Source organism: Cupressus sempervirens, chromosome 8 (genome assembly GCF_028749045.1).
Source record: "Cupressus sempervirens isolate cs-2001-9-10 chromosome 8, ASM2874904v1, whole genome shotgun sequence".
In the NCBI taxonomy this organism is placed as follows: Eukaryota; Viridiplantae; Streptophyta; class Pinopsida; order Cupressales; family Cupressaceae; genus Cupressus; species Cupressus sempervirens.
In genome coordinates this window covers 574,923,210-575,067,388 of record NC_143125.1, presented here as the reverse complement: position 1 = coordinate 575,067,388, position 144,179 = coordinate 574,923,210, and the positions used below count along the sequence as shown (strand labels likewise).

Below are 144,179 nucleotides of genomic sequence, written 5' to 3'. Positions count from 1 at the left end.
TGTACTGTCTTAAAGCACTATTGATATCATTGTTACATTGAATATCATTGTTCCATTGAATATCACTATTTTCTATCTTTGAAATATTTCAAATCAATGGTTTGATCTTCATTTTATGACTACACATTTCGCTTCACACTAAGACCCCACGAATCCACTTTGATCCATTGCTACCAAGAGAAATAAATGTTGATGTTAAAAAAGAGAAAAATTCAAGTTCAAGTAAATTAATAATACATTCCTTGAAAATATTTTATGATTACAAAATGAAGTTACTTGGTGGAGATCATTTGGGGTTCCTAAAGAAAGGACAACAAGCTGGCCATGGGCAGCCATGAAAAAGTTGGGGTTGGCTTCACAATAATTCCTAACCGTAGGACCCCGAGGTTCTTCCTATTCAACTTGACGGTATAATGAACGATGCTCAAACCCTCCGTGAGATAAGCTCACTTATCACATTTAGAAAAACATAATTAAAGGCCAATCCTCATAAATAAGAATATATAACAGCTAGAGAAATAAATAAAATCTTTTGCAATAGATATTAGAGACATTATATAATACTTTCAGAAATATACAAGTTTCTATTGGAAATGTTCGGACAACCTTTCTTTGATCAGATCACTTGATTCAATACAGACATAATACAACATATAAAAAAATAGATAAGACATTCTTTAAGATTTTTCAATGACCTCTCCTTGATTGGACCACTTGATCCAATGCAGACATTATTGAACATAGAACACTTCCTTGATTAGACCACTTGATCCAATGGAGAGATTATTGAACATGGAACATTTTCTTGATTAGATAACTTGATTTGATAGAGACATCATAGAACATATAGAGAAATTGATAAACCTCTTTGGAATTTTGAGATAACCTCTCTTTGATGCTTGATCCAAGAGAGACATGTTGGACCATTTAGAAAAATTGGTAAAACTTCTTTGAGATTTTTTGATGAGCTCTCCTTGATCATTGATCTAATTGAGACATCATAGAATATTTAGAGGAAAGATAAAACCCTCTTTGAGATTTTGTGATGGAATCTCCTTGATTAGACCACTTGATCCAATGGAAATAACACAAAATATATAGAATGATAGAACCCTTCTTAATTTTGTGATGAACTATTCTTGATTTTGGTCCAATAGAAATATTATAGAATATTTAGAAAAATAGATAAAACCCTCATTATAATTTCCTAATGATTTTTCATTAAATAGATGACTTGATCCAATAGAAAATAATCCAATGAAAGAAAATTAAATGAAAATAGTTTTTCGATTGAAAATATATATTTAAAATATTTTAAAAATATAGACTACAAATAAGAACTAAACTCGCTTCTCAAATAAACTCTCTGATTTTAGACGAGGATACATAAAACTAAAGAAGATGGCTCAGCCAATGTTGATTTTGGTGTCTAATTTAAATTTTCTATCATTTCTTTAGAGGGCAAGACAAATTCTAGCTGTGTAGAACCTTCACCTTTCATTTCACACTTATCCTCATCATGAGATACTAGCTCAATATCTCCTGTGAAACTATCCAAATTACTTGAAGCAATCTCAACATCATCTAATTCAACAAGAATCTCTCCTTCTTCAATATCTGGTGTATTAGAGATCTAACTACCTTCAATGGCTTCAACAGAAAATTTATCTGTCACATTTTTTTTATTCTGAACATCAACACCAGAATGTACCCCTTGAGACTCGAGTTCTTTAGAAGTAGAAGCATTAGCATCAACTCCAGCAACCAACTCCACAATTAGTAACCCTTCTTCTTGTTGGAATCCCATGCCTTTTTATTATCATCCAAGGTTCTTTTAATGACCTTCAACATGCTCTTATTTGTGGACTCAGCTTGTCCATTTCCTTGTGGATGATATGGAGCAGATGATGACCTTGTCACTCCATATTTATCACAAAACTTGATAAACTCCTCAGATCTGAAGCACATAGCATTATCTGTTACAATTCTCTGTGGACATCCAAATCTAGAAATAATATTATTCAACAGGAAATTATTTACCACTTTACTTGTTGCATTTCTTGTGGGGATAGCCTCTACCCATTTTGTAAAGTAGTCAGTGGCAACCAAAATCCAAGAATAACTAGTGCTAGACTTGGGGAAAAACTCTCCTATGAAGTCCAGACCCCATCGTTGAAAAGGTGCTTGAATTTCCACTGGCTTTAATGGAGTATTTCCTGAGAATTTTAGTTTTCCAACAAACCTCTGACAGGGGTCACATCTCCTAACCATAACTTGGGCATCTTTGAAAAGGGAAGGCCACCAAAATCTAGCTCTCATTATCTTATGTGTAGTAGTTTTGACCATGTAGTGTACCCCACATACTCCAGCATGCATTTCTTTCAAAACCTCTTTTTCCTTTTCTTTATCAACACACTTCAACAGAACTCCCTCAAAATATCTCCACCATAGGTTATTTTGGACAATTATATACCTGATGGCCTGCAATTTAGTATTCCTCTTTTCATTGTCAGGTAGATGGGGAGGAGCTTCCATATGTTTCAAATAATATATGACGTTGGTGTACCAATCACATTGGTCCATGTCACATAAGTCAACTCTGAGATCATCATTTACCAGATTTATCTGATTAGCCTCTAGATTAGTTTCAGCCATGAGTTTGGCCAAACCTTGACCTCTTACTAACTTTGTTATTTGTATATCAATGTTAAATTCCTGGATTCTATTGATCCACCTACACCTCCTGCCTGATACTTCCTATTGAGAGAATATATCTTTGACTGCAGCACTAGGTACAAAAGAGATAATAGTAGCACCTACCAAGTAACATCTGAAAGCTTTTATAGCATTTACCAAAGCATATGCTTTCTTTTCATTTATTTCATACTTCAGTTCAGCAGGTTGTAGTGACTTGCTGAAAAAGGCAATCGGCTGCTCATATCCTTCTTGATTTTTCTGTAATAAGATTGCAGCTACGGTATGGAATGATGCAAAAGAGAAAATATTCATGGGTTTTGCATAATCTGGAGTCCTCAACACTAGAGCATTCTTTATTACAGTTTTTATATCTTGGAATGCTTGTGAAGGTTCACCATTCCAATCTATAACGACTCCCTTCTTGAGCATCTTTGAGATGGGTCTACTGAGTTCAGCAAAATTGGTAACAAATCTCCTCAAGAAATTTACTTGGCCAAAAAAAGATTGAATTCCTTTCACATTTTTTTATTTGGGGACTTTGTCAATAGCTGCTACCCTTTCAGGATCTATTTTTACCCCATCCTTAGACACTATGTGTCCTAATAATTTTCCTTCTGTGACCCCGAATGTGCATTTCTTTGGGTTTAAAGATACTCCATATTCCAAGGCTTTTATAAAGATTTTTTTCCAAATGTTTGCAGTGATCTTCAGCCTTATTAGAATACGCTGTGAGATCATCCTGGTACACAACCATAAATTTGTCAATATACTCATGAAATGCTACATCCATGGCTCTCTGGAAGGTAGCTCCTGCATTAATCAAGCCAAAAGGCATCCTCACATACACATATGTTCCCCAAGGGGTTATGAAGGCTATCTTGAATTGTTCACTTTCTTTTACTAGAACTTGATTATGCCCAGAGAAACCATCCATCATTGACATCAATTCAGAGCCAGTCACTTGATGTAACATGGCTTCCATATTAGGTAAGCCATAATTCTCTTTCAGAGATATTTGTTTAAATTTCTAAAATCAACTCAAAGCCTAATATCTCCATTTTTCTTCTTGATAGGAACCAAGTTTGAAACCCAGGTGGAATGCCTGATCGGTTTGATTATCCCACCATCTCTCAGTTTTGTCAGTTCTTCTTGCATTTTTGGGGCTAGGGTAGGATTGATTGGTCTTTCTTTTTGCCTAAAAGGTTTTACATTTTCCTTCAATGGTATGACATGCTATAAAAGATCCTCTCTGTAAGCCTTAAGGTCATCATATGACAAAGCAAAAACATGTCTGTATTTTCTAAGTAGGTCAATCAATGTTTTCCTAATTTCAGCAGACAGATTTTGGCCAATATAGACCCTTTTAGGAATTTCATTAGCACCCAAGTTTATTTCTTCTAACTCCTGGGGTTTGGGGTCATTTACTCTTGATTTTACTCTGTCTTGGCTATCGAAAATATTTTCCAAGACTACTAACCCCTTCGGCATCTTATTTGTTTTCAATTGCATTATTTCTTGACCAAAAATGGTTTCCTTTCCATTTATGGTTTCAATCAGTCCACTACAATCCATCTCCTGACCGTGGTACTTGTCTTCACTTAACAAAAAATTTGTAATATCTTTGTCATCTTCAAAAACCTCCCAATTTTCAATGTTGTCAGGTATGGAAGGTCTATTTTGCACCTCAATCTGGGAGATTCCTGCAAATGATATTTCTTTTGGCTTGATGGCTACATTTGCCAACAGATCAGCCATCTTATTTTGGGTCCTATCTCTCCATGAGATCCCAAATGCATCAAATAATTCTATCGGATTCCAGACTGCATTTCTATATTTTTTCAATCTCCTATTCTTGGAGGAGTAGGTTCCTTTGATCTGAGAGATAATTAGTTCAGAATCCCCTATGACACATAATTTCTTAATTTTATGATGTATGGCAACTTTGAGTCCTAGCAGCAATGCTTCATACTCTGCAATATTATTAGTGCAGGAAAACTTCAAGGTAAATGAATACCTAAAAGTGTTATTTTTAGGGGACACAAAGACTACACCTGCCCCTGCACCCTCTTTAGAACTAGCCCCATCAAAGAACATTGTCCATAATCTTGGTGAATTCATGCAACATTCAACTTCATTTTCGATGATAGCAGGTAAGTTTTCAACTTCTTGAATAATTAATTCAGCCCTAAAAGAATTAATCCCAGTATCTAGGAAACAAGTGGTATCTTTGTCAATTTCTTCACCTAAAATGTGGTTAACCCTTGGTTCCCTATTTACCCTGATAGCTTTGTCCCCTATATGAAAAGTGGCATAAGTAAGATCAAATTGTAGGCTTCCCCCCATGGCAGCACTTCATTTTCTGGAGAGTAACATTCCGTAGTGTGGAGGTATATCTACTACAAGGATAGACATGGTCAATTCTACTTTAGGATATGCATCCAGTTTGAATGGTAAGGCATTTATAGTACCTATGACTGGGACTTCCCTAGCATCCATCCCTCTGCATCTGCCCTGCTTGGTATCCACCTTCAATCCTAAGGCTTCCATTACTTTGAAAGGCATTATAGTGTTGGAAGCTCCTGAGTTTATCATGCAATTTTTTAAGGTCTTCCCCTTTATGATTATACTGAGGAAAAAAGGATCAATATCTTCTATGAATGCCACTGAGGAATCATCTAGAAACATTTGAGGAATTTGGGATATGATACCACTGTCCTCTATTACCAATGGGGTCTGTTGGGACATAGTTTGATCTACAATAATATTATTGTTTGCTATTCCACCCAACCATGACAAATCCTTATTCTTATGCTCTTCAATTCTAAAAATTTCAGACAAGGGAACTTTTACAGTAATTTGAGATAACATGGATATTATATCAACAGGTTCAACCATAGTAGGTTTTACAATAGTACCTGAAATCAGAGTCTTTTGAGTAGTAGGTACCACATTTTGCTTGACAACATTTGGTTCCAACTTCTTTGGTTGCACAACTAGTTTTTTTGCTTCGCTTATCTGAAATTGAACCTTCTTCTTTGGTTCCCATTTCTTACCCTTGCTCTCCTTGATTTTAGGCACATCTACATTGACTTTCTTGTCTTGATCATTCATCTTATGAGTGATGTCTTTGATGAATACACTAGATGGCCTTCCTGCATCATTATTTATTGCTCTATTTCTCAAATTATAATTACTATGGACTTGTGAAATCATTTCGGCTGTAATTTTGTCAAATTCCTCCTTGGAGGGCATTCTTAACCTTGTGAGACCTACATCAAAAAATGTACTGCATACCTTATCTGTATCATACCCTTCATCATCTGAAAGTACTTGCTGATGATGTAGCTGGTAAGCAATTCTCTGGCTAGTAACATCATTTTCAAGCTCTTCTGAATCAGAATCTATCAAATCATCACACATGCTCATTATATTGCAGCTTATATCATCATGGCTTTTCTCTTCTGTTTCTTCTTCAGCTTGCACTCCTTGGGCTTGGGCAAATGACTGAGCAATAGCACAATAATCAGCAGAATGAGGTGATTGGCATATAATGCACCATGGTACATCATCATTCATATTTACAGTGTTCCTTTGCAGGGGGTCTGGAGTACCCTTATCCTTCACATTTTAGGTCTGGTTGGGAACTAGTTTACCATCTTTCCACTGAGTGGTATAATGGTAATTCTGCATCCTAAGCTGCCTATTGAAGTTGTTTTTATTCACAGGGGGTCTTTCAGCAACATTTGGCTTATTGAAACTAGTGGTATTCATCTTCTTGAGCATTTCTAAAACTTGGCTTATAGTAGGTTCTTCGGGCTTTTTTCCTATAGGAGTTTTGTCATCCTCCCTTTTATTATTGTTTTTAGGATTAAAAAGATTAGGATCATCCCTCCTACCTAGTTTTCTAGATGCCTTTCTATTATTCTCTATATTTACTGCAACTCTATAGGCATCTCTTAAAGTTTTAGGATCTTTATCCCTCAATTGATAAGCCATAGACCCTTTTAGGAATTTCATTAGCACCCAAGTTTATTTCTTCTAACTCCTGGGGTTTGGGGTCATTTACTCTTGATTTTACTCTGTCTTGGCTATCGAAAATATTTTCCAAGACTACTAACCCCTTCGGCATCTTATTTGTTTTCAATTGCATTATTTCTTGACCAAAAATGGTTTCCTTTCCATTTATGGTTTCAATCAGTCCACTACAATCCATCTCCTGACCGTGGTACTTGTCTTCACTTAACAAAAAATTTGTAATATCTTTGTCATCTTCAAAAACCTCCCAATTTTCAATGTTGTCAGGTATGGAAGGTCTATTTTGCACCTCAATCTGGGAGATTCCTGCAAATGATATTTCTTTTGGCTTGATGGCTACATTTGCCAACAGATCAGCCATCTTATTTTGGGTCCTATCTCTCCATGAGATCCCAAATGCATCAAATAATTCTATCGGATTCCAGACTGCATTTCTATATTTTTTCAATCTCCTATTCTTGGAGGAGTAGGTTCCTTTGATCTGAGAGATAATTAGTTCAGAATCCCCTATGACACATAATTTCTTAATTTTATGATGTATGGCAACTTTGAGTCCTAGCAGCAATGCTTCATACTCTGCAATATTATTAGTGCAGGAAAACTTCAAGGTAAATGAATACCTAAAAGTGTTATTTTTAGGGGACACAAAGACTACACCTGCCCCTGCACCCTCTTTAGAACTAGCCCCATCAAAGAACATTGTCCATAATCTTGGTGAATTCATGCAACATTCAACTTCATTTTCGATGATAGCAGGTAAGTTTTCAACTTCTTGAATAATTAATTCAGCCCTAAAAGAATTAATCCCAGTATCTAGGAAACAAGTGGTATCTTTGTCAATTTCTTCACCTAAAATGTGGTTAACCCTTGGTTCCCTATTTACCCTGATAGCTTTGTCCCCTATATGAAAAGTGGCATAAGTAAGATCAAATTGTAGGCTTCCCCCCATGGCAGCACTTCATTTTCTGGAGAGTAACATTCCGTAGTGTGGAGGTATATCTACTACAAGGATAGACATGGTCAATTCTACTTTAGGATATGCATCCAGTTTGAATGGTAAGGCATTTATAGTACCTATGACTGGGACTTCCCTAGCATCCATCCCTCTGCATCTGCCCTGCTTGGTATCCACCTTCAATCCTAAGGCTTCCATTACTTTGAAAGGCATTATAGTGTTGGAAGCTCCTGAGTTTATCATGCAATTTTTTAAGGTCTTCCCCTTTATGATTATACTGAGGAAAAAAGGATCAATATCTTCTATGAATGCCACTGAGGAATCATCTAGAAACATTTGAGGAATTTGGGATATGATACCACTGTCCTCTATTACCAATGGGGTCTGTTGGGACATAGTTTGATCTACAATAATATTATTGTTTGCTATTCCACCCAACCATGACAAATCCTTATTCTTATGCTCTTCAATTCTAAAAATTTCAGACAAGGGAACTTTTACAGTAATTTGAGATAACATGGATATTATATCAACAGGTTCAACCATAGTAGGTTTTACAATAGTACCTGAAATCAGAGTCTTTTGAGTAGTAGGTACCACATTTTGCTTGACAACATTTGGTTCCAACTTCTTTGGTTGCACAACTAGTTTTTTTGCTTCGCTTATCTGAAATTGAACCTTCTTCTTTGGTTCCCATTTCTTACCCTTGCTCTCCTTGATTTTAGGCACATCTACATTGACTTTCTTGTCTTGATCATTCATCTTATGAGTGATGTCTTTGATGAATACACTAGATGGCCTTCCTGCATCATTATTTATTGCTCTATTTCTCAAATTATAATTACTATGGACTTGTGAAATCATTTCGGCTGTAATTTTGTCAAATTCCTCCTTGGAGGGCATTCTTAACCTTGTGAGACCTACATCAAAAAATGTACTGCATACCTTATCTGTATCATACCCTTCATCATCTGAAAGTACTTGCTGATGATGTAGCTGGTAAGCAATTCTCTGGCTAGTAACATCATTTTCAAGCTCTTCTGAATCAGAATCTATCAAATCATCACACATGCTCATTATATTGCAGCTTATATCATCATGGCTTTTCTCTTCTGTTTCTTCTTCAGCTTGCACTCCTTGGGCTTGGGCAAATGACTGAGCAATAGCACAATAATCAGCAGAATGAGGTGATTGGCATATAATGCACCATGGTACATCATCATTCATATTTACAGTGTTCCTTTGCAGGGGGTCTGGAGTACCCTTATCCTTCACATTTTAGGTCTGGTTGGGAACTAGTTTACCATCTTTCCACTGAGTGGTATAATGGTAATTCTGCATCCTAAGCTGCCTATTGAAGTTGTTTTTATTCACAGGGGGTCTTTCAGCAACATTTGGCTTATTGAAACTAGTGGTATTCATCTTCTTGAGCATTTCTAAAACTTGGCTTATAGTAGGTTCTTCGGGCTTTTTTCCTATAGGAGTTTTGTCATCCTCCCTTTTATTATTGTTTTTAGGATTAAAAAGATTAGGATCATCCCTCCTACCTAGTTTTCTAGATGCCTTTCTATTATTCTCTATATTTACTGCAACTCTATAGGCATCTCTTAAAGTTTTAGGATCTTTATCCCTCAATTGATAAGCCATTTTGCTATCAAAAGCATTGAAATAGGTTGTGAGACAGACGTCTTCATTTAACCTCATAAATTGAAAAAGTTTGTACATACCTTTTTGGAATCTCACATTGAAATCAAATGTGGATTCATTTGGATTCTTCTTGATATTGTTGAACTCGTTCAACATGAATCCTGTGTTAGTATTGTCCCCATATTTCTCTTTGAACAACTTCTCCAAATCACTTCATGTTCAACTTCATAGTCATTCAACATGTCAATGAAAATCCTCAGATGTTCTTCACTAGTAACAACATTATTTCTAGAGAACTTAACCACTTTATCCCTTAAATCAAATGATATGGGATGGGGGGCACCAGGAATACCAGCAAATGATATTTGTCTATATTTTTCCAGGTATATAGGTTTCTTTTGGAAACCAAGAACATTTGAGGTACTAGCTATATTAGCTTGACTCTGGGGAGCAGTTTGGGACTGTTGTGGTGGGACAAATGGGACTTGGGTGCCAATAGTGGAAGATGGAGTAGGAGCAGATTAGGGTATTCCCTAAGTTGAAATTGTGGGAGCACTAACTGGTGCAGGATTTGTAGGTGGGATAGACAAATTGGGCCATGAAGCCAATGCAGAATTAGACATTATGAATTGGATTTTCCTTCTAGTTTCTGTAGCTTGAGCTTCATTCTCAATCTTCTCAAGTTCTTTTGCAAGATCTTCCCTCTCTTTTAGAGCCTTCTCAAGATCTAGATCTAATTTAGACATGGAGGGTTGTATAGGTTTGCTTGCTATAGCTTGAGGCTCATTTATTTGGATTCCTATAGCCTTGCCTTTCCCTTTGTCTGGAGCTTTTGTAGTGGGCTCTACAAGATAAAATTGAACAGGTTTATAGGCTTGAACTTGAGCAATAACTGGTTCTTGCCTTTGATTTAGGTGTTTCCCTTGTTCTTGAACTTTAGCTCTCAGATTATCAACATCTCCAAAAACATCCTTTTGGAGAGTTGTGGTATTCTCTTCTAATTTTTTATTTTTCTCTTTCAAAGTAGCCATCCTTCTTAGTAGAGCATCTCTTTCTATTATGGCATCTAAGGTGGCTTGCTCCTTCTCTTTTTCAAGACGAATGCATTTAGCTTCTTCCTCAGCAATCCATTTCTTCAAAAATTCTATTTTAGAGTGCACTTCTTTAGGATCTGCAGAAGTTCCTTCAGAATCAGCAGGGTCATCCAGATCTATAAGGTTTGCTTCTACATATGGGGCTACTCTGGGATTAAAAAGATTATCAGACGAACTCCTAAATCCTAGCCTATAATTCATATCTGCTACAGGATTTGGTCTTAATGAAGAAATTCCCATACTAGACACGTCCTTGTCTTGAAAAACTCTCTCATCTGGTAATGGGGTGCTGAAAATGCCTCCTAAGAGTCTTGTAGTTTCAGATTTAGAGCTAAGCGAAGAAGACTCTCTTCCTATTACTGGTTGATAATGGGAATTGATGGATGCATTACCTCTGGGTTTCCAAGTGGGATTTGGATCTGTCTTTTTCTTATTTTGGTTCTTCCTACCACCTTGGGGTAAATCAGTATACATTGATACATTGGGATTGGCAGTCATGTAAGCTCTTGTGTTTTTTCTCTTGTCATCCATATTCACCTTTTGTTACAATAAGCGCTAGCTTCAAAACCTTGACTAAGTCGCCACCCTATTTTGAGAAAATATATAATGAAACTTTTAGGTGACCAAAGGAAAATAATACACAAGTAGGAACCAAAATATATGGCACAAACAGACCAATCACTGATGTCGTAAGACTGCAACTCTTGCTTGTTAGAATAGACACTTCGATAGGCTGGATACGTCAATGTGTAGCAATGGTACTTGGGCTCTATTTTCTTTAAATTCTCAAGGTTTGACACTAAAAGATTCCCTTATAACCATGGGCAAAACATAGATCACATGAAACACACGTACACAGCAGGACCAAAGAAACTGCAGTACTTTTCATAGAGATGTTGGACAACTCCCCATTAGAGTCGCCATTTTGTTGGTGTTTTAAGAAGTGCTAAAACTACTAAGCGACAAAATGCTTGATACCTAAATGACAATATATACACAATCTAAACACTAGCCCATTCTTATTAACAATTGCATATGTAAGGTATTTGGACCCAACTTCAACAAAACCATAGATGGTTTTCTACTCTTTTGGCTTTGCAAAACCAAGGTGGGTGTACCCAGGGATGGTTCAAAACTGAAACAACTATATGAGGATTGTTCTTAGTTTCATTCTGATTCTCATTTCAAGATCCTTAGACATATACATAATTCTTACTAACTTGATAAAACACATCCCATAAATAGATATGGCCAAGAATTCTTCTATAGACCTGCAGATGTTTTCAACAACAACGGCTAACTGAAGCTAAAACATTCCATGTAGACAAGTGCTGGCCAACTTCGAAGATCTACAGGAAATAAAAGTAAAATTTGATTTGATGATGCATTTGAAAATCCATTTGTAAGATATTTCTCCTTCAGCTGAAATAACTTGATCAGTGCCTAATCCATTGGGGTTCAGAGTCTTTAGCAAATTTTTAGATCTAATTTGTTGCCTTACAACAAATTCTATTAGCAATTCTTATCAGAACTTATCATTCAAAAATCCTTTTCAATACTTAAGGAATCTTATCACATTCATCAAAGCCTTTATTTAATCCATTGAATTAACAACAATGATAAATGGATATACAACCTAATTTGATTGCATTCAATTGCACAAGCTTTTACTCATACAACATCAAGCTAGTTAAGTATTTAAAAGGAGACAAAATTCAGAAAGAACTGATATGGGGACAGTTCATAATTTGTATTCGTTTCCTTTGAAAATGGTATATCCTTTACAGTAGACTCAGAATGGCCTTCAGAAAGAAACACAAGTAATTCTATATTCATGTATTCTCAGAGAATTTGATAGCAAAATACATTACAAACTTGCTTTCAAAATTTGGACCAAAAACCAGACTAAGCACAATACTTAGAAGAAATAGAATTCGGACCCTTCTTTAGCCTTGGGATCTCACTTAAATGGTGTGAGATGCAACAAGCTTCGGGCTAAAGAAAGTGACACGTGTCCTTTTAAAAAATTTGGGTAAATTACCCCTTTTCAGAAGAAAACTGAACAAACAAAAAAAAAAAAAAAAATAGAAGGCAAATGACAGCTGGAGCATAAAATCTTCAATTTTGTCCTTTTCTCTAACTGCTCCTAGTTGGTAGTGCTTTGATTTCTGCGATTGCTTCCTAGACAAATATTTCTCTTTTAGTGGGCCAATCACATTCTTTAACTATTGTTAATTCATCCACTATTTTCTGCCACCTGGCATCAGTAATCACCCTTCCTTCTATGATAAACCTATTCACTTCAGTTTCAATCTTGAAAAGGGTATCAATTAGCTCATTGAAAAGACATTCATCAATACCATCTTGGAGGACAGACACCACTTGTGGCAAGTCTATAATGTGATCAAAAGAATTAGACCACTCATCAAAATCTTTTAACTTATCATTAGAATCGATAACAGAAGGAATCAAAGAATAGAAACCATTTGTTAGCATTTTTAATTTACTTTGAATTACTGCCAGCTTCCCTGTGAAGATTTGCAATAATTCTTTAACTTTATCCATGCCTTCCTTCACAGTAATAACTTTATCTAGGAGATCTGGCTTCTTGGCTAACAAGTTTATCAACCTGTCAAAAAATTGCATATAGGGTCCCCACTGTTGAAAAATAGGCTCAAGCCATCTAACTGCACCCATGCATACCTATTTTGCAAATTGTAGACCGATGAATGTATTATAAGTATCCTGAGATATTCTTTTCACAATGCTGATTCTATAATTTAATACATTCATCAAAACATTTTTCATGGTATTATTGTCGACCTAGGAAACTTCTGTTTCCACACTAATCACAAGCACTGACACGGTTGTTCCCATAAGCATTTCTTCTATTTGGGCCTCTGCTTCTACTTTGCGCCTTCTTTCTTCCTCTTGCCTTGGTGCATGCTCTGCCTCTGCTACTATCTTGAGCTATTCTTTGAGGGATTTTATTTCTGTTTCGAGAATCTTAATTTTATCCTCCAACTCCTCTATTCTTTGTTTCTATACATGGCTCATTTTGAGCTCTTCTTCATATGTTCTCCTGATATCAAGGCATTCATTAAACATTGCAGCTAACTTATCCTCAATTTCATCAACCTTTTCCTCATTCATAAGAGCAAAATGTTTTACGAAACTGGAGATTTCCTTCTCAGTAGTGCTCTCGAATGTCAACACAATCATATTTCCCTGAGCAGTTTCTTTTATATCCATCATCTTAAGCTTCTTGGTGTCAGGGGCCACACTCCATGCTACTAGGGTTTTAGTGTCCACATTAAAACCTAACCCTCTTTTAAAACCTTCACTGCTAGTGGCTTCATAACTGATGGCCTTATCTTGTCTTCTCATTTGGTCCAATACAAAAGCTTTCTCAATGTCCCAATGTGGTATTAAATTCATGCCACTCCTATGTACTAATTCCCTAGCTTCTATGGTAGTCATTGTTTCACTTTCAGGGTCATAAGCCAATAGTTTTTCAACTAACTCTTTATTTTTCTCTGGATCTTCTCCTGGCATGAGACTCAATGTGAGTTCATTTTGTTTGATTTTATGGAGAAAACTTTTAAATTCTAATGATTTAATAAAATCATCATCTTCCATGAATTTCTCAGATTGAATGAGCCTGTCATCCAACCTTGATGCTGCAATTTGCATGTCAGTAGAAGCTTTTCCTGCTTTAGTAGCCCTTTGATGAAAATAATTTTGCCTAATATCAGCAAAATACTCACTACTTCCAGACATGACTTGTATAGCTCTGCTTACCACCTTTTTAGGGATGTGCATTGTCTTTTGTCTTTTATTTCCTTGTGGCACCCAGGCTGATGTTGATGGTTGCTCTTCTTCCAAATCAATTTCTAATTGTGTATCTGGTTCAAGGGATTCTCTATTTACAATGGCTTCTTCTCCCACTAGCTCATGAGGCATTTCTAACATAATATGATCAAAATTCTCAATCATTTTCCTCAGATTATTTGGATATGGAACTTCTGTATAAAAACCCTTAAAATCAGGGTTGGTCCCCTTCAAAGCATTTTCCACTTTCCTTATTTCTTCATACTTCCTCAATAACTCATCTACCTCCCCTGTTGCTACTATGTTGGCAATTAGGTCTTCTACAGGGATAGGCTTACTTGGAGGCAGAACAAAACCCCTAATGGTCTTAACCTCGTTTGCAATATAACTGTCAGGATCATACATCCTATAGGGCCCAGTAGCAAATTTATACTGACCTAAATAGTCACTCAATTCCTCAAAAGCATTCTTGCCTATTTCAAAGTCTCCTACCTTAAAGGTTCTACATACAAAAGTAGGCTTATGCAGAGAGGGAGGGATCATTTCTTTATTCTTCAATAAGAATTGCCAAAAGAATTCAATAATGGCCAATCTAGGGGGTAGATATTTATGCAATAGATGAGGAGGTTGTGGGCATGCAAATACTCTAATTGAAGTACATTCTTTAAACAAAAATATGCTTCCCTAGTTATGATCTAATTTTATTTTTTCATCTAAGAAAGAAGGCCTAAGCAGAGTCTTCAAAACATTGGGTGCCCTAAAGAAAGTATGATCTAGCTGCCTCATAATAATAGAACTGAACAAATTAAAAGAAAACTAGAGCATTTGAATAGAAGAAATCTTTATGCCAAATATGAGTCTAGAGTTGCACATGTTACTCACCAAATTCATCAGAAGTTTGATCAATGAAATCTCCACTGATGTACCCAATGTTGCTATACAGGATAAGGTGCATCAATAATGAATAATGGTGGAACTTGAAGTCTTTCAGTTCTCCTTTCTTAGCATCACAAATCTGCATGTGCATATTGTCAATGATAAAGGCCACATAATCATACTCCTTATGATGAAAAGGATCCTGTATGTCACATGCCATCAGAAAAAGAGAACCATATACACAATCCTCTGCACCATCACTTCCCAATACTTTGTGCAACCCATACACTGTGTTTTTGAAATAATTTTTGAACCTACTCAAAGGTAAAAAATCTCCCACCTTTTTTGGGATTAACCCTGCCTTCTTAACTTTGTAAGGAATGTGTGGCAACATGACATTGTTTACAAAGTAGGTTTTAGTCCTAGCAAATTTTCCTTGTAAGTCTGCAATGTCAATAGGTACATCCATTTGTCCCATCAATCCAAAAGCCTCAATAAAAGAAGTTCTATCCAATGTACATAATACACTCCCATTATGCCTATGAAAAGTCCTGGTTACTGGATTGTATGAATTTATTAGGGCCTTCAATAGTCAACATCAACGAACACTTTTGGAAAAATTAATTTTGCCATATTTCTATTCCAAGGGTTACATACTAGCACATTCTCTATTCTGTTCTGATAAAAGTACATAAAAAGATCATAGCCAGTAATTCTAGGGCATTCAACATCTCGAACAAAAGCATAAGGGTCTCTGAATATATGATTGTTTGCAAAAATTGCATTTGACGACCCTGGAAGGAGTTTTAACCAGTCTTCTACATGCTTGTTCGGTTTTCTGACCCTTGTCTTCTTTTCTGTTTTGACAGCAAATTTCTTCCTTTTTCCTTCTGGTGTGACTTCTACCACATCATCACCCTCATCTTTGACTTCAAATTCTTCTGTGTGCACCTCTTCAACTTCTTGGTCGGCCATGGTTTTTTTAACTTTGAATTCTTCTGCAATTTCACAGGATACACAAAGCTCTGTAGCTTTCAAAACTTCAGAACAACACAGGAACAAGCTTCTTGAGGCTAGTAATTCAATTAAATCCTTGATTTTTTAATTATATATCTGTCAACCCTTTTAATAAATTTAGCATGCATGAGCTTTAAAACTTATGATTGCAGGTCGCAATCAGGGTATATCAGCCGCAAAATTGGATTCTGATTGTACTTTTCAAAACCTTACTTTGCTTGGCTACAGTAATTTTGTCCTTTTTTGCTTATCTGTCATGACACATCAAAGGTTCTTTCTTATATGACTATCTTCCATTTTTATGTTGAGTCAAACCTTCAATCTTCGTGATGCCAAAAATGCTCTCGATGGATCTCTACGCTCACTTGGAGAAGCTTCAAAATGCCCTAATCATAGGAACGTAATGATGCTCTTAAATTGTTTTGCAAATCCCTTTTACATTCCTACAAAACCTTTTACCCCGTAGGATCTCAAGCCCTTCTACCGTGTGTTTCCGCCTTTACGATTTAAGCTTCTTCTGTATAAGCGTAAAGATCCTTAATTTTGTCTTATTACCTTTTACGCTTATACGTAGCCCTTTACACCAGAACATCGAAAACCTTTTTACTAACATCTCCATTCTTACGATTCAACATTCCTCATGTGAGCGTAAAACCCTCATTCAAGCTGTCCTTGTAGCCTTTACGCTCCTACGTGCACGTATCTGCGGAGACCTTGGAAATTCCCTCTACGTTGTTCCGCTTATTTCATTTCTCGGGGCAGCGTAAGGCTTCAAAACGTATCTCCCGCTCTTACAACTTAGCTTTATTTGTATCATCGGAGAGCCCTCTCAACTGCTATTGCGGTCTCACGTCTTCCTTTTATCGTATGAGCGTAAACCCCTTTTATTGATCTTCCTTCTCACCTCTTTACGCTTACACGCTGAGACTGGATCCGTAACCATGAAAAAAAGAAAAAATAGCTCTTCGTTCATACGCTTAACTTACAAGCGTAAGGGCGTAATATCAAAAGCTTAAGTCATATGCCATGAGGGATGGGCATATTTGACATAAATGTCGTGTCTCCATCTAATTTGCTACAACTGGGCCCTTCTGACACTTCAACAGGTCCCACATGATTCCTTTACCACTAAGAACAAATCTTTACGGTTGTCCACAAACCCAAGAATCGTAGACACATAAACACCATGAAACCTTGCCTCTGTGCTTATGGAAAAACCTTTACTCGTAACACCGTAATACCCTCGCATGCACTTCAGATCATGCTTTACGCCTTTACGCTACCCATTGAGGCGTATACGCGTAGATCACATTGCAGGCTTCCCCGCTCCTTCGCTCAAAGTATTTAGTCGTAAGCCCGTAGAAAGAGCTTTTCAAGGTGCTATAAATCCTTTATGCCTCTTCACTATATCAAAAAGCGTGGCCACGGAAACCAAAAGAAAAAAGGCATTCCATTGTTACGTGAAACCTCACACCGTAAGAACGTAAAGGACTAACTTAAAACATTTTACAACTCCTTCTGAGAAATTCAAAAGGGATGCCATCAATTTTAGACCTAGGACAATTTCATGGCTGTTTTAAAAGATCAATCTGGAGAAATCAATAGACTCTGATAACACATGAAATAGGGCAAGACTAGGGCAATCCTAAAAATCTCAAATGATTTCTCATCATAATTTTCAAAAAAATTTTGCAACTATGAAAAATTAGACCAACAGGTTGTACGGTGGTTTTTTTACATTGAAAAGTTGGAGGTTGCATTTTAAGAGGTTTTGGCATTGGTTTCAAGGAAAGATCAGTTTTCATTTGCAAGATATCTATGTTTCTTCCTTGCTGCCTGTAAAATCCTCAGAAAAAGGGTTTTGGGAAAAGAAATGGCCCTAGTTTGAATCCCCACCATTGGAATTTTCTTCAATTTGACATGGAGCAAACTAGGGCAGTGTATTATCAAATGTCAAAAGCTCGGAGGCAAGAGATTCCAGCAGGCATTTTTAAGAGCAAGCCCTCGATCTAATAAGACCCATGTATTAGACCTTACTTTTGCAATTTGATGAGTTAGAGTGAAAAGGGGAACTTGGGACTTGGTGTGGAGGCAAGGCATCTTAAACTTGACCAAGGGAACATACTAGAGTTGAAGAACTAATCCATGCACCCATATTTTTAGCCTTTTCATTGTAGACCAAGCCTAAAGTTGCTAATTAGGCCTGAGTGCAAGATTAAGGTTATGGTATGCTGGACTGGAGTTGGGTTTTGAAACTTTGGAGTCTTTTGGTACTTTGGAAAGGGTGTTTGAATGTGTCTTTTTTTTTTCTAGTCCTTTGTAAACAATTTGAGTTATTGGTGAAAAATAGTCCTAAGAAACCTAGGTACTTGTTTGGTTGGTTGCAACAATTTGCATGGTAAGTGATTGGCACAGTTTCCAACCTTTGTTTCACCTTATTTTGGTTATGTTGGAATTTTTTTAACTGTCCAAGGTGTTTAGAAGCCCTAAAATGTCCAATTGCATTCTTGGTATGTGTATGGTATAAGAGTCAAGTGCTGCAATTTACCTTATGACCAGTAACAGTAGGTTTTTCATAAGACCTGATTTGTTTGGGTGTATTGATGTTTGTTTTGGTTTCAATTTATGCTAGGAAGGTTGGGGTTTCTTGATCACCTTGTGCCAAGGTTGGTGTGTGATGCTTGGGTTGTATAAGTGAGAAGAAGAAGAGTTGCAGCATTTCATGAAGTGTTAGGTTTGTGAGTTCAAGCAGCAGTAGCAAACCTCAGTAAGGTCCTCCTTGTAAGGTGAGTCAAGTCTTGTATAACTTGGTGGAGGTTGTAGAAGATTGGGTGGTGATTTTAGTTTCTTTGTTGTTCCAAGGTGCCAAAAGTTTGTTGGTGCTTCCAAAGCATTTTACTCTACATCAGACAAGATCTCAATTGATGATTGAACTATGGTTGAAGATTCTTGCTTTTCCACCAAGTGCATCTCAACCTCTTCAGTTATATCTTGTTGCACAGGAGTTTCAAAATTTTCAAGTCTTTTTTCACTAGAATCAACCTTAATAGAGTCATTATGGTTATATGAATGGATTCTTTGCCTTAGAACACTAACATCTTCAAAATCCCATATGAAATCTATATGACCATTTCATTTCTTCAATATGCCCTATGGATGTCCCTATCTAACTATATATCTTTTAATTGAATATATTAACTAACTTATGTGCTTTTTCATGACTATGTTTGACTCATATAATTGTGATCTCTCTAGCACTATGATGTCATTTAATATGTCTTGCTAAAGCTTGTAAATTTTGTTCCTTTTGCCATGTCATGTAATATGTCTTGCCTTGTAGCTTATATGTTTTGAAATTGTTGTTAGGCCTTGTAGCTTGTATAATTTGATTGTTGGAGAGCTTCTACAGCTAAGCAAAAAGGCCATTACATGAGTTATAGCCGCATGCTCAGTGGGTATGAAAATTGTATATTTTTTTATCTAATGTATATTTTAACTAGACTTGTAGCTTATATGTTTTGAAATTTCTATTAGGCCTTGTAGCTTGTATAATTTGATTGTTGGAGAGCTTCTACAGCTAAGCAAGAAGGTCGTTGCATGAGTTATAGCCACACGCTCGAGTATAAAAATTGTATATTTTTTAATCTAACATATATTTTAACTAGACTTCTAGCTTATATGTTTTGAAATTTCTGTTTGGCCTTGTAGCTTGTATAATTTGATTGTTGGAGAGCTTCTACAGCTAAGAAAGAAGGTCGTTGCATGAGTTATAGCTGTGCGCTCGGGTATGAAAATTGTATATTTTTTAATCTAATGTATATTTTAACTAGACTTTTAGCTTATATGTTTTCAAATTTCTTTTAGTGGATTAATGTTGTAAGGTCTCTTGAAATAAGACCTTCAGGTAGTTGGTCAAACTTTTACAAATAATCTTATCCACAAATTTGCCTAGAGCAATTGACTGAATGTTATAACAGGTGATTGGGTTAAATGTCTTAGGAATAAAGTCAACGAAAGTATTTTTAAAATATTAAAGTATTTACCTAGGTCTAAGAAGATTTGTGTACTTTTGACAGTTTTTCTTAGTCTGTGAAAGTTGTAGACCAAAGTTTTCATAGCTCGATTTTTGCTTCTTGCAAAGAACAATCATGTCAGATAATATAAGTGAAGAACAAAATAGGGAGACAATTGCTAGATTGTGGTCTAACTTGAAAAGAAACGGTGATGGAAAATGTTATTGTCCTTGCAAAATTTGTAAGGGCTTAAACTGTAGAAGACTGCTAATCAAAATAGTTAAGAGACATAGTAGGGAGAATGGTCACATTAGAGGGGGGCATGACTATCATCCACTGGTAAGTTGTTCATTATATCATTTTAACAATTTATATACATATGAAATCACTTGATGATGAGTTGATGATCATGGTTTATTTGTGTTAATCAATTTTATATAGGTTGATCTCCCCAGGGAAGTACATGATATGAACCACAACAATCCGAGATATGGTTTTCGAAGTGGAGGAACATGGATGTGCGAATATCCAAGGTGAAGATAATGATCCCATGGAAGATGACGATCATGCGCTAGAAAACACAATTGAAGATGATGGTATAAATACATTGATCCATGACACATTTAGTCCAAGTGTATCTGATCATGATGATGATGATAGATGATAGCCTCGATGTACCTCTACTTGAGAAGGAATACGAGCCCCTATACAAAGATTCCCAAAAAACTATTCTCTCTGCTATATTATTGTTGTTGAACTTAAAGGTTATGAATGGTTTATCCAACATAACAATTTCATGTATGTTAAGGTAAGTCACAAATGTCTTTATAGTTAACAAAGGGTGAATAATGTACCACTAATATTGTTTATATTAACAACTTATATTTTTTGTTGTAGATTGATAGGCAAGTTTTTGTTACCATCATCAAATATTCTACCTTGCTCATATCGAGAATTATCTGCTATTATGAAAGATATGTGAATGGAGTATCAAGAAATACATGCTTGTCCCAATGATCATATTATATATTATAAAGAACATGAATTTGCAACACAATACCCTATATGTCATACAAGTAGATATCAAACAGATCAACTAACAAAAGGTGCCTCAAAAGATTCTTCGTTACATCCCCATTATTCCATGGATGCGACAATTATTCAGGTGTAGTAGCTTGGCTCAATTTATGGATTATCATGAACAAAATAGAAGTCGAGATGAAATTATTCAAATCTCTGCGAATGGTTTTGCATTTATGCACATAGAGGAAAAGTGGTAACACTTCAAAGAAGAACCTCATAATCTGAAGCTTTCATTGGCAGCAGACGGTGTCAATCCATTTGGAGAGATGAGATCTATTTACTTGGTGTGGCTTGTTTTTTTTATCAACAATAATATTCCTTCATGGATGTCAATAAAGAGGGAGCACATTATCTTGGCAATGATTGTTCCAAGTATCTTATCATTTGATAGTTATTAATTTACATGTACTTACAAATCTTGTAGTAAAATGGTCACAATAATTATGTAACGTTACTGTTCATTGAACTAGGTAAATATCAAGTTAAAGATATGAATGTATATATTGAGCCTCTTATCGACGAGTTGGTGGAGTTATGGAATGGTGTCACTATGTATGACATGTCTAGACCAACAGGACAAAGACAATTTCAATTCCATGTAATACTTGCATAGACAATACATGATGCCCCAAGGCTAACACATTTTTGTGGTATGTTATAGTGAATTCAAGTTGCGTACGATAATTCTAATTATAAAAATCAACATATTTAATAATCCAATTATATCATTATCTTGTAGGTCTTTAGACAAATGGAAAATTTGCATGTCCAATTTGTGGTCCAAAGATAAAATCTCATCATTCAAAAAGTTTAGGAAAGCAGGTGTTTGATGAGTGTAGACACTTCCTCTACAGGAATCATAAGTATCAAAGTACGAAAAAATATCTTTTCAATGGGAAAGAAGAGACTACATCAAAGCCACGATGAATGAAACCTCACCTATGGAAGTTGGAATATAATAGAATTAATCGTCGAGGTAATGTCGTTCCACCTAATGGTCTATGTTTGTAATTTATATATTTTTATTGTGATTTTTGTTTACTAATTGTGTAATTGATGATCTGATGTAGGTACGCTCCGATACCACTGATGAAGTATGGCTCTGAAATCACTGATGAAGGGCCATACCACCCTTACCAACTCACAACCAAAAATGCAACACTCTAGTCCAGATCCAGATCCACACTCTAGTAGAAACCTCCAAGATCTCAACTTGTGCTCGCAAGCCACCAAGAAACCTCCTTCTTTCTAAACCGTAGCCACTAGCTCTTCTCCAACCTTATCCAAGATCCAAGTGTAAACTGCCTCACATTCGACGCTCTGTCTACACACTCACAACTCTACTACAATCCTGCTGTAAACTGCCTCACATTCGGTGCTCTGTCCACAGACTCAAGAAAACTCACTCTTCACTTCCTCCTTCTCTTTCACACCTTGAAGCCTTCGAAGCTTCACCTTCCACAACTTTCACCTTTCCAAGCTTTCCTTCCAAAGCTTCTACTTCCCGAGCTTCTCCTTCTCAACCTTCTCCTTCTTGAGTTTCCACTTCTCAAGCTTCCACTTCCCAAGCTTCCACTTCTCAAGCTTCTCCTTGAGCTTCTATTCCTCGAGCTTCTCCTTGAGCTTGATTAGAAATGCTCATATGCCTTGCTTAAATAGGCATTTACCACCCAATGCATGACTTATCCACAAGCTTCTAGAATTCCTCCACAACCTTCTACAACTTCCACAACCTTCTACATTATCCACAACTTTCTACAATATTCATAACTTTCTAGAATTCTACCCACACACCTCGATAAATGGAATGACAACCATTTATTTTTTTGTTTTGTTTTATTATGCTACCTATGCACCTCGAAAATAGAAATACTCTTTTCCTTTCTTTTCTCCTTTTTTCCCCTTTTTATTTTTTTTATTATTTCTCCTCTAATTTTTGTCACTTTCTCTCTCTTCCACATTTTTTTTTTTTTTGTCCAATTTTTTTTTCAATTTTTTTTTTCCAATAATTTTTCCATGCAAGATGCTCCTGCATCAGACTCCCCTGGTAGATAGAAAAGTGTGTCCCACACTTTGACGCCAAAAAAGAAAGATCTACAACCATCTTCATCTTCACCAAAGGATTTCACCTCAGCAAGGAAAACATAACCACCATACGAATCTTCCACATTTGCATTACTCTATCAAACACTAAAATCTCAACCATCCAATCAACATGCTCATTCTCAGGAACAAACTGAACATAATGCTTCAATAGAAAACTCTCATCCACATCAGCAACTAGTGAATTCATACCCGTAGCAACAAAACCCACATCAACAACCACATGTAGATCTCCATCAACACATGCCAAACTCTCAACACTAGCAACCTCATTGCTCACAACAAGATGCTCTGCAAGATAAAAATCACCACCAACATCAACCAAATCATCCACAACCAAATGCTTTGCATTCTCCATGTCAAACTCAACCAATTGATCATGAAAACTAATCTCCATCCCAACATTAGCAAGGTTAGGAATATCCTCAGCAACAACCTCTATTTTCTCTATAGGTTCTGCATCAGACTCCACAAACTGATCAACAAAAACCATCCTCTTCCACCTTGACCTTCTTAGCTTGATTAGCCAATCTAGCATCCAACTGAGCAAACATCTTAGAAAAATTCCTCTCCACTATATCATGGATTTTCACAATCATCCTAGGGTCCAATCCTCTTGGAGCCATCTCCCAAGATCTTCGTAAACCCTCTGTAACAAATCCTTTCCACACTCTTTGTGACAACCAAATTGTTTGCAAGTCAGATCACAACCTTCCACCTCGCACGAACAATCAAGAACCACATCACAAGTCTAGGACAACAGATTTGAAATCCACAAGCTCTCTACAATCATGCCTCAACAAGTTTAGTCTTCCATCGATCAATCTACATGTCCTCCCAAGGTCCTGGTGCAAATTGCCTTAGCTTCGGTGATCTATTTAGATGCTCAGGAACCCCCACTCTGATAAACTCCACCAAACCAAGGTCTTGGTACAAACTGCCTCAAACTTTAGTGATCTTCTTGTACACTCAGGAACTCCTACTCTGATAAATGTCACCCAACCAAGGTCCTGGTACAAACTGCCTCACACTTCGGTGATCTGCTTGTACACTCAGGAACTCTTGCTCTGATACCACTGATGTAGGTATGCTCTAATACCACTGATGAAGTATGGCTCTGATATCATTGATGAAGGGCCATACCACCCTTACCAACTCACAACCAAGAATGCAACACTCTAGTCCAGATCCAGATCCACACTCTAGTAGAAACCTCCAAGATCTCAACTTGTGCTCGCAAGCCACCAAGCAACCTCCTTATTTCTAAATTGTAGCCACTAGCTCTTCTCCAACCTTATCCAAGATCCAAGAGTAAACTGCCTCACATTTGACGCTCTGTCTACACACTCACAACTCTTCTACAATCCTGCTGTAAACTGCCTCACATTCAGCGCTCTATCCACAGACTCAGGAAAACTCACTCTTCACTTCCTCCTTCTCTTTCACACCTTGAAGCCTTCCAAGCTTCACCTTCCACAAATTTCACCTTTCCAAGCTTTCCTTCCAAAGCTTCTACTTCCTGAGCTTCTCCTTCTCGAGCTTGCACTTCTCAAGCTTCCACTTCCCAAGCTTCCACTTCTCAAGCTTCTCCTTGAGCTTCTACTCCTCGAGCTTCTCCTTGAGCTTGATTAGAAATGCTCATATGCCTTGCTTAAGTAGTCATTTACCACCCAATGCATGACTTATCCACAAGCTTCTAGAATTCCTCCACAACCTTCTACAACTTCCACAACCTTCTACATTATCTACAACTTTCTACAATATTCATAACTTTCTAGAATTCTACTCACACACCTCGATAAATGGAATGACAACCATTTTTTTTTTTTTTTTTTGTTTTATTATGCTACCTATGCACCTCAAAAATAGAAATACTCTTTTCCTTTCTTTTCTCCTTTTTTCCCTTTTTTATTTTTAAAATTATTTCTCCTCTAATTTTCTTCACTTTCTCTCTCCTCCACAATTTTTTATTTTTTATTTTTCCAATTTTTGTTTCAATTTTTTATTTTTTCAATAATTTTCGCATGCAAGATGCTCCTGCATCATGATCATGAAGGTCATCAAGGTAGTACTGACAACCTTCCAAAGGGACTAAAAAGCTATCCCAGACAATTTAGCAGGTTTCCCTACTATGAGAACTTACAAATTGTGCATTTGTTTGATACTATGCATATTGGAAAGAATATAATAGAGACATTGTGAAAAATATTGGATGGAAGGTGTGACAAAGAAAAAATTGTCAAAATTTGTAATGACATTCATGAATCCAATCATGCATTGAAGAATTTCATTCACTCAAATGGCAACAGAGATCAGATTAATATAAGTGCCCTTCCTTGGTTATTAACGGAGCAGCAAAGTGATGCCATAAAAGAAGTCATACAAAAAATTTGATTTCCCACAAGATTTTCTACGAACATAAACAATCTCATATCAAAAAAAAGTGAATTTGGGTCAGGTCTCAAAATGCATGATTAGCATACTTTCATCAAGGTAAGTTATGTTCTTCTGTATTTACAATATATTTATAAACTACGTGTACTATTCGTTATGTTATGTTAGAAAATAATGAAATGATTGGTTTATAATTACTGGAGTATGTGCTTCCTCTATCTCTCCTAGAGCCCTTAAACAATAACATCAAACAAGTGATATACAATCTTGGAAAATACATGAGGTAAGCAGTAATATTTGTTTAATTTGTTGTATATATTTATTATATTCGTGATTTGTTTTTCTTGCTATGTAATCTATTGTATATTATTTTGTAAAGTCTCGTATCTATATATTTTTTGTGACTTGAATCTCTTAATGTAGGTGGTTTTCATCTAAAGAAATCCATAAAGAAGATATAAACTATTGGAAGAGAAGAATTCCTCATTTACTATGTGAAATGCAAAAGTGTCTACCTCCAACTTTTTTCAATGCACAGGAACACGACCTCATACACCTATTTGAGGAGATTGAATTGTGTGGACCTATACACACTAGGTCAATGTGGATGGTTGAGAGGCACTTGAAATCTTTGAAGGCTTTTGTTCAACAAAGAGCACATCCTGAGGGTTCTATGATATAGGGATATATGGTATACTATACTATGGTGTACATTACTAAATATCTTCCTAAGTTTGCATCAAATATCCATGTAGATCGCATTTGGGATCTCGAGCCTTTGAAAAAATTAGAAGGGGAGTACTTGATGGGGAAAGGTACATTGAGGAAAGTGAGAGGTAATAAATTATTAAATTTTATTGTAATAAATTATTTCTTAATCTTCAAAATAAATCGGTTGTAAGTTGTCTATTTTTTTTTTTTTACAGGTGCTCAAGAGTGGGATGCACTAAATTTGTATATTGCAAACAATCTTGATTGGATGACGGTATGGATTGAATGATGTCAACATTATGGTCAGACATTAACATGGGAAGGTGTATCTTCATTGGTTAAAGAAGCTCATCGTAATGGAGATTCTAATGTTACACAAAGGGAAATAGATTTAGCACATGGTTTAAGAGATTTCTAGGTACGTAAAAATTTATTAATCACCCATATGTTTATCAACTCATGATACAATAATTTTGACATGTTTCACATATTATTGCAGGTTAAACACCACAAGGCTATGTTCTATAATGGTCAAAAATTTTACATCAAAGTGTTGGATGACATGAAGAAAACTTGTGATTAAGGAATAATTGTAGTCTTTCAAGTGACTAATATTTCATCTAGAAACAACTTACATCCTCGAGAGTCTAAAAATCAATACTATGGCATTTTGGATGATATACTTGAGTGTGACTTTAGTTCCTTCAAATTAGTACTCTTCATTGTCAAATGGTACAGGCTATGACTTAATCCAAATGATCCTGATAGAACTATTATTGAACATGATAATCGATTTACAACGGTTGATACAAGGTTGTTTGAGCCAGTTGGGGATGACCCCTATGTTCTTCTAAGCTAATGTAAGCAGGTATTTTACTCAGAGGTTCCACATAAATCGGGTTGGTCATTTGTTGTTAGACATGAACCGAGAGGAAGACCAATAAAGTATAATGCGATGGAAGAAGAAGATACCGAAGAAGTAGAAGATGATGTAGATGCTGCTACTGATGATGATGATGAAGATGATGTTGATGTTGATGATAATGATGTTGATGATGATGATGACGATGACGATGATGATGACAATGATGATGGCGAGGATGATGATGATGATGATGATGATGATAATGACGAGGAGGATGATGATGATGAAATTTAGAGGTATGCCATCAATCCTTAATCTATTTAATATTCATTTCTTGATAGAAATATATTTGTCCTATATGGTTACATAGTTTATTCATTATCTATTTGAAAGCTACAAGTTTCAACTAGAAATAGAATATTGCTAATCTAAATTAACTATTAATTTAAATTAATTAAATAAAACTATTTAAAACACATATTGATGTGTGAATGTATTGAGCCTTATTTTCTTTCAAGTCAAAAGCATTTGTAAGTGTTTAGTTTAGAAAAGGGAATTCATTAAATATCTATAAAAGGGAGTTGTACCTAGAATAAAATTCATAGGGAAAACATAATATAAGTGCTTAGCCCTTTACTATGCCTACTTCCCTAGTAGGCTTATAATGTGAGCCTGATTTAAGTGTTATATTGTGTACCTTTTAATGTTTTTAATTTTTATGTGATGCTTATGATGGATGTGATTATGATTATGATGTGATTATGTTCATGATAATTGAGTTACATTTGCAGGAAATTGAACCCCTTTTAGGAGCATCCCACATAGTCTCATGGATCGACAAGTATAAGTCTATACTCCTTATAGATAGCCTATTTAATACACTTATCAATAGTAAAATTGATGTCTTCTAAGATCTCTCCCATTTGCAAGTACCGGCGAATAGGTATTTATTAGAAGTGTCTTCCTCGAGTGAGGGAAATATAGGAATAGAAGAGGAGAGTGAGACATGTAGTTTATCTAGAACAGGGAGATTAACTAGAGGTCAAAGGACTAGAAGGAAATTCAATAAACGCATGAAATTTTTCCTTTCTCAAGGGGGGTCATGTTGTTATGATGATGAGATGGAAGGCAACATCGAGGTGCCCTCGAGGTACCGACATCTACAGAAACATTGGGTACCCAAGGAACTTCCTCCAATAAACACTAATTTTTTGTGTTAACAAGAGGATATATCACATAGCACCATCATCATTACATGGTTTGGACCTATTTTCTATGGACAACATAAAGGTTTCTTACAAAAAAGTTTTTGAATTGATGGACTATGTTGGACCATGTTACGATTACAAAAGTTTGATGCATATTGTTCAGTATAAAAAAAGTATGCGTAGGTATGCCCTGTCGGAAAATTATATACAACAGCAAGAGAATAATCAAAGTAAAAGTGTGGCTATATACATTGATGGAAGGCCAAAAGCAACAGGGAATATTGCGGGTTTTATAAATAGTACATGACCTGGGTCAACTATAAAGCAACCCAATTGCATATTTGAGGCACGCGAGGGAAATCGTGTATTCATCTACTCGATAAAATCAATACGTGTAGGGGAAGAGCTTCTTATTGATTACAATTTGAACTGCATAGATACAAACGAGGCTACTATCATCGGGGTGGTACATACTATTACACAAACTTCTCATCAATGACTCCAACATACCATTTAGTCAATAAATTTTTGGCTAAATTTTTTATACTTGATCTTTGACACAGGGGCACAATATGGAACAACTACCCAGAGGGGATGCTGACGATGTTCCCAGCTCATCTACACATGAGCAGGTAAAACTCATTGTAATTGTGCAAACTAGATAGAAGCAAAATGTTATTTTTTTAATGTTGTTTTCTTCATTGTTTTGGAGTAATTTTGATAATACTAATACTATTGTTGTCACAGAGGGCCAGTGGTTAGAGGGAGGGAAAGGAACCTACAGTCCCTCAGTAGCCCACCCTTGAGGAGGACCCTTTTTATATTGATTTAGCAAAGACCGATGACCCGATCGGTTCGATTAAAAAGATGCTAAAGAAAATTGGCAAAGAAATTATACGTTTGGCAACCATTAAGCCTACTACTCAGGAAATAAAAGATAGGGCATCTGAATTGTTGCACACCTCTGAAACCTTAAAAGTAAGTATTAATGAAATTTTTAATTATAACAAGAGTTCAATAATGGTTTCTATGTTATGCTCTTTTATTGAATTAATTAAAATATGCATGCGTTGTCTTTACAGAGTTTTTTGCATGATTTCGAGCCTCATTCCCATGATGAGGGTGCTGCAGGTGGTTCAAGTAGATTGCATTTTCCATTCCCCACTTGTGTTTTCCACTGAATATATATAGGAATTATCATAATCATTGACAATACATGCTCAAACAATTCTTTTTTTTAATGCTCTAACAATCTTGTCCATGCTAGTCCACATGTTCTATATTTATGCATGCTCTAACAATTTTATTCTTCAGCTTAAGATCCTATGACAATGCCGCCTCCATCCAAGACAACCACAAATCTCTTTTTGACTGCTGAGTTGACAACATGTAGCTTACATGCATCAACTGTTGCACCATCTACTGGTACACAAATCCCTCTTTTTCTCTCTTTTTTTATGTGTTTAAGTGTTATGTGTTTACGATGTAGATTGTAATGACCCCCCTTTGGTAGTCACTCAACATTTAAACTATTTCACAATTTTTTTACAACTATTTATTTGATACGCCTTTGGTTTTTATAATTCACATGAATGATTAACCAGACTCACATGTCTATTGTCTTTGAACTCAAACATTACTTTTTCATTTATTTTTCACATCTTCTTGCATGAATCATCACCTTCTTTTGACTATTACAATTGCTAACTCCTGTTTAGTTGCTATTTCAACGAGTACACCAAGCCTACACAAATTATACTTGTTCACTGTAGCCTGAACAGATTTACACTAACCACTAATGATGTCATGGCTTTTAAAAACTTCATTATGGCTTAATACATATCTGGTGGGCATGCATGGCCTTTCCTATAGATAGCAGTGAATGTGAATGTGCTTCTGATATGCCAATTCTTCCACCCACGAGTTCCAACAAATGTCTGCTTCTACTTAACCTATGCTTGTTCTGCCATATCGATGAGGAATGGAGCTATCAGCTTGCATAAAAGGGTATTGGTATACATTCTTACGCAGTATTCTCAACACTAACACATAGATGTATAGCCTGATATCCTTGTGATGCCTCAGGAAGCTCATGTGTTTCATCAGATTGTAGCAACTATAAATTTTCCTATTTGTTCCTTCCTTTAGCTATCTTGACATTGATCACTATCTCCATTGGAAGCCACATGATGAATTTTTATACTTTGCTTCTTCATGTCTATTCATTTGACTATCTTTTGCTAATCTCTTGTATTTTGTTATGTTTTGAGGTCCAATTCCTTTCTACTTAAGCCTATATCCCTCATGTCATGACCTGGCATACCTTTTGTGACTATAGAGTGGTCAATTCTTTCATAATTAAAATGGTGTGCATACTAAGCTGCAACATCTTCGCTATAATTAATTGATAAATACATGCATTATGGCTCCTATTTGATAGAGTATTGCCTAGTCCTGTCATGTTGAAAGTGAAGTATATTCTTGAGGTGCAACATTGTATAGATGCAACAGATCGACCAACATGGAGGTCGAAGCTATTATTTGAGTTGTATAACTATAAATATCTCTATCCATGTTCTTACCATGTTTATGTTTACAAACTTTTCAAAAAAATTGGCCTCAAATTCTCCATGATCTTAAAATGATTAGTTGTCCTTTACACTCTCCAGTTGAACTCTGTTTAGCACCTAGATGACCGAGCCATGTTTTTGTTTGTGATATTTAATAAGACCATCTGCCATATATATCTGCATGGCAAGCCCTCGATTTGGAGAAATGATGATCAAAAGTATGTCATTGCAAGGTGTAAAACATATATGGTATAAAAATTCTACAACTAGCATTAAAAAGCACTTTCCTAAGCTAGTTTTTCCACATTGTCAGAGAATTCCTTTTCTGGAATCCATAGTGACATTTTGGAGTTGGTTCTATTCCTTATTTTGTCTGTAGGGAACATTGCACTAATGCACCTAGGACTACACAAAATTACAGCTAGTTGGAGAGGAAATAAATGTTAAGATTCATGATCATTGATTAGATGTTCAACCATATCCAGTGAAATTTGATTTCCAAGAAATTCCCTTCTCAGCTGAAGCTTTGCCAATTATCTTGCAGCAAAAGCTTCATATGCTTCCATAACGGCAACTTCAACTTACCCCTTCTACTTGATGGCAAGTGACCTAACAGATGAGTCATAAGATTGTATACATTCTTGAGTTGTATCTTATTGCCTAGATATCAAAAATGTATCATGACTAGCCTTTAAACCATCTTCACATTAAAAACATTTTTTGCCATACGGCTCAGTTGAAGGCTGAAATGATACTTCAACATGACAATTAGATTCCACAAGACGACTCTCAATTTGTTGTATATGAGGCTCTTGCTGTTCTTGTTCAAGAAAAGAATGTGATTGTTGGACTTTGAAACTGAAGGCTTTCTCTTCCTAGATAAACCTCACTTAGGCAGAATGCACTTGATGTTTTTAAAAACAATCTCTTTTAACATTTTAGCAAACAGTTTGTATGCATTCTCCCCAACTTTAGCTTCTTTTGGCATTATGCCAAACAACTCATGCCTGAGTTGATGCTACAATTCATATTCTGATATTCAAATCCACTAAAAATCAATGTTCTCTATGTAAAATTTATGAGAATCCTCGTCAAAACTAACAGATGATTTTTTGTAAGGCTACTTTATGACATTCTTTGAGTAGACCACAACTAGAACAACATAACAACTAGAGGTTAAAGATAATTCCTATAGTTGTATGCACTATCAAAGTTCAACAGTTTCTTTTACAACTTTTTAACATCAATTATCATTTTTTCTTTTATACTTCGTGACAAAGACTTATGAAACTTATGAAACGTTTTGCAATAGGAGCTGCAGCATCATTTCTTGGATGTTCCTATGTTCCTAGTATGGGAACGGTGAAGGATGTCATATTGATCGTCAACGATGATGAAGGCATTCCATTAAAAGTAGTCAAAGTTCTAGGTACTTTAAAGTTATTATTCTATAGTGATACAATAGTAATTTATATTTTGATCACTCTTCATCGACTAATGATCCCATGATTTTTTTGTAGGGAATGATGTTTTTTGGAAAAAACTTGTTGATGAGTGTTTGCGAATATTTGGACCCACCGTGCGTACCTGGTGGAACATCATATCCTAACTAAAACTCCAAACCACTATTTTGATTTCATATCATTGCTAGAATAGTTTTCCTTTTCATCCATTTCTTGAACTATATTAAAGGTAGCTTCACTTCATTTATGAGTCTAACCTACTTTTTTTTACTTAAAAGGTGGAATAACCAAGACAAAAAGTTGAAGGATGATATTATAGAGAGCATGACCCAACTCTTTGGACCTTGTGCATTCAAGAGAAACAAGCTCCTTGAAAAACTTGGTTTATGTTTGAAGTATATTAGGGACCAGTACAGAAAACATTTACAAGATAACACTAGGTACGACCATTCGCCCTATGTTCCTGAGGCTGAGTGGCAGGCTCTAATTTAGGATGGAAAGTATAAAGATGACAAGAAAGATGCAATTACACCGATAGAGAGTACACCAAGGTATGTGATACTATTGAGAATGTAATTATGTACTAACTAACCTCTATATTTATACTATCTAACATATTTCAAACTTTTCATAGATTGTCTGACACATCAAAGGTTACAAAGGCAAGACTAGAAAAGCACGGGACACATAAGCTCGGCTTTGGTGGTTTTTTGAAACTTCAAGCATGAGTTATAATTATTAGTAAATGAAAAATTGTATCAAATTTTTTATATATTGTGATGGGAAATGCTAGGATAGACTAGCTTGTCTCTTCTCCCGATCCTCAACTTTTGCAACTTTTGTATTTCCATTTGATATTTTAACTACCCTCCATTGGTTGATGAAACAATGTAAGTAAAACTCACCATACCATGCAAAAATGTAGGGCTCAAAGTTCAAGAGATGCCTCACAAAAGAGGATAAGAGAATTGGCTTCCAACAAAGCTATAGAGCCCTGGCTAAACGGGTATGAGCTGAAATTAGTGTGGAAGGTTCTAATAATGTTGCATCTAAGCCATAGGTAAATAAGCTAAATGAAATTTATTTTAAATTGAATACTTTACCAATTAGTCTATTTGATGTTAAGTTCTAATATAAAGTGAGTATATCTATTTTAAGCAAGTAATGATAACAATGTGTAGGATGTTGGAATCCAGCTTAACAATCCTTCTACACAATCTGTGGATGCTAAAGGTTCGCATGATGTGCATCCTAGTGGTGGAGGTATACATTTGCTATTAAAAATTTTATATGTAATTGCAATTGGTGTTTGGATTAATGTAACATTTTGTATAGCAGCTGTAGAGGATCGAGGGGTCGATGTTCATGAGCGTGTTGACATTGAGTCCAGACAAAATGATGTGGTCAGATCAGGTAAAGAGCACTATAGTTATTTTATTTAAAATAATTAAATACTTTTAACAATTATAATAAATTATTTTCAATTTAACTCTTTTATTTGTTATTGTAGAGGACCCCCATTTGCAATAGCATAGGAATTTGAGATCATCAAGAATAGAGATAAGAACAACTGATGAGGGGGGAATTGATGATGAAATTGATGCTCCTCTTAGAGCTTACATAGAAAAAAGAAATAGAAAGAAAAAAAAGAAATGATTGTCATCTACATACCTTAATTGATAATTACTAAATTTTATGTCTCAATGAATTTAATTATGTGCTAAGGAATGTTCATGAATTATGTGTTAATGCAAAATATTGATGAATGTTGCATGTTCACGAATCTAATGTGTTAATGAATGTTATCATGTGATATTGATTGAATGTTACATTTTATTAATGGTTGAAAGAATGAATGAATGTTAGATGTTAATGGGGAATGTAGAGTGATGTTAGGGGGAGGGGGTGGGGGCAAATGAGCTTCCACCTTCACGTGGTTGGCCCTGTTTAGTAGAGAATATTAAACTATTCTTGAAACAAAGTAAAGCTCAATAAGATACTAAATATTTCTCTCTTTTGTCCTATGTTTAGACTGTTGTCCTATGCATCTAAGGCTTCATGCTTTGAACTGTCATGAAATTCTAAACTTGTAGCTTTTTTATTACATCCTTGGATCTCAGCACTATCTTGGAACTGTGTTATCACCAATGATATGATTATCATAATTAACTAGGGAAACAATGAGTCCCTATGTTTCATTGGATCTCATGCAATGATAGAAAGGCAATAAGAGTACAGATACTTGTGATGACACTTGAGAAAACCTTTGTGTGTCTACCCTGCATTATCATACAATCAACTTACGATTGATGCATGTGTACAAGTTCTTAAAATTTATAGTACAATTTCCTCCCTATCATGATCAGCCTCCCTTTTCTAGATGATGCCTAACTCAACAAGTGAGAGGGGAAAAAGACTGACCAGCATCCACCTCATGCCAATAGATTGTAGTTAGACACTGTCAGAATCAAAAGATCATAATTCAAGTCAATAGAAATAATTAAAATATTGCATGTATACGATTTGAAAAACATAATCAATTTTACCAATCTTATTTATAAATTATTCGAATAGGAGGACCTATGGAAAAGATTTAGACTAACAAGATATCGAGTCATGGATATTCATAAAATAATAAAATACTAATTGACATAAATTTATATTTAGTGTCATCACATTTAGTTCATTTAATCAAAAAATCAAGTGCACACAGATAAATAGTTAGTTAATAATCAATTTTTTTATTCACATAATGAGTTAATAAAATGGGTTGTGACAAATAATAGAGAATGCTCATGGAATGTGGAAAAGACAAGAAAGCTTATGAATAATATAATCAGGGCCACAAATGTCATACTCAGCGTCTCACCTCATTGTAACTTAGCCTAAATTGGAGAGTTCAATCTTAAGAAAAAATCACAAATCTTACTTTGATTTCCACTTTTTTGTATCATGTATTGTTTAAGCAGTATACAAATCTAGTCCTAATGTCATTATTGTTTTTTCTTGTGAAGGTATATGGGCAGGTATAAAAATTGTGCGCTATTTTGATGGGAAAACTTATGAATGGGTGGGAATAAGTCGATAGCGTATTATTATGGGTAAGGTAAGTATTATCTTCATCCTCAATTTTCCTTATCCAAGTAAAATCTAACATTAATTAGTTTAAATTGGGTTTGTGAAATGTATGATGCACCTACTTTTAAAATTTAGATCTTAATGCCACATTATTTGGGATTATGTTAGCAACTAATAAATTAATGAAGGTAGAACTCTTCCTCTACTCTGCCACTATCTCTCGACCTACAGTAAACAATTATATCCTCGAGGCCAAGCTTAGAGAAAAGCACAAGATACAAAGACTCTATTTAATAAGTGATCTGTTTTATGTATTTTGTCAATTTAATGAGTGATCAGTAAAATCTAACATTTTCTTTAGTTTCATAAATTTTGAAATTTAATTATTATTTGGCTTTACCTAAAGAGATCTTGAAAACTTAATTCAAGGTACACAGAGAATGAGCATTTTGTTTTCTGGGTGTTGCTTCAATTGCATTATTTCTTGGTGAAAAAAAGCTTTTACTAGTTCTTATTTACTTTGATTTCTATGAATTGAATCTTTCTTTGGGATGTTTATCTAATGTCATCCATATATCTCGACTGTCTCTTGAGGGATAACAATGCTTTCAGAGCAATAGTTATATAGATCTGTCATCCAGATTGTTCAGCCTTTAATTTTTCGCTTGTGAAGAGCACATTACAATTTGTGCTATTATATTTCAATACCTGTTTATTATACTATTTTTATTATATTCCAAATGAATCATTTTTATTGCATGGTCAAATCTTAGTGTCAAGATATAGCTTGCATTGTGTTGTTAAGACATATCTTTGGAAGAGGCTACTTTCCCAAGATCATGACAAAGCAAAGTCAATCATTCTGCTACAAGCATTGGACATGGCACATTACAATAATAATAGGCTTTATGATTATGTAATGTCTCATTTGGAAATATGATTTTTTCTTATAGCTAAATAAGGGGCAGCTAAAGCCAAGAGTTTTATATTGAAGTATGATAGAAACATCTTTTGAAGTGACAGTTTCTAAAAGTAGTTCAAGCCGAAAAAAAAGACACAAGTTCAAAAAATGAGTCTAAATTTTGAGCTGAACGGAATCATGTGTGTACATACTTGGGTGATTCCAGCTCCATCAAGACACTTCTAGGTTTTTTTGAAAGTCGATTAAGTGGTGGTCATTTTTTGTGTAGGAATAGATGGGCCCTATAATTGGACTTGGTGATGTGCACATATATATAAGCTTGGACATTTTTCACATTTTTTATGACTAGTTCAAGTTGACAAACATATTGACATTAGTTGTTGGATTGGAGTCCTTGCACATGGAGGAGGTGTTGATGAGGCACATGTATTGGGTTGTGAAGGTTCTATAAGGTTGAGGAAGTTATAATGAAGGCTAAAACATGGCTGGCCGGTTGTGTAGTTGTGCGTGCTCCAGCTTTATGTAAAATACAAAGGTTGTTGAATGAAAGCTATGGAATTTGTTGAAGGCTTGTCATTCAGTTGGTTGAGCATAATTGATGAGCGTTATGGTATCTTTCTTCAGTATGACTGTTGACATTCATCAAACATCAAACTTGCTAGAGGTGAATTTGGTTAGTTTTGATCTCTGGAGGATTTTGATGGACATGATCTTCTTGCTTGTGACTGTTCAACTGAAAGACAATTTTTGACTTAGATGTATGTTTATTCATCATGTTATAATTTGTGCATTAAAATAAAGATGCCAGTATCTACATAATCTAATAGGTTTTATTAAAAGATTAATATTATGATTATAGAAATAAAATGGAGAATAATGAAAAAACATGACCCACCAATTTTGTTGTCTCATCTCTCACCAAAGCTTTGATTTCAAATTTCTGATTGTTATTATCAAGAAGGAAAAGAAAGGTTGGAAATGTTTTTTTATAGATAACTTCTTGTAAACTTTTAAGGTTCAAAGTGAATTTTTTTTTTTAAAAAGCTTATTTTTTTTCTAATTATTATTATGAAGTCTTTACAACATATTATATTTTATCATGTATAAACATTTATACTTTTTGTGATAGTTTTGTTTAGTATTTATGTAGTAAGTAGTATCTTGAATTTACATTTAGTTTTAGATTATAAATATGTATTTATTTATGTATTTAAGGTTCAAAGTGAAAAAAAAATTTAAAAAGCTATTACTTTTTTCTGCATATTATTATGAAGTCTTTACAACATTTAGCTTTATGTTATTATATTTGTTTCATTTTATTATGTTTATCATTTAAATAGATACCATTTATATATGCTACCATACATATTATATTTTATCATGTATAAACATTTATACTTTTTATGATAGTTTTGTTTAGTATTTATGCAGTAAGTAGTATTTTGAATTTACATTTGGTTTTAGATTACAAATATGTATGGATCTATGATTTGTATATTTTTAATACAAATATTCATGTATCTCTATTCATACCCAGCTATAAATTAATAATCTAAGAAATTTTTAATGTATTTTTATATCTTAAAAGATGGAGAAACTCCTTTAAATGGTCTGTGAGCACTCAATCATCTCTGCAGTTGTGATGAGGTCTTTATTTTCATTCGTGGTCATACAATAGAATATTTCAAGTGATAAAATTCATAGTATTGTAACCAAATTTTAACTGATAGAATTCATTTATGCTTGATTTATCGACAAGTTTGAGTTAGTTGTTGAGCTTTATATGAGGTAAAAAATCAGCACTATAAAACTTGAACACACAAAAAAAATTCTTAAATACGTAGGTTTTGGTACGAAACAAAAGTCAAACCAATATTTTACTTTTATCTTTTAATTGCATAACTTTTCCCATTTTCTAATTAGTATATTGGTATGATAAAAAAATGTTTCTCTAAACTTGATATATGATGAACAGGCACAATGACTTTGACTGAGGTTGGGCGAATTTCAATTACTATTGCAGCACTAGGTATTTTAGCATTCATCTTTGGAGTTGTGGCCAAGAACAAGAAGGTTTCATGTCTTGAACTTTTTCATCTCTTGAAAGATTGGTATTAGTGCAATATTATGAGGACAATCAATATATTTTAACTATCCTAGCAAATTTTCATAATTTTTTTATCAATTGCTTAGGTTGGGTCTATTTCTTTAAATTGCAAACCAATAGTATATAGAGAGCTCAATTGAAAATCGCATAGTAGTCATTTCAACATTTCATTACAAAAAATCTAAGTTACCAGATTCATTCTTCAACATAGCAAAGTCTGGTAAGATTCTGATGGTGAATTGATGAGGGTTTAGGTCCTTCCAAATAGTGCAACCTCTGGCAGTTAGCTTTTAGCCTATGCTAAAGTGAATATGTTATTACAAATGTGAATCATTTGTTCTGTAAAAAAAAATGTTTAAAAAAACTATCTATTCAACTTCCATTGACCAGCGAAGGGGTGAAACAAGAGTGTTATCCATTAGCATGGTTCCATTGAATGGAAAGGTCTGCTGATTTGGAATATGTGAAGGTAGAATTAGGGAAAAGGAATTTGTGACTTGGCAAGGTGTTAGTGGAATACAAAAGCTAATCCGATAGCAAGCTAGAAAACAATTTGTCCTTGGCATATTTTCCCCATCTTTCAAGGCATTTTTTTTCATCCTTCTAAATTCAATAGTTGTCTAACAATGGGTATCCTCCCATGAATCATTCCAAAATAAAGCTTTACTTCCCTCCATTATGTTCCATGTGGTGTGGTCTAGTATTATTTTTCTAGAGTTAGATATAAAGATCCATATTTAGGATCCTTTGGAAAATTTCATAATTCTTAAGGCTTCATCCCTATTTAGGTTTGCAAGGTATATCTCTCTTAAGATTCTAAAACATTTAAAATTTAGTTCATGATGAATTTTCCAAAAATAATTTACCCCTAAAGCTTGGTTTTGATGTAGTTGATTTTTGAAACTAGTTCCCCCATATCCCACTAGTTAACAAATTATGTTCCAAGCCATAAATACAAATTTCTTATTGGTATTTGTTCCTTGTAAAAAAGAATTTCCTCATTTTCTTTACAATATCCATATAATTACCCGTTAGTAGAAAGATGCATGACATCAAGTATACTAGGATTGTTGTTAGTTTAAATTTCTAGGGACCACATTGCATTTTACCAATCTACTTTAGTATTCAGAATAAATTGATTATTCGATTATGTATGCAAAACAATTTAAATTTTACCTTTTCCTTTGTATTTGAAAACACTAACTTAGTTTTACAAAGCTACAGTTAATATTTTACTTCCTTTATGTGTTCTGCAGCCTGCTTCGAGAACCGCTATTACAGGGAAGGGCATTGTCATATGTAAATACCCTTCTGATCCAACTATTGCATTGGGCAGCTTCTCAATCATATTGTCATTCTTATCAACTGTGTTTGGGGTTGTAGCTGTATTTTATCCCTACAAAGGGAAATTTGTTCCTGTGTACGCTCTCTAGAGGACCACTTCTCTGGTGGTGTTTTTCGCTATTGCTGTGTAAGTAATTGCAAACATATGTCTTGATAGCTTTTGAATTTAACTGTGTTAGCATTTTTTATCATCAATGTTTGGAATCTTAAAAACAAAATAGAAAAATGATAGGTGCATTTTCAATATACTAGTTAGCACATTTTTAATATTCTCTGTCTATAGTGTACAATCAGCTTCTTTTCCCTGTTTAGGTGTTTGAGGACGTAAATGTTGAATGGAAGAGAAAATTCAAGGATTCGATAACATTGTTATAATTTAACGTGAGATGAGCCAGTGGAGTTTAATCAACTAGCTATTTAAAACTACTTACTACTTTAACCTTTTCAATTTTGGATATAAATAAAAGAGTGTCTGGATAGCTAAATGTGTTTGCCCGTGCTAATATCATGTATCTTTATACCAGGGCCATCTCTTTTCTCGCGAAAGCCTTGATGATGTGGGCTACAATCACAGAGAGTCTGCATAGAACATGAAATCTACATCATGATCTCACAACAAAATGCCCAACTGCAAAGACTGGCTTATATGGTGGAGTTGCCTTCCTGGCTTTAGATGCTTCTTTGTTTTGGCTTATATGCCAAATGCTTGCCCTTAATGCAAGGGAATATTATGAAGAAGATGAGGAGGACATCAAAGGTCAGTATGGGCAAGTATTGACAATTGAATATAACTGAGGAATTTTTTTTTATGTTTTACTTTGCTTCTGTCGCAATTGCGACGTTAGCCTCTAGCATTGCCGTCGCAATTGCTAGGCTGTTCGTCGCAATTGTGACAGACTCCCTGGCAATTGCGACAGAGTTGCTATAGACGCGATGCCAACTACCGTCACAATTGCGACGTCAACCTCTAGCATTGCTGCCGCAATTGCTAGGGCGCCTGTCGCAATTGTGACATACTCCATGGCAATTGCGACGGGGTTGCTATAGAGGCGACGCCAACTACTATCGCAATTGACATTAGCCTCTAGCATTGCTGTCACAATTGTGACGTCAGACACAAGAATTTGGATCTTGCTCTCACCCTTCTCATACACCTTCCATGAACTCCTAATTACATTAGAACCAGTAGCTTACACATCTGAGATTATATCAAATACGTCACAAACAAGAAGAAAGCTCTGTGGGAACAACCCCATCCTTTTTGTATGACTATAGTTAGTTCTAGAAGCTTTGCATTCAAGCATGTACCTCTACCATCTTTGACAGGAACTTAGCTGCCCTAGAGGTCTTGTTCGATTTATCATTGGTGTCATCGCTATCTTGAATTTTTAATATTTATTATTAGTCCCTACCTATATATAGGTAGAAAACTAATTTTTTCAGTTGCCCTCCATCAATTAATTTTACAATTAATAGTATTCAACTTCTAAGGTTTTAAAATAATTTTATTTTTTAATCAATTTTTAAACACTAATTCTTCTTTTTTGATTGGCCGATACCAATTTAAGTAGGGGTAAATTTAATTAATTGGCACGAGAATTCCAAAAATAGATTTATGGAATCTTCGAACATCTTCATCTAGTCACCAAAATTATGAGCAACACTGCCTCTGCACATCAATTTTCATCAAAATTTGTTTTAGCGTGTTTCTCTTCTCCACCATTCACAATCTTAGTTCATCAGACTGGCTCTCGACGAATCTAAATAGTCACTGTAACCCTTGTCACGTATGAGCAACACAATTTGTGGCACCTTTTTTTTGGATGAAAATTTTGTGAAAATTTTCATGAACTGGAATGTAAAATAGATACAGAAGCTTTGCAGTCACAAGCAGAGGCTGACAGTTCCCTTTCAATCTGAGCCAAATTTTCTATTTAGAGGATCAGTAAGTAATGAAAAGAGACTTAAAGCCACAACTTTTTAAAAATGTGTGTAGAACTAAGTTGCCGCACAAACAGAATCACAAATTGATTGACCATGTGGATAGTAGTCACCACAATCAAATGAACCCGTCAAATGTTTGAAACTCTCCATCAGCAATTCCTTAATATTTATCTAGGGTATTTGAAATAGCACTAACTGACTTCTCTAGCAAAAATCATGGTTATACATCCAGGTAGCAAATTTTGTCGATTTATATTTAAAGCTCCTAGCCACAAGCGGTGTTTCAAAGAAAAGATACAAATGTAGGGTTAGCTTATCATGCTTCGGTTTTTTCTCAAATAACTCAGTATCCATAGCTGACGAGGAGTGGCAGGATTCAAATCTATGGTTAACTTATCACGCTTGGATTTTTCATGGATAGATAAATGAGAACGGCATCCATCGATCATATTGATTGGCTTTCTCACAAATCCATGAGTCCATGGCTTAGGGTTTGGCCTCATCAAAGAGAGATCTTCATTTTGTGTGGTGCTCCTTTTCATTTTGTGTGGTGCTCCTTTCAATTTCTCTAGGTGGGGTGAAATAAATTTATCTTGGCATTTTGGCCTCTCAGAGCTGTCATATCGAAACCTCCTAGCCTCGGCTCTCCATTTAAGTCTAAAGAAATCTAACCAATGTCAACAATACCCAAGATGTCTCGTTCTCTATTTAACTATAGAGAAATCTAACCAGCATCAACAATACCCAAGATGTCTCATTCTGAGGGGACTCCAAATGCATTAAATGCTACAATAGTTCTACTTGCAGAGGATTTAATAGACTGCTAACTTTATTAAATCATCCGACTTAATTCTTATAACAATTTTAAAAATAAAAGATTGTTTTTTTAAAATTAGACCTGTAATACTAAGTATTACTGGAATTTATATTATATATTTTGTTTACATATAAAATTAATAATCAATACTAAATATAAAATCAATAAAAAATTTAAATATAACTTAATTTAGGACCACCAATTTTACTAATTTATATAGAAGATACATAAAATATCCACAGAATTCATCAGATAATATAGAAGATAGAGAGATATAGAGAACTGTCTATCCATGTTAGGGGCGTCTCCCACTTTTTGTTGTTGCAGGATTTTTTTAATGTTTCCTATTTTTCAATATTGGATTAGATTGTTTTTATGGTAAACTTGTTCCAAGCCAAAGCAAATTTAAAATTTAAATAAGCACAAAACACATGATAGAGGATGACTTCAATATGTATTTTATTAAGATATAATAAATAGAGTTGAGGCTTGATGTTTGGATGTGCATTATTGATTAATTTATTTTTTATGTATTTTTAGTTCAAATAATCTAATAGATTTGTGAACTGTAATAAGTTGTTTTTCTAGTTTCTTTGGATGGGCAATATATTTTATTTGATGAATTTTTGTTTCCATTTTTATTCAATAATTTTTTTTTCCAAGCCTAGACTATCATTTTGACATTTTGGACTTTCATGAATTTTTTTTCTTATTTTAGAAACTATTTTTGAAAATTTTGAACATTTCAATTATTTCAACTAACTCAACATTTTGATTACATATAGATATAATAGTATGGAAAACCTTTATATTGAAATGATGTAGTTAGTCCACTAAAAATGCACACATAGAATATACCTCTATATTTAAAAAATCTAATATAAATCATCTATAAAAAAATTCTAATATAAATTATTTTACATTTTATATCTTTAATTATTTAATAGCCTTAATTCAAATTTTATCTAAATGAATCTAAATTAATAATTTTCTAAATTTTGGTGGAATGAACATGCACTCAATAGATTCAATTTCTGGTCTGGTCTGATCTCAATTTGAATTCAATGTTCCAATTTAATTTCCCTCGAGCAAACCTCAGGATGACCTCACACTAATCAGGTAGTCTTGTACAAAGCTATTCAACAAGAAGTTTATTTTCTAGGTATGAATTGAAATTTGCACAATATAGGGACTCAAGTTCTCTCAGAGCTCTTATTACAGCTACGGATTGCGGATTGGAAGTTCGGGAGGGTTTATACTTATTAAATTAATTTGACCGATTGCTTGGTCATCGATTAGACAAAAAATTTAAACTTCGTGCAGATTCTAAAGACAAAAAATTATAACTTCGTACGGATTCTATGGATTTTGGCTTTTTTCGCTGCAAGATCTTATCGCTCTCCGAGACAGCCAAATCGGTCGAAACATTGTCGATCTCTCGTTCTCTCAGTCAGGAAAATCGTTGGTCATGTTTCAAATTTGGAGTTTGGTGTAATAGTTAACAATATGTCCAAGCGACGTCCAATTATTCCAACTCTGGTTGAAGGTATTTAAAAGAGAAGCCCGGCTGATAAGTCATAAAGCTCTTCTCATTTTTCCGTTCATTGCAGGAAAAAACACAATGCCTTCTTCTCTTGAAGCCACCCTGTCTGAAGTCGAACTCCCAGTAATCGATATCTCCGTATTTCCGCAGGACTTTGATGGTGAAGATCTGAGCCAGCTTCGAGATCATCCCACGCTTGCCAAACTGAGAAAGGCCTGCAATGAATGGGGGTTCCTCCTACTTATCAACCATGGAGTTCCAGTGGATCTGCTGGAAAAGGCACGGAATGTCGGCCGACATATATTGTCCCTGCCCACAGAGGTGAAAGAGAGAGCCTCAGCAACAGGTGATGTATTCGACGCTTATTTCCGAAATCTAAATTTCGAGTCCATTCGCCTTCAAGACCCAACAAATCTAGCTTCGATTGCCAAAATATATGCAAAAATATGTCCAGAAGGAAGCCCAATTTTTAGGTTTGTTGATCAACCTTTGTTTTTATTTTCCCTTAACACCGTATTTTGTTTTCCTCTGCCTAATGCTCGGAACTTTTTGCAGCGAAACAATGTCAGCGTACGCTTTGTCTGTATCAAATCTTGAAAAGAAAATCACTAAGATGATCCTCGCAAGCCTGGGTCTGGATGGAAACGCTTTATACAACTCTCACTTAAAAAAATGCGCAGCAGTATTGCATACAAACGGCTATCCAGCAAATAACCTATCTGTCGAGCCGGACGCACTTGCCATACAGATCCGGGGTGCCTCACAATTCTTCAACAAGATGATGTTGGAGGCCTTCAGATTCGATCTGAGGAGGGCGAATGGTTCAACGTTAAACCTCTTCCTCATTCATTCGTTGTCAATTTGGGGGACTCCCTTAAGGTATTATATTTTCTCTCTGCCCATACCATTTGAATGGTCTCTTTCCATTATTACGGCCCGATAAGAAATAGGGATATATAAATGTTTGCAGGCGTAGAGCAACGGGCGATACCGCAGCGCAGAGCATCGTGTTGTTTACAATGGTTGGAGAGATCGCGTTTCAGTTGGATTGTTCACTTTCTTTCCAGATGAGACGAACGTATGGGCGCCTGTTGAGCTTGTGGACAATGACAATCCGAGGCATTACAAACCTTTTACATACTCGGACTTGCTGGCATGCCGTAACATGGATAAGGACAATAAAGATAGAGCTACTTCACTCGAAGGATTCGCGGGTATATAAAGACTTTGATGCATTCAATTAATAATTGAATATTTTGAGTATCGACTCATTCACTATTTAATGAAATTTGATAGCGAGTATATTTAAATAAAAGAATTTCAAAGAAACTCGTAACAAGACAAGAAAATATCCACATTAGTATACTCTTTTTTAATTTTAATTTTTTTAATAAATTATGAAAGGTAGCAGAATTAAATATGACTTAATAAATAATAATATAGTTTGTTATGTACAATACATTTAAGGCTTTAATAAATATTATTTGTAAAATTTGGGGCGTGCTTCTTGAGATTAGAAGATTTTCTAGAATGGTTCTTGAGGCAAATTATTTGTTTCAAACATTATATAATTATTCCAAAAAAGCTAAACAATATAACTAGTTTTTTCTGTTTGATAACTATTTGTACTTAAAAAATAATTTAAACTATTATAATTTAAATTGAGACAAAAAAAATTAAAATATATTTTTCTTTTAGTCTATGAAGTTGCAGATCTCAAATGACATTCAATTAAAAAATCAATGATGAAAGGTATAATTCTTCTTTTCTTTGTCATTCACAAGGATCACTTAAATATGATTAACAAGAGGTAATGTTGTTTTGCATAGTGATTTTTTAAATAGTTTTCCTTCGATAAATTCTTAATTTTGATTAGAAAAGAGTAAGATTTTCTAGAATGGTTCTTTAAACAAAATATTTGTTTCAAACATTATATAATTATTTTGTAAAAGCTAAACAATATAAACTTTTTAAAACTATTATAATTTCGATTGAGACAATATTTTTAAATATATTTTTCTTTTATTCTACAAATTTGTAGATCTTAAATGACATACAATTAAAAATTCAATGATATAGGTTATAATTCTTCTTTTCTTTGTCATTCACAAGGATCACTTCAATATGATTAACAAGAGGTAATGTTGTTGTGCATAGCAATTTTTTTAATAGTTTTCCTTAGATAAAATTTTAATTTTGGTTAAAAAAGAGTAAGCTACAAAGAATAACTATATTCTATCCCTACTTTTGAACAAATGAAAAGAAAAGGAGAATTATTAGACAAATAGATTACATGTTTTGATGATAATATTTTATTGATAAAGGAGAATATATTATTAATTAATGAAGATCCTTGTCATTTTGTATTTAAAAAACCAATGAAAGAATTGATAATATATTCAATAAACAATTTAATTTTAGTAGGTTCTCTTAAATTTTGACAAGGTGATGAGTGATAAGAAACACTAATAATGTTTTGATGAAATTATATAAGCTTATGCATAGTTGAAGGTCCTTTGCAAATAAGGGACAATTTGAAGTTTGAAAATCTATTTATCAAGATAAAAAGTCAAGAGAGGATTGTTGGATATAGAAGTAGGTCAAGAGGATATCATTGGGAAATAGGGTCCTCTTAAGAAAAATTTGATTATTGGTACCTATATTGGGCATTAGAATAAGTAGCATTGATATGACATCATGAGCTTATAATAATTGAGCAAAAGAAGAGATAATTTATAGTGGAAGATGTGAAGTAGGTCATTGTGGCTCTCAATGTAGTAGAAGTGAAGATGTTTGCATCCCATCCTTATGAAGTTTAATATATCCCCTCTATAAATATGAAGCCTTGTAATCCTATTCAATTTTATTTTTTAATGCTTCTCAAATAGTTTTTAGATTCTATAACTCCATTGGATTTACTTGTACTAGTTAGAAAATGTCTTGGTTGTTTCAAAAAACGTTTGATAGCCCTAATGTTGGGGTAGCTAGTAGCTATAGTTTTCCTATGAATTAACTATTTTGTTTTTTCGAATGTGTTCAAAAGCTTTAAATATTGGTGATAATTCCAAACAATTTAAGTAGCTTCTTTATTTTTTTCGTTGATGAAAAATTATCATTATAAACTGAAACTTCATCATTGTAGGCATTTTGTGGATTGAATAATCACTATTAGTAGCTTAAAAAAATCATACACCATCCAATCATTTTTGGGAAAAAGAATTTCAAAAATAAAATAAAAATTTAAATCTTGCAATAAATATTTTTTTCTCAATTATAGCATAAAGAAAATCCTCAAGAATTCTACATATCAAACCTAGAATTTGCACAAAGGATTATAATTATATAGCTAAAATGACTTCTCCCTAATCAATGTTTATCATATACTTAATAGTTCTTTCGTCTAGTATGTAAAATATTGCAATCCTTTCCTTCCAACTTTTTTATTTGACTAGTTCAAGCAACAACTTGGATTAAAAAAATTAATTATATAGAACAAACACTTCAAAGTTTATTACTCATGCTCATTTTGAATATTTTAAAATGTAAATTTTCTCAGTTTTTATTATATTCAGTAATGAAGAAAATCAAATTTTAATAAGGAAAACTTGAAAAACTAATATTGTAATGATAAAAAATATCTAAACTATTTATAAATAAAATTCTACATTTTAAGAAAAATCTATAAGTTTGAAAAAGGAAATAAACAATAATATATTAAGCTACATATTGTTTATTAAACATTTGCTTTGCAACCTTAAATGTCTCTCCGCTTAGAACTTGGGTTGTAGTGAGAAACATGATAAACATGCATTCATATTTTAGAAATGTTATCTATAGAGTATGTTAAGATAACAATGCACTTTGTGGAGTTTCAAAACAACATCACTTGTACATAAATTTTGTTTCTCTATTTGACCAAATGTAATTGGTATCTAACCATAATATTTTTATTATTTGGAGTCCTTTTTTTGTAATATATAACCTCTATAGGCAAGTGGGATGCATTAGTGCTTCCATGTATCTTCCCCATATCCTCACTATAGGTTGAGCAAGCAGCATCGACATTATTTTATTTTTTAATATTAATTTAATTGTGTGGTTTCATGATTATTTTTTCTTTCTCTTGTGTCGTAGGTGGATTTATCCAATTATTTTTATTCAGAGCCCAAATTCCTTTTGTTACTTGGCATCCTTGATTTGGCTCTACATGTGTGAGTTTCAATCATTTTAGAGAGTTCCTTTAGGATTAACCAAGTTAGATTTAAAACTATTTTTTTATGTTGAATGATTGCTTCATTGTTTTGTGATGGGGTTCAAGGAGGGACAAAAGATGATAATTAAACACTAAGGATTAAAAGTATACCCAAACATAGGATTTCAAACAAACTTTCCTACAGGGCAGTAGTCACTAATTTTCTTTCTCATATTCCAAATTTGGCTCAAATTATAGGAAACTTTGGCAAAGTGGGTAATAGAGGTATTCATTTTGGAGAGCCCAACTTTGATGAAGATAGACCAAAGTTGGAGAGTGGAGCATAGTCAACTAACTCAAACCCTAATCTAAACAAGGAGGGTATGGTCTCGGAGGAAAGTACAACCTTCACTTTGTCTCTAAATGATGAGATGGTTTAAAAAAATAGAAATGAACATAATAGGCTTAAAAAATTTGTAGTTTTTTTTTGTGTCCATGTATATTAAAATTCTCCCAACTATAAAATTTCATGATGATTTGATTAACAATACTTTGAGTAAAAATATGAGCATTCTGGTTAGCTTTAGCCAGATGATTCAAAAAGGGAATTTTGTTCTCTTCTGTAAAAATAAGAAGGTGTGGGAGAAAGTTCTAAAAAGAGGAAATTAATTTTTATTGAAACCTTAATTTAATGTTATTTCATGGTCTCCTAAGAATATGGCTTATCATCTCCTCTCTTGTGCTTCACCTCTTTGGCTAGAGATGAAAATTGTCAATCCTAACTTTTGGCGTTTATTCCTTCAATTTTAAAATCCATAGGGATTATTCTACAAGTTGAAGACCCTAAGATCACTCTTCTTCATATCAATGCTAGAATATTCATTTCTTTCCGCCCAAATTTTGTTTTCCCCAAAATTATTTTCGTCAATTTTGACACTAAATCTTTTAGTTGGGACTTGGTAAAGTTAGAAGATCTTGGGGCTTTCTTTTACTATAAAGTTAATGGAAATAATAGGAAATAATAATCCTCTTTTAAGTATATTAAGAATGGTTTCTCTATCTCAACCCCTAATTTGGGTGATTCTCTCCATAAAGAGAATTTAGTTAACAAGAATATACATAATTTTTGTAGCTCATGCCCTATTGCGTTAAGTCCGAATTAGTAGACAATAAATATTAACTATGACAAGGAAAAAAAATAAAAATATGGAACTAGTTATTTTCTCTTACCAATCCTTTGATTGCGGAGGAGTTTGAGGTAGGATTAGCTAGTTCTTCTAGTAGTTTGGAAACCCCAAACCTATTTTCTTGTCAACCTACCCAAATATGTGTTGAAAGAGAAAAGATAAATCCTCATTATGCCTCAATATTAAATACACAACAATTTTGTCTATCTAACATTAATTATAAGGCTATGAAACATGATAATATAATTATGTAGGCTATTGAAAAAATAAGGATATCTATTAATACCCCTTTCCATATTATGGATAATTGCACCAAGACTCCCACTAATAATAATTGTTAATGTCATTGTAGAAAATGAAGATGGATTTATTGAGGTGATTAGAGACAAAAATAATACTTATGAGATATCCAATAGAAATAATGTTTTTGAAAAATAAAATAAAGTTAAGAATTCAAACATTCCTTCTTGTTTTAATAGCAGTTGTAGTGACCCCGCACCCCACCCCCCCACCTCCCCACCCCCAATTTTTATTATTATTATAAAAAAACATTAAAAAAAAAGGTTGAACACAAACTTGATAAGGTGGGAGGATATAAAGATGAATGGAAAAGAAATGAACTCTATTTTTTGGAATAAGATGAAAAAACTACTCAATATAGTTGATACTCTTTGTAGAATGAAGAATGAGTATAATAGAATTTGGTATATTTGGTGTAACAATTAGTCTAATAAGAAGAGAACCAATTTCAAAGTCTATAGATTCTACTTAAATTCTTCTTTGCTTGGTTTTGATTAGTCTAATGGTAGCAGTCTTATCTATGTTCTGTCTTCTAGTATATTTTACCACTCCCCCATTTAGGCTTTCATCATAGTTAATAATTATACGGATGATGTTTGTAGATCCAACAATCCTTTCTAGCTTAATACTTCTCTTCTTAAAAATGATAACTCCTTGGAAGCCATTAGAACTATCATTGTCCTCTATAATTTTTTTGAGAAGAGTAATCTTAGAAATGAGTGCGAGTGATTAATTGATGTCTAGAGGAAAATATTTCAATTGATAGGAACCAAAGAGGCTATTGCTAGAAACTACAGTTAAAATTATTTTTAGAGGGGACTTAATACCATTGAAAAAGATCTCCAATTCAAATGAGATGATTAGATTCTGGTTAAAAAGTGCATTAACACTAAATCCCAAAAGGTTAGAAAAAAAGGCCAAATGGATTAGGAAAGGAGATAGAGGCACTACATATTTCTTTAAATTGATTAAAGCCAATAAAATTAGAGAAGAAATTAAATGAATTCAAAATGAGAATGGATTCATTAAAAAATGTAGTGAAATCCTCAATACTTTTGTGCAATTCCTTAGAAATACCTTTTCCTCAAAAGTTCATAAACATGACTAACTCTACTTTGAACATTTGCGTTAAGCTCATTCCAAAAACTGGTAGTCAATGCCAATCTAATCTTCTTTAAATAAGTATTGATCTCAAATAAATGAAAGAAGCCATTGCATCAATGGCCAATGTGAAGTTCTTAGGAGTTGATGGACAGCTTGTTGAATTTTATAAGGCTAATAAAGAATGGATATCCAATGAATTTATCAAACTTTATGCTCGAATACTTTGAATTTGGCACCCTGATACATCCTTCTAATAGAAGGGTTATCAAACCCTAGCCTTAGTTTTAGGATGCCTCTTTTGTTCAAAACTAGAGATAATTAACATTATTAAATATCTCTTATAATGTTATTTCTTAAATTTTCGTAGAAGAATATTGATATTCTTAACAATAATATTTCCAAGACTTAAGATGGATTTATTATGGGTGGATGCATCTTAGATAGCCTTTTGACCATTTTGGAGGCTATGCATTGGGCCAAAAGAGTTGATCATGATGTATCCATGATTTTGTTGGATTTAAAAAGTGCTTATTATATAATTGAATGGGATTTTATGTTTAAAATGTTAAAGGTCTTTTTTTTTCCTCCTTACTATTGCACATAGAATTAAGTTATTCTCAAGGAGAATTTTTTTTTTTGTTAATGTTAATGGTGTAGTTTTTTATCCTATCTCCTTTGGCTAATCTATAAGACAAGGATGCCACTTGGATCCAACTTTGTTTGTTATTGTTGTTGATGCATTTTCTTATATTATTAGAAGCAGCCAATTTTGTACTGTTGTTAATGGGATATTCTTTCAAATAATGATGATTTTCTTCTTGAGAAATTTTCTAATGATACTACCATATTTTGGAGATAAGTGAGGGTAATTTTGATAACATGCGTGATAGAAATCAATTTTTCTGCTTAGCTTCAGGAGCCAATATGTCTTCCATGAAGTGACTTGTTCTAGGTTTGGCACACACTCATCCTGAATAGATTAGTAGAAATAGATATAAGTGGCAAGGGTCTAATGATATTGTGAGATATTTGGGAATTACTTTTTCTTTAAATCCCTCTACCAAAGATATGTGCAATAAGATCTTTAATAAGGTAGAGAAAAAATAAACTAAATCAAAAAATCACATGATATCCATTGTAGTGCAGTCTCAAACTGTATAGAAGTTCTTTCTTCTCATGCAGTTTACTACTCTTCAACTTGGATGTTAGCAAACTATCAATAAAGTAAGCTGGAAAAAAGTTTAGAGACTTTTTAGGGTCCGATTGCAGCTGCAACAAGAAAAGCCATTGTTTGAAATGAGATTGGTGTTGTTCTTCAAAAAATGTGGGGTAGGGAGGGAGGCCTTGGGCTTGGGCGTAAGTAATGTAGATTTATCATAGTAAAAAGTTTTTGAATTTAAGAATGTGCTTTTAATAAACCATTTAAAAAAAAGTGTTGAGATGAAATTAATACCAAGAAAATATCATAAAATATCATAAATTTGTTGGAATGATTATTTGGAAACAAGATACTAAGGGTGGAGGAGGGGGGGGGGGGGGGGGGGGGGTTGCTAATGGATACAATTGATTAATTGTGTGTTGTCTTTGATGTAACACAAATGCCATATCAGTTGACTTTTAATGCATGCCGAGCTCATTTGGTCAGTGAAGGCAATTTTCCTAGTCTACCAAGCATTCCTGAGTTTACTCCATGCAAAAGGTAGTTTCTACCAAGCTCACTCAGGGGTTGATGAGAGTTAGGTAGAAAAGAGTATTAATCAAGCTTGCTCGATTAACAAAAGGAAAATTTGAGAAAAGTCAATGTTAACCAAGTTCACTCAGTTACCAAAGAGATTTTATAAGTTCACAATGTTTACTGAGTTCTTGTTGGTTAACATAGGAAATCACTTCAAAATTAGTTTCTACCAAGCTGGGTTGGCTAATAAAGAATTTTCTTGTTTTGGCATGTAAAGGTCAATTATTTTACCTATTGATTCTAGCCAATTAAGGTTATGAATATTGGTTATTCTAATTTTTAGTTGAGCTAACTTAACAATCTAAAAGGTACAAGTAAAAGGCCAAGTTGTGATTTCAAAGTTGGTGAGATGCAAGTTGAATAAGTTGAAAGAGATAAGAAGAGAGGAAGAAAACTTGAATGATAAGCTGATATCCTTATGGAGCATAAAAGTGTTATTTGATCGAGAAGGATCAAGTATGAACCAAAACAAAGATTTGTAATCAACAGTTCAGTTGCATCACAAATCAGGTCATTTTATTGTCACTCTCTAACCATTTTAGTAGTGATCTAAAATCTCTTAATAGAGTTGGTTTAACAACCATTTTAAAAAACTCTAACAAGGTGGCAATTCCATTGAATTGTTTTGAGACCTTTTGCAAGGCCACTCCTAATAGGGTGATTAAATCCCTTAATAGGGTCACACCTAATAGTGTGTTTTGTAACCTTTAACAAGGTTGGATCCTAATAGGGCTCACTTCAAAAGAGTGAAAAATGGTAACTAGTTACATTGGTTGTTTTTCCCAAATTGGGTTTCCATGTTAAATCTTGGTTTCTCATGTGGTCATTTTATTTATTTTATGCTTGCAAGTGATTACTAATAACATATTAAAATTTACTAAAGCAATTCACACTCTTCATCTACTGAGTCACAACAATTTTTTGTGTGTTTATCGAGTATAAGTAGTGACAGTTTTATTAGTCTAAATTTTATAGTTGACATCTAAGGGATCTGGAATTTATTTTAGTTGTAACTGATTCACCCTCTCTCTCAATTGCTCCTCTTATATTTTCAACAATTGGTATCAGGGCTTTTGGTGCTTGCAAAGATGGTTTCAAGGACCTAAGCCAAAGATCATGATGTCTTACAAGAGAGAGATTCCAAAGCTTAACAGAGATAACTTTGTAGCATGGAAAAGACCAATGAGGCTTCATCTAGCTACCATCAGTGATTCAGGATGTAAATATCTCAATGAAGAATATAAAAGTTCCACTAGAACATTCTTAGTTGATGATATTACTAAAAAGAAGAACCTAACATCATGATTATTGACATTGCATCTGCTCTTAGTTATGCCAAATTTGATAAGGTCAACGACTAGAAAACTACTTTTGATATGTGGAAAAAATTGAAAGAAATTTATGGGCGTGATGAAAATGTAAGAAGAGAAAAAGTAGAAAGCCTTAGAGGGAAATTTGATCAAATGAGGATGAGAGAAGATGAAAATGTTGCAAAATATGTGGAAGAATCAAGGCCAGTGTTAGTACAATTAGAGCATCTAGAGGAGAAATCAAAGAAGAAATTGTTGTAAGTAAAGTTCTCAAAAATTTTCTTCACATCTATGTAATTAGAGTATCTACCATTCAAGAAAAGAGATTTGATCCAAATAAAAAATTAAGCTTGGATGCCCTAGTAGGAAGATTGACAGCTTTTGAACTAGATAACTTTGACAACTACGTTCCTACTTCTAAGAATATTGAATCTACATTTGAAGCTAAACTCTCACTCAAAGAAAAAGGAAAGAAAATAAAAGATAATCAATTAGAAAGTGAGGAATAAACTAAAGAAATTTCAGACAATGATCTTGAAATTGTTGAAGCTTTACTTGCAGAGAAATATTCCAAGAGCAGAGGAAAGTAAGAGAAGAAAAGCCACAAGTACAAAGGCAAGAAGGAATTCAAAGGTTGCAAATCCTACAAAGACAAAGGTAAGAAAACTTTTTTCATGGCTAACGATTGTGATAACAATGAAGATGAAATATTGTATATTACTGTAAAATATGAATCTGATAATGAAGGAGATAAGATGGCACCTATCTCTCATGTTAGCAAAAATGACACATGGATAATAGACAGTGCATGTTCTCACCATATGACTAGAGACAAAACTAAGTTTGAACATTTTGAACACTATGATGGAGGTACTGTAAGGTTTGGAAACAATGATACTTGTTGCATAAAAGGGAAAGCTTGAATCTCATTAACCAATGAACTTGTATGTGATAATGCCTATTGGGTTGAAGGACTAAAGCATAATTTACTAAGTGTGGCACAACTAAACAACATTGGATTCAATGTAGAATTTATGAATGGAAAAACAAGACTGCTAGATAACCAAGGTAATTTGATTGGATTAGGTAGGAAAACAAAAGGTAACCTATTTTATCTTGATCTTGGTGATTGTTCATGGTTCATTGCTCAAGTAGAAGAAAGTTGGCTATGGCATAGAAGACTATGTCATGTGAACTTTTATAATATGGTCAAGATTAGGAAACCCAAAAGCGTAAGAGGTATTCCTAGTTTGAAGAAACCTGATGTTGGATTATGCAAGAATTGCCAAATTAGTAAAATGGGAAAGACTAGTTTTAAGAGTAGAAACTATCAGTTAGAAGATGTCTTGGAAATTGTGCATACTAATTTATGTGGACCCATTGGAATAGAAACTTATAGTGGAGAAAAGTTTTTCATTCTTTTTGTTTATGATTATTTTAGAATAATGACTGTTATGTATCTCAGAGAAAAATTAGAAGCTTTTGAGAAATTCAAATGGTATCTTGCTAGAGGAGAAAAAGAAATTCAAAAAAGATTGAAATGCTTTAGACTAGATAGAGGTTGTGAATTCATCTCAAATGAATTCAACAATTTTGGCATTGAAAGAGGAATCAAAAGACAAGTATCAACCTCTGGCACTCCTGAGTAGAATGGAATAGCTGAAAGAAGAAATAGATCCATCATGGATTATGCAAGGACAGTAATGATTGAGAAGAATGTTGCTATCAAATACTGGATGGAAGTTATCAGCACTATAGTTCATACTTTGAACTGAGTTTAGTTGAAGAAGGACTCAAACAAAACTTCCTATGAACTATGGTATGGCTACAAACCCAATGCAAGTTACTTGAAAGTATTTGGCTGCAAATGTTATATCTTGAAGGAATCTAGAAAAAGAAAATTCGATGTATTTCTAGGATATTCTTGTAGAAGTAAAGCATACAAATGTCTGAATTTGTCCACTCACAAAATCATAGAAAGTGCTCATGTAAGAATTGATGAGTTTGCACAAAAGACTAAAGAAGGAAGCAAAAAGGAGCTAGAAGATTATAGAAGATTTGTTTACTATGAACCCAATACATTCCCAACACATTTGACAAAAAGGAGACTTCATCTCCCAAGCTCTCCAAATCTCCATCAGCTACCGAGTTGTTGTAAGTGCAGACAAAGTCACAAGGACCTAAGTCACATTCAGAGGCTATCGAGTTAGTGCATACTGAGTTTGAAGAACCCAACACACAAATAAAAGCACCCAAGCAAAAAGTTAAAATTCAAAATGAAGACAATATAGTTCATTCAAAAGTCAAAGAGCTTGTAATGGCTAAATATGTCAAAAAGCATCATGCACCTGATCAGATTATTGGAGAAAAATCTAATGGAATAATGACAAGAAGAAAACTAAAAGGTACATGTTTACTTGCTGAATTTTAAAGTAGAAGTGTTAAAGATGCATTGGAAAATGAGAGTTGGATTGAGGCTATGAATGAAGAAATAAAGTGGATAGAAAAGAATAAAACTTGGACTCTTGTACCTAGGCCCAAAGACAAAAATGTGGTTGGTACAAAATGGGTATTTCGATGTAAGCTGAATGAAGATGGAAAAGTGTCAAGAAACAAGAAAGCTTGGTATGTAAAGGCTATTCTCAAGAAGAAGGTATTGATTATGGTGAAATTTATGCCCTTGTTTCAAGATTAGGTGTTAGGACTTTATTGGCTTATGCAGCTCACAAATGATTCAAAGTATATCAAATGAATGTCTAATCTACATTCTTGAATGAAATTCTTGATGAGGAAGTCTACATTAAGTAGCCAGAAGGTTTTGTTGATCCAAATAAAAGGGACATAGTTTGCAAATTACACAAAGCCCTATATAGTCTTAAACAAGCTCCTAGAGCCTGGTATGAAAGACTACATAACTATTTGATACAGATTGGTTTTCAAAGAACAAATTATAATAATAGTCTATATATCAAGGAATGACTAGGCAAGAAGATTGTATTGGCATAATTTTTTTGGATGATACTCTACTCACAAGAAATGATGATTTATGCAAAGCATTCTTAGAACAAATGAATAAGGAGTTTGAGATGTCCATGTTTGGTGAAATAAAATTCTTTGTTGGATTGTAGATACAGTAGAACAAAAATGGTATCTATATCACTCAATCTAAGTACATCAAAGATATACTCAATAAATTTGGAATGGAGGATTCAAAAATAGTTGGAACCCCCATGTGTACTAGACTTAATCTTACAAAAGATGATGACTCCAAAGAAGTAGATCAGACCTTATATAGATCAATGATTGGGAAATTATAGTATGTGGTTCATACAAGGCCTGATATTGCCTTAGCAGTTGGGATAGTAGCAAGATTCTCAGCTAAACCCAAAGAAAACCACATGATAGCAAGAAAAGGAATCTTGAGATATCTAAAAGGTACTGAAGACTATGGCTTATGATATAAACTTGGAGGAAACCTTGACCTAAAAGTATTTATTGATTTTTATTGGGCATGAAATCCTGATGACAAAAAGAGCACCAATGGTGGAGAATTCTTTCTCAAAACTATACATCTCAATCCACAACAAAAGTAGAATATGTAGCAGCAATAGTGAATTGCTCTAACATTGTTTGGTTCAAACAGTTGTTGGAAGGAATTAAGGTTAAAATCAAAGATCCAATAGTGATGTATTGTGATATCACAAGTGCAATCAACATATCAAAGAATCCAATGATGCATTCCAAAACCAAGCACATTGCTATCAAATATCACTTTGTAAGAGAATTATTATAGGTCAAACAAATCAGATTGGAATATGGGCGTACAAAAGAAAAAATTGTAGATATATTCACCAAGCCATTACCTAAGGGTGAATTTTTGTATCTAAGAGGTAAGCTGGGGGTCATTTCCCTATCTAAAGTTCACTAAATAAAATTTTGTGATGCATCAACAAGAACAAAGTTAAAAATCAATCAATTGATGTAGTATAACAAGGACATATTGTAGATGAATATGTACTCAAGGTATGTTGATACTAATCAGAATTGTCTTTGGCTTGTGTTGTCAAAGAGGGAGAAGTTTATTGTCATATCTTTCTAAACTTTTGCAAAGGGATAAGTTAAGAAGTTCATTCATAGAGGGAGAACACTAAAAGAAAAATTTTCTATATAAAATCAAAGAGGGAGAAACTTTCTGTCACATGGAGTCTTGTTCTCAAAATTTCATTGTTCTATGACATGTCGTGTTGCCATCAATGCCAAAGAGGGAGATTGTTGGATACAATTGATTAGTTGTGTAGTTTCTTTGATGTTACACAAATGTCATATCAGTTGACAGTTAGTGCATTCCAAGCTCACTCAATAAGTGAAGATAGTTTTCCTAGTCTATCAAGCATTCCTAAGTTTACTCTATGCAAAAGGAAATTTCTACCAAGCTCACTTGGGCATCGAAGGAAGGTAAGCAGAAAAGAGTGTTAACTAAGCTCACTTGGTTAACAAAAGGAAAAGTTGAGCACAATTAGTGTTAACCAAGTTCACTTGGTTATGAAAGAATTGTTTTAAGTTTGTAGTGTTAACTAAGCTTCTATTGGTCAACATAGGAAATCGCTTCAGAATTAGTTTCTACTGAGCTAGGTCGGCCACCAAAGGATCTTTTTGTTTTGGCATGTAAAGCTCAATTATTTTACCTATTGATTCTAGCCGACTGAGGTGATGAATATTGGTTATTCTAATTTTTATTTGAGACAACTTGACAATCTAAAAGGTATAAGTAAAAGGTCAAGTTGTTAATTCAAAGCGTGTGGGATGCAAGTTGAATAAGTTGAAAGAGATAAGAAGAGAGGAAGAAAACTTGAAGGATAAGTAGGTATCCTTGTGGAGTATAAAAGTATCATTTGATCAAGAAGGATCAAGTATGAACCAGAATAGAGATCTATAATCAAAAATTTAGTTGCATCACAAATTAGGCCATTTCATTGTTACTCTCTAACCATTGTAGCAGCGATCTAAAATCTCTTAATAGAGTTGGCTTAACAGCCATTTGTAAATACTCTAATAAGGTGCCAATTCCATTGAATTTTTTCAAGACCTTTTGCAAGGCCACTCCTAATAGTGTGATTAAATACTTTAATAGCATCACACTTAATAGTGTGTTTTTTAACCTTTAGCAGGGTTGGCTCCTAATAGGGCTCACTACAGAAGTGTGAAAAACAATAACTAGTTACATTGGTGGTTTTTCCCAAATTGGGTTTCCACATTAAATCTTGGTGTCTCATGTGTTCATGTTATTTCTTTTATGGTTGCAAGTAATTACTAATAACATTTTAAGATTTACTAAAATAATTCACACTTTACATTTACCAAGTTACAACAATTTTCTATGTGTTTATTGAGTATCAGTAGTGACAGTTTTATCAGTCTAAATTTTATAGTTAACATCTAAGAAATCTAGAATTTATTTTAGTGGTAACTGATCCCCCCCCCCCACCCCCCTAAGTTACTCCTCTTATATTTTCAACCAGGGAGTGGGGGGTGAATTAGGATCTTAAACTTTTACTTCCAAAATCAAATTACTGAATTCACACCTAGATCATCTCATATAATAGTTCTATCAATAAAACTATGATTTTGAATAGTAAATAAATATATCACATCCATCAAAAATTCAACACATGACAGAAATGATTTGGCAACCCATAAACACTTCAATGTTTCATCACTATTGCAACAATAAAGTTAACCTATTAGGGTTACAATCTTTTATCATAATATGTGATCTATTCTATGAGTGGTCTTCTCTATTAAAATATTCATGGATGTTAAGTCCTACCTTGTTAAATGATTTCACACTTACAATTAAGTAAGGCCTCCATTATGAGATATACATAGACCTCTTAGGATCACCTAGTTAAGAGATTTTCCCTAATTCAATCTTGCTAAGAGATGATTCATTATTGAATCCTTAGGTTTCTCTACAAGATGATGTTGGATCTGCTCTATTCAATATCTAATTTGATCTTTCAATCTGGCATCTCCTTTTAGTCCTTCACTATTTCAATTGTCTTTGTCAGATCTAATTTTAGACTTAGCATGTCTTTCTCTATTATGTTGTTGATGCCTTGTTCACTTGCACATTTGTTCATGCATTCTTTCTTTCATATCTTTTTTGATTCTATAGTTTGAATACTCCTCAAATTGATATTCTTAAAAAGTTATGTTTCACAATCAATAGTTTATAATTCATCTTGTTTTATCATTTCCTTTTGGTTTTATGATTTCTTGATTCACATTCCTCGGGTTGTTACCTTTTATAATGACATGGAATCTTCATCTTAAGTATCTCTAAAAAAATTAAATATCATATAGAAGTCAATTAAAATGATTTATATACTTGTTTGCACAACTACAAACTCATATAAAAAATTGAATTGCTTTGTATTTGAATAGGCTGATACTTATTCGTAAAGAAAATTTATACTAGCACCCAACTTCTATTTACATGTTCATCTCTATTTTCTTAGAAAATATATCTTTTCAATTTACTTGGTCTCTACTCTAATAGCTCAACTTACATATGTGCTTGATCCCAACTAGGGTGCTTAGTGATCACTAATATTCTCGGCATGTAATGCAAAATGAACATGTGCTTCTATATGCTCAACCCTCACTAGATGACTCAGTCATAGTGATGACAATTCATCCTTGCCTAGTAAATGACTAAGTTTTTGAACACTAATAAACAAAATAAGCTTAGGGATCAACAATCTCCCCCATTGACATTAGTTGCAAAAAAACTTTGTGATGAATAGTCATTGTGTCAAAAGGTACTCCCCCTGAGACTATAATCTAAATTTGTAACATGAAAAAGTTCTAGTGCTATGATATATAATGTCTTTGATTCTGATTTCTTCTTTGATTTCCTCCTTGTTGTCACTTCCCCCTTATTTTCATTTCAAGAATAGTCATTTCCCAAGTGTTTTTCCCTTATGACTTGGATCTATTGGGGTTATCTTTTTCTTATCAAACAATTATTTATGGCTTGCCAAAATGTTTGCATACTATTTATTCCAATGGTTTTGTATTTTCTCCAAAACATGAAACTAAATTTCTAGTTTGACAACTAGATCAATTAGACCGTTAATATGTGAAAAATGTGCATCCTTCTTCAAAATAAATAGTGTAATAGACACTTATCTCTAAATTATTTCCAAATGCAGTAATAACTAAATTTAGATTAATATCAACTTATTCCTTATTTCATTGTCTCTAGCTATGAGCCCAACTAATCGTTGCTAACCAGTTGTCAACTTATAATATGGAATTGAGCTTGAACATGCATTCTTGCCAAATGAAATAGTGCTTTCCCTGATGCAGGAGCACTAGCACAAGAAAAGGTCCTCATGGAATATGAAAGGTGGATTAAAGGAAAAGAATACTATGAACCAATAAAGTGGCATGTTCTAGAGCCTATGATGGCCTTAGGAGATTTTCAAAATGCTAAAGATGTAATGAATCGTAAAGGGCCTGTTAAGGACCTTAGGATCACAAATCATAAAAAAAAGGGTAGAAAGGACCTATGGATTCAAATAGAGCCTTTAGGAGTCCTAGATTTATTAATCTAGTCTAGAGGACCTAATAAGCAAGTTGGCAAGGTTAATTAGTTATTTTAAGCAATAAAGTGAAAGTTAGAAATTCAAATGGTTAGTTCTCTTTTGGAGGGAAAGTTGTTTTGGGAATTTTTATAATAACCAAGCTTGGAAACTGATTCAAATCAGTTGGATTAGTTTCTAGGAAGGTTTAATGATCTTTTTGAGGCATTGTATGATAGACAACAATTGTAGAGCATCATTTTGTACAAACTATCCATGAAAATGAATGAATATTCTGTATTGTCAAAGAAATATTGATCTTGTTTAGTTAGTGTTGTGTTTATAAGTTGTTCTAACATTGGAGGAAATTTCATTTGTGTAAAGATTCATTGTATATGCCTTTAAGTTTTTTTTTGATATTTGTTCTTGCATTTTAGTGTGAACAACATTAGGAATAATTATTTTCTTTGCTAATTTTGACAAAAGTTTATGTTTGGATGATCATTCCATGAATGACTTGCTGATTCTTAAGGAATGAATCATACCTAACTTGTACAATAATGTTCTAAGTATGACATAGGTAGATAAGAGCTTGTTGATGGTGATCACCCAAGAAAGAAGTGGGAATTATGAATGAAAGTGCAGGTAAGAAGTGATAGCATGAGTTGTAGCCATTAGAGGCTATTTTTTAATGACATAAAGTGATTGGGTATGCCAAGAAAAAAGGTGAATCCACCCTTGTTTGATCCAAAAAGTGTGGGGAGAAATTTTAATTAGAAAGCCCATGTTTTTTAGGATTAGGGAAGCAATTTGAGGCTTTTGGTGTTGCAAACACTTTGAGTCTAATTCCTCTTGGATTTATGACATTGAAGACCTAAGAAGAGAATTTCTAAAGTGGAGAGACTAGAAGGCAAAGATACCTCATAACTACTTTGTTAATTTCCTCACCTTTTGTGCATCTTAGAGCCACCAAATAGTGATAGTCAGGTTTGGTCCAAAAGAACCCTAGGTAACCTTTGGATATGTTGAAGAATAGCCAAATGGGTATCTGAAAAGCCATAGCATCAATTTAATTCTTTGGGAGACTTGGAAAAAAATCAAGCATCTTTATTGCTGGAGGCCTAACTAGGGAAACTAGGCCTAAAAGGAAAATTGAAGAGTTTAGAAGTGTTAAAGAGTTGATAATTGTTTGAAACCTTAAGAATTGTTAAATCCAAGTCATAACCATCAAAATATATCAACCTTAGCATTTGGAACCTTGACGAATCTTGCCAAGTTTTAGTCTTCCACTTTCAAAGCTTTTAGTCCTCGATAAAGGTTAGTGTGTTGCAATGGACCTAAGCTAAAATATTATGTCATATCACACAATAATAAAATCATTTATTTATTTATAAAAGATTTATTTTATCACATAGAAATTAAATTAATTTTGAGTTGAGTCATTCAATTATTAAATTATTAAAATTAATTATGAATTAAATTAAGGTATTCATTCATAATATTCATTTAGATTTAAAATAACAAAAGAGGGGAAAGGAAACAAATATTCATTTATTAGATTATTAAAATTAATTATGAATTAAATCGAGAAACTCCTTCATTATTGATTTAAATTTAAAATAACACAAGATGGGAAAGAAACAAATATTCATTTAATACACAAACTTAGTTGAGTAAATCTATGCTAAAGCGAATTGACACAACATTTGAACACGGCTTTCCATACCTTCTAAGTGGGAATAAATGATGGAAAAAGAGGCCAGAAAAGAGGATGGAATAGTGTAAAGACTAGCAGGCAGCATGAAGAGATCAGACAGAGAGGAGATAACGTAAAGGCATAGGCAGATATCACGCCAACAAGAAAAGACAGTGACAACCTCATAGCAGAGGATTTCAATCCAAAATAGCAGCAACATTCCCCAACACGTGGAATAGGTTTAGGTTAAAGCGTGGATTTTGCATATGTGAGTATGAGTTATAATGTTTATAATTCATAAATAAAAATATGATAATAGTTATAATGGTTATATTGTTATATGTTATAATAATGATGATTGTTAGATAATAATAATTAGAATATTTTTTTTTTTAAAGATATAAATATTTATTCAAAGTCTTTCTAAGTCATGATTTAAGTTGTTGATCATAATGAGAATCAAAGTAAATTATTAATAAAATATATGTGAGAAATAAAAGATTTGGGTGTTAATCTATGAACACCATTTAAGACTCAAAGCATGGAGGATGAGAAATATTTAAGATCTCCATTCCTACCATAGCTGAGTGTGATAAATAAAGACTTGGGTGTTAGTCTATGAACACCATTTGATATTCATAGCATGGAGGATAAGAGATATTTAAGATCTTCATTCCTGCCATGGCCGAGTGTCGATATCGTAGCATAGAGCATGTGAGATATTTAAGATCTCCATAGCTACTATGGCTGATAATAAACATCTAGAATATTATGAAGTTGCTAACATATGCATATGTGAATAGCTTTGGATAAAGGATGCCTATCCAAGAAGAATCTTAAGTGCTGCACTCCCGGGATGATGACAAAATAGATATGAGCTATGAAGCCAGATCTGGAGATGTCTTTAAGATTGGGAAATAATTTAGAGGGTAGAATAATATAATTAGTATTATTTCTATTATAATTCTAACATTTTTTTCCTATAGGTATTACATGACTTTAATCAACCAATTTAGTGGGAACATTACAATGGTATCAGAGCCTAGTCCTGCTACCTGTGGGAAGTGACTACAATAGTAATGGCCAAGCAAATAGCTCAAGAACTAAGAAACTTCATAGAACAAACCAATGAAGGATTTGAAAGGATTGAAAAACTCTAATAGAATTATCCTTGAAACAATACAAAAATTGAGTAACAATAATAATGAAAGGCCCAACCTACATAGAGATCACCATTCTTCCCATGAGGAATATGAGCCTTCATCATAGAGTTCAACACCCCAAGAAACCTTCCCATCTTTTATTCCCAAAGAAGAAACTATTAGGGAAGAGGAGGCTACCCCACATAGTGTGGAAGAAATTGGACAAATGTATGCTAACTTGGATCCCCACCTACGACAACTAATTTCTTTTAAGGAGTACTATGAATCTAAACTTTTGGAAATGAGTAAGAAACATCATATAGATAAAAACCTTCAAGGGAAGATAAATAATGTTAAACTACTATGCTTTGATGGTTTAGGAGAAGATACTACTCAAGCCTAGGCCCAAAAATTAGACACATACCTATCTTATAGTCCAATGATAGAAAAAGATGCCATTAATTTTTCTAGACTACATTTAAAGGGATCAACCCACAAATGGTGGCATTGTGGCCAAAACTCTTTAGGACTCAAAAAGCTCACCTCCTATAGTGAATTTACACAAAAATTAATGAATAAGTTTGATTTAAGAGACCTTGAATGGTATTACCAAGAACGTACCCATCTCAAACAAACTGGAACAATAGAAGAATTTGCCAATAAATTTTAGGTTCTAAACATAATAATCACTAACTTATCCCAAGGACAACTCACATATATATTCATAGAAGGACTAAAGGATTCCATTAAAGCTCTAGTCAAACCTTTCAAACCTCAAAACCTTAAGGAAGCTATTCAAAAAGATAAGAAAATTGAATCAAATACACCCAAGGAAAGACCCAAGAATTTCCCTCCAAAATCACCCTATCAAAATCATGGATCTAGGAGAGATAATAGAGAAAAATTATGTTTTTCTTGCAACAAACCATGGAACAAAGAACATCATTGTCCAAAGGAAGAAGAATTGCATCAGAAGGATATTTTCTTTAAGTGTAAAGAACCCTAGGATCGAGGTCATCATTGCAAAAGAGGAAGATTGAACCAAATAGATGAAGTATGCGAAGATGAGAAGGCAAACAAGAGAATAAAGACTGATGAAGATGGACAAGGAATATTAGCTATTATTTTAGAAGGTAATAGAACATTTTAGATCAAAGGTGAAATTAAAAAGCAAAGAATAATTGCCTTGGTAGATACACGGGCCTCACATGACTTCATTAGTAAACACCTTGCAGTCAGAAGGAAGTTGCAGACATAAGAATTCAATGGATTTAAAGTAACTTTCGGGAATGGAGCTATTGAACGATGCACTAGGATTGTACCTAATCTAGAGGTCACCCTTGGAGGCCACACCATTAAAAGGAACTTTTATGTGGCCAATATTCATAATGATATTATCCTAGGAATGCCTTGGATAAACTCATTAGGGCGATTCATCATGGATGGTCCTAACTCAAAAATTTGTTTTACTCATGAGGGGCATGAAATTACACTTAAAGGATTACCAGATGGGTCCCCAAAGGTAGTCTCTTGTAAAAAATAGAAAAAATACTCAACCACAACCAGGGTGAATGGATAGCATAGTGCATGATTTTGGCTAAGTCGATAACACAAGGGAAGAGTATTCACATAGATACCCAACCTATATTGAATAAACATCAAAAGGTCTTTGAAGAAATCCCTCCAGGACTACCACCTAATAGGGGTTTTGAACATCCCATTGAATTAGAAGGAGAAGCTAAACCAGTAATAACCACTCCTTATAGACATCCTCAAAAATACAAAGAGGAAATAGAAAAGAAAATTAAGGAACTTCTAAATATGGGACATATTCAACCAAGTAGTAGCCCATTTTCATCCTTAGTGGTATTAGAAAAAAAGGAGGGAACTATGAGAATGTGCATCAATTATCATGCTTTAAATAAGAAGATAATTAAAAATAGGTATCTCATCCCTAGAATTGATGAATTAATGGATGAATTACATGGCACATGTTATTTTTCAAAAATTGATCTACGCTCCAGCTACCATCAAATAAGAATGAGAAAATAAAATATACCAAAGACTACTTTTAGATGCCACTATGGACACTTTGAATTCCTCGTCCTCCCTTTTGGACTCACTAATGCTCCAACAACTTTCCAATCATGTATGAACCACATTTTTAGACAACATTTGAGAAAATTCTTACTCATATTTTTTGATGATATACTTATATACAGTAAGACTTGGGAGGAACATCTTCACAATATCAAGGAAGTTCTAAAGATTTTAGAGGAAGAATCTCTATATGCTAAGATTTCAAAATTTCAATTTGGACTAGAAGAAATTTTATATTTGGGACATAAAATAAGTGTCAAAGGTGTTAGTGTAGATGAAGAAAAAATTTGTGCTATTAGAGATTGGCCAAAGCCAAAAACCCTAACGCATCTTCAAGGATTTGTAGGGTTATGCAACTACTACAAGAGGTTTGTAAAGGGTTTTTCCAAATTACCATCCCCCCTTATAGATTTAACAAAAAAAGAGGAGCCTTCACATGGAATGAGGAAGCACAACAAGATTTTGATAAACTTAAAGAAATCGCGAGTTCATGTCCAATTTTAGCCATCCCAGATTTTCCTGAACCATTTGAATTACAATGATGCTTCAGGAGAAGGAATAGGAGCAGTCCTCATGCAAAAGAAAAGACCAATAGCTTTTGAAAGTAGGAAACTCACTAATTCAGAAAAGCTCTATCCTATATATGATAAAGAAATGTTGGCAATAATGCATGCTCTAGCTAAATTTTGACAATACTTAGTTTGTGGGAGATTCATTGTTAAGACAGATCACAATAGTTTGCGTTTCTTTTTAAGTCAAAAAGATTTAAATGACAGGCAACATAAATGGGTGAGAAAAATTCAAGCCTATAACTTTGATATTGAATATGTAAAAGGTATTAATAATGGATTCACTGATGCACTCTCATGACGACCTCATATTAATAGCCTTACTAGTATATCACAAGATTGGAAATGGGAAATTTTATCAGAATATGCCAAGAATCCTCAAACAAAAGAAATATTAGACGGGAACCTACCCAACAAAGACTTCAAAGTTTGTAATGAATTTATTTTTTTACAAAGGATGGGTATACTTAAGTCCTCAATCAAAGATGAAGGAAAAAATTCTTAAAGAATATCACGACAGTCCACTAGCGGGTCATCAAGGATACTACAAAACATACAAACATATTAGAGAAAAATACTCTTGGAAAGGGTTAAAAAAATATGTAAGAAAATATGTACAAGAATGCATGACATGCTAGAGGACCAAAGCAAAATTAACACATCCCGCAGGATTACTACAACCTTTACCAATTCTAGCTTAGAAATGGGAGAGTATATCCATGGATTTTATTACAAGATTTCCCAAGGTGTATGGGAAATATAGCATTTTTGTGGTGGTGGATAGACTTACCAAATATGCTCACTTTTTTGCCATTTCAACATAATACAAAGCACTTCAAGTAGCTGAACTATTTTTCAAAGAAATCTATAGAATCCATGGACATCCTAAAAACATAATTAGTGACAAAGACAAAAAATTCCTCAATAAATTTTTGCAAGAACTCTTTTGTCTGGTAGGGATGACACTAACCCCGAGCACCAGTTACCATCTCCAAACTGATGGACAGACTAAGGTTGTGAACAAATGGTTAGAAGGATACTTAAGAAACTATGTTATAGAACAACAAAACACTTGAATCAAGTGGTTGCACCTAGGTGAATATTGCTAAAACACAACTTACCATATGTCTATTGGAATGAGCCCCTTCAAAGCGTTACATGGCTACGATACTACATCATTTGGAGAACTGATATCTCAAGAGGATCGAGTTCCTAGTGCAAAAGATTTTATCAAGCAAAGTGCCGACATTATAAAAAAATCTTAAAGAAAATTTATAGTAGGCTCAGAATCGACAAAATTTTTATGCAGATAAATGACACACTGAAAGATCCTTCATAGTTGGAGACTTAGTGTTCTTGAGACTACAACCATACAAGCAATCATCAATCGAGAGAAATGGGATGGAAAAACTCAAACCTTAGTTTTACGAACCTTACAAAGTTACAAAAAGAGTGGGAGAAGTACCCTGTGAACTTGAGCTTCCTAAAGACAGTAAAATTCATAATGTATTCCATGTTTCACGATTGAAGAAGGTGTTGGGTCAGCACATAACTCCTTGCACAGAGCTACCTCCCCTAGATGATGAAGGACAACTTACATTAATACTAGAATGCATCCTTGAAACTCGAGAATGGAAACTAAGGAATAGAACTATCATCGAGTTCCTGATTAAATGGAGAAATCTGCTAGATATAGATGCCACATGGGAAAAAAAGAGGTTTTAAAATTGCTTGAGGACAAGAAAATTCGGAGGGAAGGACTGCAATGGATCTAAGCTAAAATATTATGTCATATCACACAATAATAAAATCATTTATTTATTTATAAAAGATTTATTTTATCACATAGCAATTAAATTAATTTTGAGTTGATTCATTCAATTATTAAATTATTAAAATTAATTATGAATTAAATTTAGATATTCATTCATAATATTCATTTAGATTTAAAATAAACAAAGAGGGGAAAGGAAACAAATATTCATTTATTAGATTATTAAAATTAATTATGAATTAAATTGAGAAACTCATTCATTATTGATTTAAATTTAAAATAACAAAAGATGGGAAAGAAACAAATATTCATTTAATACACAAACTTAGTTGAGTAAATTTGTGCTAAAGCAAACTGATGCAACATTTGAACACAGCTTTCCATACCTTATAAGTGGGCGTACACGATGGAAGAAGAGGCAAGAAAAGAGGATAGAATAGTGTAAAGACCAGCAGGCAGCGTGGAGAGATCAAAAAGAGAGGAGAGAATGTAAAAACACAGGCAAATATCATGCCAAAAAGAAAAGGCAATGACAACCTCATAGCAGAGGATTTCAATCCAATGTAGCAGTAGCATTCTCCAACATGTGGAATAGGGTTAGGTTAAAGTGCAGATTCCGCATACGTGAGTATGAGTTATAATATTTATAATTCATAAATAAAAATATGATAATAGTTATAATGGTTATATTGTTATATGTTATAATAATAATGATGGTTAGATAATAATAATTAGAATATATATATTTTTTAAAGATATAAATATTTATTCAAAGTCTTTCTAAGTCATGATTTAAGTTGTTGATCATAATGAGAATCAAAGTAAATTATTAATAAAATATATGTGAGAAATAAAAGATTTGGGTGTTAATCTATGAACACCACTTAATACTCGAATCATGGAGGATGAGAAATATTTATGATCTCCATTCCTACCATAGCTGAGTGTGATAAATAATGTCTTGGGTGTTACTCTATGAACACCATTTGATATTTGTAGCATGGAGGATAAGAGAAATTTAAGATCTTCATTCCTACCATGGCCAAGTGTTGATATTGTAGCATGGAGCATGTGAGATATTTAAGATCTCCATAGCTGCTATGGTTGATAATCAACATCCAAAATGTTCTGAAGTTGTTAACATATGCATATGTGAATAGCCTTAGATAGAGGATGCCCGTCCAAGAAGAATCTTAAGGATGGCCTTTAAATAGTTCTTTCAACATTATGCTCACATTATTTCATCATTTGAATTGAGATTTGGCTTAAGTTCATATAACCTTGGAAACAGAACAAAACAACTTCACTTCCCTAAATATATAGAAAAAAAACCATAGTTCTTACTTTCAACCTTTTACTTCAAAACAACAAACAAAAAAACAACATTCAACCTTTTACTTCAATTCTAGAAATATTGCCAAGAAAGGAGTTTTTCGCCCCAAGGCAATCAAAAGGATCACTTATCCAAATGCTTTGAGAATAGAAATACAAATTACCCTAGAATGCGAATATCTTTTGGAGATGTCCAAAAGATACTTCTAGGGAGGTCAGTGTTGGAGATGCAAACCCATTATGAAGGAAATGTGATATTAAAGCCTCAGATAGGAAATGGAAGAATGGAGTGCACAAGATAGGAAAAGGATTACTCCCCATGCTATGATTCTAAATAAGAGGAAAATGGGCTTGTAGAAAAGCTAAGCATTTTTTTCTCTCCCACATATGTTAATATCATCAAGTGTATCTACATTCCATATTTTGAAGTAAAGTGAGGCACTTCCTACAAAGCTAAGTATTTATGTTGTTTAGTTACTCTTAGTAATATCACTTTAATTTAAGTAACGTAAGAGTTCTTTCAGGAACTTAATATTTTATGTGCAAATAAATGAAGAGTTTAACTAGTCATTACTCATAGAAATAAATGCAAATCTAACTATTATAATTGTTTGTAAAACTTAAGTTCATTCATGTGGTGCCATCATTCTAATTCCTAAATCTACTTCATTGGAATTGCATGCAATCAAATTCTACAACTATATTTAAATGACTATTTATTGAGAACTACATCCTAGGAAATCATAGTAATTGGCAATCAGAGCTGCTAGTTATGAAAGATTAACTAGCTTGGAGAGTGAAATAAAAGAGCTATAGACACATCCTTCAAGTTCTTTGATTTGGGTGATCTTCATAGGAGACTCAATACTCAACCCATATACCCAATCACATAGAATCTTAAAGAGAGTGGATTCGTAGAAGCAACCAATTTTCCAATGGTAGTTCATGCACCTAAGTTAGTAAAGGAGTGCATAAAGAGATACAATCTAATAATTAAGTAGATTTTATTTCCAGACTAGTCCATTCTCTTATTAATTAACAAGGTGTTCATGTAGCTAGCATTTGCCATCCCTATGCAAGAGCAATATTGTGATATCAATTTTGGATCCTCTGTGTCCATGTTTAATGAGAAGAAGACCCTTAGACTGAAAGACATGTAGAGGACCTTGTTTCAAATTGCTTGCTCAAAGAAGAGAAAAATGCCAAAAAATCTATTTGGGACAAATCTAAAGTGATAGATCGAGCAGTTAATTGAGCACCATTTCTTCCTAGTATAAGGAATGATGAGGATATGAAGATCAATTAGGCATAGATCATCTATGATGAGCTCACTTCATAGTTGAATTCTCGCAAAGTATTCAAGAAAATTCCATATGTCCTCTTATTTGATCTATTCTTTAGCAACACACCATTTGTGGCTTGCCTCCCTAGAATCTCAATGTATGATGAGCACACCAAAGTCTATGACTTTTACCCACATCTACAACTACAAATAAGGTATGAGGAGTACACTTATACCAATGATGCTTTTTCAATGAGGTTGTGCTGAGAATTGTAAGGATGCCTTGAAAGGAGGTGTTACCTCTGGTTTTACCGCCAAAGATTTAAATTCATATCCGCGGCTTGTTCAACGGTTAGCCTAAAAAAATATTATTTTAATGTCCCAACCCGCGAGTTTTCTTACCATCAGATCTAAGCAGATCGACGGTAAGCACCATCGCGTTATAAAGAAAGTGCATGTATTTTATGATGGCGAGATGACACCCTGGCGACACGTTGCAAGGGTGGGTCCGGCATTCGGTAGATCAGAAGTTTCACGGCGGTGGGCAATGGGTTTTCACGGGCCAGAGGTTCCAAAGACCAGCAAGGCACCATGGCGCCAACGGAAAACCAATGCAGTTTTCGATAGCGACATAGCGCCCAAATGGAAAAGTTCATCATGACGAAGAATGACCAGATAGGTGGGTCCCGACGGTACTCCGCATGTATAGTTTGTCAGCCCAGCGTCGTGGTGACAAATCAGAAATAGCCGCATGTAACCAGGCTAGAGTCTCTATCAGTACGGTTAGCACAGTCAAGGTTTATGATCTCCAGTGTCAGATTGGATTGCATCAACGAATGGCACCATCTCGCTATGGTGGAGATGCGTGGATTTTATCATGGCGACATAGCGCCCATCCACCACGTGGCCGTTCTGTGGATCAAGTCTCGAGTTCGCCAGTTGGTGTTCATCGAACCAATCAAATGATGCCATGTGTATGTGAGAGAACATGGCATACCGTGGGCCCAGTAGTTTTCAAAAGGGATGGCGAGTGAAGTACGATGTCACTCCGATCGTCAGATCTATAAAGATCTACGGCTGGCGCTATCTCGCCATCGGGAACTGCTCGGACTTTAGCATCAGTGACATAGCGCCTGTGCACCACGTGTCCTGGCGGGGCTACATTTCATGCCGCCAGAAGCAGTTAGGGTTGGATGATTGACAAACCAACGGACATATGCCACATATCCGCAGGCCCAACGAATCACGAGAAAAGGAAGGTCATGAGAAGTCAGATCTGTGACTGTCAGATGAGAAAAGATCAATGGTAGGTGCCATGTCACCTTAGTGAAGCTGCAAGATTTCTACCATGGTGACATCGCGCCCAATTGACGCGTGTCAGTGGGGTCAGGTCTCGCCGGATGCATCACTGAGGTGGCACCAATTCAGATGGGCCCAGTCGTAGGAAAGAGGGTCCACGGCGAATTAGAAACAACCACGTGTGCCGAGTCAGAACACAGATATGTCGAGGGGCCAAATTTCTTGATACGACCAGTGCATTAAGGGGTGGGTTCTCCACCATCAGATCTGTAGAGATCTAGGGTCGGCGCTATCTCGCCATGGAGGAACTGTGCAGATTTTACAATGGCAAGTTAGCGCTCGGAGGACACGTGTCCTCGCGGGTCCAGTTTTTGACGTGGTGGTTAGCTAACGGCTAGTGGTTAGATGGTAAATGTGGCATGATTAGTTCGATGAAGGTGGTCAACCGCGAAAGGACTCTCCAGGTGGAAAAATAAAGAGATACGATTGGCCAGCGTGGCCTAGTCGACATATAAGAAGCTTGGTCGACTGATAGGCTAGGTCGATTCATGAACCAAGAAGAAAAGATGATCGACGTTATCTTGCGATCTGATCTGCGCGATCATTTCTAACCTACCAAGAATAAATGCAAGATATAAGGACACTCCACCCATTCAGTCAGCTCATCTACCCTGTCAGGGAATGTTGTGGTGCCATTCTATCTCCTTCGGGTTCCTTCTCAGAAGGATATGAGATTTCTTGGTATGCAAGTCAGGATTCAATCAAATCTTCAATTGGATTTTCAGTATGGAGTTAATGCCAATAAGTGAGAAGTGAATGTAATGCAGAAATCTTCAGTTATGCCTGAGCTATAAAGGCAATTTTGTGATCTATTCTTGTGGTCGACTCTTCCTGATTTTCTCTACTACTACTTGCAGACTTGCAGTGTAAAATCCCTTTGTCTCTGAGCCATGTAATATCCTGTATCATCTCTTTCAGCCATCAGTGTGCATGTGCATCACTTTGCCTCCCATTGGTTTTATTGTTGAGATCAGTGATCTGCATACTGTATCTATCTTTTGGCCTATTGGATAATATACAAGTGAAATCTCATTTTCCTGGTGTCATTCAGTTGGTTTTCTGATCTGTATGTGACTATTGATCAATATAAGTCTGGACGTGTATGAATTTTGTATATTACCCTAGTTTTGTAGTGCATATATGGGCAGGAATGAGTCTGAACACTCTATTTTGGTGCATCACCGCCTTAGATTAGACTAGGTAGATTTTCTTTAATGCTCTCTTTCTCTCTTTCCCTTCTGAGAATAGATAGGTGCGCCCTGATAGTAAGAGGAAGCCGGCCTTCTCTGGAGACTCAACCTTGAAGTTCAAGTCCCACAGCTTGGAGGTTTTTTCCATGTTTCACTAGGTTGTTCTCGTGCTTAGGCCTTGGACAAGGGTGCAAACCTAAGTGACAACAGTTTTTGGCACGCCCAGTGGGACCCATATCAAAAGATTTCATGTCTACTGGTGTCAAAAGAAGAAAGAGTTTCTGAGATTAATGCTGAAGAAGTAGTGTTGGCTTCAGTATTCAAGCCTTCAAGAGGCTGATTCATCAAGTACTTGGCGACTCTGAACATCAACAAATCTGGATTTAGGCCAAAGTTGCAGAAATTCATGCCCAGACCTGAAACAAGAGCATCTTCTAGAGGTAATTTTCAATATCAAGAACTCTCACTTTCAAGTCCTAGAAGAAGGAGGGCTAGAGCTTCATTATCACCAGTTAGAGGTGGAATAATAGTTAATATACCCGTAAGATCTGTCTCTACTCCTCCTACTATCCAAACTTAGCCTAGATTGCCATCAGCACTCATCAATAGAACACTTGTTTATATGGCACAGCCAAGAGTTCATCCTTTTGCCACCTTTAATGGTGGAAGTCCTCTATTGTTAGCCCAAAGACATGATATACCAGTAGCTGCACTAAAAAGCATACCTGATTTTACTGGTGAAACTTCTATTTCCCCCCTAGAGCATATCCAAGAGGTAGCGAATGTCTGCAATATTCATGGTATTACAGAAGATGATGTTACCGTTAGACTTCTAGCCTCATCTTTAAAAGGAAAAGCATTATAGTGGTATAGAGGCTTAGCTCATGGTTCCATAACTGATTGGGATGGACTAGGAGCAGGATTATGCAAACATTTTGAGGATAAGAGTGACCATTTGTCACTACTAGAGCAGCTGACTACAATAAAAAGAGCCCCCCATGAATGTATGACTGATTTTAATTACAGATTCCAAAAGACATGGGATAGAATACCTACTATAGTGAAACCTACCCCTGGTAATGCCTTCTTGCATTACCTTAGAGATTTCAACAGTGACATTGCCACCACAATCCAAACTTTAGGAGGAGATACATTACCAAATGCTTATGAGATAGCTATAAAGGCTGAGAATATCCTAATACAAGGTGTGTAAGAAATGAATAATGTTGAGCAAGGAACGAGAAACAATCCAAGTAAGTTAAGTGTGAAACAATGTTACCATGAGATAAGCAACTCCAAGAGCATACACCAAGATGGTTCAACAATGGAGACAAGGATTTATAAGGGGAAAGCAAAGAAAACCCCTTGTGAGTTATTATGAATGAAGGCAAATGCCTAAAGAAGAGAGAGAGAGAGTGTTGGAGCAAAGGTAGCTCAATACAATAACATCAAGTGCTTAGAGTGGTGTGTAGTTGTTATGAAGAAAGAAGGAGGAGCATCTCTTATATAGAGATGAGAGAGGAGTTGCATTTGTAACTCCCATTTCTATGAATGCCACATTCATAATAGGTGTGTGCAAAGTGTCACAATCCTCTTAAGGAGGATAAACTAAATAAAGAAATAAACAAGAGTTGTCCTTACATGTGGAATAATGGACAAATAATGTCATGTCCTCCACATGTGTACAAGTGGACAAATTACATGTAGGGACCCTTGGAATATCCCAATTAAAATATATCCAAGGAAAGATTAACCTTTCTAACACCCCCCCTTAAGCTTTACTTGGGGAGTGTACTTCAACGGGTTGCAAACCCAAATTGTTACAATGGAACTGAAATCTCTCTTGAGAAAGCGGTTTGGTTAAGATATCAGCCACTTGATCTTCTCCTTTATAATAAAGAAGAATAATTTGATTGTCTTCAACTTGTTCTCGAATGAAGTGATGTTGAAGTGAAATATGTTTAGTGCGAGCATGATATACTGGATTCTTTGCCAAGGCAATAGCACTTTGATTGTCACAATGTATAGGTGTAGGTGATTGTTGAAGTAGACCAAAATCATCAAGAAGTCTTCGAATCCACAAAGCTTCTTTAGCTGCATTGGTACAATCTTTGTATTCAGCTTCCGTTGAGCATAGGGAAATAGAGTGTTCCTTTTTGCTTTTCCAAGAAATTGGACCTGAACCAACAAAGAAAACATAACCACAAGTGGATTTCCCATCATTTGGATCTCCACTTAGATCGGAATCAGTATAGCCATGTAAAATGAATTTAGAGTTTGGATCATAAAATAAGCCTATATTAATAGTTCCTTTAATATATCTTACGATGCGTTTAGCAACTTTAAAATTAGTTTGTTGAGGTTTAGACATAAAACGAGACACTAAACCAACACTATAAGCAATATCAGGTCTAGTAAGAGTTAAATAATTTAAACTTCCTACTAATTGTCTATACAAAGTTTCATCAACAAAAGGAGTATTCATATCATTCATTAATTTAGTTCCTAATTCACATGGAATTGAAACATGGTTAGAGTCATTCATCTTAAATTTTTCTAAAAGATCATAAGCATACTTGCTTTGAGAAACAAATATACCATTAGGAGTTTGAAAAATTTGCATACCTAAGAAATAATGTAAGATACCTAAGTCGATCATTTGAAATTTTTGTTTAAGTTGGAATTTAATATCAGAAATCAAAATGTCTAAACTAGAAGTGAGAATCAAATCATCTACATAAACAATAACAATGATAATATCATCGGTAGTATGTTTAATAAACAAATTAGGATCATTTTTGCTTCTAGTAAAACCTTGAGAAATGAAGAAAGAATTAATTTGAGAATACCATTCTCTAGGTGATTGTTTAAGGCCATAAATAGATTTGTTCAATTTGCAAACTAGATTTTCACTACCTTTCTTAACAAATCCAGGAGGTTGAGCCATATAGATTTCTTCATGTAACTCACCATTTAAAAAAGCACTTTTAACATCCATTTGATGAATGTGCCAATTCAGTTTAGATGCTAAAGCAATAACTAATTTGATAGTAGGCATTTTAGCAACAGGTGCAAAGGTTTCATTATAGTCTAAGCTTTCAATTTGGGAAAAGCCTCTAGCAACTAGTCTAGCTTTAAATCTACTAATTTCATTATTAGTATTCAATTTTGTTTTATATAACCATTTACATGAAACTAGGTTTTTGCCAGGAGGTAATGTGACTAAGTCCCAAGTGTGATTAGCAAGTAACGAATCATATTCCTCTTGCATGGCTTTCTGCCAATGAGGTTGAGAGTTAGCTTGATCAAAAGACTTAGGATCGTTAGAATTCATAATAGTAGTCATCAAATCATAATTACAATAATTAATCCTTCTATGTTTAATTCCACCAGATTTAGAAATATAATCATCAGCTTCATTGATGAGATTTTGAGCCCATTTAGGTTTACGTTTAGTTGTAATGGAATTATCACTAGAGGAAGAATCATGAGTAAGAATGGTATCATTAGTATCTATTGGAGTATCATGAGATGTAGGAGTAGAAATAACCTGTGGTACTTGATTAAAAGAAAGAGTAGGGTTAAGAGAGGGAGGTTGGTCCTCCACTAGCACAATTTTAGTGCTACTGAATTCTTCATCCGTTGTAGTAGAGCAATCATGAACTCCAGTTTCTACAATACACACATCTCTAGCAACTTGAACTTTGTTAGTAGTGGAATCATAAACACGATAACCCTTAGTGTGTTCATCATAGCCAACAAACATATAAGGAGATGACTGAGCATCTAATTTATGCCTTTTCTGTTTAGGCGTATGGACATAAGCAGTAGAACCAAATATCTGTAAATGATGTAAATTTGGTTTCCTACCAGACCAAGCCTCTTTTGGACTGATAGCTTTGAGAGCTTTGGTAGGAGTCCGATTAAGAATATAAGTTGCACAAAACATGGCTTCAGCCCAAAATTTATAATGCAAATTCTTAGCATGTAACATGCTTCGAGCCATTTCAACAATGGTCCGATGCTTTCTTTCCGCTACACCATTTTGTTGTGGTGTATAAGGAATAGTAAGCTCGTGCTTAATGCCACATGATTTCAAATAAGAATGAAAAGCATTATTCACATATTCTTTCCCATTATCAGTTCTAAGAATTTTAAGTTTATACCCAAATTGCCTTTCCACATATAACTGAAATTCAATAAATATATCAAGAACTTGATCCTTGCTATGCAAAAAATAGATCCAAGTTCATCTAGAAAAATCATCAACAAAGGTAAGTGCATACCGAGAACCTTGGATGGAGGTATTCTCCATGGGACCCAAAAGATCACTATGGACAAGATGCAACTTATGAGTTGCTCGCCATGATTTTCCACTTGGAAAGGGCTCCCTATGCATCTTACCACTCATACAACCTGTGCAGGTAATCTTGGAAGGAATAATGTTAGGCAAGCCATCAACCATATTATGCTTTTGCATGAAAGTAATATAATCAGAATTTAAATGACCAAGTCTTTCATGCCATATATTGAAATCAATAGAAGTATGTAAAGAATATCGTGAACTAGAAAATTCATGGAATTTAAACAAATTGTCATTATCCATTTTAGCATAAGCAATTACTTTAAGATTTTGAGGATCTATAATATAACATGTATCTTTGTAGAATTCAACTTTATAGTTCTGACATAGCTGTGAAACAGAAATTAGATTAGTTTTCAAGTCAGGGACATATAAAACATTATGCAATTTACCATTAGGAATAGTAACATCACCTAGTCCTTCAACTTTACAAGTCTGATTATTAGCTAACTGAATAGGAATGTTAGCAATATCAGGTTGTAAGGAATCAAAAATTTCTTTATGAGAGGTGACATGTTGGGATGCACTACTATCAACAATCCACTCTAGAGGTTTACAAAGATTAAAGCTACAAGTAAAAGCTTGACGAGAATTAGAATAAGTTGAATTACCTTTTCTATGGTTTGAGGTTTGATGATTGGTACTATGATTCATAGGTTTTCTATCATTTTGTTTTTTAAAACAATTGTTGACAAGGTGACCATCTTTGCCACAATAAGAACAATGAGGTTTGGGATTGGAATGGTTCCTCTGATTAGGATTACGAGTATTATTAGGGTGATGGGTATTATTATATTTGGGATGAAATTTATTGTTAGTGTTATTTGAATTAGATGGCTTGTAATTATGATTATTGGAACGAGAATTATTAGTTGAATTTCTAGAGACAAATGCATGTTCAGTTGATTTGAGAGTACCGAACTGGATTAGCTTAGCTTCTTCCTGTCTCAATAAAGTTTGGAAAATAACATAAGTAAACTGAGAAGATAAAGTAGGAATAGCAAGTTGTGCATGAATATTGGTTATAAACTGTTGAAACTATCTTGGAAGACATTTTTTAAGAATAAGATGGATTAAACGAATATCCTCTAATTGAACACCTAAAGCCATAATTTGACTTTTAAGAGAATCAAATTTTAAGAGGAATTCATCCATACCTTTAAAATCTGCATACCTGAGATCTTTGAGTTGATCTTGTAATTGTATTTTGCGATATTCATCGCCACTGTCATACTTGGTCTTCAAAATGGACCACGCATCATGAGCTTTAGAACAGTGAGCAATTAAGACATATAAATCTGGAATAATAGAAATACCAATTAACCCTAAAGCTTCTTTGTTTTTAGCTTTCCAGGTATCTTTCTCATCTTGAGTAGCTGCTGAACCGGGCTCAAGAGAAGGGTCAGTGGCTATTTCAAAGAGATGTTTAAAATGAAAAATAAATGAGATATGAGTTTTCCAAGAATGATAATTTGAATAATTAAGTTTGATTTCTGGAATTAATGTTGACATGATTAAAAAAAATTCTTCGCTTCTTTTTTTTGAAAAAAAAATGCCCTTAATTTTAGAATCAAATGATTTGGAGAAAAAATTAAAATTTTTATGAATTGAACAAAATTGTTTTTTTGTTATTTTATATTTTATTATTTTATGTTATTATTATTATTATTTTTTAAGAATATTTGATGATTTTTTTTTTTTTTTAAATTATTTTAATTAATAGTGATAGTGAAAATTAAAAAATAATAAAAGTTGAATTAAAATGAGAAAAGGAGGGGAAAACAGTTTTAAATCAAAAACTGGAGGGAAGCGAGTGGTGGCTGCCACGTGGCAAGAGAAAGCGGCGGTTGGTGGTCGCCGCGTGTGTGGAGCGACGAGCCGCGGGCGGTGGTTGCCACGTGGCGGGAGCGGCCAACGTCGGTGGTCGCCGCGTGTGTGGAGTGGCGAGCCGCGAGCGGTGGTGGGGGGTTTTAAAAACACAGAGTGCGCGGTAAGGGTGCAGAGGTGGCGGCAGCAGAATGTAACCGTCGGCGAGGATGTTGGCGCGGTGGCGCAAATGTTTGCGCGGCGGCGGGATTGTTGGCGCGGCGGCGCGATTTGTTTGCGCGGCGGCCCGATTTGTGCGGCCGAAAATGCTGCAGCGTGTCCGGGCCAAAATATGTAACAGTGCCTTCGGCAGGTGGCTGAGGCACGGGGTGGCGCGAAGGTGGCGGTGCCGCCTTAAAAAAAAGAAGTTTTTTTTTCATTATTATTTGTTTTTATATATATAAAAACTTTATACTATATTTTTTGTTTTTTTTTTAAAAAAACAAAAAGAAGTAAAATATATTTTTTTCCTAAAAATTTTTTTTGATAAATAAAGTGAGAGGAAAAAAAAATAAAAAGATAAAAAGCTTCACTATTGTAATATGTTTTGTTTTGGCGGCATGCCGTCCAAAACAAACCAAAAAAAAAAACTACTAAGAAAACCCTTTGGCGGCAAGCCGTCCAAAGAGGGTTAGAGAGAATAAGAAGCTTAATAAGAAAACCCTTTGGCGGCAAGCCGTCCAAAGAGGGTTAGTAAAAAAAAAATGAAGCTTTGCAAGAAAACCCTTTGGCGGCAAGCCTTCCAAAGAGGGTTAGTAAAAAACACTTGCATGCACAAGATTAGTTAAAACGAGCTAAGATCACAACACAATCTTCTTCTCTCAATAACGTCTCCAAATAAGGTGTGCTCCAATGAATGGCAACCTTCACCAAAAAACTTAAAACAAGGATTAGATAACCAAGCTCTGATACCATGTAAGAAATGAATAATGTTGAGCAAGGAACGAGAAACAATCCAAGTAAGTTAAGTGTGAAACAATGTTACCATGAGATAAGCAACTCCAAGAGAATACACCAAGATGGTTCAACAATGGAGACAAAGATTTATAAGGGGAAAGCAAAGAAAACCCCTTGTGAGTTATTATGAATGAAGGCAAATGCCTAAAGAAGAGAGAGAGAGAGTGTTGGAGCAAAGGTAGCTCAATACAATAACATCAAGTGCTTAGAGTGGTGTGTAGTTGTTATGAACAAAGAAGGAGGAGCATCTCTTATATAGAGATGAGGGAGGAGTTGCATTTGTAACTCCCATTTCTATGAATGCCACATTCATAATAGGTGTGTGCAAAGTGTCACAATCCTCTTAAGGAGGATAAACTAAATAAAGAAATAAACAAGAGTTGTCCTTACATGTGGAATAATGGACAAATAATGTCATGTCCTCCACATGTGTACAAGTGGACAAATTACATGTAGGGACCCTTGGAATATCCCAATTAAAATATATCCAAGGAAAGATTAACCTTTCTAACAAGGTGGAAAGTTGGCCCCAAGGCCTCCTATGCCTTTCTTTCCTGATGTTCCCAACCACCAACCAGTGATAGCCCCTCTTCCTACAACTCCTATGTTACAAGCCCTTACTCCAGTCCCCCAAGCTTCCACATCCTCAAATGGAATAGATGAACTCAAGGAAATGCTCCAAGGTCTAGTGCTGAGCACAGACAAAAAAGAGAAGACCCTGGATAAAAAATTACAAGAGTAGGGGAGGGAGTTGAAGGACCAAGGGAAGAGATTAGAGGATAGTTTTTCTCTAATACAAAAGATGAGTAACAAGGTGGTGGCCTTAGAAAGGCAGTAGGCCCAAGGTGGCAAGCCTCCCCAATTGCAATATCAGGCTCCAAGTGGTGGTAGGCCTCCTAATCAGTGGAATAGCTCTTTTGATCAGAATAGGCAGAATAATCATGCTTCTACTTCAAGCTCAAATCATAACAGAGCTATAGTCCCTCAAAATAACTTGGCCCAAGACCAAGATTTTTGTCCCTCATGTAACTATTCTTATACCTACTGCCTATGTCAGAAAGTGGAATCTTATTTGGCCCTAACTGTCCAGGAGTCCACAGTAAAGCAATCACACAAGGAAGATCATCGCAAGGAGGCCTCATATGTTCAGAGGCAGGGTGATTGCTCTTTTATGAATCACCAGATGGAGGAGCATTGTAATGTAAACCAGGATTCCGTTGCTCATAACACAAGAAGCAAGAAGAGAGCTATGGAACATGCTGCTCATCCTTCTCCTAAGCAGGCCTCAACTTCAAGTGTTATACCTAACACACAAACATCAAATGAGCAGACAAACACTTCACAATAGCAAAAGAAAGGTCCAAGAAATGAGGATGCAAGTGATCCTTTTGTTGCCCCATCTCAACCTCTCATAAGTGCAGCTCCCAAAGTTTCTACCAAAATTCCTAATGCACCATTGAGTGTGGTAGAGAAAATGAAGAAGACCAATGTAAACATTTCTATGTGGGATGCTGTTGCTACCATACCAATACAGAGGAAGATGCTGCAGAAAGAATTGGAAAGGATTGAACCCAAGGATCAGTCATCTACCATGGAGAGTGCCACTAGTTTAGTACAACCAGAAGGAGATGTGGAGGCAAATAAAAAGGTTAGACCTCCTCCATTTTATGTTTCTCTGATTATAGGGGCAAATTAGTCCATAATTGCATGATAGATTCGGGGGCTAGTAGCTCAATAATGCCTAGGTGTGTTGTTGATGCTTTAGGGATGAAATATGAGCCCATTGTTAGGGATGTGTTACAACTAGATGGGAGTACTGTCAAAACCGTAGGCATCCTTAGAAGTGTGGAAATGGCCCTACATGCATGCCCTAGTTGTACTGTGATTCAAGACATATCTGTTGCTGAGGTTAAGCCCTATTTTGCCATCTGTCTTTCAAGAGACTTCAGTGCTCAAATTGGTGGATTCATATCTGTTGATTGGTCTTACATGTCATTTAAGACCAGATATGGGGCCAATGCTTCAATAAGAGCAGAACCTCAAGCCCTTCATCACACTGAACCCTACACTCCCAACTTCATCAATATGAATTGCCCTATCCTAGAGATGGACAAAAATAACATAGTAAACGAGCCTGTCACTTCCATAGAAGAGATTCCTGATTTCTTCTTAGATGAGTGGGCAAATACATGTCAGTTTGAGCCTATGTCAAAAACCCTTGAGACAGGCCTTAGTACATATTGCATAATAGAGAAAGAGGTTCAAGTTCCTGACCTTGTTAGGACTAATGATGACATAAATGGAGTATGGAGTATGTACTTTGATGGCTCAAGGAATAGAAATGGATCAGGGGCTGGTGTTATGTTGATCTCTCCTGCACAAATAAGATACTACTTCTCTTTTAGGTTCCAATTCAGTCGTACCAATAATGTGGCCGAGTATGAATACTTGATCCAAGGTCTCCTACTTGCCCAAAAGAGGGGAATTCAAGCCTTGAAAGTATATGGGGACAGTGAGTTGGTAGTGAACCAAGTGAGAAATCAGAATATCACCAAAAATGGCCTGCTCAAGTCTTATAAACACAGAGTTTGGGATTTGCTTGAGGGTTTCAATGCATTTAATATTCAGAGCATTCCTAGGAAAGAAAATAAACATGCTGGTAGACTTGCAGCAGTGGGTGCATCATATGATGTGCCAGGGAATCTTGAGGAAGGTAAGAAGCAAAAAATAAGGGTAGTAGTAAGGCCTGTTGTTCCTGATAATAATACTCATTGGCAGGTGTTTGAGTCTGATGAGGAAATTGTAAGTTTCTTGCAGAATGAGGCAGAATTCTCAGAGAGAAATCAGTCAAGACTACAAGATCAATATGGTGATCAAATTATTCACCTCAGTTCCAACAAGTTGCCCAAGGGTCTCATTACCTTGGAAAGTATCTTTAACCCTGATGATCAAACAAGAGGCAAAGGGATGAATCTAGTTGCAGAAAAGGATGACCATGCCCCAGTTACTATTGCTGATGGAAAATCTCTTAACATGGGGAAGGTATGTTCTGAAGCTGAGCAAGAAAATTTCATTCATCTATGTCAAGAATTTAGTGATGTATTTGCTTGGACATATGATGATTTAAAAGGGTTTGACCCTAGTTTGTTTCAGCATACCATAGATTTAGTTGATAGGGTCAAACCAGTAAGGCAAAAATAGAGGCTAGTGAATCCCAAGATTGAACCTTTAATGAGGAAAGAACTATCCAAACTGATTGAGGCTAACATAATTTTTCCTATCAAACACTCATCATGGGTAGCTAACCTTGTCCCTGTAAGGAAGAAGATTGGAGAAATCAGATTGTGTGTGGACTTTAGGGATCTTAATTAGGCTTCCCTTAAGGATCACCATCCTCTCCCTTCTATGGAGCAAATTCTGTCCAAGGTCAGTGGGTCAAGGAGGTTCTCTTTTCTTGATGGATTTTTTGGTTATAACCAAGTGCTGGTTGAAGAATTTGATAGATGTAAGACAACATTCACTACTAAATGGGGCACCTATGCTTATTGCAAGATGCCATTTGGATTAACAAATGCAGGTGCCACATTCCAAAAGGCAATGGAGGTAGCTTTCAAAAGATTAATTGACAAGTTTGTCTTAGTATACCTTGATGATATAACTATGTATTCCAAGAATGTCGAAGATCATCTTGATCATTTGAGACAGGTATTTCTGAGATGTAGAGAGTTTGGGGTTTCTCTCAACCCAGCCAAATGTGTCTTTGCTACAAACCAAGGAAAACTATTGGGACACATTGTATCTAAAGATGGATTAACCATTGATCCAGAAAGAACAAAAGCAATACTTGCCCTTCCTCTCCCTAAACAAAAGAAAGGGCTGCAAAGTTTCCTTGGTAGGATAAATTTTGTAAGAAGGTTTATTCCTAATCTTGCTACCATGGTGAAACCCCTTACAGCCATGCTCAAGAAAGATATGGTCTTCTCATGGACCAAGGAGGGGAAGGAGAGTTTTGAAAATATCAAGGCAGCCATAGCATCGGCCCCTACCCTCATGAACCCAAATTTTGAGAAAGATTTCATCCTCTACACTTTAGGTGGTGAGTCAAGTATCTCTGTTGTCTTGACCCAAAAAAATGACAAGAATGAGGAGCAGCACATAGCCTTCTTTAGTGAAGGGCTTAAGGAATATGAAGATAAATATAGCTTTGTTGAGAAGCAAGCCCTTGCAGTCATTAGAGCCTTGAAGAAATTTAGACACCTCTTATCCCACAATAGGATCCATTTGTTGGTGCCCCATGCAAGTGTAAAAGACTTCCTGTTAAGCAAGGACATCAGTGAAAAGACGGCTGGATGGATCACTAGGGTAATGGAATATGATGTTGATATTCAAATTACAAAATTGGTAAGAGGAAGAGGATTATGTAAAAAAATGTTATCAGATCAGAATTCAGATGAAGAAGTTGCCATGGTAATAGCAGAGTAGCAGGAGGAAAGAAATGCTCACGGTCCAAGGAGCTGGATAAATGACATGAATAATTTCTTATTAGGGAATGGATACCCTCAGGGATTGGACAGAACCAAAAGAAGAAAATATAGACTGCAGTCCATTCCTTATGTTGTAATTGATGGCATCCTATTCAGAAAGGATTTTAATGGGACCCTGTTGAGATGTATTGAAGAGGATCAGGTTGAGAGGATGATTAAAGAACTTCATGATGGCCCTGATGGTGGCCACTTCTCTTCAAGAACAACCGCCATGAAGATCATGAGGGCTGGATATTATTGGCCATCTCTGTTCCATGATTGTTACAGGTATGTGAGGAAATGTGAGAAATGTGCTTTTTTCTCAAGAAAACAGAGACTTGCAGCTCTTCCTCTTCATCCTATTTAGGTGGATCAGCCCTTCACTCAGTGGGGGTTGGATTTTATAGGCCCCATTAATCCTCCATTTAGTGCAGGTCATAAATGGATCTTGGCTGCTACTGATTATTTCACTAGGTGGACAGAGGCAGTTGCCTTGAAGGATGCCACAGAGCCATTAGTTGTTGAATTCCTTGATGGAATTGTATCTAGATTTGGTGCTCCTTCTACTATCATCTCAGATAATGCCAAGTCTTTTGTTGGAACCCAGATTTGTGCATGGGCCATGAATCACAATATCTACCTGAGCACATCATCGAACTACTATCCTCAAGGTAATGTTTGGTTGAATCTTCCAACAAGAATCTGATCAGAATTATGAAGAGGACAATAGAAGACAATTAGAGGGCCTGGCACAAGAAATTAAGGACTGCTCTGTGGGCTGATAGGATAACACCCAAGAGATCTATTGGGAATTCATCTTTTGTGCTAGTATATGGTAGGGAAGCTAGACTCCCAATTTCATTGGAGTTCCCATCCTTGGAGTTAGCTCATCGGCTGGAACTAGTTGAAGATGATGCCATGTAAGTAAGAATGGCAGAACTAATTGAGTTGGAAGAGAAAAGAAACAGAGCTATGCAAACCCTAGAGATACATCAGTAGCAGATGAAGAGGAATTTTGATAAGAGGGCAAGGGCCAGAATCTTCAGAGAGGGAGATTTAGTTCTCAAGTGGGACTCAGACAGAGCAAAACTAGGAAGACACTCCAAATTTGACCCACTATGGAGAGGCCCTTATCTGATTTCCAGTTGCAAACAGGCCAACGTGTTCCAGCTAAGCAGGCCAAGTGGTGAAATTCTACCCATTCCAGTCAATGGGATCTATCTGAAGCCCTGTTTCTGAAGGGTTGTGAATCCATGTACATAGTTAATCTAGTTGCTTCCTGTTTGTTTCTATTTTGCAATAAGTGCACGAGCACATGGCTCTCTTCTTGAGTTGCTAGTTTCTGAAGTTTTGACATGTCTCACGCTGCTCAGGAGGTCCTATTTTTTGTTTCCAATCATAGAAGCAGAGCTAGAACCTTAAAGGTTTTCAATGTTTTGATTTCCTCTTTTAGGGTTAAGGGTTCTTGCAGCTCTCAGTTTTGTGCCTTCCAGGTCCTCTTTCTGACTCCATAGCCCAATGGATCATTCTCAGGCATTGGTCATGCATTGAGCAGGCTCATGCCCCCTTCGAGTCGCCAGAAGTGTTACCTCTGGTTTTACCGCCAAAGATTTAAATTCAAATCCGCGGCTTGTTCAATGGTTAGCCTAAAAAATTATTATTTTAATGTCCCGACCCGTGAGTTTTCTTACCGTCAGATCTAAGCAGATCGACGGTAAGCGCCATCGCATTATAAAGAAAGTACACGTATTTTACAATGGTGCGATGATGCCCTGGTGACACATTGCAAGGGTGGGTCTGGCATTCAGCAGATCAGAAGTTTCACGACGGTGGGCAACGGGTTTTCATGGGCCAGAGGTTCCAAAGACCGTCAAGGCGCCATGGCGCCAACGGAAAACGAATGCATTTTTCGATGGCGACATAGCGCCCAAATGGAAAAGTTCATCACGACGAAGAATGACTAGACAGGTGGGTCCCGACGGTACTCCGCATGTATAGTTTGTCAGCCCAGCGTTGCGGTGACAAATCAAAAATAGGCTCATGTAACCAAGCTGGAGTCTCTATCAGTATGGTTAGCACAGTCAAGGTTTATGATCTCCACCGTCAGATTGGATTGCATCAACGGATGGCAACATCTCGCTATAGCGGAGATGCGCGGATTTTATCATGGTGACATAGCGCCCATCCGCCACCTGGCCATTCTGTGGATCAAGTCTCGAGTTTTCTAGTTGGTGTTCATCGAACCAATTAGATGATGCCATGTGTATGTGACAGAACATGGTGTACCACGGGCCCAGTAGTTTTCAGAAGGGATGGCAAGTGAAGTACGATGTCGCTCCGATCGTCAGATCTGCAAAGATCTATGGCTGGTGCTATCTCACCATCGGGAACTGCTCAAACTTTAGCATCAGTGATATAGCATCCATGCACCATGTGTCCTGGTGGGGCTGCATTTCACGCCGCCAGAAGCAGTTAGGGTTGGATGACCGAAAAACCAACAGACAGATGCCACGTATCTGCGGGCTCGAAAAATCATGAGAAAAGGAAGGTCGCGAGAAGTCAGATCTGTGATCGTCAGATGAGAAAAGTTTAACGGTAGGCACCATGTCACCTTAGTGAAGCTGCAAGATTTTTACCTTGGCGACATCGCGCGCAATTGACACGTGTTAGTGGGTCAGGTCTCGCCAGATGCATCACTAAGGTGGTGCCGATTCGGATGGGCCCAGTTGTAGGAAAGAGGGTCCATGACGAATCAGAAATAACCACGTGTGCCGAGTCAGAACACAGATATGTCGAGGGGCCAAATTTCTTGATACGACCAGCGCATTAAGGGGTGGGTTCTCCACCATCAGATCTGCAGAGATCTAGGGTCGGCGCTATCTCGCCATGGAGGAACTGTGCGAATTTTACAATGGCGAGTTAGCGTTCAGAGGACACGTGTCCTCACGGGTCCAGTTTTCGACGTGGTGGTTAGCTAATGGCCAGCGATTAGATGGTAAAGGTGGCGCGGTTAGTTTGATGAAGGCGGTCAACCACAGAAGGACTCTCCCGGTGTCAAAACAAAGAGATACGATTGGCCCGTGTGGCCTAGTCGACATATAAGAAGCCTGGTCGACTGATAGGCTAGGTCAATTCATGAACCAAGAAGCAGAGATGATTGACATTATCTTGCGATCTGATCTTCGTGATCATTTCTGACCTACCAGGAATAAATGCAAGATATAAGGACACTCCACCCATTCAGTCGGCTCATCTACCCTATCAGGGAATGTTGTGGCGCCGTTCTGTCTCCTCCGGGCTCCTTCTCAGAAGGATATGAGATTTCTTGGTATGCAAGTCAAGATTCAATCAGATCTCTAATTGGATTTTTAGTATGGAGTTAATGCCAGTAGGTGAGAAGTGAATGTAATGCAGAAATCTTCAGTTATGCCTGAGCTATAAAGGCAATTTTGTGATCTATTCTTGGGGTCGACTCTTCCTGATTTTCTCTGCTACTGCTTGCAGACTTGCAGTGTAAAATCCCTTTGTCTCTAAGCCATGTAATATCTTGTATCATCTCTTTCAGCCATCAGTGTGCATGTGCATCACTTTGCCTCCCATTGGTGTATTGTTGACATCAGTGATCTGCATACTATATCTATCTTTGGCCTATTGGATAATATAAAAGTGAAATCTCATTTTCCTGTTGTCATTCAGTTGGTTTTTTGATTTGTATGTGACTATTGATCGATATAAGTCTGGACGTGTATGACTTTTGTATATTACCCTAGTTTTGTAGTGCATATATGGGCAGGAATGAGTCTGAACACTCTATTTTGGTGCATCATCACCTTAGATTAGACTAGGTAGATTTGCTTTAACACTCTCTTTCTCCCTTTCCCTTCTGAGAATAGATAGGTGCGCCCTGATAGTAAGAGGAAGCCGGCCTTCTCTGGAGACTCAACCTCGTAGTTCAAGTCCCACAGCTTGGAGGTTGTTTCCATGTTTCACTAGGTTGTTCTCGCGCTTAGGCCTTGGACAAGGGTGCAAACCTAAGTGACAATAGGATGTTCTCACTAGAGGGAATTTTGGCTATAGGCTAGTTTGCATACTCATTCATCCATTTTCCTAGATTCACCTATTTGTGCCTCTAGATCAGATGTTTAGAATCTGGTAAAGAGTTTGGAGGGAAAGATTAAATTCTTAGATTATGAGGTCCTCAGGACTCAATATGATCCAATGAATTTGGTAAGGGTTCATTTGAAGTTGGGTTAAGTCTATAGGCATGTCCCAAATATTGAAGATTTTTGGTCTAGGTGTCTCAATGAGTACCAAAATCAAGAGAGGTTTTGATCAAAACTAACTATTGATGAAATAAAAATGTATAATAATTTTGTTGATGTCTCTTACCTAGTATGTGATGGAGCCTACATGCACTACACATCTTATGAGAAGATCAAGAACACATGAATTCTATCCATCCCATTAGCAGATTTAGTCATTGACACCATGGAGGTTCTCATGTAGGGTATAATCAAAAGAACAAACAAATGGGTGGAGTGGACTAGTGTGAGAAAGAAGAGGATTTGGAGCACTAGTCCTATAGGTAGAGTATTAGCTAGAGACACCTAGTCATCTTCAGCTATGACTAAAACAATCACTACAACAACATCTATAGGGCCATGATAATCTATTAGCCAAGTATAAGACTAACCTCTAGAAAAGAATGTGCCTATCACTCCTACCTAGGGAGTTGGCCTTCTTCTAAACAATGGGAAGACTAGAGAGAATGAAGATGACAAGGATAAGGAGAATGAACAAGAAACTTTAGTGGCTAATAGATCATTTGTTGTTTAAGTTGAATTCTCCCAGAGGATTTAAGAAATTATAGATATCCTCTTATTTTATCTACGCTTTCGCAATGCATCATTTGTGGCCTAGCCTTCCTAGCATCCTAACTATTTATGAGCACACTAAAGTCTATGACTTTTACCCACATCTACGACTGCAAAGAAGTTACAAGGAGTACATTTCTCTTAATGATTCTTTTGTAATGAGGTTGTGCCAAGAATTATAAGGATTCCCTAAAAGGAGGTTCTTTCTAAAGGTAATTTTGGCCATAGGCTAGTTTGGATGCTCATTCATCTAGTTTCCTAGTTTCTCCTATTTGTGAATAGGAGCCTATTATGGATTTCCTAAGAGGTTGCCTAGATATTTAGAGGATAACGTAGTCCTATTTGAGCTATGTTGATAGATCCTAGAAGTGAACACCCTATGTTCAAATGTGAAGAAGATTGTTGGGATTCCATTCACTATTGTGGTAGGCTCGTATTCATGTGCTTCTAGATCAAATGCCAAGAATCTAGTAAAGAGTATTGAGGGAAAGATTAAATTGTTATATTATGAGGTTTTGGTCAAGACTAACTATTGATGAAATAAAATTATGTAACATTTTTTCTGATGTCTTTGATGTTGTAGAGGATGGAGCCTACATGTACCCCACATCTTATGAGAAGATTAAAAAAATGCCAATTCTATCTACCCCAATAGTGGATTCATTCATTAAAACTTTAGAGGTTCTCATGTAGGGTATAATAAAAAGAATAAAAAAATGGGTGGAGAGGACTTGAGCAAGAAAGAAGAGGACTAAGAGAACTATTTCTATGGTTGGAGTATCATCTAGAGCTGCCCAGTCAGCTAGAGCTACAACCACAATAGCCACTAAAAAGATGTTTCTAGGGTCATCAAAATCCATTGGCCAAGGAGGAGACTAACCTCCAAAAAATAACATGCCTCTCACTCCTACCTATGGAGCTGGCCCTCTTCCAAACATTGAGAAGGTTGGAGAGTAGGAAGATGAAAAGGATAAAGAGAAGGAACAAGAAAATTTAGTAGCTAAGCTACCATCCTTTATTCAAGTCATGAACTTGGATGGTGATACTAACCCCATCAATATACAAGAAGAGGAAGCATCTTAGAAAGGGTATAAATTAGCCCTTTTGGCAAAAAAATTTGTTTCCTTCCCTATTCCTTCCCAGAGAAAGCCAACTCCATTGATTCTAAGGAAGCTATTTGACCAATCTACATTAAAATCTGCCATCAATGTGCTCTCTATAGAGTCTCGGCTCAAAGAGACCATTGATAGGAAGAAGGGGAGATATGGGGATGCATCCCCATCAAAGGACTTGATTGCACAAGTCACCTCTTGCCAGCCATCAAAGAACACAAATAAGTAGAAGACCATTGAACATTGACCATAGATTCAATGACTAGCCACATGCTAGTTGAGATTGCAAAGCCTTAGAAAGAAGGAAGATTTCATGAGCTCTTAAAGGATTAAATCTAAATAAGAACATTCAATCTTGGCATTCCTATTCATGACTCCATTGTAAACATGTAGAAGTCAACTAATGAGAAAATTGAGGACAAGCTAGAAGATCTTCACATGGAGAAGGAAATATTGAAGGCCTCAAATCAAGATCTAGTGGAATATATAAAGTCTACACTTGGTAGTACTTCTTCAAGTCAATTCAACCAAAATGTAGAGGAGAATAAGAATTTACTACTCAGGCTATAGCAAGAAAGACAATTCAGGAAAGTAGGTCTACCATGGGTAGATCAGGTAAAGTATCAAGATCCCCAACTATTTGAGAATCTGGGAAGCCTAGTATTGGATTCTCACAAGCATAGGGAAGTAGATTTAGATCATCAAATAACCATAGAGAAGGCAGAAAACATGCTGACAGAGTAATTGGTCATTCTACAAGAAGTGATAGACATGAAGACCAATGTTGTCATTGCTAACAAGATTTTGAAGAGTAGAAAAGAATCTCTTTTCTATTAGAAGTGATCCTTGGAATTTATCATAGAAAGCTCTATGACATTTGCAACTAAACTTAAGGATGTGCATGACCTAGAGAAAAAAATCAAATTGAAAATTTATTTCAGTATTTGAAGACCTTACACACAAAGTCCTTTGTATCAACGAATGACAAGCTCATGGACATTAAGAAAATGAAGTCCAAGTTTGTGGAATTTGTCAACAAAGTTGTTGAACCCCTCAGCTTCTAAGTGTCCAAGATCTAGGATCTCTTAGTAGAAGATGTAGTCATAACAAGAGAAATAGAGAAGTTCCAATCAAGAGTGGCTAGAATTGATGAATTGAGAAGAATGCATAACTAGTGGATGATCCAGGCTAACAATATCCTCATTCCAGGTGTCAAAGAGCTTGATAAAGTAACCAAATCCATGAATTCCTATAGAGATAAGTTAGTTACCTCTAATTAGACATGATGTTCAGATGCTTTCCTAGATATATGCCATTCTTCTTCTTCTCTTTTCTAATTTTAGCCATCGTTGGAATTTTGCTAATCTCTATAACAAACAATGATTTAGCCTTGTCCTATTTTTAGTCTTTTTGTCTAGAGATTTGCTACAAATGGAATCATCCAGTGCAACTGGAAATTTTGTGAAGGCCTATAAATGTAATCTTTGATGAAGTTAATAAGATTGACAAAATTTAATTTGGAAAACCCCTCTAGCTAGGACTTATGTGTGTGACTGTTGGTTCATTTTAAGTTTTGTTTTTCATTTAATTCAAAATGGAGTATATGGAATGAATGTGTTAATGTTGAAATTTGAATAGAAGTGAATTAACTTGGTTTTATTTCCTTCGTTCAATAGATTGTAAGTATTACTCTATTCAACATAAGCATGTCTTTTGTTTTCTTTGCTATTCATCATGGTCTATGTGTTTACATTAGTTCATTGTATAAGGAAGCCAAAGGCTAATGTGTGGAGTAGCTGAAGGATAGCTAATTTGAGTATTGTCAAAAAAAATTAGCTAACTACATAATCTAGGAATTACTCATTTTATCATCTCTTCCCCTCTTCCTATTGTTTTAGTTAATTTTGCATGCTTTCTTTTCTTTGCATTGTTAGTCTTAGTAGATTTCATTTTTTGAGTTAATCTCCCTTCTTGCCTATCTTTTTCAAAGTGTTAAGAAACTTGGTTTCTACCTCTTCTACTCTCTAGGTAGGACCATATCCCCAAAATCTGAAAGATAAATTCATTGCATATATTGCACTCATAAGGGAGTTATACCTTTCAATTCATGAGTCTTTGATAGATTACTCTACTAGCCCATTCTGTTATTAACATCTTTTTTTTCTATAAGCCATTTGAAAAATCAAGATTCAAGGTATAAACCAAAATATTAAGGATGAAAAACTTTTAACCAACAATGACGAGGACTTGTTAGGTTTTGAAGGTATTTGAGTACTTAAGGCCTTGGGAAATATGAGACAACTTTTACAAATCGATAGACTTTTAGTTGGGTCATCTATAAATCTCCCTCACCTCTACATCAAGTGATATTAGACCATAGTAAGAATCCTTTTGAAGTTGGGAAAGTGGTCTTAAGAACTTTGATAGTTTGGATTCTCAGTTGGCCTTTAGAGTTGAAGTATCCTTTAAGGAGAACCACTTAAGTTGATCTATCTTGTTAAGGAGACTAGAAATCATGTCTTGAGGAGAAGGAGATTTTCTCACAAGCATGAAAAGTGTGGAGTTAGCAAGGATATTCAAAGAAGATTTGGTTGATTACAAGAAGTTGAAGGCAACACTAGAACAAAGAGAGAAAGAGAGCCATGAGAAGGATAAGAAACTAGATATTATGATGGAAGGAATCTTGGCATTCGAGAAAAGAGATAAAGGAAAAGGATAGGATAAGGAAGTACAAGTTGGAGGATAAGAGGATGAAGCACCACAAGAGGAGAAAAAATTATGTTATAAAGACATAAGGATGGCTAGGTGTGTAAAAGTCATAAAAAATGGAGATACAAGGGAAAGAATTGATTTTCTTATGTATGGATGAAAGATGGATGATGAAGAGTGGATAGATTGGTTTAGTTCCATGCAAAATTTATTTGATTGTGAGTATATTGAAGAGTGACCAAAGTTGAAGAAAACAAAATCAAAGTTGAAGGGACAGACTCTACTATGGTCAGATTGTGTTCAAGCATAGAGATGGAGGAATGACAAGCCAAAAATCACATCTTGGTACACAATGATGGATAAGATGAAGAAATTTTTTTCTACATAATGATTATAGGGTACAATTATACAAGAATTTTTAGGGTCTTAAAAAAAGGCATGGATTTATAGATGTACACTAAAGAGTTTCACAAATTGGACATAAGAGTGTGTCATGATGACGATGTCGAAGAAAATATTGCAAGGTACATGATACTACTACATTTGGACCAAAATTTCAAAGATAGGACATCAAGATTATGATGGCCACCTATTTCCGAAGAAATAGTACCACAAATTGGCTCTTAATAGATGGGCGTCAGACTTTTGCTGTCACAAATTGTGATGGCAACTACACCCATCAAAATTGTGACTGTAAGTGCTTCTATCACAATTGTGATGGAAAAATATGTCATAACTTGGAATATAAGAAGAGAAAGGGTTCATCTTCACCTTGACATAATTGTGATAGAGGACTATTGCAAATACGATGGCTATCCATTGGAGTAGGCCATCGAAAGAATGAAAGGTATGTAACAATAGTGCTCTAGGAGCAGTAACTATCCATCAAAATAGGTCATTGCAATTGAGATGGCTTACTGAATTTTGAAAAAAAAATTAGCAAAAAATGTTGAATAAGTATTGCAAAATTCCCCACAAGGACATTACAAAGAATAGGTAAAGTCAATGCCTTCTAGTATGGATTTATTAGTCATGGCATGGTTCTACCTTTGGTCTCGAGATATTCCTCCTCAATAGGTGAAGTTAATACTTTCTTAATTCCTAGAATTAACATCTAAAATTCATTCATTCATTAACAAAATTCATTCATTCCATTAATAAATTCCATGTTAACATCATACCATTAAGTTAATAAACTTTTGAATGCCATTCTGAATTGAGAATGCATGTGCAACTATGTTCTTTATGCATGGACAATAGGGGTAGCTAATAAAACCCACCATTTTTATTTTTATTTAATAGGTCTATGCAAACCACTAACAAAAATGAAAACTTGTTGGGTTTTCTCAGCTCCACTTGATATCATATGCATATAAATTGAGATTGTATATTGAAATATGGTGTCCTTCTACACTGCCTAAAACCAAGAGATTCACATAGTTAGTTATCATGGAATCATAGTTTAATGTTTAGCTTCACTTGGTTTTGATAATAATTTAGTATTCTTTACTAATCAAGGCCAACCATGTGAAGGTGGAAGATAATTTGGCTCCACCCACTAAAAATCTAGACTACTCATTAACATCTAAAATCTTTAAGAAATGATCAATCTTTAAAGTACCTATAATGTACTCATCACCTCCTACTATTATCATAAAAATCATTGCTCATGAGAAATTATGTCGATCTTGGATAGGATTTGACATATGAGTAGTAATATACTTAAGTCATTTACTTAGCTCATGTTGAACAAGTAATACATAACGAGCATAAGTTGTCAAATAGTATATACCAAGTGAGGGATGTTTAGTATGTGTTGAGTAACTAGTAAGTGTCAAGTCACTCAAGTGTCGAGCATATAGCATGTGCCGAGCTATTTAGATGTTGAGTGATCAATGGATGTTGAGTCATTCAAAGGCTGAGTGACAACATTGAAGTAGTAGTTGATGTCAAGCATAAGGAACTTCAAGTGTCGACTTGTATAGTTTTGACATAATTGTTTGTAATGGCACAAACTTCTATGTAAACTATTTTCAATCAAACTTAAGGATTTTTTATGATAGTAGATGATAAAGGAGAAATCTTAATTATGAATCCCTATGTATTACATGCATCCAATCAAAAAAAGGGAAGGATTAAGAAGCGATATAGGTTAATTACAATCCTTGATTCATACTTAACCCTAAGTCACCTAGGTCCTCTTTTAAGGAGAAAAACCCCTAAAAAAATTAATGATTGTGTAATCAGAAAGGAGAGAAGTTTGCATGCACAAAAAGAGCATTCATGGTGACTAATGAGTTATGATTTGAGTTACATTGTAGAATTAGTTAGAGGAGTACATAGGAAATGAATTAGAAGATAGAAGAGATGCATCTAACAAAAAAGGATCAAGTACACATTATGAAAGAGGTGATCTAACATCAAAAAACAAAGTGCTAACTAAAGGATCATTGTTGATACATTCTAATAGGTGAATTAGTTAAATCTCTTAATAGAGTAGTCTTAATAGGCTATTACAAATCCATTAATGGGGTGCTTACTTCATTGTAAGTTATATTCCTTTATGAGGCACACTTCTAATAGGGTGTTGAAATCCTTTGACAAGGTAATATCTAACAATCTTATAAGCCTTTAAGTAGGTAGACCTTTCATAGGGTAGATCATGTTTCATGATCGAAACATTGTAACCTTCATTGGATACACTTTATTACTATAGTAGTGGAGATTTGTGGTAGACCATTCATAGGGTAGATCATGTTTTATGATCAAAACATTGTAACCTTCATTGGATACAATTTATTACTAGAATAGTGGAGATTTGTGGGTGTCATTACCACCCTAGTTTTACCTTCTCCTTGGAAGTTTTCTGGGTACCCAAGTATCTTGTGTCATACATGTGTTGAATGTTATAATTTCATGGTATGGATGTATATTCTTAATTTGGTATTTAATTTTATATCCATAGATTGTGAGATAATGGATGTGTGGTGAATGTTTTCTAAGTTGAAATTTTTAAGTGCTGATTCAACTCCCCTCTCAAATTTTACATCCCTATTGTATATCCAACAATTGGTATCAAATATGAGTTCTCTAAAAGTAAAGCTTTGAAGCTTTGAGGAAAGATCTTGGATATGGAAGTCTACAAGTTGGGAAAGACTATTGAGAACCAGAAGATTGAAATATAACTTTCCCTACATCAGTTGAATGAATCAAGACATGAGTTTAAGCGATAATTGAAAAGAAGGAAGGAAATAGCTATTTAAGAGAATGCCACACATTATTGAGAAATTGACACTATTGACTTGTTTTCAGATGGAAACAATAATGAGTTTGATGCAACAATTGTTGATCTAATGGAAAAAAAATGGAACCCTAATTAAAGAGGTCAAAAATTGTAAGAGAGAACAAGACATCTAATCAATATTGCTAGGTGAAGTGACCGAGTAGAATATGAAAGACGAAGAAGACAAAGTCATGATTGAAGATTTCAAAATGATTTTGACCAATAGACTAGAGAGAAAACATCAAACGTAAATAAAATTGCTAACATGCAATTGGAAACATTGAGTCAAATGATCATTTCAAATCATGAGCTAAATGGAAAAGATATTGAGATCACCACACTAAAGTTGTAGAATGAACAACTAAGAAATGATCTAAAAGGAGAAAAAGTATTTGTTGAAATTTTTAGCAAACCTAAGGAAGCCATCAAGTATATTGAGCAATTGATGAGATCTCCCAAATCCAACAATGGTACTTTTGGATTAGATTACACTAGAACTGAAGGAGATTGATATTAAAGTGGTGAAGAAAGAAGTAACAAATGTAAGAAGTCCAAACCTACTTGTCATAATTGTGGTAAGATAGGTCATACTACCAATGTTTGCAGGAGCAAGACTAAAAATTAGAATCCTAAGTAGAAGTTGTTGAAATAATGGGTGCTGCACACATTGAATTATATTTTTATATTTTATTATTTTATTTTATTATGTAATTTTGTACCTAGATGGACGTGCAAAATGTAAAGATTCCCATGGAATATTCTTGATGAGTTGTATTGTAATATTGTGAAAATATTTCATGTAATTATTTAATATTAGGGAAAAGAATTAAATGCCCAATATTAAATGTGGGGTCAGTGGGTTAGGTAGCACATGGTTTTAGCACACAATTATGTAATACCACTTGGTGGTTTTGTGAGACTTGCTACTATATATAAGAAACCACAAGGGTAGTTGTTGGAGAGTAAGAGTGAGAAAGGCAAGAGTCGAGTGGGACAAGGCTTAACAGGTTAGCCAAGGGAGCATTTGTGAAGGTTCAAAGCATGGCATGAGATGTGTGGATTCATGCTTGTTCACATAGTTTTCTCAGTTGTGGCTATGGCCATGAAGGCTTCCATGGTTGTATTGCAATGGTATTTTTTATTGAATAATACATGTTGATGGATGCTTTTGGAGGCTAGGTTTTTCCCTCAATGAGGGTTTCCCAGGGTATATCTTGTGTCACATTTTGTGGGTATGTTGTCTATTATCTTGCATGTGGATTTTAATTTTGTGTTTATTTTAGATCTATTATGGGTTATGTGGAAATGGTTATGTTCTTTGTTGCCATGTTTCCTTACAAGTGGTATCAGAGCTATGGTTTTATTGTTTGTAACCCTAGATTGAATCCATTGGAATGCATGAGAGGAAAAAGAAAAAGAAAAAGAAAGGGCAAAATATATGAATGATTTATTGCAGATCTGAGGGTTTTGGGTTTGCTGTTATGATGGGATGTTGGTAGATTTGGGCATGTGAAATTTTTTGGAAATTTTTTTTTCTTCGGATGTTTCATTTAAATGAGGGTTTTAGGGGGTAGCTTTCAGAAATGACCTCCTGGGTAAAAATAGACCATTGGATCTAGGTCGACATTTTCATAAATTTTGATATATAATATGCCCTAGTTTGGCCATGTTAAGAGGAAATGAAAGAGTTTTTTGGTTTCATCCCATGATGGCCATTAAATTTTATCCCGTCGAAATTTTCGTCACAATAAAAAATGAAAAATCGCAATGAAAATGGTAAAAAGACTATCTTAGTAAAATGACCATAACTTTCTCTTAGAATATCAGATTTCAGAGTTCTTACAGGCATTAGAAAGCTAATTCAAAGCACTACAAGTTGGTGTAGGTTTGGTTCTATGGTTTTGATATTTTGTTAGGTTTTAAGAGCCCTAAAGTAAGATTTTAGTTATTTTAAGCACGGATTAGGGTATAACTTGGGCATACAGAGTCAGATTTTGGACTTTCAGTAGTCAACAAAAAGCTCTTAGAGAGCTCTACATATTGGTTTAGATTTGGTATAGGTTTGGCATGATTTATTTGGTGATATATTGATCTGAATAGTTTATAGATATATTTTGACTATGGTAACATTGTGAGTTTATGGCATTGGAAATTTTAGATTTGATGTCATTGTATACTCAGTTCATATTTTAGATTAGTCTCATGATGATATGGCTATTAGTGTTTGGTTTGGATATGTATGATGACTTGTTGGATCTACAAGTTGTGCAATTTTGTAAGCGGTCTATACTTACAGGTTGCATTTATAGCTTGGTTATGGGTTGTCTTTGCCCATTGATCTTTCATTATTGATGCATATTCAGATTGGTGGCTTTGATTTGGGTTGTCTATGCCCTAAGTCACATGATTTACCAATTTCTTCATGTAGAAGGGATGAGATGTTGTTACCAACTACAATCATAGTGGAGGATTGTGGTTGACTATTTTATGTTGATAGGTTGGACATATTGAGAGCCAAATGCTCAATTCATGGATGTCATCATGGTGTCATGGATTTTGGCATGACATGATTGGATATACAAGTACATCCTTGATGTTCATTAGCTTGGATTTTTTGATTTAGTTATGGTGGTATATCTTCTTGGTTGAGGATCATGGTTATTTGGTTTCTTTTGAGAAGCTCATGATGTGCACTTTGAGTTCTTTGATGGTTTGATGCCTTGGTTGATTCTCATGGTCAAAGGATGATTTTTCATCATTATATCATGGATAGCTTCGATACACGGTTTAGTGAGAGCTTGTGATAGTGTAGGATTATTTTCTAGTTTGGTTTGGATCTTCATGTAGGAGATGGATTTTGTGGTGCCATAGGTGACTTGGTACCACAATTGAGTGGGAGTTTTTGGAATTGATATATTTATTGAGTGTTTGCAAATGTTGGAGGTTTGCATGGTGCACTTGTTATCTTCATGGTGTGTGGAGATGGTTCTTCATGGTATGTGGAGATGGTTTTCTTCATGGTGTATGGAGATGGATGCATCTTGAGGACTTATGGGGTTCTTGGTAAAGGTACAATTTATGCTTTTATTTGGCATTTTATCCTTGGTGTGAGGATGGTTTCATTATTATGTCATGGTATACTCTTGATATGTGTTTAGAGTTGTGACATGTTATGGTAGAGCATGTTATCTCTTTGGTTGAGATGGTTAGATCATGTTGTCATGTTTATGTTCCTGAGGCCATGGTTGAAACTTTGACATTGATCTTGGTTTAATTTCTTGGTATTGAGTACACTGATCATAAGCTGGATACTTCATGATATTGCTATGTTGCATTTGGAGTTGGCATGGATTGATTGGTTACAGGTGCTTATGGATACTTAGAGATGGTGGTTATGCTAATTTCTCTCGGATTAGAGAAGTATTTGTTGGGATGGTTGATGGTTTCAATAGGAAGTCCGAGGGGCAGTCACCTAATATAGACTTGAGAGGATATTGTTCTTAGATGAGTCTTGGTTGGAGACTTGGGTATCTTGATGAGCATTCTCATTCCCCACTCTTGGTCTACTCGGTAGTTTTCTACTTGAGAGGTATATCCCATTATTTTTTCTCACTTGCATTATGCTTGTCTTTCATGGATATGGATCTTGAGCTATGGTACATGAGTTAGTTCTAGAGGGTTCATTTGAGAGATGGTTAAGCATTGGTTATCTCCATGTGCATATGTTGTTATGCTGGTTCAGTTTGGGAGATGGTTTTATATTGGGCATTTTCCTTGGATTATGAATGGTTATTCCTTGGTGTAGGAATGGTTTATGAGTTTTATCTTCTTGTGAGAGGCTTACATCCATGATTAGCTATATGGTATGGTTTGGGTGTTGTTGAGGCTTCTTTTTGAGGTTTTATGGAGGAGATCATACTTGCACAGTTTACATCTAGAGGTCTGTGTAGAAGGACATGATACAGGTTATGATTTGCATGGTTTATCTAGTCTTGGTTATCTTCTTGGATGTTCAATTTTTCCTACATTGGATTTGAGATTGGTTAGAGATTTTGATCACTAGTTTGTGCTCATGTATGTCATGTAAGAGATGACATGGTTATTCCTTTATCTCTTTCCTCTGTAGGTTGTGGAGAATTTGGGAGACTATTGGAGACTTGTTACAAGAGTTATTCCTACAGGATATCATTTTATGTATTTTTGATGTCCTTGATACTACATGGATGCACTTCTTTGAGATGTGTTGAGTGGATTGGTTATAGATTTGACATTATCTTTTGCAGTGGGAGCTTCTTGTTATATATGTGGCAGGTATTGCTCTTGAGGCTTGTGATTGCAGGCTTTAGATTGGATATTTTGATGATGTGAGATTCACTTGGTATATACCTCTTGGAGGTATGGATAGTTGGATGGGTTGGCACTTTACTGTGGGTGTTATTTCAGCTATGGATATATTTTGACAACTACAGATACATGTGATTACCTTTGGATTAAGTTTTTTGTGCTTGGAATTTTAGTTGGTACAGGATTTTATGATCTTCTAATGTTATAGGTTGGGTGGCTTGTATGTATGTCCAGTGGAAGTGGCATAATAGGAGGTGAGATCATTCATGTTTGAGATGCTGGATACTTTGATTTTTTTGCGAGTACTAGGATGGAGCACTTGGTGTAGTTTGATCCATGAAGGCAGATGTGCTGGGAGGGATTGTTCCCTTGTTCATTTATGTGGCTACAAGTTGACCCTATGCAATGTATACAACATGTGGGAGATTATTAAGATAATGGGTGTTGCATACATTGCATAATATTGTTATATTTTATTATTTTATTTTATTATGTAATGTTGTACCTAGATGGACGTGCAACATGTAAAGATTCTCATGGAATATTGTTGATGAGTTGTATTGTAACATTGTGAAAATATTTCATGTAATTATTTAATATTAGGAAAAAGAATTAAATGCCCAATATTAAATGTGGGATCAGTGGGTTAGGTAGCACATGGTTTTAGCACACGATTATGTAATACCACTTGGTGGTTTTGTGGGACTTGCTACTATATAAGCAACCACAAGGGTAGTTTTTGGAGAGTAAGAGTGAGAAAGGCAAGAATCAAGTGGGACAAGGCTTGACAGGTGAGCCAAGGGAGCATTTGTGAAGGTTGAAAGCATGGTATGGGATGTGTGGATTCATGCTTGTTCACATAGTTTGCTCGATTGTGGCTATGGCCATGAAGGCTTCCATGGTTGTATTGCAATGATATTTTTTGTTGAATAATACATGGTGATGGATGCTGTTGGAGGCTAGGTTTTTCCCTCAATGAGGGTTTCTCAGGGTATATCTTGTGTCACATTTTTTGGGTATGTTGTCTATTCTCTTGCATGTGGATTTTAATTTTGTTTTTATTTCAGATCTATTAAGGGTTATGTAGAAATGGTTATATTCTTTGTTGCCAAGTTTCCTGACAGAAGTTCATGTGTCATTGCTATAAATTCAACAAACAAGGACATCGAGAACATGAATGTAGAACAAAGACCATAAGCACACAAAGATTTGAAGGATACTACTATAACTATTAGAAGTATGGACATAAAGAATATAAGTGTAGATCTAAGCCTAATTGGTCATCAAACAAGTAGACAAAGGCAAAGCATAATGATAACTCTTATAATTAGGAGTATAATACTATGTATAGTTCTCACTTTTATGAGTATGGACATATTTCTAAAAATTGCATATGAACACATTTTAGAAGTGAATATAAAAGATGGTTGAGTCAGACTACATGTTTTAGTTGTTTAAAGACTAGTCACATAAGTAGGAATCTCCCAACAAGGTCAAAGGCACCAAGTAGTGAGTTCAACAACGGAAAAGGAAAGACAAATGTTGAAAATGTCAAAGATGAGATGAACAAGACATGGAAAAGGAAAATTATAGCACATCAAGTTTAGATGGGATCACTTCACCCAATAGGTTAGGTGATCACACCACCTCCAATTAAGCAATCAAGAGGTACATATGGGACTAATATTTAAAAGACATACTATACATCAGTTCCAAGGATTTAGTTAAGAAAAGATTCTATATGCATGAAGAAAGATGCAAGGTGTTGATTATAATCTAGAAGAAATCTTTAAGTTTTGTCAGTTTTCATGTTACTGTCGAGCATGAAAAGTTTCACTATGGTTGCCGAGTGAAGTGTTAGTTGATGCCAAGCTATCAAAAGTGATATTGTTGACCAATGTTGTAGTATTTTCCAAGTGTAATGGAAACTTCATGGAACCTGAGTGAGTTGAAATTTCTATTGAACATGAGCTTACAGTTGTTTAAGCACTGAGCATTAAATGCAAGGTTTTAAGTTCTATATGTTTAATTTCTACTCATTTGATATCATTTGAATTTGAAGTGGATCATTAAAAGTGAAAGGAAAATTGAAGATATTTTTCCAAGTGTTTGCAAATAAGATTCAATAATTGCTCAACATCATCTCAGCAGAATTATAGAGGTATTTATCATGTGTCAAGCTATGTAGTTTGAATTTTTGTAAATCCTAGTTTTTCATAATGGCATCTAGTTCTTCAACTTATAAGGTTAAAGAAGGTAAGGAAGTTTTGAATGAACATTGGATAAGAAATGAGATCAGAAAACTAAATTTTAGAGTTGTTCCTAATATTTCTTACAAGCAATATCCATCTGTTGTGCTATCAATGATACCACCACAAGTTTTAGTGATTCAAGATGTGAGATTTTGCTACACATGCAAGCTGGGTAACATAGGTAACATGGAAATTATAGAAACCTATGGGAAACTATGTAAAAATGGAGCATTAAAAGATGAATTCAAAATTTTAGAGAGAATGGTTAACCTATTCCCTCAATTTCCCCAATGTCATCAAACAGAATGGATAAAGATAATTCTAAGAAAAAATCATGATAATTCTGTATGGTTGGAAAATGGATTGATCAAGATCACAAAGAAGATTATACATAGTGTAATAGGGTATCTAACCCTTGACTGACCTGAAACCATGAGGAGTGAAGCTAAAGAAGTTATTGAGAAAAATATAGGGGCAATGTGGAACAAATGAGGAATGACAATTGACACTATCTTAGATCCCCTAATTGCTTTTGCAATGAGGATTATAGTACATAAATTCAATAAATCCAATAGACTCAATAGTGTACCTTATATTGCTATTGACATGGGCTACAAGATAGTTATGAATGATCATACCTAGGACCTTGATGAGTTATAGATGCAAAAACTATTAAAAATTTTGGGAGTAATAAGGAGGAGCAAGAGTGCATGATGTAAATTTGGTTCAATTCTAGTCTGTATATTATTTTATGTATAGAATACATTCCCTACATTTGGTAAAGTTCCATGTAAAACAAAAAGATCTATTGCAGTGCAACTAGGTTAATTTATTGAGCAACCTGGAAACAATTTTCAGTCTATAATAACCAACTACTTCAAAGATTTCAAGCATTTAATGAAGAAAAGAATGAGGATACTATTTTCACTAGTTGAGAAACATTTCAATGATGTTTTCTTTCTAGTTGACACTGATTTTATATATGTTCAAGCTATTGTTCCAAAGTAAGGTGGCTAAGGCCATTAGGCTATGGGATCAACATGGATGAAGCCTTTGCAACAATTATAACATTACTTGTAGAAGATGTAGATGCTATGGCTAATGCCTTTTGAAATTATGATGTGTCTAAATCTAAGATAACAATGGATTTAAACACTACGTAAGTCATAAGAAACAAAAACAAGATTTCCATGAAGCTTAAGGAGAAATTTGGTGAAGGAGTAGAGGAAAATGAAGAAGAAGATGATGATGAAGAAGAAGACGATATTCCTTCTCAAGCACCGTTGACCTTAACTCAAGTTCAAGGGGAATATCAAGAAGGAGAGGTAGAAATTGAAGAAGCCGATGAGGGAGAAGAAGCCAATGAAGAACTTGAGAAGATGAAGAGGAAATATATAGCCCCAGTAGTTAGCAAACCAAGGAAGATTGTAAAACCTTAGCCCATAGTTCAAGCAACTTGAACCAGCACAAGAGCTACTACTAAAAAGGCTCAAGAGGTAGATAAGACAAAAGAGAAGAGGGCTAGATTAGCTACTAAAAAAGAGGATTCTAAGAAGAGACAAAAGAGAAATTATATAGCTCCACCTAAATTTGATGAAGAGAAGATAGAATTTGATGATAGTGACCAATTCAAAGTGGTAAGTCAGAGTTCTTCCTTAGATTTAAATAATATATGTGAGAACATAAACAAGAGTGCTGACTTATCTGGTCTCACACATATAGAGTTTTTTATACTTGAAAAAGTTGAGATGAACAAAGTAGAGGAGTCAATATATACCATGATGGAAACATTCAAACAAACATTAATTGAGATTTCCAACTCATTACCAAAAGATCTATATGAAAGAGTTGAGTAGAAGTGGCATATATTCTCAATATAGAAAGACAAATTAGAGAGACTACACTTGCACAAGTGATACTAGAATTAGATAGGGAAAAAATGGCAAAGGAAATAAAGAAGCACACTAATAAATTTTCACCTAAATACATGGCATTCAAAATATTGTAGAATAATATTAAGGATGGTGTATAGAAGACCACCTAGTTGTGGAAGTCATTATATGGTTTCACAACACCCAAAGAAATAATGCAAGCACCTATTGAGGTGGGCAAGGATAAAGATGAACAAGGAAAATTATCTGAGTTTACCACAATTGACATTGAGATAGTTGTACATGAGGAAGGCACTAAGACACATGAAGATACATAGGCACCAGCCGAGGTTGAGCAGTAGATAGAACAAAGTGTACTAGATACACTAGTGTCCAATGTGAGTCCTCAACATGAGTTGAATATTGACACTAATAATATAAAGATAAAGGATGTTTATGATATTGTCACTTAGAACATCAACCCCCTTATACAGGAAGACTTGAAGAAGATACTGGTAGAATCCACTACCCTGGCTAAACTTTGGGAAAATCCTATACAGGTAAGTGTTGATGAGATTGAGAAGGAAGACAACACATCTATAGGGGAGGAAATTCAAACAAAAGAGACATCTAAAACCCCTTCTCATTCACCATGATACAAACTACATTACCTATTGTGGTATATCAAAGGAAGGAGACAACAACTTCTACTATCAGTACATTGGTACAAAATGTTCCAGTCTTAGGATATGAAAATGAAATAGAAAATGACAAGGGTGAGACACATGGAGAGAAAAAAAATGAAATAGAATCTAGAATAATGTAACACCAACACAAAGAAGACAAGATGCTATTCCTGAACATACAACATAAGATCAATGTGCAACTAAGAATGTAGAGAAAGCACAAGATAGGATTGAAGAGCTAGATTTGACTATAAAACCTAAAGAGCAACTTGCACTACAAACATAATTGACTTTTCTAGAATCTATAACTCCTTTAAGTCAAGCTCTTCATAGGTCAATTATAGAAGTCATACCTTTATAATCATCAAGACCAAGTCCAAGAACATCCAAGGTAGCTCAAGTTACATCATTTGGTGATGTCAACTTGAATAAAGTGATTGAGTTACCGAAGTTTAATCTTGAAACCATCACTATTGAATAGATGGGCATACTACAGGATGCTTTTCCAAGGAAAAAGGAACAAGAACTACTCAAAAGTGAGCATAGGTAGAAGCAAGCTCAGCTAGATATCAAGGAAATTTTTCTTGATGCATTTGACCTACCAACACCTAAAGAAACCAAGCCTATCATAAAGAAGCTAACCAACTTAGTTGATAAGGTCAATGACATAGACCTAGATTCAAATGTAAAATTTCTCGAATGGTCTAAAAGAAAGTTTCAAAGTAAGGTTAATGACAAGATATCAAGTTTTATTACACTATCACAGTTGAGTTAGCAACCAAAATTGACAATGTAAAGAAGGTACTAGAGAAAATTTTCTCTTTATACACCAATAGTGCAATCCAGAACTCTTCATATAGGAAATTAGGAACTACATAATGAACTTGGAGAGTCATATCTAGTTCTTTGGTATAACTTTGCCAAGGTCTCTAGCCTAAAGTGAGAAAGATTTTAGAAATCTCTTGAATTGCTAGAGTCATTTAGCAATACTACATGTAGATGAGGCAAACTTTAAGGCTAAACTAATTAGCATCTAGTCTATCCTAACTCCAAATATAGAGATATTGTGCAAGGAACTAGCCTTTCCTAAAACACTCATGATGAAAGATTTGCATCTTTTTACTCATGAAGTCTTAGTGCACCTTGCTATCAAGTTGGCAATCTAAATTAAATAATTGGAGGTAGCTTGTGACAATTAGGGCACTACCTTGAAAATTATGCTTGTGGACCATATAACATTTTTGTACAAACACACTATAAGTGTATAACCCTTTTTACATAAGTGTCAAAATTGGGGAGAAATGAGTATGAGGGAGATGATGGAGGAGATAATATTTTTGGGGGAGCTAATATTTTTGAGAAAAGGGGAGTTAATGAAAAAAATAGAGTACACAAATCAGGTTATGTAAACTTACTCAGTAGGAGGAATAATTTTGGTTTAGATATAGAAAAACACAATTAACTTCGGGGAAGTTACTAAATTTTGAGGTACAACTGATGAGTCATCAGTTTTTGAAAATTTTTGAAGTTTTGTAATTTTGTATGTAAATGGATATTATCTCAGCTATGCTTGAAAGGTTTAGAGTTATTCATGCATGGCCAAGTATTTTGCCACTTATATCAAAGTGGGACATTGTTGATCTCAGATTGTTTGTGACATATGAGTGAAAATATACTTAATTCATTTACTTAGTTCATGTTGAACAAGTAATACATACCAAGCATAAGTTGTTATCTATAGTATATGTCAAGCAAAGGATACTTAGTATTTGTTGAGTAACTAGAAAGTGTCGAGTCACTCAAGTGCCTAGTGGATAGTATGTGTCAAGCTATTCAAATATCAAGTGATCAATGGATGCCAAGTCATTCAAAGGATGAGTTACAATATTGAAGTTGCAGTTGATGTCGAGCATCAAATACTTCAAGTGTCGAGTTGTACAATTTTGACATAGTTGTTTGTAATGGCACAAACTTATATATAAACTAATTTTTGGAAACTTAAGGATTTCTTTTCTTATCTTAGATGATTAGGAAGAATCTTAATTGTGAATCCCTATGCATTACACACATCCAATAAGAAAAAGGAAAGTATTAAGTGGCAATATGGGTGAATCACATTCACTAATTCATAACTAAAGTCTCCTAGGTCTTCTTAAGGAGGACAAGCCCTAGATTTTTTAATGAGTGTGTAAGGAGAAAGGAGAGAAGTTTTAATGTACAAATAGATCATTCATGGTTACTAAGGAGTTATGATTTGAGTTACATTGTAGAATCAGTTAGAGGAGAATAGAGAAAAGGAATTAGAAGACAATGACAATACATCTAATTAGAAAGGATCAAATACACATTAGGAAAGAGGTGATCTGACATCAAGAAAAAGAGAGATGATTGAAGGATCATTGTTGAGACATTCTAATAGGTGAATTAGTTAAATCTCTTAACAAAGTAGTCTTGACAGGTTGTTGTAAATCCTTTAACATGGTTCTTACTTCATTGTAAGTTAAAGTCCTTTTACGAGGCAGACTTCTAACAAGGTGTTGAAATCCTTTAACAAGGCAAGATCTAACAATCTTGTAAGCCTTTAATAGGGTAGACCTTTCATAGGGTAGATCATGTTTCATGATTAAAACATTGTAACCTTCATTGGATACACTTTATTAATGTAGGAGTGGAGATTTGTGGGTATCATCCCCACCATAGTTTTACCTTCTCTTTGGAGGATTTCTAGCTAACCAAATATCTTTTGTCATACATGTGTTGAATGTTTTACTTTCATGTTATTGATGAATATTCTTAATTTGGTATTTGGCTTATATGCATAGATTGTGAGATGGATGTGTGGCAAACATTTTTGAGATTGAAATTTTAAAGTGTTAATTTATCCCCCCTCTCAGAGTTTACTTTCCTATCGTATTTGCAACACAATTCATCACAATTATTTAGTTATTCATTTACATCTAGCATGGGTGCATACAACAATGTCCTCATCATATCCTACATCTAATACATTTCTATCAAATAGTCCCACCTTCCTTGTCAAGCCTAGGTATTTTTCCTTAGTGACAATAAAATTGATGACATATGAGATCATATAGAACCTAGGATCCATCCTAACAAACTATAACTACTCATCTAGGGAGTCACTAAGAATAATATCCCAATGAATCATGTCCTTTCTTGTCGTTATCTTTTTAATAAAGTGGACCATCCATCTCCCAAAATGTCAAGCCCACAAGAATCCAATTACTCTTCTCAAAAATAAAATATAATACCCCACATCATAAATCATTTACCCTTGAGCCATATTATTTTTTCTTGGTTTGTTTCCTTGAGGATTCTTGTCTCTAAGATACTTCTTGTGTACTATCTTTTCTACTTCTTTCTTATGTTGTTTGTACCAATTAAGAGCTCTGTAAAAAAAGATTCCATAATACACATTTGAAATGGAGAGGTCAAAATCCTTTTCAATTTCATTTTTTCTAATGTCTTTAATGATCTCTTCAGTGACATTCTTTACCACCATCTCATTTGGCACCTAGTTTTGAGATAAGGACAAGATGAACTTGGAAGACTATAGTGATGTAGGGTTGGAATTTGCATTTACTAATCCATTCATAATCATTTTGAATACAAACTATGACCTCTCATGAGGCTTTTTTACCCTTTACCTGAATGAAGGTTAATGAAGCTATTTTGTTTTGGGAATCCTTTGTATGTAAAGGTCATCGGCTTGTGTGAAATCTTTACTACTATTGATAATGATTAAGAGGCCATGTTGATCTACACAAAATGAATAAATGGTAACAAATATGCTATTTAACTAGTAAAAAGATGCTTTATCACTCGAAAAAGAAGATAAAGACACAAAAACCTTAGCCAAATTGGGAAAAGTGGGAAACAAGGGAAACTTTGGAATTGTGTAGGTTACAAAATCATGCATGTTGTATAGTTTCACAATAATAAAGTAGGGGCATTTGAATGTTGAAAATATATGGAGACTACAGGAGGTCTACAATGTGTAGGTTCACAATAAAGGAGGTAGCAAAGAATAATTACTGACATTAAGCTCCCTTCAAGTATATATAGATACTAGGGAGGGTGCACATTATACTCTCTAGAGAATGCATGGTATAGATTTAAACACCTTTACAAGGTGTGCAAGTTTCCACAATCTATTAAGGTGTTGCATGTAAGGAGGGAAACAAATGATTTGCACACCCTTTGTACATTCAAATGTGTACAAGTACACAAGGTGCATGCTTTTTTACTATTTAACTAAAAAAAATATGTTTTAGCCATTAAAAATGGTCAATTTCCCTTCTTCCAAGTAGTAGACCATGACCAGAGTATCCATGACCATTGAGCCATCTCATAAGATGTCATGTCTTGAAGAGAGGGTTTCTAAAAAATAACAAAATGAGAAGGGGTGATCATTTTTGAAGTAAAAAATGGGGAGTGTGTTGTGACACTACAATAATTTTATTTCTAAGAAAAAGGAGATTGTGAAAATTATTATCCGTTGTTTAAATGACCTATTAAATTAGTTGTTTAATAATCCTATCTCTAATGATCAAAGGAATATTCATCTCTAATTTTTCCCCACTTACATTATTCCAGTTGATAATTTGAAGAAGTCAAGAAGGTGACCTTTTCCCCAACCCTCATGAGTCACCTAGGTGAGATGGATTCTCTCCTCTCTTCTTCTAAAAGTTCTAGGATATTGTGGGTAAAGTTGTATTTTGGGAAGATAAATAATTTATACCATAATGAGCTATTCTCAAGGAACCAAATAATATATTTATTATCCACATAATAGCAATGTCATTAGAGGAACCATTAGCTTTACTATAGAGATATCTAATCCAGGATGGCAGGCCTCCTTTGCTTATTATGGCTGATCGGGGTGCATGCATGTAGAGGTAGGGATATTCTATATGTAACATGCATGGTTTGCCACATGAATCACCCACTGATACCCCACCAACAAGATTATTCAGTGCCCCTACTATTATATGGTAGTAACTAGCTGCGTAGCCTATGAATTTTAGGCTGTAGAATTTTAGGCCCAACATGTCCAAACATAGATAACCACTTTCGAGAACACTTGTTCAGTAATTTTTACTTCTTGCAAAAGAATCATATCTTTTTTTAGTTCAATGATCTTTTTTTTGACTTTGTACTGCTTCTTAGGGCTATTCAACCCCCTGACATTCTAGGATATGATCATCAACTTTTACTATTGTGACTATCCTTCAAGGTCTTTTGTTTCCCTTGTGCAATATCCTTTTCAATTTATTTTTGAAGGATGTTATTGATTAGGGGTCTCCCAAATTTGATAGATAAACCAACATCCACCTCAATCTGAGCTCTATTCTTCCTCTCTAGGATCATCCATTCAAAATCATTACTATGGAAATCAAGGCTATGGTCCTATGAGATGGGTGAAAAAACTTCAACAATACCTAGAAGGGAAACCACAAGGATTCCATTTGATAATAGTGAGCTAGTGCCCAAGTTTAAATTTAGACTACATGGGAGTATTCCATTTGTGGCCATTTCTCTATCCAACACATCATTACTCGAGTGCGATATTTCCATGGTTTGCAACTCCCCCTCTTCAAAAGAGGCAACATCCATTATGAGCTTAGTTGTGGTAGCCACACCTTGTACCAAATCCATTACTTCATGAGGGCTTTTAGTAATCTCATCAATGCAAGGGATTCCATTGGACCATTGACCCCCCTCACAACCAACTAGTTCTATGTCAACCTCAACAACCCATTTAACAACATTTGTGATTTCAGCCACATCAACACCTAGAGATGAGACCTTGCTCTTTATTTTCTCATTCTTTGGATACTCACTAAAGAGATGGCCAAAGATATTACTTTTTTGGTAGAAAGGAGAAACATTCTCATAGATATGAGGTTGCATCCCCATTTGAACATTAGTTCCACTATGGTAGGTAGAGGTTTATTCATTCCCACATTCACACAGAACCTAGCAAAACCTAATTTTTCCTTTGAACTAGACATTAAGTCCATTTTTATGAACTAACCAAAAAAGCTACCAATCCATCTAAAAGCACATTCAACCTAGAACTCTAGTCTAGGTAAGTGTATCCAAACTAGGGAAGATTTATAAAGGTCACCCTCTAGGTTAAACCTAGGTTTCCATTTTGCTATCATCAAATGATGTTTGCCTAAATTCTACAATCTAGCCTAAATTCTACTTTGTTGAATACCATTTGCTGACCATGTCTACTGTAGGTTGAAAAGGGACAAACTTTGCCACAAGACATAGGGTAAACCCTAAGGAGATTGAATCCATCACAAAATTAGGTAAAACAATTTGAGGTCCTATGGGTCCTGAGGAGAACATGGGTTTGGGATGAGAACCCATAGAAGTCTTGGATCCAACAATAGTACCCAACTAGCTTGACTTTGAACATGCTAATAAGTGGGCTGCAAGTGTGGGGCTTCCCAAGGGTTCGGGGCAAAGAAAAGAATAGTCATCCAGAATAGCTCTAGGTTCCAATAGAAAAATGGTGTCCTCTTGCTAAAGAAGGTATCCATTCAAGGATTTTACAACCAAATCTAAACTTGGGCAACTAGGGTCGATAACTAGTAGGGTGGGTAAGGGTGGAGGGGGTTTCCATCCCTCCTAAGGTAGAGAGGTCATGGAAGTGGGTAAGGGTTGAGGGTGGGAAAATTTGTAGAGAGAATATTATTCTACTATTGTTAGGAAGGAATGAAAAGAACTTTTAAATGGTCAATTGATAAATAGTGAGATTAAACAATGACACTTCCAAGCTACCCCCGACATTGAATACAAGGGAGATCCAATTGGTGTATTATTGGTGATATAATATGTAAGATGTTACTACACTTGTAAGGTTGGAAGTATTGGATACACAAAACTCAAATATTTCTATAGAAAACTATGTGTTGATGGAGTGATGAAGGAGGAAAACAAGATTATAGAGAGAAAAGGGTTAACCCATGCCCTAGATTTTCCAAATGTATTCAAGAAAAAATGGATTAATATAGTGTTGAGAATAATACATGATCATTCTATATGGTTGGAAAATGGCCCTACCAGGACCAAAAAAAGGATCATTTAACAAGTGAGACAGTATCACACCCTAGATAGACTCAAGACATTGTGAAATGACATTAACGAAGTAATTGAGAAGAATACTGGGGATGTATGGAACAAAAGACAAATGACAATTGACACAATTTCAAATCCCCTAATTATATTTTCTCTAAGAGTTATTGCTCACAAGTTATTTCAATGTACCTGATTGAACAATGTGTCTTTTATGGCAGTGGATTTGGACTACAAGATAGTGAAGAAGGATCACTCTTATGACCTTGTCAAGTTACAAATTCAGTAGTTGTCTAGAAAAATTGGGATCTATATGAAAGACTAAGAGTGCACACTGAAAACTTGGTTCATTACTAGTTTCTATTTTTTTTTATGTCTAGAATACATTTCCTTCATTTGGTAAAGTTTCTTGGAAGACCAACTAGTCAATTGTAGTTCAAATTGGAGAGTTCATAGAGAAACTTGGAGACAATTTTGAGTTAGTTATGACAAGCTATTTTGAAGACTTTAAGAAGTCTATGAAGCAAAGACTAAGGATACCAGTGTCACTAGTAGAGAAATATTATGATGATGTTTATTTTCTAGTGAACGTTGATTTTACATATGTTCAAGAAGTTGTTGCTAGGATTACATGGCTTAGGCCATTGACTTATGAAAAATTTGGATGAGGCATCAACAACTATCACATTGTTATTAATAGAGGAGGTTGACAACAATGCAACCTCATTTGGAAACTATGAGGAAGCCAAATCCAATATCACAATAGATTTGAAGACAACTTCTATGGTGAGAAAGAACAAAGTTGTGAAGAATCTTAAAGAAATATTTGGTGAATGCAAAGATGAGGAAGAATAAGAAGAAGATGATGAAGATGAAGAAGATGACCAAATAGTTCAAGCTCTTTTGCACTAACACAAGGTCAAGGAGAGGACCAAGAAGACGAGGAAGTGTAACATGATGAAGGTGTTGAGGGAGAAGAAGCTAGTAAAAGAACCTAAGCTCAAGTAGAGAAGGAAAAGAGAAAAGGCAAGAGGGCAGCAACAAAGAAACCAAAGAAGGTTGTGAAGTGAACATAACAAAAGATAGTAATACTTGTTGCTATCGTTACTACAAGGAAAACATAGGAAGATGAAAAATCCAAAGGAAAAAGAACAACTTCTACTACGTAGTAGAGTCAACAAGAACAACCAAAGACAAGAAGGTATATTACTCTAGATGAATTAGATGAGGAGAGGACCAAGTCAGATGAAAATAGTCAATTCCAAGTGCTAAGCCACATGCCCTCTTCTAATTTTGACAACTTGTGTGATAACATTAAGAACAATGTAGATTTGTTAGGGTCCACACATGTTGAGTTTGAAAAACTTGGAAAATTAGAAATGAACAAGGTTGAGGAATCTATATACAAAATGATGGCCAAATTCAAGAATGCTCCTATTGAGATTGCCAACTCTCTACCCAAAAGTCTATATGACATAGTTTAGCAAAGATGGCAATATAGTTTAACTAGAGAAAGGAATATAAGGGAGACTACTCTAGCTAGAGTATGCTAGAATAGGAAAAATCATCAGTGACTAGGGCCATTAAAAAATACAAGGGGAAATTTAATCATAAATATAGAGCCTTCAACATTTTGCATAGTAACATTGATGTCGTTGTCAAAAGAGCACTCAAATATGGAAGGTTATTTATGGGTTGCAGATAGAAAAATATATTAAGAAAGCACCTGAGGAAGTAGGTGAGGACAAAGATGACCAAGAGGTAGTTGGGTTACAAAGGATGTATCTATCAAGTATGGTCATGAGGGAGGAATAGAAAAGGAAACAAATACATAGGCAATAATTGAAGAAGAGGAGCAACAAGATGAGAATGTACCTAAGGTACATACATCAAGGGCCAGTCCCCCTCATGTGGAATAATCTATTCAATAGGATACTATAAAGATAAATTGTGTTTTTGATATTACTATGTAGAACATCAATCCTTTGATAGAGGATGATTTCAAGAGAATCCTATAGGATTCAGTTATAGATGCTAAACTTTACACTAATCCTATATTAACCATTATAGATGAAATTAACAAAACATCAATAGGGGAGAAACTAGACACTAACACATCTAATGTGCCCCTTAAACAATGAGAAAAGGTCTAGAAGCACAACGGGGCATCACCTCATACACTCATGTTCCAATGCCCATTGTGGTATACCAAAGATAGGACCTAGTGACATCAAATGTCAGCACATTAGTGCCAAATGCTTCAGCACAAGAAGTTTTAATAGTTGAGAAGATTGGGACACAAGTCCAAATATCTCAAGAAGGAAATAATACACCTAAATCATAAGATTCAAGGTGAAGAAGACATAGAGCACAAGAAGGATAGGGTTGAAGAGACAATTTTTACTACAAAACTAGACGAATATATAAAAATTTAGAGGTTGAGTTCAGATGCTACACCATTATAGGCATCAAGGCCTAGTCTTGATACATATAATGTTGGGGAAGACACATTTATGGAGATGTCAAATTAGATGAGGTGATTAAGCTTCCAAAATTTGATCTAGCAATGATCACCATCAAACAAATAAGCATACTACAAGAATCTCTAATAAGCAAGAAGAATCAAGAGTTACTCACGAGGGAGCATAAGAAAATAAAAGTGCTATATGACATCAAATATATATTTCTTGATCCATTCAATCTCCTAGAACCTAATGTAGATAAACCTATTCTTGAGCAACTGGTGAAGATGGTGGACAAAATTAGTGATGTGAACTTGGACACAAACACAAAACTTTTGGAATGGTCCAAGAAGAGATTTTTAGCAAAGGTTGATGAAAAATTTCTAGTGCCATTGCACTTAGATAGGTTGACTTAGCAACATAAATGGAAGATGTGAAAAAGGTGTAGAGAAAATATTATCTCTACACACAAACCTTTGTCATATGAACTTGTTCACACAAGAAGCACATAGGGTTATCGATCGGCTACATGGAGACATAAATAAAACATGTAATATTCTTAATTTTCCTCTTGGTCATAGTCAAACTCACTTTCAAAGGTTATTATCCACTCAAGGTTAGCTAGGTTCACTACATGAACAAGATCCAAATACTAGGGCCACCTTGATAAGTCTTCAAGCCATGTTGACCCCACATGTGGAGGTGTTGCACAAAGAACTAGCCTTTGAAGAAATTGTGATGAAGAAAGATTCTCATCTTTCTACTCATGAAGGCTTAGTTGACCTTGCTACCAAGCTAGATGTACAAATTCAATCTCTAGAAGTGGTGAAAAACAATTTAGATGTAGTATTTATGATTATATTGGAGGTCCATCAAAAAATTTTGGACAAACACACTATTCATGTACCACCCATAAAATAAGTGTCAAAAAATGGGAAATTGAGAAAAAAAGAGAATTGACATAAAAAAAGATGAACATACGCAAAGGGGGAGTACAATTAGAAATAGATTAAGCTAGTAGTTGAAGCAAACCTACTCAATAGGAGTATCAGATATAGATACAACATAGAACAACCAACTTAGGGGGAGCTATGAAGTTTTCGGGCATGACACAAAATTTTGAAAATTTATAATTTTGTACGTGAGTCGAATAAAGACTATAGATTATGTAGTTTATGCTTAAGTTAAGTATATATGTGCATGAAAAAGTCCTTTTTCCACTTATGTCAAAGAGGGAGATTGTTAACCTTAGATTAGTTTTGATATATGAGTTACTACACACTTAGTCATATTCCTATAGAGCAAGTTAACTAAGTACTGTGTGTTGAGTAGATAGTTAGTGTCGAGTCACTCCAATAACAAGAAAGTTAGTTTATATTGATTGATTCTGATGCTAAGTGAAAAATGGATGCTAAATCATTTATAAGATGAGTTACAACATTGAAGATATAGTGGAAGTCATGCATTAGAGGCTTTAAGTATCGATTAAATAGTTTTGGGAATAGTTGTTTGTAATGACACAAAATTCTATGTAAACCATTTATGGGCTGACTTAAGGATTTTTTTGCAATTCTAGGTGATAAGAAATAATCTATATTGAGAATCTCTATGCAGTACATCCAACCAATCAGACTGAGGGACATTTTAAGTGGCAAAATGGGTGAATCATAGTCTTTAATTCCTACCTAACCTTAAGTCACCTAGTCTTCTTAAGGAAGGAAAACCCTAAAAAGATGTAAAAAGGAGTGAAGAGAGAATTTTTCATGTGTAGAAAGAGCATTCATGGTGACTAAGGAGTTGTGAGTTGAGATATGCATTGCAAAATTAGTTAGAGAGAATAGAGGAAAGCAAAGAGGATAGAAGTGATACATCATATCAAAGAGGATCAAGTACACATTAGGAAAGAAGTGATATATTATGTATAAAAGTAGTTCTAACTAAAATATCAAGGCTAAGACATTCTAACAGGTGAATCAATAAAATCTCTTAATAGAGTAGCCTTAACAAGTTTCAAGTTCTAGGAGATTTCTGTGTAAATCTCTTAACCAAGTACTTACTTTATTGTAAGTTGACACTTCTAATAGGGTGTCAAAATCCTTTGATAGGGTAAGATCTAACAATATTTTTAAGGCTTTAATAGGGAAGACCTTTCATAGGGTAGATCATAGTTTATGATCAAACATTATAACCTTTATTGATACACTTTACAACTACATTAGTGACTATTTGTGACTGTCATCTCCAGCCCACTTTTACCTTCTCATTGGAGGGTTTCTGGCTAACCAAATATCTTGTGTCCTATATATAATGAATGTTTATTTTTTTCATGCTATGGATGAACATGTTTTGTTTTGTATTTTAGTTTATATGCAAATTGTGATATGGATGTATGGTGAACATTTTAATGGATAAAGTTTTTGAAGGACTGATTCATCCCACCTCCACCTCTCAGAGTTTACTTTCCCCATTGTATTTCCAACAAAAGTTTCTTAAAATGATCTAAGAATATAGAATATCCTATATATCTTAAAACTTCTTACTACACAAATTTACAATTTTCAAATAAAACATTAAACTTTTGAATTATATTGTATAGAATCCAAAATCATTGAAAAAAAAGACTTGTATGTTAGATAACCAATAAATTTTATTATTTAAAAGGAAACATTGTAAGAAATGCAAAAGTGGACTTCTGAGGACAAATTACTCACCATTTTATAGTATTAGTGAAATTTCATTGGTTTTGGAGTTTCTATAGTGGTACTCCATGTCCATCTTGAGGAAATAAAAAAATATTAAAAGTAAAATAAAATTCTCATATAAAAATGTGTATCATTTCAGCCATGCCATGAAAAGAAAAGGGCTTATTATTTTATGTGAAAAATAAATGAAAAAGTTGTGCTAAATGAATGGAACCAATCTTAATATGGAATGTCCTAGAGTGACAAATATAAATTAAGTTAAATAACACACATGAAACTATATGATATTTTTAAATGCTAAAGTTGAGGAGGAATGAAATAATTATTCCTAATTTTACATCTCTTTATAGGAATTTTCTCGCTACTCTACAAATCTGCTATTGGGTTTTGAACAAATAGTATTTGTTGCTGAAAGATCTTTTCCTACTTTTTTTGGTATTCACATGAATGTGTACTATAATTTCATCCTTGAATATATTTAATATGTACTACTATTTTTTTCATTAAAACTCTATTCCATACTCATCCTACATGCAATTAATTTTTCACAACCATCAATACTCTATAACAAATTACCTTGGTAAACTACCCCCATTTTAATTTTGTTTTTGAATGTTTGAAAGAAGAGTACCCTCATTACTTAATTTGTAACATTATAGAATTTTCAATAAACTATCCCCAATTCTTCAATAATTAAAAAACTATCTTCTTTATGTCTCTAACAATAGGAATGTCTAGCATACCTACAAACAAAATCTTCTCTTGCTATTTATGATGATCAATACCAGCTCTCTAATAGACTACCATGTATGTAGAAGAAAATGGAGCAAGATTATCTAGAACAGAATACAATTTTTGCAAATTATGTTAGAAAAATTAAATTAATGGAGTAGCTTAAAAAGTACAATGATTTTGTAATAGAGACAAAATTATTATTTTTAGCTTGAAAATACAAAAGTATCGAACCTAGTTTTACATGAAATGCTATAAGAACTGAATTTATAGTAAATAACATATGAGTTTTTTGATTGGTTCTCTATTGTAATGGAAGAGTCCTTTCATTTCATATTCTCTATGTACATTTATATCTGATTCTCAAATATCTTTCAAAAGCATGGCTCTTTGCTAGTGGCGCATGAATATATTGACTTTTTAGGTAGTGTCTCAAGCCCACAAAAACAAATAGAGCTTAGCACATATAAAATTGTAAGAGGCAAACAACTTCTAGAGCTCTAAGACCCTCCCATACTAAATAATGTATGGAGAATTCAATGCTTAGATGTGTTTTTTTCCTCCCAAATTTTTCATAATTATCATCATCGATAGCTAGCTCTTTAAGAGTTGCAAGAATTTTTCCTCTTTCTTCCATAAAAAACATTATATTCATAAAAAACTACTTTTCACTTTGGGGATAAAATATTGAATACATCCTATGTTAAACAAAAAAAAAAAAAAAAATACTAAAAATATAATTTCATTCCAATCAGTTTAAAGTGTTTTTGGGGAGTGTAGGGGCAAGATAAAGGAGTCAAAGAAAACATATTTAGTTATGAAAACTCAAATTGAATTTAACAATTTGAAATCACTAAAAAACAAGTTGAACTAAACTTATTATAACAAAATGAAATATCCCATGAAATTGGAATACAAAGTCACTCATATAAAGAAATAATAATAATAAAAGTCAGACAAGTTTTCAAAATACATATCATTCATTTTCCCATACACATGTACTGATTTTCATACAAGATTTTATTTTATTTATATTGGCTTTTAAGATATTTAGTCAAGATAGTTACATTCAAGTCATTTTAAAACATAAATTTTGAAAATTATAAAATATAAAAATTATCACTTAATGTGTTGGATTATGTTTCACTGCTTCATAGCTTTTAACTTCTTCTTCTTTTTTGGTGTAACACACCTCTTAGAATATTTATTATCTTATCTACATGATTTCCAAATTATATTCACCATCAATGGCTAAATTTTTTTTTTTATATTCAAAATTCTAGATTAGAATATTAATAGTTATGTGCAAGTTAATGACCCTCAATTTTTTTTGAAAAGTGACAAAAGTTTATATTGAAGATTGACATCATTGTAGAAAGCCTCTTGGCTTAAAAAGATTATACAATATTTACAAATACACACACAAATCATGCTCATAAGATTAGGCCAACCAATTTGTACATTCCTTCCCAAATCATCTTCATTTCCCCTTTATTTCTGAAAATGCATTTTCCACAATTTCCAAAACTTACACATTTGTACATCTAGTTTCAAAAAACTCCTTATAGTGATCTATTCTAGTGTTTATGTACTCTTTTGAGATCCCATCTTTCAGGAATCATTGATCAACCATATGACATCATGTATCCCATATAATAACTACTCTAGATATTTCTACTAGAAAAATCATTATTAGTAATATTAAAATGCTAGTGTTGCCACCTAGTGGATATTGTTTATCTTCTAAGCACATGGAATCCCTTAGACTCATTTACTCCCACACATTAACCTAGGTATTTCTCTAGCAATGACTTTTTGGAATAGTTTCCTAACATTGTCCTTCCTTCCCACCTAGGATCTCGGCCCACACCTAGCTACTCTTCTTTCACTACACTGGCCTATTTATTCATAATAACCAGTTACTAGTAGCTACACATAAAATAGTTTACCCACTTTCAACTAAGCATGGTCTTGTCCACATCAACACTATGTACACACTAAATTGATTTCATCAAGGCATAGTGATAACACTTCTATCTACTATTTTTTTAATCCTATTATAAGGGTTCCTTATTTAAAATGATTATAAAAAGAATTAGTAAGAGGTCAAAGAAAGATTAATGAAATGGTAAGGGTGATACAACAAGCACAAGGTTATTCTAGGAATGTCTTTAGTCATATTCACAAGGTGTAGCAGTCATGTGATGCAAGTGCACCTTGACAATCTCCCTTTAATTTTGTGTCATTTAAATAGTATATTTTAAGTCATCATAGGATTACTGAAATAGTTGTTTCAATTTTATGTAATTGTGTGTTCAATTAAGGTGATGTAGACCAACGTTATGTTTCAGTTAATGTTGGTCAAAGTGGGTCAAATGCCCTAATGGTATAAAATTCCATGCAAGGTCATAGATGGATTAAAATGTAATGTTAAAATGGCCATTGTAAGCCTTTGGACCAACTTGAGGTTCCAAGTAGGCATGTTGTAGTATAAGGTGTCAAAAATGCAAAAAAGTTGTAGAATATTGCAACATTGCCAAAAATATTGCCGACAACATTTTCTTGCAAGATGATAGTATTGGAATGTGAATGGTCATCAGGCTTGTACACTTGGATAGGATTCTTGAGGAACTTGAAAATTAATTTTCTATGGCATATATTATGCAATCCATTATAATGAAGAGGGGTAGAAGGGTATGGTGTGCTTTTGAATAAGTTAAATAGATTTTGGTTATCGAAAAATTAGACTAGGTAGTTGTATTTGACTATAATTTTAGTACTTTCCCCATTACCTCATTGATGTGATGGTTCTTAATACTTCTATATATTTTATTTTGATCTAGAACTAATGTTAATGTTAATGGTGTACCTAGCATCATTGTTTTATTATCAAAATCTCATTGCTCATTGGTTAGATAGTAAAATGAGTATATTTCTAGAGTGAAGTACCCCAGTGACAATATGACCTCATTTTTTTGAGGTAGGGAAGATTTAAAGGAATTCCTTGTTGTTTGAGATTTTTCTTTCATAGATTAACACCATAACTAGTGCATGAGCACCCTAGTTTTGGCTTGAAAGACTCAAATTTCAGCCTTGATTTTTGAATAAAGATTCTTAATAACCTGAGGGTTTTTTTAACCTAAATTCTTGGTTTAAATTTTATTTTGTATTCATTTCATTTATTTTCTTGGTTAAAATATCAAAAGCCTTCTTAGGCGGTCAACGGTGGTCAAACAACCACAACATGGTCACAAGGCATGAAATATGGTTAAGTGAGGTGTAATGAGGTTTGAAACATCATAAGACTTCATTATTTACTCCATTGGTAGAATATAATCAAAAATTTGTAATAAATTTGCTAAATTGCAAAAATTGCAAAATTTCAAAAATTGCAAAATTGCAAAAATTGCAAAATTGCAAAAAATGCAAAATTGTAAAAATTGCAAAATTGCAAAAATTTACAAAGTTACCATGTTGCAACTTTGTGCAACCTTTGCGAAATAGGTATAATATTTTTAATGTGAGGTATTTTAACCTTTCTAAGGTGGTAATGATATTTAAAATCCTATTTAAGCCTTTCCAAAGGCAATTGTGGGTTGGGAACAAGTTTTTACAAAACTGAATTTTAAAAATTTGCTAGATTCTTGTTGTTGTTCACATTTTTCTTGATTGATGGAGAAAGGTTAATGCAAATATGACTTATATATAGTAGTTATCTTTTTTTTTGTACAAGTTGTAGTTTTTTTCATCGAGTTGTGTACATATTTATTCCAACTTGTAAAGTGTTGTTAGTTTTGTTGTGTAACTGGATAGTTTTGTCAAAATGTAACATAACTCTTGTTTTCATGCTTGAAAATTCATGGAACCTTGTGGAACAAGAGTAGCCTCACCATTATTTAAGATTAAAAATAGTGGAGTTAGTGAAATTAATTTCGTGAATTTTTTCAACAAGCCCTTGGTGGGTTTAGCATGAATTCGGTTAGACACTATTAAAAAAATAGTGCATGACAAATGGGTAAGGAGCAAGATATCAAGCCAAGGTTGATTTTGTAGGTGAAAGAGATATATCCAAGGGTTATTACATAAAAAATGGAATCTTTTATAAATTCATTGAAGCATTTTTTGAAACCATTTAAAGTATACAACCTAGAAAGACCTTCAGACCCTCAATTTTTGGGTTCTTGTTTTATATACAGGGTTGGAAAATGAAACCTTAAAAATCCTATGGATCACCCAAATGGGTATCTAGAAAAAAAATTATATTTGTTGGGTGTTAAGAAAATTTTCAATATATTGGCCAAAAACCTTATTTGGAAAGCTAATTCTAAGGGCTACTAGACGTAATCAACTAGTTAATGAAATCAGGTAGGAAAGAGAGTTTGAACATGTTTTTATTTTGTATCGTTTATTAAATATTTTATTTTTTTGGAGAAATATTGCCTAACCTCTGCTAAGACCCTAGAAAGCCAAGAGAAAGTTCAAGAAAGATAACACCTAGAAACCATGTTGGGAAAGACTATGCAATTATGGTTCTTAATATTTCTATATAGTGTAATTTTATCTAGAACTAATGTTAATGTTAAAGGTGTGCCTAGCATCATTGGTTTATTATCAAAATCTCATTGCTCATTGGTTAGATAGTAAAATGAGTACATTTCCAGAGTGAAGTACCCCAGTGAGAATATGACCTCATTGTTTTGAGGTAGGGAAGATTTAAAGGTATTCCTTGTTGTTTGAGATTTTTCTTTCATAGATTAACACCATAACTAGTGCATGAGCACCCTAGTTTTGGCTTGAAAGACTCAAATTTCAGCCTTGATTTTTGAATAAGGATTCTTAATAACCTGAGGATTTTTTAAACCTAAATTCTTGGTTTAAATTTTATTTTGTATTCATTTCATTTATTTTCTTGGTTAAAACATCAAAAGCCTTCCTAGGCAGTCAACGGTGGTCAAACAACCACAACATGGTCACAAGGCATGAAATATGGTTGAGTGAGGTGTAATGAGGTTTAAAATATCATAAGACTTCATTATTTACTCCATTGGTGGAATATAATCACAAATTTTTAATAAAATTGCTAAATTGCAAAAAATGCAAAATTTCAAAAATTGCAAAATTGCAAAAACTGCAAAATTGTAAAAATTGCGAAATTGTAAAAATTTACAAAGTTGCCATGTTGCAACTTTGTGCAACCTTGGTGAAATGGGTATAATATTTTTAATGTGAGGTATTTCTACCTTTCTAAGGTAGTAACGATATTAAAAATCCTATTTAAGCCTTTCCAAAGGCAATTGTGGGCTGGCAACAAGTTTTTGCAAAACTGAATTTTAAAAATTTGCTAGATTCTTGTTGTTGTTCACATTTTTCTTGATCGATGGAGAAAGGTTAATGTAAATATGACTTAGATATAGTAGTTATCTTTTTTTTTTGTACAAGTTGTATTTTTTTCATCAAGTTGTGTACATATTTATTCCAACTTGTAAAGTGTTGTTAGTTTTGCTGTGTAACTAGACAGTTTTGTCAAAATGTAACATAACTCTTGTTTTCATGCTTGAAAATTCATGGAACCTTGTGGAAAAAGATTAGCCTCACCATTATTTAAGATTAAAATTTTTTGATTTAGTAAAATTAAGTTTGTGAATTTTTCCAACAAGCCCTTGGCGGGTTAGCATGAATTCAGTTAGACACTATTAAAAAAATAGTGCATGACAAATGGGTAAGGAGCAAGATATTGCCAAGGTTTCTTGTGTAGGTGAAAGAGAAATATCAAAGGGTTATTACATAAAAAATGGAATCTTTCATCAATTCATTGAAGCATTTTTTGAAACCATTTAAAGTATACAACCTAGAAAGACCTTCGGACCCTCAATTTTTGGGTTCTTGTTTTAAATACAGGATTGGAAAATGAAACCTTAAAAATCCTATGGATCACCCAAATGGGTATCTAGAAAAAAATTTATATTTGTTGGGTGTTAAGAAAAATTTCAATATATTGGTCAAAAACCTTATTTGGAAAGCTAATTCCAAGGGCTACTAGAAGTAATCAGCTAGTTAATGAAATCGGGTAGGAAACAGAGTTTGAACATGTTTTTATTTCTTACCATTTATGAAAAAAAATAAAAAATTGGAGAAATATTTCCTAACCTCCTCTAAGACCCTAGAAAGACAAGAGAAAGTTTAAGAAAGAAAACACCTAGAAACCATGTTGGAAAAGACTATGCAATTATGGTATCATATAACACCTCATTACAAAGTTAAGAAAAGAATGTTGAATAGGGTTTGGCAATGATCAAAAAAATACCCATTGGATCTGCCAAGAAGCCTATAATAGTGATTTTGAAGTTTCCCATGGATTTCACATCCATAACCCTTATCTTAATAAATGATTTAGCCAAGAACCTATAAGATATTTAACGTTGCATTTAGAATACAATGAAACAATATTAAGGAGAATATGGTAGAGGTTTATTTTTATAGTTTGAATGTGTCTTAGATATCTTACATGCACTCCTATAATCTCGAATAACCCATCAAAAGAGTTACAGAGGTGAGATAATGAAGATTTGGTGACAATTTCTATAATTGGCAATGGAAACCTCATGGGAGAAAGGGTTTGAAGGATCAGCTATCTCCATAGTAGATAGAAGCCCAAAAGTTAAAATTTTGAAGGTGTTTGATAAGCTAAATGTGTTATCAAGTTCATTTGTTCATGTTCTTTGAAATATTTGTGAGTTTGAAATTTGTTGTGCCAATTAGGCCTATTAGTCCTCAACTAAGCTTGGTATTTGAGTGCCTTCAAGATGAGTTGGGAAGTTGTACTTTTGAAGTTTAATAGGCTTCAATAATACGTATCTTAATCCTCCATTAGTTTAGACATTTAGTTTAAAGGATTTTTGAGTTTTGGTCTAAAACCCCAAAATACTGCTACAAGGAAGAGTGTCTTACGCTAATAGATTATTAGCAAAAAAATGACTACGTGACTAAAATTTTTAGTCACAAGACTAAAAAAATTAGTCAGGTGACTAAAAGTGATCAAATTCTAATAATGTTTTATAATTTATAACTATAAGTGATTAAATAAATGACTAATTTGGTCATATAGTAAAATCAAAAGGTTAGACAAAGATAAGTGACTAAATAGACGATCAAATAAGTGAGTAAACAATTGGTCATGGATAATTACTCACCTAAAAAAATGACTAAATGAATGATCAATGAACATTTTATAATATTAACACATTCTTTTCATTTTTTGTAGCTCTTATTAGTCACTAATGCAGTTTTTGTCATCATGGAAGAAAGGGTTTGAATGATCAGCTATCTCCACAGTAGATAGGAGCCCAAAAGTTAAAATTTTGAAGGCATTTGATAAGCTGAATGTGTTACCAAGTTCATTTGTTCATGTTCTTTGAAATATTAGTGAGTTTGAAATTTGTTGTGTCAATTAGGCCTATTAACCCTAAACTAGGGCTTGGTATTTGAGTGCCTTCATAATAAGTTGAGAAGTTATACTTTTGAAGTTTAATAGGGTTCAATAATAGGTGTCGTAATCCTCCATCAGTTTAGGCTTTCATTTTAAAGGACTTTTGAGTTTTGGTCTAAAATCCCAAAATATGGCTACAAGGAAGAGTCCCTTGCACTAGTAGAATTTTATCAAAGAAATGATGATGTGACTAAAAATTTTATTCACAAGACTAAAAAATTTAGTCAGGTGACTAAAAGTGATCAAATTCTAGTAACATTTTATAATTTATAACTATATGTGATTAAATAAATGACTAATTTGGTCATATGATAAAATCAAAAGGTTAGACAAATATAAGTAACTAAATATATGATCAAATAAGCGACTAAAAAATTGGTCATGGATAATTACTCACCTAAAAAAATGACTAAATGAATGATTGATGAACTTTTTATCATATTAACACATTCTTTTCATTTTTTGTAGCTCTTATTGGTCATTATTGAAGTTTTTGTCCTATCAATATATTATTATCAGCTAACTTCCATGAATGTCCTCTCTACTAATGTTAAACTAAAAGAGAACTCAAAATCACCTCTATCTATACTCAAATTACTCAGAATCTATATACGAGTTCTTGAAGAAAATAAAAACCCTCTAGTCACTCAAAAGAAAAACTAGACTTCCTCTCTGCATATCAAAAGGATTAATTATCAATTACCTATTTTAGAATCTCAACATATAATTATTATTAATCACATTAATCATGTAATAACTATCTTAAATTATAACATTATTTTATTTTCATTACACTTAATTTATATTTTAGTATTTAGTAAATAGTTAGAATCACCATTTGATAAATATTAAACCTTGAATTAAAATGATTTAACAACAATAAAATATTTATCAACAATATAAGAAAAATGTTTAAATAAACATAATTTAAACATAAATTAATTTATAAAGAGTGTCCATATTACATATACAACCCATAGGGATTCATTAGTTAAAAAAATAACAAATTCCTAAGGGAGGTGATGCATTTCATCTTAACTATATTATGTGGAGATGATGAATGCTAGTATTGGTATCTATGTTTTTAAACTAGCCTTAACAATCATCCCAACCTCAATAATTCTGTCACCCTTTCTTATTTTCAAAAGATAAAAGAGAACTCTTAGATGATCAATATTAAGGCCTTAATTTTTTATTATAGAAAATTAAAATAATACTTACATTCTCTAACTCATATTACTCATCATGTTAATTAATTTTTAATGTCTGGAGAAATATTTTAGGAATTTTACCCTATTTATCATTCATGCAATTAAAATAGAACCCATGTTCTATTTGATAAGAGTAAATTGGTTTGTATTTAGAAATAGTAAAATAATTTGGTCGATCATCTTTACATTATAACATATAATATTGCTATGTTAACTCTTTTAATTGAGATTTTGTAAATAAAAAATATTTTTAATTTTAAACAATAAAATTAGTTTACTTTAGGCTAATCATAACATATTCATTGAGTCTTAATAAATCAAATAGTTTTAAATAGATAATTGAAAAGAAATAAATCAATGAAATATGTGATAAAGAATTCTTAAAATAATAACTCACTCTTATAGATTATTTAATGAAATATATATTAAAATAAATAATTAATATTTGATTTTGCATATGACATTTTTTTCCCCTAGATGTTAATTATTATATTAATTTGTTAAGATTTTAAAAGTCAATGAACATAATAAATAAGTATTAATAAATCAATATATTATTTCATTCATTATAATGTAATTGATTTTGATACTTGCAATTATGTGAATCTAAATTTGATGTTAGAACTTAAGTTTGAGAAAGGTAGAATCAGAATTATTAAATATAAAATTATATTTATCAAAATTGATTCCTTTGAACTTAACCACTATTAGTACTTATATTTGAAAGAGGTAGCATTCAATTAGTTTTCCTCAAAAAATACAAGTTGAATCTTGATAGTAATATCACAATTTGACTCATGCTTTGATAAGTAGGAGATATGTTTCCACTCATTTACCCATGTATCATGAGTTGTGATTCAAACATGAATCCATCTCTTATGAGAATAAATGGAACACTTAGCACTCATTGAATCTAGGTGATTCTCATAGAGGTGAAGCACTGAGAGGAGATCACCCATAATTTGTTTGGTGATTGATTTTTGAAAACAAATTTTAAAATAAAAATAATATAAAATATAGATTATAATTAACAGTTTTTAAATATTTAGATGTCATATTACTTTATTGATTTTATATTAATAAATAATTTATTCTATTTACTCATAATTAACATAAATAATAATTACTTAAAACTACATAAACTCTCTTAAGGGCTTTTATAGTCAGTGGATTTCACAAAGGAGCAAGAGAAGGAATCATGGCTACAAAAATGATGATGATGTCCAAACCATGAAGCATGAGAAAATGTAGGAATTACACCACTTTTTTGAAGGTATGAAATATGCTACACATGATCCAAATTACTCAATTTTTTGCGTATTCCTTTTTGCTTTCACACATGAAAAGAAGTGCTTTATAATGTTCGCTAAAACCCTCAAATGCCCACATTTTTTTAACTCCTAAGCACTCTTTCTAACTCTATTATCAAGCAAACTAAATTAATAGTATCCATGATTACACAACTTGCAGTGCAACTGAAGAGGATTTGAGGATTTTGGCCAGAGAAGGGAAACTCAAAGAAGCTATGGATTCTTTTACAAATATGAGATTTAAAGTTATTCATTTAAATTCTTATTCTTATAATTGTGTGATTCAATTTTCTAGGGATAACAAAGATCTAGCTGAGGCTAAAATGGTTATCAAGGGTAAAATAGTTATTGATTGTATGAATAGGATAGGGTTTAGGCCCGATGTTTCTATAAATAATAGAACCCTATAATTATATGGGTAGTGCAGGAGTATACAGGATGCATGATAGGTGTTTGACAAATTATTTTCTACTCTAATTGTTGTTATGGGGCTATTTCTTAATTTGTGTCCATCAGTCAATATCTTCTTTTCAGAATAATTATGGGATATATGATTTTTTTTGCTCTGCTAGGGTTTTCTTGCTTCTTGCAAACTTGTAGTTCTTTTTGCGTATGGCCTTTTTCTTGCACTCCCCTTCTGTCGGCACTTGTCATACCACATTTACTGTAGGAGCTTTAGGTTAGGATATAATGGCTCTAGCCAGTGATGAACTAGTTGTTTCTGGTTTTCACGCTGCTGCTTTGGACTGCCATGGCACCGCCACCGAACAAACACCCATGCAAGTTTGTCCCGAAGGTTTTCCATGAGGTAATCGTGATATTGTCCTTCCTTTGCTATAATTTGATGCTACATGTGACTGGTTAGAACAACATACCTTGATAGGGTATTTTTTTGGTAGGACCCCCCCTAAAGCTATGCTCAGAGAATGGGTCAACAAAAGCTGGACTCCTCATGGCGTCCACCTTGACACTGTGCAAAACCTTACCAAAGTTTTTTCTTTATTTCACTTCGCTAACTCATCGCAAGCTAACATAGTTTTTACCAACGGCCCTTGGTTTGTGCATTCCTCTCTGCTTGTTTTTCAGAAATGGTCCTGAGACTTCTCTATCTCAGACGATAAAAAGCTTAGGGTTTCTGTTTGGGTTGAATTCCCAGGTCTACCCTTGCCTTGCTGGCCTTTTATTGAGTCTATTGCCCAAGCCCTTGGCAAAGTTGTTACCAAAGAGTGAGAGAAATTTTTTAATGCTCACCCTCAGCGGCGTGTTTGCATTGAAGTTGATATTTCTAAAGATCTCAAGGATTCGGTGGAAATCTAGATTAGTGCTCAAACCTTCACACAGAAGGTGCTTTACTTGAACCTACCTAACACCTGTTATAGGTGCCAGTCTATGGAACACAAGATCAGGTACTACCCTTTGGCCACACCTAGGGTCAAACCCCAGCCTAAAGCGATGCCTGTCAAGCAGGTCAAAGGAAAAAAAGAAGAATGGGTTACTGTTGGGCGCAAAGGCAAGCCTGCCTTGAATCCTTTGGCCCGCAAGCCATCCTATGCGGTCGTAATCATGATTCCTCCTACTTCCATCGAAGTATCAGTGCCTGCTAGTGTGGAGATGCCAGCGGCTTCTGTTGCACCAGTTTCGATTCTGCAGGTTTCAAACCCTGCTGGCTCGTAGGGGATTAAGGCAGCCACCAGGACCTCGTCCTTGGCTGGGGCTCATTCTACTCTTGCAGTATCTTCCATAGTACCACTAGAAACAAGGCATTCTTGTAGTCCTCCTGGATGTGTGGAGATATCAGGGGTCAAACAGCAAGCCGTAAGTCCAGAGGATTTTCTGTCTGACTTTCACCCGATTTCTACCTTTTTGCAAAATAGTTACTCCTCTCTCGAGGACGAGGATGATATGGAAGAGTTTTCATGAACTTCTTCTCTTGGAATTTTTGAGGTATTACAAACCTCCCCAGAAAATTCTATGTCCAAGATACCTATCATAGGCTTGGGAATTTAGATTTTCTTTGCCTGCAAGAAGTTAAGATTTACAGTTTCATGCTTTCTGCTGCATGCTGCATCATTTGGTAGGATAGCATCATGTTTTCTTCTCAGTATGAAGCTGGCCGAGGTGGTGTAGTTACTCTCCTATCACCTCGCCTTCATTCTGCTATTATTTCGCATGGTTCTGACCTCACACACCATATTATTTGGCTTTTTCTTTCCATCAACAATCATTCTTTTGGAGTCATTAATGTTTATGCCTCCAATGATGCTGTGGAAAGGGTGCAAATGTGGGTTTGGCTTGCTGACAACCTGCCACCAGCCACTTGGTTCCTGTGTGGGGACTTCAATATGGTTGAAGTGGCCTCTAACAAAGAGAAACCTGGTTTTACATGCGTCATAAATTGGGCCTCTTTGATCCCAATACTAGCCGCCGTCATGATAATGGGGCTTGGCACACTTGGTCCAATTTTTGAGCTGGTCCTAATTGCATATTGAAATGTCTTGATCGTGCTATGATCTTGGTGCAATCTTTTTTAAATTTTTCTGAAGATCATGATCTACCTGTCATTTCCTTGACAGATGTGACGTTGTCAAACCACTATCCCATTTATTTTGGCATTTCTTGGTAAACAGTTGTTCCCAAAGTGGTTAAGTCTCAATTCTTCCTCAACACGTCTGTGTTATTGCATGCTTCCACCATCTCCTACATACAACATGTCTAGAATTTGGAACCACGTCCACATTCCCATCGACATTGGATTCAATGGTGGAATGATGCCATTACCAGAATGACTCATTTTTTGCACATCTACGAGCATTAGCTGGCAATTTTTAGAAAACGTTCTTATGAAGCCAACACCCTTGCCCTCAAAAAAGCCTCTGAAGCGCTCACATTCAACCCCTTTGATGTGGATTTGCAACTTCAGCTTGCCAAGCTTCACCATGAAAAGAAAATTGCTGATAACTATGCTGCCCAAGGAGCTCAAATCAAAGCTCGTCTCCACTAGTTCGAGGTTGGCGACAAAGCCTGGAAGGAGTTCTTCCAGGCTCTCCGAGCCCATCATACCAATGTTGGGATTCAAAAGATAAAACAGGGAACTGATGTTCTTTCTAGTCTACCAGACATCTTGCAAGCTTTTTTTCTTCACTATGAGAACATTTTTGCTTCGTAGGGCCATTCGGTTTCTCAGGAGGAGGCTCTCAGAACGTGTATTACTGTTACTCCAAACCGCCTCATGGTTGAGCAATGCACTTTCTGTGAGCAACTTCTTTCCATGTGAGACCTTAAAGAGGCAGCTTAGTCCATGGCAGATGACAAATCCCCTGGGTGTGATGGATTTCCTTGTGAATTTTACAACCATCTTTGGGAGCAAATTGGTCCTTATCTGCACAAAGTCTATCTTGAAGCATACTATTCTAAAAGCTTAGAAGCGATCATAAATAAAGGCAATATTAAATTCATACCTAAAGCTGGGGATCCTGAGGACATCTGCAACTGGAGGCCCATCACCCTCCTGAATGTGTCTTATAAGATCATTGCTAAGGCACTCTCTCTCAAAATCTACCATATGCTTCCTCTAATTGTGTAGCCTGAGAAAACTACCTTCATCAAATCCAGGTATATTCTTGAAAACATCATTGCTGTCTAGGAAGGTATGGAATGGGCCCGTAAGTCCAAGCAGCAGGCTATCTTTTTAAAGATAGATTTTGCTAAAGCCTATGACTGCATTGAATGGCCTTTCATTTTGGCTATGCTTCAGGCTCTGTGTTTTGGTCCCAATTTCCTTTAGTCCGTGGAGATGCTCTTTGGTGATGCTAATGCTTGCATCACCATCAATAATTCACAATCTGAGGCTTTTGGACTTTTTCATTCCATCAAACAAGGTTGTCCGTTAGCTCTAGCACTTTATGTCCTTGCTATCAAAGGTTTTGGTTATTTACTTGCTCACTTTGTGTCTTCAGGGTTGGTCCATAGCATTTCCTTGCCTGATTCTTCCTCCCAGTTAGTCAATGGTCATTTTGCTAATGAGTCTTTTCTTACTCTTCTTGAAGATGAAGAAAACATCAAAAATGCTTTAAATTGTCTTGACACTTTTTGTCAAGCCTCTGGTTCTGCCATTCAATGGCATAAAACGCTCTGTTACCAATAGTCTTTTTTGCCAGCTCCGCCTTGGCTCAACCAATTCCAATGGAAATGGGTTACTCATGGAGAAATTTTCCACTTTCTTGGCATTCCCTTTTCTTTCTAGGCTTCCTCTGTGGAACTTTGGAATGCTGTGCTTACAAAGATTACCAAAAAGCTTGATTATTGGATCAGTAAGCCGCTTTCTCTTGCTAGTAAATTCCAGATTTGTTCTAAGATTTTGGCTGCCACCCATGTGTTTTATTATTCTTGTTTGGCTCCCTCCAAAGCTTCCTATCTCAAATTAGAACGTTTTCTCAGAGATTTCCTTTGGGCCTCTAGTTCTGACCATCATGGTTTTCACAGAGTTGCTTGGCATTTCTGTTGTCTCCCAAGGGAATCTGGGGGTCTCAGCCTGCTTTCCACTCGAAAGTAGGGCCTTACCCTCTATGCTAAATGGATTACCAGAGCTATTTTTGGAGATGAAGCCTAGAAAATTCTTGTTAGGCATTGCATCTCTTCAGGCTTCCCTGCTAACAGACCGGCATGGAAGGGGATTGGTTTTCAGATCCTTCTCACTATGCATGAACCAGTGGTCATATAGGGCTCTTTTGTTATAAAGAGAATTTGGAAAGCCTAGGAAGCTGTTAAACCTTGGCTTTGTTGGGCTGGTAATGAGTTTCACAATGGGCTGTCCTTAAATTAGCAGAACATTTGGTGGTCTCCCCTATTTGCCTTCTAGGGTATTCCTCTTGCCAAGACTCAAGGTTCAAGTGCTCTGCATTTCTATAAACATGGCATTCACTCTACTAAGGACATTTCTTCAAGAGTCACCATGAATTTTAGGTATTGGGAGGACATGCAAGTTCAATATCGCCTTATACTTGTCGATCGGCAGACTTATGAGCTTCTGTTGTCTTCCATCCCTGTGCACTTACTTCATAAAGTGGGGATTCAGTCTATTTGACCTTGGTGGTATGATTGGCAGTGGTTTCCTGCCACTCCATTTACCAATTATAAGCCCAATATGGGATACAGATGGATTTCGCCCCACGTTCCGATGGTGGACACACTTAATCAATGGTGGCATTTGCATTCTTCGCTTTCTCAATGGAGAAAACGGTTCGACACCATTTGGAGTGCCATTATAGAACCTAAGATTGTTCACTTTGCTTGGTGCCTTTCTTTCCAAGGTCTTCCCCTGGGGCCTCAGCTTAAACACATTAGGGTTCCTAATCCCAGATGCCCCTTCTATGGCCAACCTGAGTCCTTTTTGCATATTTTTTGGTTTTGCAAACGTGCTTAGAATTATTGGCACTAGATCCATGATTTTTTCAAGCCTTTCAGGCCCGAACCTTTTTCATGGCACATGATCCTGCTAGGTGATTCCCCCAAATTTCCTCGAAAGTTTTCCCAGATTTGGCATACTTTCAGGATGGAAATTTTGTTTTCTCTATGGAAAGATAGGAATGTAGTTTTATTCACTCATAGTTTTTTGGATGTTAATATTGCAATGTACACTAAGGCATGCATTTGTAACAATGTCATTATACAGATACAGGTGCAAGCTAATAAAGTTGCCCTGAAGGTTGCCCACTTACAAGAATTGTTAAACCACTGGGGCAATGCTCCTTATTCGATTGCCAGAGTGCCCTCGAATGCCTCGAATGTTGCCTCCTCATCTCATGGTCATCGTTCCAGATGCCAGTCCTCCGGTCACCATTCGCACACACCGCACTCCCAAGGTCCTCGCCATCGCTCTCCTAGTGCTGGTCATGGCGGTTGGAGGCACTGCTCTTCTTCCCCACCACGTGGTGGTTCTGGCTAGTCCCCGGCTCCCCCCTAGGTGGGCTTCTAGCTGGTCTCTAACTCCTCCCCCTAGACGGGTGCACTCTGGCAAGTTTCCCTAACTAGCCATGGCAATTTCTCCTCCGCGGCCAGACAAGAAGGATGCGAAGACTGCAACTACCCTAGATCTTGCAGATGCTACTGACGGCTGGACTGTTCCTAGTCTGCCTCATAATCCCACTGATGCGTGGGGATTTCCTGATAAAGATGATCCTCCTCTCTCTGCTGGTACTGCCTTGGCAGCATGAAGATGTTTTTTTATTATGAATAATTTATAGTTGCTGGCTGCGGCCATGTTGTTTGCTCCGGCTTTGGCTGATTGAACTCATTTGCGGGGTGATCCTATATCCCACAACCCTTTTTTATGAATTGTAATCTTATTAAATTTTATTAATTGAAAAGGACTATTCATCAAAATATCTTCCTTTCAGTAATATGATTTTCTGCGATGTTTTTTTAAAGGATTAGAGATAGGAACCCATCTGCTTCTGAGGATACCTAGCATGAGTTTGCTTCATATTATAAAATAGAGGAATGATCAAAGCTAGAGTTCACCATTTCAGCGACACTCACTATTGCACTAGCCTCCCAAAGACACCAAATTGATTCTGTATAGCTTTTGGTAAATATAGAAATTAGGATGATGCTACTCTCTATTTCTCTTTCCAAGATGTCATCAATGATTTCCCCCTTTTCCAAAATTTTGTCATCTTTAAAGATGTTTAGCCCTGCAATGGAGAGGGCTTCGTACAGGTGGTCAACAAAAGTATTCCTCACATTTGGTTCCCTAAAACTTAGAAACACATGATAGTGCTTATCACTTTTGAATGCAAGTTTAGCAGAGGGGGGCTCGTTTCTGAGAAAGGGTTCATCAGATGTAGATGAGTTGGAGCTAGGGCTAGTTTTAGAAGTGGATGCCATGGTAATGTGAATTAAACTAAACCTAGAAATAATAGAAGAGAAGAGAGCAATGAAAGGGTTGTATTTTTTTCTAGCATGGGAGAAGAATAAACTATTGACCATGATGGCAAAATGCGTACATTAAAAAGGTGGTGAATACACATGTATATAAGTCATGAGGCAACATTTAATAAAGTTTGTAAGCATGGCATATTGAAGCCAATTCAAATTAAAAAGAAATTTGGAAGTGATGTTTTGACAGTGGTGACCATAAATACTGACTGAAAAGACATAGTATTTAATATCTTTCTACCAGTTTACACCCAGTGTAAAAATCCTATGGTGGATTTCAAACAATAGTGAAATTTAGTTTTTTTTGTGGGTGGTCATTTATAATGAAACAAATTATGACAAAATGTTTGATGAAGTTTGTTTCTATAAAATACATGGATCTGAAGGGTTCTTTGACAGTGAAATATAAACATATCATAATCTTTGTTTGGATCTTTGACATATGAAGGTAGTGTGTTCACCTAGCTATATGGAATAGGTTGCAGGCACAAGTCTTCATGTGATAGTTCTTTGCATAGGTCTTCATTTTGTGACTTTTCTTTGATGGTTTTATATATACTCATTTGTTATTTTTCATGCGCATGCTTGAGGTAAATGATGATATCTCTTTCTTCAATTGAACAAGTTTTTCTGGAGCAATTACATAAGGGTTTTCAAGTGAAAAGACAATGACTATTTTTAGGTATATCGTTTCTACACTAGAACAATATACTCAGATTCTTGAAAAGAAAATGATGAGGAATTAAAAATTCCCTCTTACAGTCACAAGTATTTTTTTTAATAAGTTGAAGGTTTTCAAATCAAGTGATCTTATTTTATAAAGAAGAATTCTTCTTCTCTCAGTCATGAACAAGTTTGAAAAATAATGAAAGGCCTAAATGTTTGTTTGAAAAGGAAATGCAATCAGAGAATATTGTTGTCTTTGGGTTTAAAAAGAATAAATATTTGAAAAGGGTTTGAAGGAATAAATCACTCACGTTTAAAAGGAATTTGTTTTGTGTTCATAACAAAGGAAGAGCATTGTCAAGATTTTTTTCTTCTTCAGATTCTCTTAAAAAGAAAGGCAAAAAGATTCAGTTTGTTCACATTTTCTTGAGAAAGATATTTAGCTTATTCTGTTTGCTGCTATCAAGTTGCTCGTTTGAAATAAAAGCAAATAAAATAGTGTTTTTATTTGGAAAGCACAAGCACAGATTTCTTGTTTTGATAACTAGATTGAAATAAAGATGGATTTAGTAGCATTGAATGTTTCAAAACTTGAATCACTGAATGAAAGTAATAAACAGAGGTAAAATGACTTTCTTTTTGAAGGCTAATTTTTTTTGAAGATCTTCTTGAGGGTATTAAACCCAAAATTCTATATGTACAGTCTTGATTAAAAGGAAAGCTATGGATGATAGTTTAATAAGGAAAGATCACATTCGGGTGGTAAATAATTTTAGTTGGTTTCTCAAATAGCAAAGAGGGTTTCTTAAAAACCCTAACTAGTTCAGTTTGGTTTACTTGTAACTATTCATTTCGAATTTTATCTCTATAAATATAGAGATCATTTGTAATTTAAAAGTGCATGAGTTGAAAAAAGAAGAAAGAAGACTTATATTTCAGAATAGTTTGTAAAGACTAAAAGTCTTATTATAAACTTTTATGCATGTATAAATGTCATACATACACATTTATATGTGTGTATAAGGTTGTAATTACAACACTGATAAAAGGGTTAAATACCCTGAGCAATAGAAGTTGTTGATTGTAAAAGAGTTGGAACTCAATAAAGAATACAGGTTCATGGAGTGGTTTTTCTCCCTATGACAAAACCATGAGGATTTTTGAGGGTTTTCCACTTGGCACAAAATTGGTGTCTCTTCTTTTTGTGAGTTGATATTATTCAGTATGTTTACATTTCATTACTATTTAATTTCTCCACTGCTATAAATTGTGAATTAAAAATTACTGAAATCAGATTTTGGGATAATTTAATAGTGTTCTAATTCAACCCCCCCCTCTCAGAACCCTGATACTTCCAACAAGTGGTATTAGAGCATAGGATACCTTTTGGAATAGTTCTAGGGATATATAGTGGAAGTCATGGCACAATCTGAAGGAGCTTCTCTTAATAGGGCTCTACTATTTGATGGAAACGATTATGTTTTCTAAAAAGTTATGATGGAAGCCTTTAGATATTGCTTAGATGTAAGGATGTGGAATGTTGTTATATCAAAATATACTATCCCAACAACAATACCTACTGATGTAGATGAAAAACTAAAATTTGAGTTAGATAAAAAGGCAAGATATGCCCTTCTTTGTGGTCTCTCCAGAGATGTTTTTGCTAAAGTATTTCATTGCAAGTCAGCTAATGATATATGGGTTAGACTTGAAATAATATATCAAGGAGATGAGAAAGTAAAAGAGCCTAAACTGATAACACTTAAAACACAGTTTGACAATCTAAGAATGAATGAAGATGAAACTATTGATGTATACTTCTTAAGAGTTGATGAAGTAGTGAATCCTAGAAAGGGTCTAGATGAAGAGATATAAGAACATGATGTAGTCTCAAAGGTCATTAGGTCAATGTTATCTAAATTTGAAACAAAAATATCCACTTTAGAAGAAAAGAAAAGTTTTTCAAAAATGACCTTGCATCAACTTCAAAGCACATTAACCGCATATGAAATGAGGATTAGCCATAAAGATAGTTCCTCATCAAAAGAATCAGCTTTTAAAGCTAAAAAACATGATGAGAGTGACTCAGATCTAAATGATGCTTTAGAAGCATTTCTGGTTAGAAGAATGAGAAAGAAATATAAAGGCAAACCTAAATGTTTCAGTTGTGCTCAATTAGGACACTTTGCAGCAAAGTGCCCAAATGTCAAACTTGATGATTGTGATGAGAAAAATGATTTTTTTTCTAAAAAGAAGCCTTGGAATTAGAATAAAAGATACAAGGATTACAAGAAGAAAAGTCTTCTTTCAAAAGAAGATTCAAATGAAGAATCCAGTGATGTTGATGAAGAAGGGTAAAGACTATTCATGGCTGAAATAGTCCATACCTCTAAACCTGAACCCAGTGAATCTAAATCCTCATCTGATTCAGATGTAGAAGTAGATCTAGAAGAATAACTTTTGAAATCTTTGCAAGAACTCAAAAGATTTAAAAAGTTGATTTCTAATCAAGAATTTGAAAATGAAAAACTTCAAGAAGAGTTAAATGAACCAAATATGATAATATAAAATCAAAAACTCTTGCTTGAAAAAAAGGATAAAAATTAAATATCTTGTAGAGTTCATCTAAAGAATCTACTAGTTAGAAAACAAAGTTCTTTTTCAATGGTTACTATTTTAATTGTAATATTTTTGGACACAAGGCTATCTTTTATGAAAATAGCATTAATCAAGGAAAAATAAAAGTGGTTAGGTGTTTTAAATGCTTTCATTATGGTCACCACGTAAATCAATGTAAATTGAATATGAGACCAAAACAAATCTGGAAGCAAGTAAGGACAATAGAAAAGTCTTTAATTGTTGAAATAGCTCTATTCACTCAAAAACCTGCAATGTGGGTATTGGATAGCGATTTTTCATGCCATATGATTGGGTGTAAAAATAAATTTAAAACCCTAGAAAATTTTGATAGAGGGTTTGTTCGATTTGGTGATAACTAAGGAGCTCACATTACTGGAAAAGGCTCAATAATTCTAAATAAAGACACACCAATTCATGATGTGTACTTTTTTGAAGGTTTAAAACATAACTTGCTAAGTGTAAGTCAGATCTATGACAGTGGATATTCTATTTCTTTTGATGCAAAAGGTTGTTATATAGAAAATGGAAAGAATAGAGTCATTGTCAGTGGGTTGAGAACAAATGGTAATCTCTATAACCTAATAGATTCAACTATCCAAGAAACTTCATTAGTTAATACTTGTCTAATGAGTCAAGTAGAAGAAAATTGGCTATGGCACAAAAGACTGGGACATTTAAACTTCGACAATCTTGCTAGAATCAGCAAGAATAAAAAGGTTAGAGGTCTACCATAGATTACCAGACTAGCAAATATTTGTGAAGAGTATGTTAAAGGCAAACAAAAAAGAGTTTCTTTTAAAACAAAAGAATACTTGTCAAATAGACCACTTGAATTAGTGCATACTGATTTTTGTGGTCCAACTAAAATAGCCTCTCTAAATGGTGAAAATATTTCATGCTCTTTATAGATGATTATTCAAGAATGGTTTGGGTAACATTTTTGAAACATAAATTAGAAGCTTTTGAATGCTTCAAAACTTTCAAGAAAATGGTAGAAAGAGAAACTGATTTAAAACTGAAATGTTTGAGATCAGATAGGGGAGGAGAATTCGTCTCTCAAGAATTTATTGAGTATTGTGAGAAGCATGGAATAAAAAGACAATAGTCTACTGCTAGGACACCACAACAAAATGGTGTTGTTGAAAGAAAGAATAGAACAGTAAAAGAAATGGCTAGAACCATGTTAAATGAAGCTAAACTACCTGATAAATTTTGGAAAGAAGTTGTTCATACGTTGTTTACATTCTAAACAGAGCACAAATAAGAGTTAGAACTGCTCACACTCCATATGAATTATGGAATGGTAAAACAACAAATGTCAAGAATTTTAAGATTTTTGGCTGCAAATGCTTTATCAAAAAGAGCGATGATTCTTTAGAAAATTTGAAGTCAAGGTCTGATGAAGGGATCTTTCTTGGGTATTCCACGCATGACAAAGCCTATAAATGCATTAAAAAAGGTTGAACAAAATAGTGGAAGCTATAAATTTCATATTTGATGTAAATTTTGTGTGCTATAATTGTCAAGAAGACCATGAAGATTCATCTTTTCAGAGATCAAAAATAGTACATGATGAACATACTAAAAATGATAAACATGGACTAACTGATGAAAATGAAGTGGTTGATGAAACTGAACCAAAAAATTGTTCAAGTCCTAAAATAACTAGTACTGGTTCAAAAATAAAAACCTCTTCCAGAATAATAGCTAAGAGACATCTTGAGTCTCAAGTTATTGGAGATGTAGAGAAAGGAATTCTAACTAGAAGAAAAGCCAAAATAGGATAACAGGCAAATATTGCTGAATATTTTTGCTTAATAGCTAACTTTGAACCAAAGAATGGTGCTGAATCCTTATCAGATTCTTGTTGGCAAAATGCTATGTAGGAAGAGATAAATCAAATAGAGAAAAATAAGACTTGAGAACTTGTTCCCAAACCTAGTGACAAAAATGTCATAGGTGGAAAGTGGATATTTTGTAATAAAATGAATGAAGAAGGTAAAGTGGTCAGAAATAAAGCTAGATTTGTTTGTAAAGGCTATGCTCAACAAGAAGGAATTGATTTTGGTGAAACCTTTGCACCAGTTACAAGGATGGAATCAATATGAATCTTTCTTGCATATGCCAACCATAAAAAATTCATTGTTTACTAAATGGATGTTAAAACTGCTTTCTTAAATGCGTATTTTGAAGAGGAAGTTTATATGGAATAGCCAAAAGGTTTTGAATCTTTTGACAAACTTGATTATGTTTATCGACTAAAAAAGGCTTTGTATAGCTTAAAATAGGCTCGTAGGGCTTGGTACTCTAGGTTGGATAAGCATTTAATTTCAAATGGTTTTTCTTGTGGGAAGGCAGACATCACTTTATATATCAAGGTGATTAATGATGACATTTTGGTTGTAGAAATCTATGTAGATTATATCATTTTTGGGTCTACTAATGATGATTCAACAAAACATTTTTCTAAAATCATGGAATCTGAATTTGAGATGTCAATGTTAGGTGTGCTCACTTTTTTCCTTGGTCTGCAAGTCTCACAGCTAGAACATGGATTATTTCTTTCCCAAACAAAATATGCCAAATAAATGTTGAAGAAATTCAATATAACCGAATGCAAACCTGTTAGCACTCCTATGGAAACTAGTTGTAAATTAATGAAGAATGATGATTCACCTTCTGTTAATCAAACTCTTTATAGATCTATGATTGGAAGTTTGCTATATCAAGCTGCATCTAGATCTGATATAATGCAAGTTGTATGTATGGTGTCAAGATTTCAATATGATCCAAAGCAATCACATCTTAACGCAGTGCATATAATACTAAAATACATTTAAGGCACTCTTGATTATGGTTTATGGTATCCTCACATCAATGATTTTACTCTTGTTGGTTATACTGATGTAGATTGGGGTAGATCTGATGATAAAAAGAGCACCAGTGGTGTAGCTTTCTTTCTTGGTGAGTGTTTGGTTGTTTGGCATAGTAAGAAACAGGATTGCGTAACTCTATCCACTTGTGAATTTGAATATGTTGTAGCTATAACATGCTATACTCAATTAATTTGGATGGATTATTAGTTATTTGATTTGGGCATTCAGGTTTCAAAACCTATTTCAATAATTTGTGACAACATGAGTGCTATTCAATTAAGCAAAAGCCCTGTTATGCACTCATGCACCAAACACGTAGCCATCAAACTTCATTTCTTGAGAGATAAAGTTCAAAATAATGAATTCAAATTAGTTTATGTGCCTACTCAAGGATAGGTGGCTGATATTTTTACAAAGGCACTACCAAGAGAACTGTTTGAACAGTTGAGAACATGATTGGGAGTTTTCTCTCAATCACTTCTTGCATAAACACTCTTCCTAATCACTATTCTGTGTTAGGTTTCTGCTCTTTTCATAGAAAGAATTCATGAAAAGTAGATGGTCAAATTTTTGACGCAAAATTTTTGGGGGAGTAATCAACATTTCATAGATTGGTTTCAGATATTTGGTTTCACAAATTGGTTATCAATATTTTGGTTGATTCAAATTGGTTATCAGTTTTTGGTTGATTCAAGTTAGTTGGCATAGATTTTGTCTGATAATCAGTATTGTACTTCTATTCATTATCTTGTATATATAAGTTGAAGTATCTTCAAAATCACCTTGTATATATGAGATGATATCTTATATATATAAGTTGACTTTATGTTCTCTCACCTTGTATATATGAGATGGTGAAAATTTTTGTATCAAAAATGGGGGAGATTGTTGACCATGATGGCAAAGTGCGTGCATTAAAAAGGTGGCAAATACACATGTATATAAGTCATGAGGCAACATTTAATAAAGTTTGTAAACATGGCATATTGAAGCTAATTCAAATTAAAAAGAAATTTGGAAGTAATGTTTTGAC

The 144,179-nt window shown here is 34.6% G+C and overlaps 1 pseudogene; it reads left to right on the top strand.

Moving 5' to 3' along the window:
• The first annotated feature begins 44,395 nt into the window (after positions 1-44,395).
• LOC149543706 (C4-beta,C20-epoxidase-like) lies at positions 44,396-45,539 on the top strand (annotated as a pseudogene).
• Positions 45,540-144,179: the final 98,640 nt, after the last annotated feature.